This window comes from Pimephales promelas, chromosome 5 (assembly GCF_988280905.1).
Source record: "Pimephales promelas chromosome 5, fPimPro1.hap1.1, whole genome shotgun sequence".
In the NCBI taxonomy this organism is placed as follows: domain Eukaryota; kingdom Metazoa; phylum Chordata; class Actinopteri; order Cypriniformes; family Leuciscidae; genus Pimephales; species Pimephales promelas.
The window spans coordinates 42,324,203-42,440,069 of NC_142773.1; the positions used below are offsets into that span (position 1 = coordinate 42,324,203).

The window sequence follows — 115,867 nt, forward strand, 5'->3', positions numbered from 1 at the left end:
AATAAATGACTTAAAGATGGCCAAAATCTTATATCTTGTAGATCTATGTTTTTTTGTTTTTTTTTTTACATTCGTTCGCGTGTTTATTTATTCATTTTTAATTGTTATAGGTTGTGTCCTCCATAGTAGAGAACTAGTAGAATAACAGAGTTCAGAAACAGTAAAAAACCCAAAGGAACTAAATGTGGAATTCAGAAACCGTTGTTATGGCGACACCAGTGGCCATTAAGTGAACTGCAGGAGCACTCGTGCTCGCACACTGAACGTGATTCAGTTGTTCTTTGCTTAGAAGTGAAAAGTTAGAACTACTTTATTATGCAGCGATAATCGCATAGCAAACTTTTCCAGGAAGTTCGCTTTGGCAAGCGGCAACTCCAAACAAAGTTCGATCGTTCAATTTTGTTCTAATTGACGTCACATCGGTTCGTTCTTTGATTTCGATTGAAGTTTATCGGAGCCTTTGCACTGTTATAATAGTATATTTAAGACTAGTTTAAATCCCCTTTCTTTGCATGTCACAATGAAGTTACAGAATGGGTCTTTTGGTATTGCATTAATTTCATGTGTCGTTGACCGAGAGGTTCTCGGGAGCGCGCGAAAACGTCACATCCTTTGGATTTACCTGCGGATAAATCAGTCCATCCAACCCGATCTCACGACCAAGTCGTACGAATTCGACGAATGATTAAAAAGTGGCTAATTCGTAACAATTCATACGACCTCACTCGTACGAATTAATACGATTTTGCTAAATCGTACATATTTTACGAATTGGCCAATTCGTATGAATTCATACGAATGACCTACCTCTTACCCCGCCCCTAAATTTAACCATCACGTGGGTTTAGACAAATCGTCCTTCGCATAAAACTCAGTCAGGCTTTCATAAACAAACTCAAGTCTCGATTCAAACATTGGAAAATATAATTTAAAAAAAGATTGATGCCATAAATAATATCATAAAGCCACTTTAACCATCTTAACTTTAACTAAAACTATTAAAAACACTGCTGTTAAATGGAGCCGAAATAAAATATTTGTTGATAAATGTAAACTAAACGACAATTTTAAAATACACAGAAATAAGTTGAAGTTGAAGCACTAAAAATTATTAACTGAAATAAAAATTAATCCTGAATCGCATTATTAAAAAAGTAAAAAAATAATAATAATAATAACAACAAAACTAAAAAAAATAATAAAAGCCTGTAATAAAACTAAAATAACAACTAAACACAATCTTTATAATTACGATACATTCAAATAATTTGAAAACTATTAGGCTATCCTATTAGGCTAAAATAACGAAGTGAATAACACATGCAAATCGCTCACATTAAAAACAAGGTGGATATTAAGCAATTAACGAATTAAACTCTGTAGAACTGACTTGACATGCTGAGCTACAGTTAAATATGCGAGTGGTGTTCACCTGTGCAAAAGTCACCGCCACAAATCTGGTGTTGTCGTTGCTTTTCTAAAGATCCATAGAAAAGGTTTTCCGATGACATCAAGCTGTCAAACGGTTATGCTTAAGAACGCTGTGCTTCTTTCTTCGGCCGAACACAGCCAGTCTAAAGGCCTTTAGAGCTCATTGTGCTAATTGGCTCGTCAGACGGAAGGCAGTAATTATGCGTTCAGAGCAGATGTAAGGCACAAGAGCTTCTGTCTGGAGGGTTCTGACAGCGTTCTGTCAAAGCAGACCATAATTCTCTCCGAGGCCGAGGGTTCCCATGCCAACGGCCCTCGACTGGGCCGCCCTGAACTGCGGCATCTGTGTGCAAATGAAGCATCGCTGGTGACATTACCACTTCTGTGTGTGTGTGTGTGTGTGTGTGTTGTGATGATGAGGTGAAAGGTGTGTGTGTGTGTGTGTGTGTGTGTGTGTGTGTGTGTGTGTGTAGGTGGACAGATGGATGTGTGTGTGTGTGTGTGTGTGTGTGTGTATGTGTGTGTGTGTGTGTGTGTGCGCGCGTTTTGATTCTAATGCTTTCACTTTGCAAAAAAAAAAAAAAAAAAGATTATTAAAACAAAGATTATTAGTACATTTTACATTCTTAATGCAACGGATTTCCAAGAAAAATTGTTCATGCATGAGGGGAGAAATGGGAATTGGATCAAGTGATTATGAGCATACACGATTTCAAAACTGTAACTGGTTAACATTATCCAATAGACTGTGCGGCCTTTAAGCGGAAATTGTGCTTATTCTTATTACGAAGCCATTTTTTTCTGTGCAATAATAATGTTTACTATCATTGTTTAGAATAGCAATGCTAACACTTACGGTAAAATACTATTTCAGTCTTTCTACTTCAAAATTGAATGTTTAATAAAACATGTTACTAGGCAATTTACTAGCAATTTCTAAGTGAATTTTTTTTCAAAGTCAATTTTACACCAATTTTCCGGAAATTTTCAGTGTCATCTCAGAAGTTTCTAAGTGGAATAAAAACACAAAATATCTGTCAAGCAGTAATTAGGGGTCAAGCATAACAAAGTCACGTCATGCCATCATGGCTGGGAGCTTCGGAGAAACTACAACAATGAGCAATTAAAGACATTAAGATGATTCAGGCAAAATGGCTGAAAAATCATAAATACAGTCAATAGTAATATGCTTTAATAGTTTATCACTTTTGACCAATAGGGGGCGCTGTGACCAAATTGATGTGGTGTTGTCAGAGTTAGGCGACTATGACAAATGCAAAGTTTGGTATCATTATTTCAAAGAATTGCACATTTTGAGTCATTTTGGCATCATGCAATCAAATTCGTTCATGCGCTATACGAACACGAAATCCATATCTTTTTGCCGGAATGATCGAAGATATTCTGACTCGAATTTGGTGAAAATCTGACAAACGGTCTAAAGTTTTATAAAGTACACTCTTAGAAGAAAAGGTTCTATATTGAACCTTAAAAGGTTCTATCAGTGCTACGTATTTGGAACCCCTAAAAGGTTCTATACACTGTTAAAAAAGGGTTCCTCTGGGTTCTATATAGAACCCTAGGGTTCCATACTTGACCAATAGAACCTTTTACCAAAAAAATGGTTCTATATAGAACCATTTTGGAGTTCCATATATGAAGCGGGGGATGGAACCATGTTTGTAAAGAAAATCAAAATGGCAGACAGGAAGTTCGGCCGACTATGGAAAAATTGGTATCCGGCATGACCCAAGCAATCCATTAAGACCATTACAATATGCTAATTTAATCAAAAATTATTAGCATTTTTGGAAATTTCAATACAACTTTTGACCACAAAGTGGTGCTGTACCTACCAAAGACACATACCGAGTTTTGTATTGATATGCCAATGTGCAATATTGACAAATATCGAATTGGCCGATGCCCCAAATTGCCGATACGGGTTTTGTGATTTTTGGCCAAAGCAAAACATTTTAATTGTTCATATCTCCTGACCACTAGGTGGTACTGTGCCGAAACTTTGCAAGTAGACTTAAGTCATGGTTATTATAACACACACCAATTTTAATCTGAATACACCAAAGTGTTGCAGAGATATTCCCTCACCAACATTTTGGCGTGCTCTTCATCGAATTTGTTCACGGTATCTGAAGATGATTCGGATCAATTTCCATGAAAATCTGAGCAACAGCCTAGGAGGAGTTTGGGAGTTTGAACTCTATTCATAAAATTCAAAACTGCGGAAAAATGATCATGACACAACTACATTCGAATCATCATTCGTTTCCATCCACTACAGTTAAAAAGTTATTAGCATAAACGTACGTGCAAATTTGGAAGATAGGTGGCGCTAGAGAGTTTGAGTTAGAGACTCCAAATTTGGTGTGGTTAACCTTCAGACTGTCCTCTATCTGTGTGCCAAATTTCATAACTTTCCCGCAAGCGTTTCTAAGAGCTGCCATTGACCTTTAAGTAATAATATAACGTTAACGGACACAATACGAGCGTACAAGGCTATATCTCAGAGCAAAACTATTAAAAATAGTTTTCAATAATTGAAAATAAAGCTAAAAATGACTAAAATATAAATATTAGATGAAAAATATACCTTGGGGACTAACTGAAATAAGATGAAGCACTAAAATGAGATGAGCTAATGGTAAAATCCCTGTGTGGAAATAGCAGGATTGTATGATGGATGCCGTCTGGACGCTGTTGGGTTTGAACCTCTTTCGCTCATGTGGTCGGAAAGGAAAACTGGAATCAGCTGCTGACGCTGCTACATAACGTCTGGCCGACGGAAAGAGCCAGCGCTGCAGATTTAATGACCAGAATAAAGACAGATGTGAATGATCTGATGCATACGAGTCATGCGCGTTAGAAATAAACCGAATGAAAAGAGCTTTTGTCTGACATTGCAGGGATGTGATGGATGGAAATAACCTGCCGTGAAAATATATACTGTAAATATATCAGAAAGCATGCAACAAAAAACAACAACTGAACTGAGAACAAAGAAATACACAGATGATGACTGAATAGCGAACACGTGTGATGATGTCCATGCATGAAAATGAAAAAAAGTGACTTTAAATGTTACTTTTCTATTTCAAAAAACTGTTTTCAACACTGATAATAATCATAAGTGTGTCTTGAGCATCAGATCCTCATATTAGAGTGATTTCTGAAGGATCATGTGACACTGAAGACTGGCGTAATGATGCTGAAAATCACAGGAATAAATTACACTTCACTATATATTCACATAGACAATAGCTATTCTAACTTGTAATAATATTTAGCAATTTTACGAATTTTACTGCATTTTTTATCAAATAAATGGAGCCTTGGTGAGCAGAAGAGATTTAAAAAACATTAAAAACGTACAATCCCCAAACTTTTGAAGAGTAATGTACACAGACAACAGGACAACAGGATTGGTTTTATAACACTGAATATACTGATATATATTATTTTTCTAACATATTGCATATGCCAACAAACCATCATCTTTTAATGCTTCTTTTAATGTATTCCAAACAGACACATAACTTAAACCCAAAACCCTAAGAGAAAACTCATTTTAACATCTTCAATATTTTTTGAGGACGTCCCCATAGGGAGGTTTTTGTCAGGTTTAGTTAACTTCTTGGAACAATTATGTCTCCAAAGTACAGATGAGTGCAAATCCTCACACAGATCAAGCTACTCGTTCTTGCCGTGAAGCTTTAAACATTGATGCATGTGGATTTTAAGCTGTTGAAATGAACAGATGTGGGTTTATTTCAGCTTGAAGTGTCTCCTGATGTCTGCGCCCCAGTTCGGGAAGAGGACTAATTTCTATGTAACTACACTGCTGATGATGATGGTAATTGCCTGAGAGATGAAGAGAGGTCATGTGACCAAGGGGCCCAGCTGCTATGAGGGAGCTTGAATTGAAAGCGACCCCCATCAGCGCGACTCATGACCAGAATACTAAACACTTCAGCACTTCAGAACTGAGCATGAAGGGTTTCTCATTGTTAGGGTGGGTAACAGGACTCGCACATCCCATAAACACGAAACACACTGACCTATCATATGGCACTTAATGATAGAACACTCAAAACAATCATTTATTTTAATTGCATATAAAAGTTTCATCTGTTTGGGTTGCATAGTTTAACTATTAACCTTTATGCAATGGATATTTCGAGATTTCGGCACTCAAAAATATTAACTGTTTGATTTAAATAATCATTATCAAATTGCATTTATTCAACAAAAAAAAAAATGCAGTTAAATATGACTAGCTGTGGAACAAGCAATGTTCAGTTGGTTGAAATGTTTTAGATTCATTGAAATAAACTGAATTTATTGATGATGAATACACTCCCCTAAAGGATTATTAGGAACACCATACTAATACTGTGTATCGCCTTCAGAACTGCATTAACCCTCAGGTGCTCGGCAGCTCGGACATTTCTGACCAAAAATGTTTTGAGTTTCTAAAAATCACAGCTTCATCGGAATGTTATGAAACTTGGTGAATTTTATGGCATTATGTATGTTAATACAAAAAAAAAAATTGAGGTCATGATCTGAGCATGCTAAGTGGTCGTAAAAAATAGTCACACTTGTGGTCTTCGGTCAAAAATGACCCCCATAGGAAATGAATGGGAAATTGACAAAAAAAACCCCACAAAAAATTCACAAATTTTTATTTATTTTATTTTTTTACATGTTTTTGAGATTGTTTCAACTATATATTCGAATCCACCAAAAAAAAAAAAATGTGTTCATAAACAGCTGGGGAATTCACATGCTTCTCCATAGAGAGCTGTACATGCCATCTAGTGGTTACACCATGAATCTACGCTTTTTCTCTATACTGTAACCAGATGGTGCTAATTTTCTTCAAAAAATATATTTTTTTTCTGAAGGCCTAGACTCTATATTATACTAAAATACTGCATTAATTTTTTTGAAAGAAAATAAATAAATAATATATATATATATATATATATATATATATATATATATATTTCCATGGCAAAATAGACCATAAATATTGCATAAATATTAATTAATTCAATCAAATTGTCTCAAAATACTAAATTACAAAGAATAAATATTATAGAACAAAAATAAATTGCATTGGTTTTACTGGGATGGAGGAAATTTAAGTTTTTATGTGTCCGGTCACTTTTGACCGGGAAGATAACAAGTGTGACTCTGAAACGAAGAGCACCTGAGGGTTAATGCTACGTGACATTGATTCAACAAGCTGCTGAAAGCATTCTTTATAAATGTTGGGCCATATTGATAGGATAGCATCTCGCAGTTGATGGAGATTTGTGGGATGCACATCCAGGGCACGAAGCTGAGTTCCACCCTCTAACGAGTTAATTATATCAGAATTACAAGATAACTTTTCATGAAAAAAGGTTTTGCTCTGTTTTTCTGAATGAACGAGTTAATTATCTCAGAATTACGAGATAATGTTTCATGGAAAAAAGGTTTTGGTCTGTTTTTCTGAATCAACGAGTTAATTATCTCAGAATTACGAGATCATGTTTCATGGAAAAAATGTTTTGGCCTATTTTTCTGAATTAATGAGTTAATTATCTCACAATAATGAGTTAATTTTTCATAGAAAAAAGGTTTTGGTCTGTTTTTCTGAACTAACGAGTTAATTATCTCAGAATTTACGAGATCATTTTTCATGGAAAAACTTTTTCCTCTGTTTTTCTGAACTAACAAGTTAATTATCTCAGAATAATGAGATAATTTTTCATGAAAAAAAGTTTTTCCACTGTTTTTCTGAACTAACAAGTTCATTATCTCAGAATAATGAGATAATTTTTCATGAAAAAAAAGTTTTTCCACTGTTTTTCTTAACTAACGAGTTAATTATCTCAGAATTACGAGATCATGTTTCATGGGAAAAAAAGGTTTTGTTCTGTTTTTCTGAATTAATGAGTTAATTATCTCAGAATAATGAGATAATTTTTCATGAAAAAAAGTTGTTCCCTGTTTTTCTGAACTAACGAGTTAATTATCTCAGAATAATGAGATAATTTTTCATGGAAAACTTTTTCCACTGTTTTTCTGAACTAACGAGTTAATTATCTCAGAATAATGAGATAATTTTTCATGAAAAAAAGTTTTCCACTGTTTTTCTAAACTAACGAGTTCATTATCTCAGAATTATAAGATATATTTTTCTTGAAAAACTTTTTTTCACTCTGTTTTTCTGAATTAATGAGTTACTCATAATTTTTGAGATAATCAAGTCATTAAATCAGAAAAAACAGCAAAAACTTTTTTCCATGAAAAATTATCTCGTAATTCTGAGATAATTAACTTGTTAATTCAGAAAAGTAATTGCGATACACTTTCGTAGTTTCCCATTAGAAACAGAACTATAGTAAAGCTTGACTTGGTAAGCAACACAAACGAGTCAATAAAATGTGAATATAAGAGAAAGTGCAACTTGCTTTTCCTCCGGTTGGGATCCTGAGAGGCGTTTTGTTCACTCCTCACTTCTTTTGTCCTTCCAAACAGCCGTGTTTCCGTTCTCAAAGCCATTCGATGTCCTGCAAATGACACCCAAATTAAAATCTCATTAACATTTTGGCATTTGTGTTCAGCAGGAGGACGTTTCCCAGCTCGTGCAGTTTGATTCCTGTTTCTGACGACCTTCAGATGAAACGTGAGAGACACGAACATGGATGGTTGTAGATTTTCTTTTTAAAATATATCTTTCCGAGATGAAAACAGAGAGCTTTAAATCTCTCAAGACTTTCAGATCTCAGAATGCGCTCAAGATCCCAAAGTCTCAAACATTTCTCATCAAATGATCTGAGCTGCTATTTACGTTGTTTTCTGGATGACAACTTGAGTCTGTTTGTGTGTGTCTGCATTTCACACTGACAGGAGAAACATCTGAGAATTGTCTCCTAAAATAGCTATTATGTTTTTGTCATACTGTATATTCTCTCCATGTCATTATTTTGCTCTTAGCAGAATGTTCACATCCTTCAACAGTGCTTTTGTGTGCGTTCATAAAGGTCTCATTTGCATTAGAAAAACATTCATATTCAATCCTTTTCAGATATGAAGCGAAATGTTTGATTCATCTGGCCTGTCGCGCTCGGATCCGTCTCCTCGTATATAAGCTCAAACAGTCACAGGAACAATAGCGTTAGATTACAGATCTCCGTGTGGAGAAAGTAATCAAAGCGTATTCACTGTCACTAAACAAACACACGGGTGTGTGTGACTGACGCTTTACTCAAACTACCAGACTAGAGCGAGGAAAGCCAAGCAAACACTGTAAAAAAAAAAAAAGGATTTTTTTGTGTTGTGAATTTGTTGGTTTTACTTTAAAAAAAGTAAGAAACCTGGCTCTGTTCATTTTGAGTACATTGAAATAAAAAAATTTGAGTTGATACGATAAAGGAGATCTGAACCGCATTAATTTTAAGTTGATTTGACAAAAGGAAAAAGTTGTAATAAATCATGAAAATAATTTTGCATTTCAGTCGAAGAAAGAAACGAAATGTGTTCACTCTAAAAAATAATGTGTTTAAGTAATCCCAACTTATATAAACTTATATAAACTTTAATAATTTTAGAATTTACAACAAACAAAACCCTTTGTTATATGTACTTAAATATTTAAGTTCACGCAACATTCTTTACTTAAAAATTATTTAAGTAAAGAATGTTGCGTGAACTCAAATATTTAAGTGCAGGCCATGTGAGACCAAATCAAATCTTAGTTCTGTTAACTTAACATTTAAGCTCATTTTTATATAAAAATAAGACAATTAAATGAGTTGAACCTACCATTTAAACTTATTTTTAGATCTTCAGCTATTTTGCTCATTGTCTTAAAATAAATTAAACATGCAAGTTTGAGTTAATACAATGAAGGAGATTGATTAATCAACAGAAACTTAAAATATTATGCTATCTGATCCACATAATTATATATTATTATGTTTAATTTAATTATATTTAAAATATTAAGATAATTAAGACTGCAAAACTGTTTCCATTTGTTAACTTACATTTCTAAAGCATGTATAATGTTACTTTCAGGATACTACTAAAATCAAAAGTTGTAAAAGTTGTATATATATTAGTTAAGTAACAATGAACAGCTTTTTTTAATAATTAACATAGATGAATAAATACTGTACAAATGACTTGTTTTTTGCTATGAGTTAATACATTCCCTGTAATGTATAAAAATTGCTATTTAACAAACTTCAGAGTTTCTCGACATTCAGGTACAATATATTGCAGAAATCATAATTTTGGGAGCAATAGTTACAAAAAAAATACTGTAACAAATGTATTCCTCACTCCAATGCATTAATTAACTCATGTCACCTGATGGACCTCGTTGTAAAGTGTTTCGCATTTGTTAATAATAGTTAATGCATTGCATTTTTTTTTACTTAAAAACGTGTTCGTAAATTAACATTAGTGAAGATTAAGAAATGCTGTAGAAGTGTATTGTCGTGTGTGTTGTGTGAGCTGGTTAGAAGTAGTGTTTTCTCCGGCTCAAACTCAAAGCCCGAGTGTGTTTGAACAGATGACAGTCACACACTCATTCTTCTGAGTAAAGCCGTCAATGCAAGTGCAAATGACAAGATAACCCAGGAAACACTGCAAATATTTACCGCGCATAAATCACTTATCCGTGCACATCTTTTTTTTCTTTTTTTAAAAAAATAATTCCTTGTAGTCTTGAATCAGAATAGGCCTAACTTCCTCTTGCAGCATCTCTTCTCTTCTCTACATTTGTTCTTGTTCGAGAAGCCGATGTCCGAAAGACTAGCATAACTTCCACAGAAAGAAAAGAAAAAAAAAATGGTTAACGATCACAACTTCCGTTTCATGCTGACATGCATAATTTGCAACGCATTCTCACCCCAAGGCGTCACCTTTGACCATGCTTCAATATTTGACGTTCTAGGCGCCCTTTAGCGTCACTTACATGACGCGATCCTACAGCGTCATCAAACTGACGCTAAAGGAAAGCATCTGTTCGAGGACGCGGTTAGGTTTAGGTGTGGGGTGGGGGTAGGGTACACGCGATCCTAGGGCGTCATCTTACTGACGCTAAAGGGCGCCTAAAGCGTCAGATATTGAAGCATGTCCAAATGATTCCCAAGGCGTAAGTTAAGTGACGCCTTGGGGGTGAGAATGGGCTGTAATTTACGAGGACACACTCAGATCAGTTCTGAAAGGCACCGGATTAAAATATAAGCTGTAAACAATCTCACACACACACACACACACGAGGATATTCAGCGCTAATCCTGGATTTAAATCATTAACTCAACCACACACACCTGGAAAGCGTAAACACTTGACTAACTCAGATTCAGATGCAGCTCTGTCCGACGTGTGTGTGTGTGTGTGTGTGTTTCTGTCCCATCGTAGAGTTCAGCATCTGTGGAGCAACAGCGCCATCTACAGGACACACAGATCAGATCACACAGGGCTTCTTCTGCGCGCGCACACGCACACACACACGGGTTCTTCTGCACATTTTCTGTCAAAGTACAGTGTCAGTCATGTCAATTACATACAATACTGTCAAAATAGACATAAACAACAAAGACACACACTCCAGTATGATTTCCAACTGAAAATGCATCGTTGTGGTTAAAATCCACAAAAGTGTTACTCAGAAAAACTAGAAAAAAATAAAACCCACTTCTCACACACACCTAGACCTAACAATAGCTACTACTGTTTGTGCAGTGGGTATTTGTGTTTTAAATGTCTGTCACAATATGAAATCAATAGTCTCAATATGCAATCTTTAAAACAGTGGCAAGCTGTAGCCTGGGCCTGTACACCTCACTGTGAGGATGTTTATAAAAACAAGAACAAGGTCAGCTTTTCATCAGCAAGCTCTTCTTGCATGGAAACTGTGTTACATCCACAATTTCTCCCCACATAAATCTCTTTTGTGGAATAATATGAATATAACTGTTAGAAACAAATCTCTCTTTTTCTCTAATTGGTTTAATAGAGGTCTAATTCATATAATTTCTTTATTTGACAATTCTGGTAACATTTTGTCTTATGAACGCTTCATGACTATCCATGACTTTCCTATTCCTTTTAGAGAATACAATACTGTGCTTAAAGCTATTCCTAGGTCTAGTGCAACTGATTAAGAGCCACTTATTATATAATATGATGGATTCGTCTTTGTTACTGGATGGCATTAGCATTTATGATAAGAAATGCAATAATAAACATATTCACCAGATTTTTCAAAAAAGAGATCTAATTTGCCCTAGAGGCAGATCCCATTGGGCTGCCGCTATTGGCAATATCGAATGGAGAAAAGCGTGGTTATTACCGCATAAATATTTTATTCCTAACAAGACCAAAGAAGTCCACTTTAAAATATTACATATATCCTGTTAATGCAACGGTGTCCAAATATATTGATATTTCCAGTACCTGTTCGTTTTGCGGTGACGAAGATGAAACTTTAATACACTTATTTTTTTCTTGCAAATTGGTTCAGAAATTTTGGTCTAGTATGTTTTCTCATTTAAATAAAACCCCCATCCATGCACACTCCTTTAATTTGAAAGATATTGTTATTATACTGATGCCCACACATCCAAAGAATACATTTTTAATTTTTTTTTACTTTATTTGGTAAATTTTTCATCCATAAACAGAAATTTATGGTATCACTCCCTATTTTCTCACATTTTTTGGTTGAAGTAGACTCACTGCTTAAATCTTTTAGTTTATCTAGCAATAAAAAATGTAATAGATTCCTGAAAATATATGAACAATTATTTTGTATTGGATCTGATAGTCAAGATTAAACAGCTTTATATCATACATTGCTTATTTTATTTGTATTATTATTTTTTAATTTTTTATTTTATGTTTTATAATTGTGTAATGTAATATAATTATTTTTATGGCACTTGATTTGGAATTATTCTGTATAATTTGTCTTTGCTTTACCTCTTTTATGTTTTCCTGAATGTATTTGTAAATGTATATGTTTCTTCAATAAAAAATAAAAAAATTAAAAAATTAAAAAAAGAACAAGGTCAGCTGGTTTCCGGTGTAGTGACTCACACACTCTCGCCACATGAGGGCGCAATACTACCAGTGTGACACACTTTTCAGATCCTCGTGTGTGTGTGTGTGTGTGTGTGTGTGTGTGTGTGTGTGTGTGTGTGTGTGTGTGTGTGTGTGTGTGTGTGTGTGTGTGTGTGTGTGTGTGTGTGTGAAGCAGAGCCGCTGGAGGAGTGAGAGAGGGAGACGATCTCAACCCAGGAGAACTTCCCTGTGTTAGTGAGGACACTGCAAACACTTCCATTGATTATATTTCATGTCAATCGTTTTTTTTTTCTACCCTAAAGAGACCCTTTTTAACAGCGCAGTCTCATCCCAAGACGTCATATAGCTAACTGACGTCTTGGGACGTCTTTTGACCGTACGTCAACATCCGCCTTTTTAGGGTACCCTTAAACGTCGGTCACATGACGTTATCGGACCCTAACCCTACCCCAGACCTAATCCTACCCCGTCACCTAACCGACGCTAAAGGTAAAGCCAGTTGTATGACGGCCCGGGGTCGTCATCTACCGACGTTTAAGGGTACCCTAAAACGGCGGATGTTGACGTATGGTCAAAAGACGTCCCAATACGTCAGTTAAATGACTTCTTGAGATGAGACTCTGTTTTTTTTAACTAGTGTCCTCACCAGTCGGTTGTCATAATATTGCAGTAAGTGAGAACATTTGTAGATCCAAAGCTGTGTACACACACACACACACACACACACACACACACACACCAATCCATCTGCCCACCTATACACATACATTGAGACAAACACACTCATACACAAATGAATCTCCATGGCAACACACATGACTTCAGACAAGTCTGAATGGAGACTGTAATTAATGCTGTCACACACAAACCTATAGTCTCTCTCTCTCTCTCTCTCTCTCTCTCTCTCTCTCTCTCTCTCTCTCTCTCTCTCTCTCTCTCTCTCTCTCTCTCTCTCTCTCTCTCTCTCTCTCTCTCCTCAATAGATCAACACTGGATTGGCTCTCAAATGGTTACTAAGTGATCAGACCATTTTAAACTGGTGGATGAAAAAAATGTTGAAAGAATCCCACATATGCACATGAATGAAAACATGGAAAACTCCCAGAATGCAACACAGCCTCTTCTCCAGTGGTCTGGACAAATGCAGAGGTGATAAACGATATCAGTTAAAAGTTTTATGGGCTTTTTTTATTTAGCAAGGACTTATTAAATTGATCAAAAGTGACAATAAAGACATTTATAATCTTGCATTTATAAAATATTCTATTTCAAATAATTGCTGTTCTTTTGAACTTTCTATTTATTAAAAAATCCTGAAGAATAAAATGTATCACGGTTTCCACAAAAATATGAAGCTGTTTTAAACATTGATAATAATCATAAATGTTATTGATCATCAGATCCTCATGTTAAAGTGATTTCTGGAGGATCATGTGACACTGAAGACTGGAGTAATGATGCTGGAAATCACAGGAATAAATTACATTTTAATATTTATTCGCATAGAAAACACTTATTTTAAATTGTAATAATATTTCACGATTTTTACTGTATTTTGGATTAAATAAATGCAGCCTTTGGTGACCATGGCGACTGATATATTATAGTTTCCTGCAATAAAATGATAGTTCAAGGTTACCCGTTCTTTAGAAGACAGAAATAAAAATATCACTGTACAAAGATTCAGTCAGAGCTGAAGTGATTCATTTTAATGCACTGAGAGAACACGATCTCCTCACACTCGTGGAATGAGTCCATCAACAGGCTTGACCTCTGACCCCTCAGATCAATAGGTCAGCTGACCTGTGATTAGTGTCTGTTCTCTCTTCTGAAGAGCTTTTGTTGAGTCTCTCGTCCCGCCGTTATTGCACTGATTACACTAATGATCTTCATCCTGACCGGATCAATAGACACGACACTTGTTCAAACGCCTAAAATATGATCTGCTTATTGAAATATTTACATTTTTTGTGGCTTTTCTTTCCTACAGAATCCACAAGCCAACAATAAATGTACATGATAAAGTTATTTATAAGAACACAGCTTTATATCATATTTTTTTAGTTTAATTGTAGAATATTTAGGATTCGATTTAAGACAGTATTATAATATAACAGTTTTAACATTTAATAATAAGCTTGCATATTTGTCAGACAATATTCCTGCACTCAAAAAAATCATGCCATAGTTTATTATCAACTAATTGTATTTGATTTTATTTAAATAATCATATTTTCATTAATCAAATTGCTCAGAATGAGCACAAATTTAGTTAAAATATGGCTGAGCTGTGGAACGAGCAATATTCAAAATGCAATTAAAAACAAATTGGATTGATTAATTGATTAATTGATGATAAATATGGTTATTGTGTTTTTAAAACCTTTAGTTTATTGGCAGTACAACTACAGAAAGCTTAGCGGGTTCATTTATGCACGACTGACAAATATGCATCACATTAAAGGGTTAATTCACCCAAAAATGCCATCATTACCTCATCCTCATGTCTTTCGCTCATCTTAAAAACACAAATGAAGATATTTTAATGGAATCTGAGATATATTTCTGTCCATCATTGACAACTACGTAAACTTGCAGAAGTTTAAACGTGACGCGTAACACGAGACCACTAATTTTTTAATTTTTAATTAATTTTTTTTAAAGTTAAAAAAAAAAAAAAAATTTATTTTGTCTCATTGGATTTTTTTTTATTTTTTTTATTATTTTTTTCATTAAGAACAGTCTTAGTACAGACATTTATCTATATAGCAAAATTAACATACAACATAGATATATTACAAAGTCTTTCATACTAGGGGGGGATAGTAAACTTATATGAAGATATTATAACATTTGCATATTTTCAATGTTTTAATTGCTTTTTGCTTCATAGAAAATCGGAGTGAATCAATATAAACCTCAATTTCTTTCCTAAATAAAATAAAATTAGGTTTTTTACAGGAGAATTTCCATTTATGAACATAAAATTTTGCCATTAAAAGAATCAAATTAATTAAATAATTCTGATTGTGCTTAATTCTACGGTTCTCCCAAATACCAAATAAAATATGTTTCCAAAACAACATAAATTGGTCAATGTTTTTTGCGATAAAATCACAGACTAGAGAATGAACCTCATTGGTTCTTGCTGAAGCTCAAACGTGATGCGTAACACGAGAAAAAAAACTCATTTTTTATTTTTTTTATTTTATGTCTCATCGGATATTTTTAATTTTTTTTATTATTTTTTTTTTATTAAGAACAGTCTTAGCACAGACATTTATCTATACAGCAAAATTAACATACAACATAGATATATTACAAAGTCTTTCATACTAGGGGAGTATTGTAAACTTAAATAAAGATATTATAACATTTGCATATTTTCAATGTCTTAATTGCTTTTTGCTTCATAGAAAATCGGAGTGAGTCAATATAAACCTCAATTTCTTTCCTAAATAAAATAAAATTAGGTTTTTCACACGAGAATTTGCTTTTATGAACATAAAATTTTCCCATTAAAAGAATGAAATTAATTAAATAATTCTGATTGTGCTTAATTCTACTGTTCTCCCAAATACCAAATAAAATATGTATCCAAAACCACATAAATTGGTCAATGTTTTTTGTGATAAAATTACAGACTAGAGAATGAACCTCATTGGTTCTTGTTGGTTCTCATTGGTTCTCTCAAACGTGATGCGTAACACGAGAATGAACCTCATTGGTTCTTTGCTGAAGCTCAATCATGATGCGTATCCAACAGAACCGGAAGACAATAGAATGCTGAATAAAGTCGTAGTTTTTGTTATTTTTGGACCAAAATGTATTTTCGATGCTTCGAAACATTGTAACTAACCCACTGATGTCACATGACCACTTTGATGACGTCTTTATTTCCTTTCTGGACAAGGACAGTATACCGTACACACATTTACAACGAAAGCTCTCGGACTAAATCTAAAACATCTTAAACTGACGGTCTGACGGGCTTGGGAGAGTCATTAATGACATCATTTTCATTTTTGGGTGAACTAACCCTTCAAACTGACTAAATATCGGGGCTCCCGTGTCGGCGTGAACGACTGCCGTATGTCTCGTCGTCTCTGATCGTGGGAAACGCTCCTCTTCATATTCAGCGTCCCGGTGCTCGTCTCCCCAGGCTGTAATTGGCATGTTCACACACACTTCCCTCGGCATTGTCCCGCGCCGAATGGTGTCTGGCTCCGTGACCTCCCGACCTAGCGCTGAATATATGTTTAATTAGCTGAGAAAACTATGGGAACGCTGCGAAAATGATCTCTCAGCTCGCTCGACCCTCTCTCTGCGAGGATGCCGGATTAACAGTGATTGGTTACGCTTTATTTAAAGCGGTCAGTGTTACAGTGTGATTATTACTATAGGAGTAGGGTTTGTAGGGTTAGTTGCATGTCGGTCAAAATAATTAATTGGTTTGAGTAGGACAAACTTAAATTCAAGTAATTAGTATTTGAGTGAGTATTTAGCACTTTCTTTTTCTTTCAAGTTCACAGAACTGATATATTTTAAGTAAACTGAACTGTTTTGAGTTTTATGAAATTATTTATTTTAATTTAGACGAACTTAAGTTTAACTGAAACGGCTGGGATATCTATTTCCCAGCATGCTTTGCCGATGGCACTCGAGAGAGAGTGTAAATGCTAAAATTAAGTGCGATATAATGTGTAAGATTAATGTTAAGTGTGAGATTTAGAAGTGATTAATGTTTTGTTATGCTAATTTAGGAGAATTTCTGTTAATGTTGGCTTTAGGATAGTTACCATGGTGATATGTGGTGCATTCAGCTTGATTTGAGAGCAAATTATCACTTTATATTATTACGCTCATATAGCAAGTGCTTCTGTGCTTATAAGTGCTTATAACATACTGTTTCTAATATGTTAGCATGTCAGCAGATTAGCTTTTAAAGCTAACTAAGTTTATACTATTAAAAGCGATTTGAGTTCAACCAACTTATTCGGGCTTACAGTGTACTTCATAGATTTAAGTTATAGTAACTAATTAGTGCTTTTAACTTTATTTACCCACGTTATCTTAACAATAAGTTATTGAGTTACTCTCTCAGAAAAAAAGGTACAAAAGCTGTCACTGGGGCTGTACCTTTTCAAATGGTACACTTTTGTCCATTTTAGGTGCTAATATGTACATTTTAAGTAATGTGTAAATTTAAGTGCTAATATGTACATTTTAGGGGCTAATATGTACATTTTAGGTGCTAATATGTACATTTGAAGTGTTAATATGTACATTTTAGGTGCTAATATGTACATTTTAAGTAATATGTAAATGTAAGTGCTAATATGTACATTTTAGGTGCTAATATGTACATTTGAAGTGTTAATATGTACATTTTAGGTGCTAATATGTCCATTTCATGAGGTAATATGTACATTTTAGGTGTTAATATGTACATTTTAGGTGCTAATATGTCCATTTCATGAGGTAATATGTACATTTTAGGTGTTAATATGTACCACTAAGGTATCAATATGCAGCCTTTAGGTACAAAAGTGTACCTTTTGAAAAGGTACAGCCCCAGTGACAGCTTTTGTACCTTTTTTTCTGAGAGTGTACTTGGAAACAAATCAAATATTTTTTTACGCTTAAATTGTTTGAGTTAATAAACTTAAATGATTTAAGGCAATCGGTTTCCTCAAACGGTTTGAGTTGAACTAACTCATCAGGTTTTACAGTAGAATTCAATGAATAATGAATAAACAGCACTTCACAAATGTAGAAATTGTATTATTCTTTTATTGATCTATGCAGCCACTGAGGAGGCCGAGTGTACTAGTAATGTGTTTTGTGATTCTGTAACGTCTGTTCCCTGAGAACGGGGAATGAGACACTCGAACGCCCTTGCCCTCTGATCTATCCAATCACGGCCGTCGATATTGACCGGCGACAGCCTATGATGTCACTACTACGCATTAAAGGGGCGCCTGGAGAACATGTCGTCCTCTTTCGTTTGAAGGGACTGTTCGGCACCCCGAGGCCATAGACGTTCCCTTTCCCGAGCCAACAGTGCCAAATCTGGCTCGTGACAAAAACATCCTCAGTTTCAACCTGAAATGCCAAGAACACACTCCCCCTCGGGTCACACACCAATACACATCCCCTACGGTCAGTTTCCTAGTAATCTGAAGACCTTGATCAGCTCAGGTGTGTTTGATCAGGGTTAAAGCTAAACTCTGGACACTGGCCCTCCTCCTTTAGGGGCAGGGGGAACGATAGGAGGAACTAGTGTGTGTGAGAGTGTCTGTGTGTGTGTGTGTCCACAAAGATGGCAATATCTGAAATATTTGACCTTTGTTGGGACATTTTTTGATCCCCATGAGGAAAACAGCTTATAAAACACACTGAACTATATAGAATGAGTTTTTTGAAAATGTAAAAAGGCCATGGAAACAAAATCATAAAACATGACAACACAACATTAAGTGTGTGTGTGTATGCGTGTCTGAAGTTTTTGTCTACTTCTGAAGTCGGTCTGTGTGGACTACACACACACACAGTATAACGTTTTTCATTCAAATTTTGTGGGGTGAAATATTTTTCACTTTGTGATTCAGTTACACTGTAAAAAAAGATTTTTTGGTTAAGTAAATACTAGTGAAAAAACCCAATGTAATTTACTTGAAAAAGTTAGTTCAGGGAAGAATTTAAAAAACTAAGTAAATTCCATATCAGTACTTAATTCAAGCGAGTAGAAATGAAAGTGTAAATATCAACTCAATAAAATTAAGTAAAAATTACTCAACTTTTCTGATACTGGGGTTTTTTACAGTGTAGTTTAGGCAAAACAAAACAAAGAACACACAAAATGCAGAATGTGAAGAGTTAATGAAATGACCAACAGCTTTTGAGATTGGCAGATACAGTAGTTTATATGCTCAAATATCATGTTTTTAACTAGAGACAAATGAAGATGATCTACTAGAAAAATATTTCAACTAGTTCTAGATGCAGATGTCAAAAAACTGCAAGAGCTGATGTGTGTGTGTGTCACTGTAAAATAAAAAAAGAAATAAACTTGCCTTGATTAAAATTTCACACAATTTAAGAGTAAATCAATCAGGACTCGTATACGTTTATACACCATGTTTTGCTGCTTGCTTTTATCTCTTTTTTACTTTCTTTTATTTGATTGAATTATTTTATTGTACTGGAAATCACTTTGGATCAACTACGGTTGTGTTAAACTTGGGATCTATAAATAAAGTTTGACTTGACTTGCCTCGACTCCAATAAGGAAAAACAATAAACATGGTAATAGTATAGAGTTTTCATTCTTCTGAAACTGTATGTGAGATCTTGAATGTTTTCCTCCTCCTCTTCCTCTTCTTCAGCTCATTCAAATCCCACTTTAACATATAATAATTATTACTACACTGTAAAAAATATTGTTGGTTTAACTTAAAAAAGTAAGTAACCTGGGTTGCCTTAAAATTTTAAGTTGATTGAACTGGAAAAAGTGAGTTAATACAATGAAGTAGATTAATTTAACCATCAGAAACTCAAAATAATAAGTTATCTCAAATAAATAAATTATTATAAAGTTGATTTGACAAAAGAAAATATGTTGTGATAACAAATCGTGAAAATATTTTTTACAGTGTATAAACATAAGCTCCGATTTTTTTTTTGCAAAAATTCCATTTACTCTGTTTACTTATTTATTTATGAAGAACTGCATCATTAGATCAACGCCTGTATAAAGATAATTCTAGTGCTGAGTTCTGCAAGTCATCGTTTGTGAAATTGAAAGTGTTTTTTTTTTAAATCAAAACATGCACTTTTTTTTTTTTTTTTTTGCAATAAAGATGTTATTTTTTTAATCATAAGGTTTATTTGCAGATGTTAAACTCATTAACGCACTGAAGGACCGGCGCTCCGTCAGACTTGAGCTTGAACTTGACCGTCTGGAAACCCAGACGTGTGTTATTCTCATTCCCCCCTCATTAACATATTCTCATTCACTCCTCATTAACATATTCCCTCCTCAACACATTCTCACACCCCAACTCGTCACATATGGACGCTTGGGCAGGACCCCTTGGCGTCATTTCTTGACGCACTGGGTATACCTTTGTCGTCATTTTTCAACGTGCAGGGTAGTCCGATAGACTTCTATAGTTCTCTCAACCGGAGCCTGTAGCGTTGCAATTTGACGTCTTGGGTAAGCTCACCGCAATGGTCTGCTGCGAATGGGTCGAGAGTCGAGACTGCAATAAAAATGAATAGGCTACAATAAATGATCTATGCCGGGGCTAGTATAGTGGTGGTGATCCAACTGTTTCTACATGTTTAAAAACCCTCACAATCTGATTTCAAAGTGCCCTCAGAATCTGATTTCAAAGTGCCCTCAGTCTCCGCAAAGGTTTAGCGGCTTCATGTGCAACCGCATTCATCGATGAGTTTAACAACGCTCATTGTGTTGTACAACCATTCATCGGTGAGTTTAACAACACTCAACTGCAGGTAAAGCGGCATTCAGAGGGGAGTTTAACCAAATCAACGTTAAACTGCATGTAGAAAGGCATTTAACGGTGAGTTTAACAACGCTCCACGGCGTGTGCAAGTAAGCAGTTTAAGCGTTTTCTTGTCGAAGGTTAACGTTACTGGCATCCATGATGTACACGTGCTTTAGAGCATGCAGGATAACGTATTTTTATCGGAGTTTTGTTTATGTTAATAAATATATATATAATGTTTATATAAAATGTATAATGTTTTTTAATTTAAATTTGTATTTTTTTAAAATCATCTAAATTAATAACGCTGACGTCACTGTATGGTGCGATCACGAGGTCCATTGCGATTTTCCACTCGGTAAGTAGAAGAGTTAATTTGAGATGGATACTATTCTTAAATGTACACATCAAAAACTATTGAATTAGGACAAGAAGTTGTGTTTAGAACCTTTAGATGTGTAAGGTGGCAATTTATTTTGACAGTAAATGATGGAAAGAGACAATATGAAAATATAGCTTGATGCTGCAAATGTGCAGGCCAGCAAAGTTAATTGAATTAAAGTTTTTGTCAAATTTTGTTGCATATAATCCTATGAAATAATCATGTAAGGCAATACTAGTGGAGATTTTAAGGTTTTCAGTATTACATTAGCACACAACTGTTATTCAACATTATAAATGTTCAGATGAAGAACGGTGTTGCCAGATTGGTTTGTTTTACAGCCTATTTGTTTAAAATCCACGCAAAATTATATAATTAACACCCAAACAAATCGTATAATTAATGTATAATTAATGTAATAAGTAATTATATCATAACTTATTGACTGATTCGTATATGAATTATATATAATTTAATTTTAGACAACATTTCTTGTCTAATTATTTTCTAAAATGTCATTAACAATATTAAATTCTAGTTTATTGAACTGTATACAATGAATATCACATAAAATATAGCTCATTCTGGCAACACAGATGAAGAGAATACTGGTGTAAAATGTTCAATTCTGTTTTTTCTTTAGGACCCTCAAAATTGGCAGCTTCTAAAACGAGTTTTATTCTTACACACATACACACACAAAACACACACACAAACAAAGGCACTTTTAAGAGCCACGTCTGTCTTGTTAATCTGCACTTATCAGTCTCTCTCTAGCTCTCTCTCTCTCTCTCTCTCTCTCTCTCTCTCTCTCTCTCTCTCTCTCTCTCTCTACATTTATTTGTTTGTCTGTCATCTCTTCGTTGTGAGTCTTTCTGTCTGTTTGTGTTTCTGCCCATCACAATGTCCAAGAGTGATTCAGAAATCCAAGATCATCTCATGATCTTGGATAACTTGGTTGATGACCAAGAACTGAAAGATGAGCTCCAAAGTCTTGATGACCTTCTTGATGAGCTGCAGGAAGAGGAGGCAGCAGCAGCAGCACCAGTAAAGACACCTGAACCGAGGGTGGTTTGGAGAAAAAGAGACAATACTGGAAATATCGTTCATGCGAGGCCAAGATCAAGCAGGAATCATTCAGATAAGGGTCAGTATTGTTTTTCATTCAAGATATATTGTAGATTGTTTAACCACTTATGAGTGTATATGTTACAATACATTTATAGCGTAATATGGCAGGGAAACAGTCAACCCAGAATCAGTCATTTGATTTTTTGCATAAAAAGTAGATTAATGAAAGATATCATTAGTCTTGGATTAAGTGAAAGACACATTCAGGTTAATATTAGATATTTCTGCAAAGCATAAAAAATAGTTTAATTGTGGGCTGTATTGACATTGTCAGGCATTCTTGTCAAAATGGTTAATATAACGTCAAATGAGATAGCCTGGTTACTATCATACTTAATCTCTTTCAAGTTATTGGTCTTGGCAAGGCTGTGTTTGAAACACTTTATTCTTCAGAGTGTGTTGTCAATTGCCAACCAACGTGTTTCTTTTTAATCTGCTTCTATATAAGGATTCATATTTGCTGTCATCATCTATATGACACCTTATATGCAGATAACCAATAGTAATTGGACTTTCCCCATTAGGGTTTGGAAAATAAGTGTACTAATATTTCTCTCTAGCTCTATGTTAAACAGTGAGCTTGCACCATTTTAGGTGGGCAACCAGGCATTGGGACAAGTTATAAATGTTGATTTGTGTTGTTTTTATCCTCTACAGCTGATCACATTCGGAAGACTGATCCTCCCTTCATTGCTCCTGACCCTAACTGTGAGGTGGCCTTTACTCCAGAGACTGTTGGTGTGTACTTCATTGTGTCACCATTAGCCCTTGTATATATATGTATATATATATATATGACATTTATGACATTTATGACAGTGGGTTAGAATGTAAATAAATGTTTCTACTTTAAACTTTGGTAGAATACTGATCCTTTCACAGCCAAATTGAGTACACTTTAATATTGTTAAAAAAAAAAAAAAATATATATATATATACACACATACATGGAATGAATTTTTTTAATATTCCATATCATTTACAGAGTGTTTTCTACAAGATCTCCAACACTCACTAAGTGAATTCTCTGGTGATGAAGCATCACCTCTTGAAACCCCAAGAGATCCTCTTCTGGCTTCCTCAAACTGGAGCAAAAGACAAAGTCTCTTTTCAGAGAGGTGGAGGGCAGAGAGACCCCGCCTAGTAAACACGGCTGCGGTAAGGGAACATGTGGCAACACACATCTGCCAACAGTGTGGGAGTAATCCAGCGGCTGTCCGGTGTTGTGACTGTAGACCACGTCCCTTCTTCTGTGCTGAATGTGACGTCAGCATGCACACCAGACATGTTCTTCACAACAGAGATGCCATGACTGCTGGATTCTTCCAACCATTGCCTCCAACAACTTACGTGGTGGATATGGCTCTTTCCCATTGTGGTAAGTTCTGGTTTGTGTTCAACATTTGTATAATTTTCAGAATAGTTAAGCTCATAAGCTTTATTATTTAAATTATGCCTTTTTTTCCATTATTGTTTTATCTTGGATTTATCTTCATTGCCAGTGATCTATTACAATCTCAGTCAATACAAATTGATCATAATTCAATTGTACCATATGTTCTTTTTCAGTCCGGCTTGTACCTGTGGAGATGCCTGACAAAATCTGTGGTTGCTCACCAGAGTCATTGAGGGTTAGTCCAGGAAAGACTGTTGCTGTGGTCACAATGAATGGTAAGAATGTGAAGAACTTTATTTTGTCCTGTTTAAGAAGCATCTTAAAAAATAAATATATATCCATACGTGACTACCTACAAGTTTGACATTGATATAAAACTTTTAAAGTAATGTATAAATTGTACAAAGAACACAAATCCTGGTTTACATTACAGTGGATGTGTTTTTGATATTTCCAGGACGACATGATCTAAGCATGCCCGAGTTAATTTGTGAGGCATGCCAAGCCACTTGGACTTCTGGAGTCGCTGACCTAAACAGAAGTGACTACTGGCCTGCAACCCTTCAATTTGCCACAGTTTATGCCACAGATGTATTTTTTTCATTTGAAGAAATGAAGATGGCGGCACCAGGACTGTCCTGCCAAGCATTTTTAAGAATGCTGAATCAGCGAACTGTCCGCTTTGGTCGTGTGAGTACTTAATTTATCTATCCTGCAGTGTTGTTGATATTTGTTGAGTTGTGGTTTGATAAACTGTTTGATGCTAATTTATTTGTTGTACATTATTAGCTGTTGGTTTCCTTGTTTTTAATAGACTGGCAAGATCTCAGCGGACAGTTTTCTGAAAAGTTTTTTTGAGTGGGAGGCTGTGCGATTTGAGTTGGACAATATGTGCAAGGAAGAACCCTTTAACTGTCCTGCGTGCACCCCTGAAATGCTTGCAGTTTCAGTTGATGGAAACCGCAAGCATTATCGTTTCAAGAATGCTGCTAGGTACTCCAAACTGTGTATCACATTGTTTGTATTAATAGGAAAACATAACTCTTTAATGTGTGAACCAAGAAATCTCAGATTATAAGTTATCATAAATTGTTATCCATCACCAATTGTTGTTTTTTTATTTTTTTAGATCTGAGGAACAGGCCATCTTTGAAGACGTCTTCATTGCCAAGGATGAAGACGTGAAAAGATTTGTGGACCACATTCACAACACAACCAAACATGTAAAATTTTGTAAAACCTCTTTCCGAAGAGTTTGTTTATGAGAGTCTTATTTTCATCCACCATTTTTCTTATTGTAGGTCAGTGGAAGAGGTGTTTGTGGAGGTGAGTGGTCAGCAGCCAGAGAGACCTCACAAAGATCTGCCAGCAAGGTAGACGAGGAGGGATTGGAGCTTGCGGTGTGTCGGCACGGTGTCCTGCTCTCTGCCTTAAATATGTATAGGGGGGAAATTTTTGCCTATCCCCTGTACCTGCAAGAAAAGCTGGCCAGTAGGCAAATCACTTTTTTTTGCATGGATGTGACCTGCAAATATTGGCCCTACCTCCAAAGAGTTGCGAAAAGCTGTCCAGAGCTCCAGCACCTTCTGAACATGAAGCCTTTCCTTTCGGTATTTCATGCCAAAGCCCATGATTTTAAATGTGAGGTAAGGAAATGTTGCTATATGATATAATTGTATTATCTAAATCTACAAACATCTGTTTTTTTTTTTTTTTGTTGTTGTTTTTTTTTAATTGTTTTTTTTTTTAATTTTTATTATTCTTAACCAGGTGAAATGGAGTGGGGCATATCAGGATGGGGCTGGTCTAACACTGGGGGAGGAGGTGGAACAGTGCAATGCCTTCCTCTCTAGGATTGCAGTGACCACAAAACATATGTCAAAAGCAGGTAAGGTGACATACTGCACTAGGTACATCCTTATATACTAATTTGGAGGAATATGGTAACATCTTATTTTCTGTCTTTGCAGGACGCACAGACATGCTCACTCTCATGGCCATGCGCTGGAATCAGCAAAAGGTTAACAATTTGGCAATCTCACTGACCCGCCGATATCAAAAGGTAATGACATCAGTAGAATTAATTTTAGATGTTCAGTATTGCATGTTAGCAGTGTATGAAGCTGTGCATCGAACATTTGGTTCTTGTTTCTAACTACTGTTTGTTATTGTAGACCACAAAATCTCTGCAAAGCCAGTTACAAAACCTAGAGACCATGAAAGCCCAATTGACAGTGACAGCGAGCCAATTGGAAGACTGGGTGAATGATGTAAAGGATTGGGCTGACGGTAAGGAAATGATTACTTGTAATACTGTACATTTAGTCACAAATAATTGTAATTGTTACTGGTATTGTAAAGTGCAAACCACACCTATTTCTTCTCAGCAGCAACAACAGCAACAACAACTACGAATGATGCTGATGCCCTGGCCAGCAGAATTGAGGTGCTGGTAGCCAGTATCAAGAGACGTTCCCAGCGTCTCTATAAAGATAACGATGGCAACAAAGGTCGAGCCAGAATCCGCCGCAAGATCAGGGAGGAGAAGGGAATCCTGACATCTGTTGTGGAGAAATACAACAGAATGGTTCCAATCACAGAAACTCTTTGCCTAGACACCATTTTGTCTGGTGAGACAGCTTGGCCATGGCAGCTCCCACACAGTGGTATGTACACTAGACTGTTGACTGCTACTGACAAATCTGATACATAATGACTTCAAATGTTATTCTGCAACCCCATACTATTTTAGAGGGTCTTTGAAGGTTGATGTTTAAAACTAATGATTTGTTTATTTATCATAAATGCATTCCAGACTCTGTCGATCTAAGGACAAAGAGAAGAGCTTTTGACATCATCATGTCAGTAAGAAGGCTTGAGGAGGAGCAGAAGATTCTTGTTGCAGAGATGGACCACCATTGGAAATCTCTCTCAGCTCGTTCTGATACCCTCAGAGAGCTGTCCTGCTTATTTTCAAGTGAGACACTCTATATTATGTATTTGTAATAAATTACATAACCATAGTAGCCTGGGAAAACCCATACAACTTCCGGCAAATTTAGATTTGCTCTGAAAGTTAGTCTGGCAAAGAGCTCATTCAAGCTCATTTCCAATCCGTCGAAATCGTGGCACCAATCAGAAACGTTGGGGCGGGCTTTACACGATGACAACAGCGCTAGGATTTTGAAGCAGATTTTGTAGCCTACATTATAAAGTTGGGTGCCGCTGTCAAATCACTCATTCGAATCAGCTATCGTGTCTGTTTTAAACGCTTTGAACGTTTCCTTTGTGTTAAAAACCGAGCAAAGAACAACACTCGGAGATGTTTCTCCGCCGCTCTGCATACGTCATCTCCTTCATCACTCTGATTGGTTTTAGGTCTATCCGCGATGTCCGTTGGTGACGCCCCTCTGGAAATGATTTGTCTATGATGCTTTGCCAGACCATAACTCAATTATGAATGAATGGTCTGGTTTCAACCAGGCTATAGCCATAGGGTTGCACCGACAAAAGATTGCTATTAGGGGGCCCTAATAAATATACACACAACAATGATGACTGTTTATAACGTTTCTAAGGCTGGTATTATATTCTTGTGTTCCTCTTTTAAGATTCGCAATGTGATCTAAGTGGAGAGGGTTTGAAAGGTCTGCACAGCATCATCCTCAGAAAGCGGCATCAAATCAGAGAAATGAAGGTGCAAGCAAGAGACTGTTACCTCCAAGTTTTGTCTGGAGCAGAGAACATCAGCTTTTTGGACAATGCATCATCTGATGAGTACGACAGTGACGATGACATTTCTGATGATGGACTGTAATCTACAAGACTGTAACACCTTTCATACTTGGACAATAGCCTTAACTATGAATATAAAGCATGTAATAAAATCTGCTATTTATCACCATATAAATAAAACCAAAGTGTAACCTCTTCTTTCACATACATAGAAATGTGTACATGCATGCCTCTTAAACCAGTCAGTGGTGGAATGTAATTGCATTAATTAAAGTACTGTACTGTGAGGTATAGTAACTTTCATTAGTTGAACTGTAGGGTGCTGTATAACAATTGGCTTTATGCCCAGCTGCACTACTTCCTGAACTTCAGCCAGCTCCTTATTTCCTGTCTGCCATTATTGGCCAAATTGATTAATTCAGGTGTGTCTGATTATTGTTGCCATGACTACTGAGGTCAAGCACACCTGAATTAATCAATTTGGCCAATAATGGCAGACAGGAAACAAGGAGCTGACTGAAATTCAGGAAGTAGTGCAGCTGTGCATAAAGCCCATTGAAACCTGTTTAGTGACATGGAAGAAGCAGATTATGAGGAGGAAAACCATAATGATGAGGAGGAATAATCATTATTATGATCACTACAGATCATTTGTTATACAATAGATAAAAAAAAAAAAATTAAGAACAGAATCCAAAACACGCAGTTACCAGAAAGAAATGTATCGCAACTAAGTAATTTTGTTTTTGCAATTACGTTAAAAAGTATAATAATGACAAGGTGAATAAATTGTGTACTGTAAGCACTGCAAGTATAGAATTGTACTGAATATAGGTTAATGCTTCCTTTTACAGTACTGTACTTACAGTGTACTTACCTAGAAAGTACTGGCTAATATAAGGCTAATACATGGGCAAGTGGTAGGTTCAGGGTTAGAACATAGTTATTACCCAGTGATTGTATTTACTATAATTAGTATATAGTATGTACATGGGTAACGGGAATGTAAAATGCATATTGTTACCGAATATTATATAGTATTGAATGTCTTCAGCACTGTTTTGCATACTGTGAAAATACAGTAAAAGACAACTGCAAAAGACAAAAAGGTTACCGTGAAAAAAGCCTAAATCAAAAGCATGTTACAGTTTTTACCAACTGCCTACACACAAAATCTTTTCATGTCACATGATTTTTGAAACCTCTCACTCAAAGTGCAAAACTATATGCCAAATCTTCAAACCATAGGTTATTTATCAGCTTTTGACTCAGTTTTCAATTGCATAAAACACTTTTTTTTTTCAAAACACTACACACAATTCTCTTAAAAATAAGATAGCTACACAAGATAGCTAAAACACAAAGACACAACCAATCAAAATGCTACACTTAGTTATTCACCACACTCCTCACATGTACAAACATTACACACACTCCTCACATGTGCAAACATTGCTTATGTACATGTTTATAGTTTTGTTGTATGCTATGTGTACAATAGTAATGTTTGGCCTAATATATAATTTCTGTTTCTACATTGCATTGGTGTTTACGCGTACTTGTTACCCCTCTCAGCAGATTACTCTCACTGTAGAACATTGTATTGAAATGTAGATATAAGCCTATGAAAGACCAAAGAGCTTTAGATTTAGAACAGCAGTGTTTACATGGTATATTCAAAAGTGTATTATTATATTATTGTATTATTATACTATTATTATCAAAACGTGTGTAAACAGAAATGTACACTCAGAAGAATTATTGCAAAATCATGGTCAGTGAGAGAGTGATTCTGCCTCAACATCATGTCTTCATGTTGGTCCGGCCGGAAGACCTTGGCCACATCACAGACAATGTCATCTCAGGCAAAAGGAAAATCGCTAAAGCAGATCCAGCCTTTAAAACATTCTCCACACCTTGCTCTGCTCTTTCTCATCCTCCTCCTCTTCCTCTTTGTTCACCACCTATTTCACATACTCTCCCTCTTATATTGTTACCATCCATTGTTTGTATCAACATTCAGTGCAACATTTTAAATCAATTTTGGAACTCTGAACTGACTTGTATTATGTGCAATTGGTTTGATCTCATCAATTAGAAATAAGTGAACAATTTTGAGTTGTTGTCTGTAAACGGGGTTAGTGTTTTAGCAATTCTGAAAAGTCTATTTTAAAACATTTGTAAAATATTACTGTATTTTTGTGTTACGAGTGCAGATCAAAAACCAAACACAAGCATATATAAATATAGAAAAGGTGGGGAATATGTGCAGATATAAATGTGACTCAATACAGTTTGTTGTCCATGATGAAGAGAGTAGCTATATCCGCCCTTCCTCCCTCAGGGGTCCTGTAGCACCCCTGGAAAAGCAAAAAAAAAAAAAAAAAACACTCTGCAAAGTCTGCAAATGCAAAGTCTGATAAGCGTATAGAAGTGAAAATTGGTAGGACAATTATTTTTGTTATGTTTAATACATAATGTTGAACAGAGATGTCTGGCATACATGGAAAGGTGTTACAAAAGCATTTTAAAAAGTGCTCACAGTGAAATACCACATTTTAGTCTGAATCTCAAATATGTCGAAGAGATTAACTTAATTAACATATTTAGATGTACTTTTGTTCATTAAAGATTGTATTTATTTAATTCCATAACAAAACGTTTTAAAACTATATTACCCATGAGCCTCTATCGTTGTGTCACTGGGACGGGCGCTGTAAATTGTAGTTCATTGAAGTGTGTAGTTACACTACAAGGTTAGGGTTAGGATCTCGGTAAAGGTGTAATATCTTTTAATATAGCAATACCTCATTGTTAACTGGTAGTATTATTGACGTCATAACGACAGCAAAACATAGTTTGCGATATGGAGCGTTTTTTATTCTGACATAAACGTTAGTCCAACCACAGCTTGTCCTGCTGGCGCCATGGAAACGTCAAAACTACGTCACACTTGGCCATTTGGTGGTTCTTCCGACTTTTGATGTACACAAATCCAGGATATTTATTTATTTTGTTGTTATTTTTCATTGAAAGAAATACGACTTAATTTCCATGATTATTTATGTATAATGTATTATTGTATAACGTAATAATAATATATGAGCGATCTTACAAAAATACAAACTCTTGATAGTTATTATAGCATTGCAGTATTTGTTTTGAACGGATGTAAATAAATCTCTTAATCAAATTCAAAAGGGACTAACAAACCCCCCTTCAATGAAAACTATATATAATCTAATAAGTAAATTGAAGCCATCATGTTCACCATGAATGCCCACTACCTTGTAGTTCACCTTAGTTTTTCATGTGATGTGCCAAAATATATGAAGACGTTTCTTTAACCCCTTCTCTTTGAAGAACACATTGCCCCCAATATATATATATATATATATATATATATATATACATATACACACACACACACACACATTTAGTTTTACATTATTTTGCTGTGAATAAATGCAAGGCAAATATAAATAGGTAATTACAATAATAACAATTTTGATTATAAATGTTAAAGGAATTAATATCTAATATTGTAATTGAATATTTCAAACACCACTACATTTAAGTGACATTATTAAGGAGTATTCTGTTGTTTACCAAACAAATAGATAAAGTAGACTTACCTAAACTAAAAAAAAAATAAAAAAAATTAATAATTCCTTTGGGAATTCCATTATGTCAAACTCCCAACTGCACTAATTTTCTCCCTTATGATCTGTGCAGTTCATGAAAAAGGTTGTTTTTTAAACACCATTAAGCAAGTAAACACAAAAGAGACTGGGTATTGTGCAAAAAACTTTAATGAACAAAAGCAAGAAAAAAAAAATAAAAAGAATACAAAAAGAAGAAAAAATCTGCTTAAGTCCAGCTGACTAGGCTCACGACACATCATGCTGAAAGCTGGTTGGGATGTGGGGAATTAGGCATAAAATGTGCGAATTCACTGGCAGGCTCCCACGTATCATCCCAAGTTTTGCCACTGTAAAATATCATAAGTGCAAAAAAAATTCATTAGAACACAGAGAAAACAAATCTAAATCACTGTTGGGTTCAATTTAGATAGTTCATCAAAATGTAAAAGTGTTTCAGATGCTGAAAGATTAATTTATGTATGCATGATAATACTTTTGTAATGCATTACCGAGTGGATGTCCTTGCAGGCTCAATAAATAAGCTAGTTCAGAGCTAGAGCTAGCCACTAGAGTACTTACTAGAAACAGAAACCATGATAATTATAATAATAATTTTTACATGTATATAGCACTTACATGATCACATCAGGACCATTTTATTGTCCATACATTGGCTGTCTGTCAGCTAATTTTAGAACTATATTAATTACTTTAGAAAGTACTGAATGTTTCAGCTCCTTGTTACCTACAATCCATTGTGTTAATCATACAATTCCAGGATATAAAAAAATAGAATATTCTAAATAAAAACAAGGAGGTAGATCATTCTCCCCTTGGTCTTAAAAATGATGGAATAGTCTTACGAGCATTTCAAATTCAGATATTTGTCTTAAGTCTGTACTAAGAGAGTGTGTCTGAATTTGGAATGCTCGGAAGACTATTCCATAATTTTTTCATCATTGGAATGCTTGTCGTAAAGGTTACTACCTCCCTAGGACCTACCTGAGGGATCTAGCACTTCTAAATGCCTCTACCTCATTGCTATTTGCTTCTGAGTACTGATAATTGACCTCACTCCAGTTTTTCAAAAGGCTACCTCGGAGGATGATTTACTGACGGGAACAACTACAGACCAGTGAGTTTTCTCTTGTCACAGAAAACACTGACATGAACTTCCACGCTGCTTGCAAGACACCAGAACTTTGCCTACATCATATTAATCATGGAATAGACTAATTTGCATTGCAACATGGAATTGAATAATTAATAAAACATGACTTACCACACAGTGCATGGCAACCAGTGGACTTTCAATTCAGCTTTCCCCTACACACAAACATGAATAATAATAATTTTAACTGTTTAAGCAATCACGGAATAGGACATAACATGTTGTATTATCTTTGAAAGGTCCAAATCATTAATTTAGAAAACTAAGCAGCCTAACAGAACACATTTTACCTCATTTATCCGTTCCCCAGTTATTCGATCAAACTGGAAAACCTTCTGCCTACTACATTTTCGGCAACCTGAAATGATGAAAAGACAAGGAAAGTTTATTTAGCCATGATGCCATGATTTGTAGCGGAATCTGTCCAAATTTATAATTTCACATGCGAGGTGATATGCAGTCCTTTCCATTTAGGTCAAAGTAAATTCATCCCTGTTTTTGCTAATAAAACAAAAATACAGGACTGGTTTCCCAAAAGTCCTCTTAAAGGTTCTTGTGCACCAACTCCGTAATTCACGTCCGAAATTTTCGCACATTACAAAATAAATACAACAAATAAATGTTTAGTCAATCACGTTTACACACTGCCTATGAAACTTTCATCTGTTATAAAAAAAAAAAGGTTTTTGGATCATTAGCAAGAATTTTGAATGGTGTTTTGACAATTCAGAGCCACCGAATGAAGAATACGTAAAAACGCATACCAAAATTTCAGAATCAGTGTGCAAGGGACCTTAAAGGGATACTCCAACTTTTTTTTCATATTAAACTATGTTATTTCCTTAACTAAGATGAGTTGATACACACCTCTGTCGTCTCAGTACGTGCTCTCAATCGCTCAGCCGTGCGAGACACTTTGATCGCACTTAACTAGCCCAGTTCATTCAATATGGGCCAAGCAGAGAAGCGACCAAACACCTCCATGTTTTCCCTATTTAAATACAGTTACATTAGCAGTGTAACTCAACCTAGGATGGTGACACAAAATAAAACGTTGCGCTTTTCTATGCGTGTAAAGTGGATAAATATATTGTATGGCGGAATACCACAGCAAGTGCTTGGGAGCACTTCGACTCGGCACAGTAATATCATCACTCGTGAAAAGTCCTCTCCCTCGACAGAGTGAAGATATTACTGCGCCGAGTTCATAGATATATGAACTTGCACTTGCTGTGGTATTCCCCCATACAATATAGTTATCTACTTTACACGCTTAGAAAAGCACAGTGTTTTATTTTGTGTCACCATCCTAGGTCGAGTTACACTGCTAATGTAACTGTATTTAAATAGGGAAAACATGGAGGTGTTTGGTCGCTTCTCTGCTTGGCCCCTATTGAATGAACTGGGCTAGTTAAGTGCGATCAAAGTGTCTTGCGTGCCAGAGTGATTGAGTGTACGCACTGAGACGACAGAGGTATGTATCAATTCCTCTTAGTTAAGGGAATAACATAGTTTAATATGAAAAAAAAAGTACTGCAAACTGGGTACCAATAACTGTTCGCTGAATTATTCCAATTCACATGAAGTCAACTCTAACTGGAGCAAAATTATTTAGTGTGGAGTAAGATGTACCATGCAAAAAGTTACCTTTTCTTCTGTTCTTCACACGTGGCCCTTCCTGACTCAAAGACGTGGAGATGGAAGAGGCAGACAGAGATGGAGGAGAGACAGAGCGAGAATAGTGTGAAGAGGTAGAGGTGTTTTTACGTTTAATTTGTCGCAAAGATTTAGAGCATGGCAGTGAAAGTGGGGAAGAAAGTGAAGGAAGAATAGATGTAGAAGTAGAAGAGCAAGTAGGAGAGAGAGAGGTTGGAGAGAGTGGGGAAGACAAAGGAACAAGGTTAAGAACAAATACAGTCTCCTCCACCGCCATTTGACCCTCTGCCGCCGCTTGATCCTCCGTCACCATTTGATCCTCTTCCGCCGCCTGACCCGCCACCACCTTTTGACTCTCGGCCGCCGCTTGACCCTCCACCGCCGCTTGACCCTCCACAGCCATTTGACCCCCCGCCGCTGTTTGACCCTCCGTCACCATTTGATCCTCCGCCGCCGCTTGATCCTCCGTCACCATTTGATCCTCTGCCGCCGCTTGACCCTCCGCAACCTTTTGACCCTCCGCCGCCGCTTGATCCTCCGCCACCATTTGACCCTCTGCTGCCGCTTGATCCTCCGCCACCATTTGACCCTCCGCTGCCGCTTGATCCTCCACCACAATTTGACCCTCCGCTGCCGCTTGATCCTCCACCACAATTTGACCCTCCGCTGCCGCTTGATCCTCCGCCACCATTTGACCCTCCGCCGCCCCTTGATCCTCCGCCGCCACTTTATCCGACGCTTGGTCCTCCGCTGCCGCTCGACCCTCTGCCGCCGCTCGACCCTCTGCTGCTTGACTCTCCGGTTGCTGTGCTAAGGAGGTTGCTATAATACAAGTTTACTTTAATTTAAAACCTGAACATATTAACAAAGAAATATACATGTATCTTAAAATATTCATAATTGCAAAACCAAAACATTACTTACATTTTGTCAAGATAAATTCATAGGCCCTCCGCATTTTATCCAAAAGAGTTTTAGTGACAGGAGTGGGGTGCAGATGGGTAATTATATCTGCAACCCATTTATTTGAAGCCCTTTTGTCTGGCTTGCCAATAAATAATATTGGCTTGTACCCCACAGCTTCAAGTTTACTCACCTGAAATGAACAAAAGCAGTTATCACACATTAGTTAAACCCACTGAATTATTAGAAACTTTAGTACTATATAAAGCAATTTTATTTTAAAAACATTTGATGGAGTTGGAGTACAATGCAAGAAACATTACTCTTAAACTGTACAATCAATGGCCAGTTTCAGATAAGGCCAGAGGTACTCTGCAGTTTCTGTCATTGCAATCATGCCTTACTTAAAGGAGTAGTTCACTTTTAAAAAACTTTTGCTGATAATTTACTCACCCCCATGTCATCCAAGATGTCCATGTCTGTCTTTCTTCAGTCGAAAAGAAATTAAGGTTTTTGATGAAAACATTCCAGGATTTTCTCCATATAATGGACTTCAATGGGAACCAAACAGTTAAAGGTAGAAAAGACACTTTCAGTGCAAACTGTTCAAAGGGCTTTAAACGACACCAGACGATGAATAAGGGTCTTATCTAGCGAAACTATTGGTCATTTAATAAATAAATAAAAAAGTTTACGTTTTATAAGCTCAAATGGTCGCCTTGCTCTGGTCTGTGAGCGTTCGTGACTCTCCTGTTCGAACTCGTTCATCAAAATGAACGAATCTTTTTTCGAGTCATTTTTGAAATGACCGATTGTTTCGCTTGATAAGACCCTTATCCATCGTCTGGAGTCGTTTAAAGCCCTTTGAACAGTTTGCACTGAAACTGTCATTTGGACCTTGAACCGTTTGGACCCCATTAAAGTCCATTATATGGAGAAAAATCCAGGAATGATTTCATCAAAAACCTTAATTTCTTTTTGACTGAAGAAAGAAAGACATGGACATCTTGGATGACATAGGGGGTGAGTAAATTATCAGCAAAAATTTTTTTTAAAGTGAACTACTCCTTTAATACTTCACAGAGAACACAACTTATAGTTACGCTCTAGCACAATTTGTAGGTAAAAAAGGATTATTCCATGTATGCAATAAGACTATGTTAGTAAAGGCCAGGTCACATTGGTATATATGTCTGATATGCAATGTGTGAAAAACACAAGCTTTCAGCTTCACCTCAGGTTACACTAACTTATGAAATATTAACACTTTTACTTACTGCAATACGGGCAGAATCAATTATACGCCCAGCATTTCTGCTTTTAAGCACAGATTCCCCCCACTGGCTATCCAGTGACACCACTTTTTCTTGGATTTTTTTTTTGGTGGACAGGCTTGCAAAACAAACATTGCAAGTTTTCCTGTTTGCCTGATTGGGAGTCTGGCAAGAAGGGCAGGGCCTGAATTTGGGCCTTGTCATGACTTGACAACAAATATACACAAAAACAAACAACAGAAAGAGAGAGAGAGAGAGAGAGAGAGAGAGAGAGAGAGAGAGAGAGAGAGAGAGAGAGAGAGAGAGAGAGAAGAAACAGACAGACGTGGCTCTTAAAAGTGCCTTTATTGTGTGTTTCTGTGTGTGTATGTGTCGTGTGGGATAAAGAGCAGGCAAAATTGAAGGACCTGATGAGAGAGAAAAAAGCAAATCAGAATTGAACACCTTAATTTTACAACAGTATTCTTCTATTTGCCACATTGGATAGTTTTCCAGCCAATTGGTTGGTTTTAGGTCGCACTAAGTGTGATAAAAAGGGCATAAAAATTAATTTATATTATTTATTATACATTTGTTTGAGTGTTAATTATATAATTTTGCGTGGATTTTAAACAAATAGGCTGTAAAACAAACCAATCTGGCAACACCGTTCTTCATCTGAACATTTATAATGTTGAATAACAGTTGTGTGCTAATGTAATACTGAAAACCTTAAAATCTCCACTAGTATTGCCTTACATGATTATTTCATAGGATTATATGCAACAAAATTTGACAAAAACTTTAATTCAATTAACTTCGCTGGCCTGCACATTTGGTGCAGCATCAAGCTATATTTTCATATTGTCTCTTTCCATCATTTACTGTCAAAATAAATTGCCACCTTACACATCTAAAGGTTCTAAACACAACTTCTTGTCCTAATTCAAGAGTTTTTGATGTGTACATTTAAGAATAGTATCCATCTCTATTAATTAACTCTTCTACTTACCGAGTGGAAAATCGCAATGGACCTCGGGATCGCCCCATACAGTGACGTCAGCGTTATTAATTTAGATGATTTTAAAAAAATACAAATTTAAATTAAAAAAACATTATAAATTTTATATAAACATTATATATATATTTATTAACATAAACAAACTCCGATAAAAATACGTTATCCTGCATGCTCTAAAGCACGTGTACATCATGGATGCCAGTAACATTAACCTTCGACGAGAAAACGCTTAAACTGCTTACTTGCACACGCCGTGGAGCGTTGTTAAACTCACCGTTAAATGCCTTTCTACATGCAGTTTAGCGTTGATTTGGTTAAACTCCCCTCTGAATGCCGCTTTACCTGCAGTTGAGTGTTGTTAAACTCACCGATGAATGGTTGTACAACACAATGAGCGTTGTTAAACTCATCGATGAATGCGGTTGCACATGAAGCCGCTAAACCTTTGCGGAGACTGAGGGCACTTTGAAATCAGATTGTGAGGGTTTTTAAACATGTAGAAACAGTTGGATCACCACCACTATACTAGCCCCGGCATAGATCATTTATTGTAGCCTATTCATTTTTATTGCAGTCTCGACTCTCGACCCATTCGCAGCAGACCATTGCGGTGAGCTTACCCAAGACGTCAAATTGCAACGCTACAGGCTCCGGTTGAGAGAACTATAGAAGTCTATCGGACTACCCTGCACGTTGAAAAATGACGACAAAGGTATACCCAGTGCGTCAAGAAATGACGCCAAGGGGTCCTGCCCAAGCGTCCATATGTGACGAGTTGGGGTGTGAGAATGTGTTGCATTAACATATTCCCCCGCCTGAGTCAATGAAAAGATCCGACTCTGTGAGAAACACTGAGAGCTTCTCGAGGACGACACACTGATCGCGTCTCAGACACACACAACCTGTAAGTGCTTCTTTACTGACTGACGATCTAATTAGGCTATAATAATATAAAACTTCTATTACGGGGATCATTTAAAATAAGATTATTAATGAGAGGTGGAAAATATGTTAAATGTGTGTTTGTTTATCAGCTTAAGCGTTGTAAAGGTTTGGGTCTGTGATCTTACAACTCTTGATGATGATGATGATGATGATGATGCACATTCAATTATAATGACATCTTTGCGCTTTGAACGCAAACTTTCAGTGTGAGACATCGCTGAGATTACGGAGCAGTTATTTAGATATTTAAACATGTATTTAATTTGCTATTTTTACATGAACATGCATATTTTCATTCAACATGTTTTTGGAAGACATTTTTGTGATAGTGAAAACCCGCAAATTATTTTAAATGTGCGTTAATTCAGTGTATGACTTGTATAGGTCTGTGTGCAATGAGAGTGCAGCATTTGATCATGTGACCGCAGCTCACAGCCAATGAGGAGCCTCGCTCAACTGTTAATGATAATGAGCAGATGTGAAGAACACGTAAAACATCAGTTGAAGTTTACTGTGTAAAAACACGTGTGAAAAGCTGATGTTTACTGTATCAAGCGGTGTGTGTGTGTGTGTGTGTGTGTGTGTGTGTGTGCTGGTGTGTTTGTAGAGAAACACGGAGATCATTTCTGCATTATATGGTCTAGTGTCATGGTGGACTTTTTGCCTCTGTTTTTAATAAAATCAACAACAGGTTGTACTTTTGATCATCATAATTATTATACAATGCAATGAAAAAGTATCTGTCAAACATAGTAAACACTTCACAAATGTAGACATTTATTAAATTGATTTATCCTACATTACTGTAACAGCACTTAGAAAACCACTGAGGCTATTATTATATTTTAATATGATTATATGATAATTTGTGATTCAGTGAGTTTAGAGAACATGGAGAAACTGTACAAAAACTGTAGACCTTCCACTTTTTCCTCTCATACAAATCATATCTGTACATCTCTGCATGATATTTGTCATTTTTTATAATTTGCACAGATGTGTGTGAGTGTGTGTGTGTGTGTGTGAGAGAGAGAGAGAGTGTGAATGAATGAGTGAGTGAGTGAGTGAAGGTGTGTGTGTGTGTGTGTGTGTGTGAGAGAGAGAGAGAGTGAGTGTGAATGAATGAGTGAGTGAGTGAAGGTGTGTGTGTGAAGGTGTGTGTGTGTGAGCGTGTGTGTGGCCTCTATTTTCTAATACAATCTGAGCTGTAATGCACAATATTTTGTATCCTGCCATGCCGTCGTGTTTCTATCGGTGTGAAAGCAAAAGAGTGAATTAAAGACACACACACAGTCAAACCGAATCACTTGAACTGGTTAAAGGAGTGTGAAAAACGTCACACACTGAATGAACAGAATAAGAAAGCATGATGTAAATCTCCAGCCGACACACACACACAGTAAAGCTGCATCACACACTTCACGTTGCAATGATTAGCTAGTATTTAATTAGCATGTATAGTGTAAGTGCTTTATGATTTGATGCTATTCATCATTGAGCTCTCAGGTGCAGATCACAGGTGTGAACAGGGGTGTGTGTGTGTAAGGTATAAACGAGTGTTTAATGTTAATGGGACGGGACGCAGCTGTTCTGATATATTCTAATATTTCGCTGACATTAATGTATGAAGGTTAAAAACTCAAGTGCAGATTTACTGTCCATTGATGCCGTTCGGTTTACACATATTTAAGAATATGTTTGCGTTAATAAAATAGATGCATATAAATATCCAAATCTCTGGACTAAAATCATTCTTGGGAATAACAAAAGCAAGAACACTTTCAACTTTCTTAATTACAATCAAATGATACACAGTCAACGGAATATGAGTAACTGCAAAGAAAAAAGGGAAATATCGATGATAGACCCACGAAATACGATCAAATATGGTCTTCTCGATTTAAATATTGCAGTGTTCTCCTGTATAAAGAACATATAATTTCATAATGTGATTCTCAATTCTTTGACTTCAATGAAAGGTTCGATTTTTGCTTGTTTTTTTAAAATAAAATATCAAAACAATGCAGATTTATTATTTTTTTCAGCCATCTTTACCAAATAATTCTGACCAGCACTGTACAAATGGCAAAAAATATAACATTAAACAAAAGTTTAAAACACATTATTAATGTAGTTAAAAGTTTCATGTTTTGTGTTCTATATTTAAACAGAAAGGTCATTTATTAAAAACGGCTTCATCAAAAAAATCTAAGAGAGTAGATTAATATCAAGTCATTTGTTATGAATATTGATATGATTTTCAGTAATTGAAAATAAAACTGAATAATGAATAACACACTCACACACTCTGGATCCACATACTCTAATATTTCTTGCATATTTTGCATGCTTCTTTTAGCTTGTGAAGCTTAGTTTCTGAATTTCTGTGGATTAAAGAGAGAATGTGTGTGTGTGTGTGTGTGTGTGTGTGTGGTCTAATAGTCAGTGATGATGATGATGATGATGGTGTGACTGACATCACATTCAAACCATGAGAACTTTCCTGTTTGATTTGATTATGTGTGTGTGTGTGTGTGTGGGGGGGGGGGGGTGATAAGAGGGCAAATCGCTGTATTATGAAGTCAAATCATATTTTTTTCATTGACAAACTCGAGGTTTTTTGTCTCTTAAAACATCGTAAAAACGAAAACGCCGTTTTCATAATCATCTTGTATATAGAATAAGATGTTCATGATCATGCGAGTTTTTAGATTCGTGTTTCTGCAGCAGAATTTCTGAAAATTCAGACGTTAAAATATCTTTTTTGATGTGAATTACGTCATAATCTGCATGTTGATCTTCATTTATCTCTGAATAAAAAATAAATAACGAACACATGAAAGAGATTAATTAATTTAAACACGATTAATTGATCACGAAGATAGCTGGCACAAAAAACTATAAATTGTCTATTCTGTTATTAAATTTTATAATATAATGCTAGGCTATATAATAATATTTTGAAAATGTAAATACGTGAGACGCTTTATTTTCTCAATTACTTCAAATATTGTATATTAATCTAACAGATATTGCTGAGCTCAAAACATAAATAAATTAAACTAAACAAAATATATGTAATAAAAACATATATGCAATAAAATGCTGGAGTGAAAGTTAATGTTTGTTAATTATACAGTGCAGAATGATGTCATCTCTCTCTCTCTAAAGCGCGCGCTCTACTTTGTGTTGATCCATTCCAAGGCCGTCAGCACATATAGGCCTAATATAATCATATAATATATCATATGATATGATGTATTATATGATATGACATCAGATGCATGCACGATAAAAAATGTGAAATCAGTGTCCTCACAATTTAAAGTTTCTACTGTTCATGAAAATGCCAAAATGATTCTCCATTCACATTATCAATTCAATAAACGACGTGATTTAATTGTTTATTGCAACCATTTTATGATTGAATTGAACATTTTACATTACGTTTCATATTGCAATGTGAATAGGTAAAACATGATATCATAATGTTGAAAGAAAGAAGATATGTTTATACTGTAATAATGTAGCGTCGTGTATATTTGAAAAGAAAATGGTTTAACTGAACCCTTATAAAACAAATGCGCGTGACCGTGTGAATCTGGAAGTTTTTTTTTTAAATCCCTGCACGCGATACAGGAATTGAACTAAAGATACACGTTTATGAATGCGACTCGAACTCAATCGTCTTAAATGACAGAAAACACACACAGAAACCGGGCAATTTGCACAATTAAAATAGCAAATAAAATCTAAAATAATGATTGCAATCAAAAGAAACTCTTTTTAAGAAATACAAGTTACAACCCTCGAGCAACCAAACGTCACTGATGCACAGGTGATATTGTGTATTTTGTTAAATAGCATAGGCTAATAATGTAGTTATAACAGCTTTATTTTCTGTCATTTTAATTAATGTATCCATGCATCATATAATCTATGCACACCCTCTCGTCGATTTCGCGTTACGCGCGCGCAGCATCGGTTTGAACGCGCGCGTGGTGAATCACACACACCACACCGACCAACCGGAGCCCGCGCTCGTGCTCGCGCTGATGATGTGCTTCTTCAACATGGCGAGTCATGCATGTGTGTGTAGCACTGTTGCTGTTACACACATGAAGCATGTTTGGCTTCGCGTGTCATTTATTTGATGTCACGTATATGATGATGCGCGCGAGCTGAAACAGAGAACAGTGCGTTTTCTTGTCGCAAAGTCGTTTGTGAGAGTTAGTAAAGAGAAGCTTTAACATGTGCCATGATGCATCAAAACATTATATTAGAGATGCGTTAATAAAACGTGCGGTTAGCAACACACACACACACACACAATCTGCTGCAATGTGCCTTTTCCATGGGAATGGATGCTCGCTTTGTGCCTGCCTCTCTCTCTCCCTCTCTCCCTCTCTCTGCCCCTCCCCTTCTGTTCTCTATTTCATTCTCTCGCGCCCAGTCCATCATTCTTTCAGCTCTCGCGCTCGGCGCTTGTCTGCTGACGAACAAACCCGCTAAAGGATGTAAATGAAAGAAAGGAAGGAGAGAAAGATGCTCGCGCACGCAGAGCTGGAACAAAAGCAGACGAAGCTGAAATGGAGGAGCGATGAGGGTCTGCAGAGGCTCTGCTTCTCTTCTCCGAGAACTTTCATTATGAAAACACGGTGAGCTCTCACACTTTCCTCACATCTGAACTCTCCATGGCACATATTGCATCCGCTATCCTCTTAACGCACCCGATCGCGAGCGTGCATTTATTATTTTTGCGCGTGTTAATTAGATGGACTCTTTTGAACTTTTGATGTTGGTTATGCAATGTGTTGTGCATTTTTTTGATAAAGATGTGTTTCTCAGTTGCTTTTAATAACGGTGCACCCTGAGCTCGTGCATGCTGTTCTGCAGGGTTTCTGCTCTTTGCATTGAATGTGTGTCACACAATATAGATCATACAGTTTCACGCATTTTAAGAAATAATGCATTTAATAGCATACGGAAGGAATAATGTTGGTATAGAGCACAGTGTGTGTGTGTGTGTGTGTGTCTGCGGCCTCGAGTTCGGGCTCCTGATGGGAAAATGTCTCCAGACTCGCGTGTGTGTGTGTGTGTGTGTGTGTGTGTGGCCCCTCGCGGCTCCCAGACAATATTGTCATGATAATGAGGAACTGCTCGTTGTTGAACTTGATGTTGACTTCTTTCTTCAGGCCTCGTGTTTCTCCCTCTCCTGTTTGTGTATTTCTCTTTCACACACTCTTCACACGTCGAGGATTATTTTCAACAAAAGACACAGATGAATAATGACAGCCGTTTCTTCATAAAAACAGGCGTCTTGCTTTAATGCATCGACATTTTCATTTAAATTAATTTATTATAGGCTATCATTTTTAAATTATTTTTTACTTTCATTAAACAATTGTGATTTTTTTGTATTTTTAAAATAAAAATATAATATATAAATGATAAATTATAATATATAAATTATATATAAAATATAACATTTTTATTTTTTAAATAAGCACATTTATTTTTTTTTTACACAAAAATCACAGATGCGATAAGTGTGTGTTCATAAGTGTGTGTGTGTCAGCAACAGGTGCTGATGGCCTTCAGTCCTCTCTGTTTATTGAATTTATTTATTTTTGAGGAAGACATTTTTGCCTGGACTGTAAATCAAACTTTTTATTTTTTTATTTATGAATGTCTTTTCTTAATTCGTGTCTTTTTATTGTAGTAGTGTTGATTTAGATGATTCAACAATTTTCACACTTATTTAAAATATAAACTTTGCTGAAAATACGGAAGATCGCAGACTCCTTTAACACCAATAGATGATGGGGAAATTAAAGATAGGCTATTAAAAGGAAATGAAATTTAGTAGGCGCGCGCACACACACGAGCGCGCGTTTTTATGATAGGCTATTTCATTACTTATTATAAGAAATGCACACTTTACACCAGCAGTTTAACGCGTATTTCTGTTCTCCACTTTTATAGAAACACTGTTATGTGATATTTCGGGGTTGGTTGGATTATCCAAGAGATACATGTTGTCTTCATTTCATTCATTAATTGGTTAGCCCTGTTTTATAACGTAGCCTAAATTTGCCAGGAAGCGAGAGGTTTGATCAATCATAAATAATATTAAACTGTGTTTTTCTCTCCATATCTGACATTTAAAAGACGATTTGGGTCCGAGAATCGAAATAATGTATATATGAAACTATTAGAAAACTCTCCTTTCTCACAGGAAAGTCCGTGTGAATACACACATAAATCATTCAGGGGAAATCGAAACAAAAAAGAATGAAAAAAATGTGGTGAAAATAAGAGAGAGAAAATAAATGGGATAAAATGTTTTTAAAAATACTGACCAAAAACATTTGTTTTTCTCTAATAGATACGGCAGCAAAAAAATAAAATCAGTAGCCTAGATTATTTAAGAGAAAGACATTTAATTCATTTTAGTCTGTTTTTTTTAAAAATGTTTTTGTGCTTTTAAAATGCAGGTTATTTGTGACGTTGTGCGATGATTATTTATATATATATATATATATATATATATATATATAAACCGACATAAGAAAGACATGTGCATGTAAAATGATAAAAAATAATATTAAATTTTCTTCAGGATGGAACGTAAAAATGAAGTGTTTTGTGTTGTAAAAAACATATAGTCTCGGTTAAAAAATTATTTAAAAAATACTTTAAAAAATGATTGTTTAGATTGTTTAAAATGAGCGGCATTTCAATTCTCTTCCAATGACGTTTTGACGTAAAATCATAAATGTTAAATTCGTGACTCATTCATGTGAGATCGGTGAAAGCACGTGCTTCAATAATGCAGCTGTGTGTGTGTGTGTGTGTGAGTGTGAGAGAGAGAGCGCGCTTGTGTATGTGACGTGAGTGTGTATGTGAGAAAGCCTATGCGTGTGTGTGTGCGCATCATATGCACGTAAAAACTCACTTTAGCGTATACATTACACGACAATACACATGCGTGCTATAAAGACGCATTTAGTGTGATCGGGTTGGTGTGTGTGAGTGAGAGAGAGCCTGTGTGTGTGTCTGTTTGTGTGTGAGTGTGTGAGACCTCTATTTGTAAACACAAATCATTAAGGACTTTAAAATCTACATTAACGAATAATGAAGGCTGATAAATGCAGATAACTGACTCTCAAATAGAGATTCTGCAAAATTAGAAATGAGTCGAATTACTCGGCATCACTGATTCAGATCAACTCTCGGTCCTGATGTTTAATGTGTGTGTGTATGATTATATATTCAGTGCACGCTGGCCAACTCAAAGTCTCACACTCGTTGTCATCTGAAAAGATTTGTCTTGTATTGTAGTAATTTTATTGTCATGGTAACGAACGCCATTCATGGAGTTCCTCTGGGCCTCTACATGTGAAACACACACACACACACACACACACACACGGATAACAGGACGAAATGAGAAAAACAGCATACCATGTATGGAGATTGAACCTATTTGGATGTGTTTATTTTTTAGGACTACACACACACACACACACACACACATTACACTCTCAGAAGAAAAGGTTCTATATAGAACCTTAAAAGGTTCTATCAGCGCTATGTATTTGGAACCCCTAAAAGGTTCTATACACTCTTAAAAAAAGGGTTCCTCTGGGTTCTATTTAGAACCCTGGGGTTCCATAGTTGGCCAATAGAACCTTTTACCAAAAAAAAGGTTCTATATAGAACCATTTTGGAGTTCCATATATGAAGCGGGGGATGGAACCATTTCTTCTAAGAGTGCACAGTTCAAAAAGATTCCTAAATAAGTTTAATAATGTGATTGGTCTTAAAGGCGGGGTTTATAGTCCGTGATGTGTAAGTGTGTGTGAGGAAGAGGCGGAGCCACAGGATGTGTGTGTGTTGGGATTCATTAGGAGATTGTCAGTGTGTGTGTATCATCATGTGTGAAGCGAATGAGTCAAGCTTCAGAAAGTGAGGTATGTCAGTTAAAATGATTCAGTTGTGTGTGTGTGTGTGTGTGTGTGTGTCACAGCAGATTTGCCAGCTGTTTTAACAGAGATCCGACTGAAGAATGAATCGAGTGCAGAAATGGAAATAATCATAAATATCTGTCTGGCAGTTCAGAATATAGAAATATGAGGCTCATTCACTAAACTGAGTTTGAGTTGCTGCACCTGTGTGTGTGTGTGTGTGTGTGTGTGTGTGTGTGTGTGTGTGTGTGTCTGAGAGAGAGTGAGTAAATATTTGAGTGTGTCAGTGTGTGTGTGAGAGAGAGAGAGGTGTGTGTCATGAGTGTTTGAGTGTGTCAGTCTGTGTGTGTGTGTGTGTGTGTGTGTGAGAGAGAGAGAGAAAGTGAGTATGTTTCAGTGTGTGTGTATGTTTGAGTGTGAGTTTGTGTGTGTGTGAAAGAGAGTGAGTATATGTATGTCAGTGTGTTTGAGTGGTTGTGTGTGTGTGTGTGTGTGTGTGTGAGAGAGAGAGAGAGAGAGAGAGAGAGAGAGAGAGAGAGAGAGAGAAAGTGAGTATGTTTCGGTGTGTGTGTGTGTGTGTGTGTGTGAGAGAGAGAGAGAGAGAGAGAGAAAGTGAGTATGTTTCGGTGTGTGTGTGTGTGTGTGTGTGTGTGTGTGTGAGAGAGAGAGAAAGAGAGAGAGTGAGTATGTTTGTGTGTGCACGTGTGTGTGAAAGAGAGTGAGTATATGTATATGTCAGTGTGTGTGTGTGTGTGTGTGTGTGTGTGCGTGAGAGAGAGAGAGAGTATGTTGGTGTGTGCACGTGTGTGTGTGTGTGTGTGTGTGTGTGTGAAAGAGAGTGAGTATATGTATGTCAGTATGTTTGAGTGTGTGTGTGTGTGTCTTGTATCAAGAAGTGAGTTAAACCTGACACATCTCCCACACCTCCTCTTCTTCACAGTACACTGGTGTGTGTGTGTGTGTGTGTGTGTGTGTTAATGGAGAAAGTCATCATATTTATAACTAGCTGTGTATAAAACAATAGAAGTATAAATGCAACCAATTTAGATGAAACGCGTGTGTGTGTGTGTGTGTGTGTGTGTGTGTGTACATTTATGTATGCTCTACATGTGTGTAAAGTGTTTTGTGTGTACAGTGTTATACAGCCCATTCTCACCCCCAAGGCGTCACTTAACTGACGCCTTGGGAAGCATTTGGACATGCTTCAATATCTGACGCTTTAGGCGCCCTTTAGCGTCAGTTAGATGACGCCGTAGGATCGCGTCATGTAAGTGACGCTAAAGGGCGCCTAAAACGTCAAATATTGAAGCATGGTCAAAGGTGACGCCTTGGGGTGAGAATGCGTTGCGTTATAAATGCCCCAGAGATGTTATTAAATGTCCTTATGCTGATGCGAGAGTGAAATATGTCGATTTCTAACAGCTGGATGTTCGTCATGAGTGAGACGCTGCTCGTGCACGAGTTCAGATCTTCATCCTTACATGTGACCACACACACACACACACACACACACACACTCCACCCGGAGCGCCGCGGCCCCTTTAACACGCTCGGGCTAGTTTTTGTCTTTGGTTATCTAGCTGTATGAGTCTATGAAATATCATAAAGCTAGAGAACCGAAAGTAGAAACTAATCCACAGACTTCATGAACCGCCGAGGCGCGCGCCGGAGAGAGGAAGAAGACACGGGAACGAGCCTCGAGCGCGCGCTGCGTGTGTCACACACGCGCTTGTGCAAGTGCACGCGCAGGATGCACGCATTAACCTGAATTGCATTAGAAATGTGTGTGTGGGGGATCCACGAACGACGCATGTTGCGTCCAGGGAGCGTGTGTACGCAAATGCGCGCGAGCGTGCTTCACTGCTCACATGCGCGTTTGTTTCAGGTGCTGCGGGCCTGTGTGAGTGAGTGTGTTGTGTTTTGCTCTGTCTGGTATTGTTCTTTATTGTTCTGCAATTGTTATCAGTGGGCTGGTCCGGTGACTCCGGGATTTTAGCTCATTTAATTGTGTGTTAATAGTAAAACACGCAAAAAGTTTCACAATATGATATATGATAAGGAGCTGATAAGCATGCGTTCCCCGTATTAAATGAAGCACACATGATATGTTCTTATGAATGATTTCAGCTCAGGTTTTATGGATCTAAACAGACACAAATATGCATTATATCGGCCTATAGCCAACACAACACACACAAGGATTTAATCTGATATACATTAACATGTTTTTCAGAAGAGAACATCATGCTGTTATTCTGATATTGAGGTTTAGGTGTGTATGCATGTTGAATACTGTATATCTCAGGCTCTCAGCTGAAGGTGTTTTATGTATTGGACAGCTGATTATAGATTTATAGTTATTGTAAGTCTTTCGGAGGTGATGTTTCTTTTCTTCTTTCCTGATAATAATAATCAGCTTTTATATTCTTTATATCAAGAGAGTGTCAGAGAAATGACTTCTAAATGAATGTTGTTTATGTTGAAACATGGCAATATAGGGTACAGTTCCTCTTTAATTCGATGTATACACAGCTGGTGATTAATAACATATTTAAAAGCACAGAAAATGAGCATAAGATCTGTTGACTGACGGATTTACTCTAATGTTTTCCTGTCTCTCTATTTTAGTGTTGAGAGTGTGTGAGCGATGCCGAACTCGACACGTCAGGTAAACATCAATCTTTAATCTTTTTAAGCGCCACACATTTTAATATGCGTTTCATAAACAGCCTTATGCTACAATTTGCCTAATTTGGTTGTTTTATTCACAGTACATTTCTATAATAAAATTAGGATGTTAATGTTGCCTTTGTTTGTGTTGATGTATGGCTGCATTTGTGCGTGGAGGGTTTTGATTTCATGTCAGAATAAGTAGGTTTGTGCTGTAATGCATTCAGCCAGATTTATGGTTTATTATATCGCTGATATGAGCAAATCCAGTGTGTTTAAAACAGCAGAATGAGACTAAAGGTGTTTATATGAAACAGATCATGTGTGACCAATCAAGAGACCCAGTTCTGTCTGTCGCTGACTTAACAATTACCACAATTAACATTCACTTCCACAAACATCTCTTATTCCTAGTGCTAAAACAATACAAAATATTCAAATTCACTTCCACAAATGACTTCTCCTGACTGCACAACTTAAAACAGCCCAGAATTATTCAAATTGACATCCAGAAACGACTCTTTCCTCGTGCACAAACATTAAAATTTCAACGATTAAAACTTACTTGCACAAACAAATCTTTCTGAATGCAGCTAAACTGAAGATCAACTATACAAACAGTGTTATTTAGCACTCCAGAACATTAAAATACACAGAATTATTCAAATATACTTCCAGAAACAACTCTTTCCTCATGCACAAACAGCTAAAAAAAACGTTATTTAGTGCTAAAGGACAACAAATACATATCTAAAAAATGATTAAAATTAATTTTCACAAGTAACTTTTTCAGACGCTAAACTGAAAAGTGTTATTTTAGTGCTAAAGAGAAACAACAAAACGCACAAATGATTGAAATTCACTCTGAATGCACAAACTAAAAATTTTAGTGTTAAAGAACAACAAAACACTTCATTTTTAAAATTCACTTCAACAAATGACTTTTCTGAATGCACAAACTAAAAAAAATGTTATTTTAGTGTTAAAGAGCAAAACCCATAATTATTCAAATGTGCTTTTCTGAATGCATTCACAGCTAAACTACAAACAATGTTATTTTTAGCACTCAAGAACGATAAAAAATGATTCAAATGTACTTCCAGAAACTGAAAACAGTCTTATTTTAATGTTGATGAACACGATTATTAAAATTCACATGCACGATCGGCTACAGAAAGAAGAGCGCGTGTTTGAGGCTGGTGTTGTGTGGCTCCTCTTTAACATTTCTATGCAAACTAGAGGTTGAATAATGAGCAGTATTTCTGCAGGGCGAGAGACAGAGAGATAGAGAGAGAGAGAGAGAGAGATTCGGGGCCTCCACTGGTGTTGTGCAGCTGTGAAAAGAGTGGGCTTCTTTTTCCCACGGCCATCCAGACACAAAACACTCCTCGGCCCGCCAGGGTCATGTCACACCAACACATTCTCACACCCCAACTCGTCACATATGGACGCTTGGGCAGGACCCCTTGGCGTCATTTCTTGACGCACTGGGTATACCTTTGTCGTCATTTTTCAACGTGCAGGGTAGTCCGATAGACTTCTATAGTTCTCTCAACCGGAGCCTGTAGCGTTGCAATTTGACGTCTTGGGTAAGCTCACCGCAATGGTCTGCTGCGAATGGGTCGAGAGTCGAGACTGCAATAAAAATGAATAGGCTACAATAAATGATCTATGCCGGGGCTAGTATAGTGGTGGTGATCCAACTGTTTCTACATGTTTAAAAACCCTCACAATCTGATTTCAAAGTGCCCTCAGAATCTGATTTCAAAGTGCCCTCAGTCTCCGCAAAGGTTTAGCGGCTTCATGTGCAACCGCATTCATCGATGAGTTTAACAACGCTCATTGTGTTGTACAACCATTCATCGGTGAGTTTAACAACACTCAACTGCAGGTAAAGCGGCATTCAGAGGGGAGTTTAACCAAATCAACGTTAAACTGCATGTAGAAAGGCATTTAACGGTGAGTTTAACAACGCTCCACGGCGTGTGCAAGTAAGCAGTTTAAGCGTTTTCTTGTCGAAGGTTAACGTTACTGGCATCCATGATGTACACGTGCTTTAGAGCATGCAGGATAACGTATTTTTATCGGAGTTTTGTTTATGTTAATAAATATATATATAATGTTTATATAAAATGTATAATGTTTTTTAATTTAAATTTGTATTTTTTTAAAATCATCTAAATTAATAACGCTGACGTCACTGTATGGTGCGATCACGAGGTCCATTGCGATTTTCCACTCGGTAAGTAGAAGAGTTAATTTGAGATGGATACTATTCTTAAATGTACACATCAAAAACTATTGAATTAGGACAAGAAGTTGTGTTTAGAACCTTTAGATGTGTAAGGTGGCAATTTATTTTGACAGTAAATGATGGAAAGAGACAATATGAAAATATAGCTTGATGCTGCAAATGTGCAGGCCAGCAAAGTTAATTGAATTAAAGTTTTTGTCAAATTTTGTTGCATATAATCCTATGAAATAATCATGTAAGGCAATACTAGTGGAGATTTTAAGGTTTTCAGTATTACATTAGCACACAACTGTTATTCAACATTATAAATGTTCAGATGAAGAACGGTGTTGCCAGATTGGTTTGTTTTACAGCCTATTTGTTTAAAATCCACGCAAAATTATATAATTAACACCCAAACAAATCGTATAATTAATGTATAATTAATGTAATAAGTAATTATATCATAACTTATTGACTGATTCGTATATGAATTATATATAATTTAATTTTAGACAACATTTCTTGTCTAATTATTTTCTAAAATGTCATTAACAATATTAAATTCTAGTTTATTGAACTGTATACAATGAATATCACATAAAATATAGCTCATTCTGGCAACACAGATGAAGAGAATACTGGTGTAAAATGTTCAATTCTGTTTTTTCTTTAGGACCCTCAAAATTGGCAGCTTCTAAAACGAGTTTTATTCTTACACACATACACACACAAAACACACACACAAACAAAGGCACTTTTAAGAGCCACGTCTGTCTTGTTAATCTGCACTTATCAGTCTCTCTCTAGCTCTCTCTCTCTCTCTCTCTCTCTCTCTCTCTCTCTCTCTCTCTCTCTCTCTCTCTACATTTATTTGTTTGTCTGTCATCTCTTCGTTGTGAGTCTTTCTGTCTGTTTGTGTTTCTGCCCATCACAATGTCCAAGAGTGATTCAGAAATCCAAGATCATCTCATGATCTTGGATAACTTGGTTGATGACCAAGAACTGAAAGATGAGCTCCAAAGTCTTGATGACCTTCTTGATGAGCTGCAGGAAGAGGAGGCAGCAGCAGCAGCACCAGTAAAGACACCTGAACCGAGGGTGGTTTGGAGAAAAAGAGACAATACTGGAAATATCGTTCATGCGAGGCCAAGATCAAGCAGGAATCATTCAGATAAGGGTCAGTATTGTTTTTCATTCAAGATATATTGTAGATTGTTTAACCACTTATGAGTGTATATGTTACAATACATTTATAGCGTAATATGGCAGGGAAACAGTCAACCCAGAATCAGTCATTTGATTTTTTGCATAAAAAGTAGATTAATGAAAGATATCATTAGTCTTGGATTAAGTGAAAGACACATTCAGGTTAATATTAGATATTTCTGCAAAGCATAAAAAATAGTTTAATTGTGGGCTGTATTGACATTGTCAGGCATTCTTGTCAAAATGGTTAATATAACGTCAAATGAGATAGCCTGGTTACTATCATACTTAATCTCTTTCAAGTTATTGGTCTTGGCAAGGCTGTGTTTGAAACACTTTATTCTTCAGAGTGTGTTGTCAATTGCCAACCAACGTGTTTCTTTTTAATCTGCTTCTATATAAGGATTCATATTTGCTGTCATCATCTATATGACACCTTATATGCAGATAACCAATAGTAATTGGACTTTCCCCATTAGGGTTTGGAAAATAAGTGTACTAATATTTCTCTCTAGCTCTATGTTAAACAGTGAGCTTGCACCATTTTAGGTGGGCAACCAGGCATTGGGACAAGTTATAAATGTTGATTTGTGTTGTTTTTATCCTCTACAGCTGATCACATTCGGAAGACTGATCCTCCCTTCATTGCTCCTGACCCTAACTGTGAGGTGGCCTTTACTCCAGAGACTGTTGGTGTGTACTTCATTGTGTCACCATTAGCCCTTGTATATATATGTATATATATATATATGACATTTATGACATTTATGACAGTGGGTTAGAATGTAAATAAATGTTTCTACTTTAAACTTTGGTAGAATACTGATCCTTTCACAGCCAAATTGAGTACACTTTAATATTGTTAAAAAAAAAAAAAAATATATATATATACACACATACATGGAATGAATTTTTTTAATATTCCATATCATTTACAGAGTGTTTTCTACAAGATCTCCAACACTCACTAAGTGAATTCTCTGGTGATGAAGCATCACCTCTTGAAACCCCAAGAGATCCTCTTCTGGCTTCCTCAAACTGGAGCAAAAGACAAAGTCTCTTTTCAGAGAGGTGGAGGGCAGAGAGACCCCGCCTAGTAAACACGGCTGCGGTAAGGGAACATGTGGCAACACACATCTGCCAACAGTGTGGGAGTAATCCAGCGGCTGTCCGGTGTTGTGACTGTAGACCACGTCCCTTCTTCTGTGCTGAATGTGACGTCAGCATGCACACCAGACATGTTCTTCACAACAGAGATGCCATGACTGCTGGATTCTTCCAACCATTGCCTCCAACAACTTACGTGGTGGATATGGCTCTTTCCCATTGTGGTAAGTTCTGGTTTGTGTTCAACATTTGTATAATTTTCAGAATAGTTAAGCTCATAAGCTTTATTATTTAAATTATGCCTTTTTTTCCATTATTGTTTTATCTTGGATTTATCTTCATTGCCAGTGATCTATTACAATCTCAGTCAATACAAATTGATCATAATTCAATTGTACCATATGTTCTTTTTCAGTCCGGCTTGTACCTGTGGAGATGCCTGACAAAATCTGTGGTTGCTCACCAGAGTCATTGAGGGTTAGTCCAGGAAAGACTGTTGCTGTGGTCACAATGAATGGTAAGAATGTGAAGAACTTTATTTTGTCCTGTTTAAGAAGCATCTTAAAAAATAAATATATATCCATACGTGACTACCTACAAGTTTGACATTGATATAAAACTTTTAAAGTAATGTATAAATTGTACAAAGAACACAAATCCTGGTTTACATTACAGTGGATGTGTTTTTGATATTTCCAGGACGACATGATCTAAGCATGCCCGAGTTAATTTGTGAGGCATGCCAAGCCACTTGGACTTCTGGAGTCGCTGACCTAAACAGAAGTGACTACTGGCCTGCAACCCTTCAATTTGCCACAGTTTATGCCACAGATGTATTTTTTTCATTTGAAGAAATGAAGATGGCGGCACCAGGACTGTCCTGCCAAGCATTTTTAAGAATGCTGAATCAGCGAACTGTCCGCTTTGGTCGTGTGAGTACTTAATTTATCTATCCTGCAGTGTTGTTGATATTTGTTGAGTTGTGGTTTGATAAACTGTTTGATGCTAATTTATTTGTTGTACATTATTAGCTGTTGGTTTCCTTGTTTTTAATAGACTGGCAAGATCTCAGCGGACAGTTTTCTGAAAAGTTTTTTTGAGTGGGAGGCTGTGCGATTTGAGTTGGACAATATGTGCAAGGAAGAACCCTTTAACTGTCCTGCGTGCACCCCTGAAATGCTTGCAGTTTCAGTTGATGGAAACCGCAAGCATTATCGTTTCAAGAATGCTGCTAGGTACTCCAAACTGTGTATCACATTGTTTGTATTAATAGGAAAACATAACTCTTTAATGTGTGAACCAAGAAATCTCAGATTATAAGTTATCATAAATTGTTATCCATCACCAATTGTTGTTTTTTTATTTTTTTAGATCTGAGGAACAGGCCATCTTTGAAGACGTCTTCATTGCCAAGGATGAAGACGTGAAAAGATTTGTGGACCACATTCACAACACAACCAAACATGTAAAATTTTGTAAAACCTCTTTCCGAAGAGTTTGTTTATGAGAGTCTTATTTTCATCCACCATTTTTCTTATTGTAGGTCAGTGGAAGAGGTGTTTGTGGAGGTGAGTGGTCAGCAGCCAGAGAGACCTCACAAAGATCTGCCAGCAAGGTAGACGAGGAGGGATTGGAGCTTGCGGTGTGTCGGCACGGTGTCCTGCTCTCTGCCTTAAATATGTATAGGGGGGAAATTTTTGCCTATCCCCTGTACCTGCAAGAAAAGCTGGCCAGTAGGCAAATCACTTTTTTTTGCATGGATGTGACCTGCAAATATTGGCCCTACCTCCAAAGAGTTGCGAAAAGCTGTCCAGAGCTCCAGCACCTTCTGAACATGAAGCCTTTCCTTTCGGTATTTCATGCCAAAGCCCATGATTTTAAATGTGAGGTAAGGAAATGTTGCTATATGATATAATTGTATTATCTAAATCTACAAACATCTGTTTTTTTTTTTTTTTGTTGTTGTTTTTTTTTAATTGTTTTTTTTTTTAATTTTTATTATTCTTAACCAGGTGAAATGGAGTGGGGCATATCAGGATGGGGCTGGTCTAACACTGGGGGAGGAGGTGGAACAGTGCAATGCCTTCCTCTCTAGGATTGCAGTGACCACAAAACATATGTCAAAAGCAGGTAAGGTGACATACTGCACTAGGTACATCCTTATATACTAATTTGGAGGAATATGGTAACATCTTATTTTCTGTCTTTGCAGGACGCACAGACATGCTCACTCTCATGGCCATGCGCTGGAATCAGCAAAAGGTTAACAATTTGGCAATCTCACTGACCCGCCGATATCAAAAGGTAATGACATCAGTAGAATTAATTTTAGATGTTCAGTATTGCATGTTAGCAGTGTATGAAGCTGTGCATCGAACATTTGGTTCTTGTTTCTAACTACTGTTTGTTATTGTAGACCACAAAATCTCTGCAAAGCCAGTTACAAAACCTAGAGACCATGAAAGCCCAATTGACAGTGACAGCGAGCCAATTGGAAGACTGGGTGAATGATGTAAAGGATTGGGCTGACGGTAAGGAAATGATTACTTGTAATACTGTACATTTAGTCACAAATAATTGTAATTGTTACTGGTATTGTAAAGTGCAAACCACACCTATTTCTTCTCAGCAGCAACAACAGCAACAACAACTACGAATGATGCTGATGCCCTGGCCAGCAGAATTGAGGTGCTGGTAGCCAGTATCAAGAGACGTTCCCAGCGTCTCTATAAAGATAACGATGGCAACAAAGGTCGAGCCAGAATCCGCCGCAAGATCAGGGAGGAGAAGGGAATCCTGACATCTGTTGTGGAGAAATACAACAGAATGGTTCCAATCACAGAAACTCTTTGCCTAGACACCATTTTGTCTGGTGAGACAGCTTGGCCATGGCAGCTCCCACACAGTGGTATGTACACTAGACTGTTGACTGCTACTGACAAATCTGATACATAATGACTTCAAATGTTATTCTGCAACCCCATACTATTTTAGAGGGTCTTTGAAGGTTGATGTTTAAAACTAATGATTTGTTTATTTATCATAAATGCATTCCAGACTCTGTCGATCTAAGGACAAAGAGAAGAGCTTTTGACATCATCATGTCAGTAAGAAGGCTTGAGGAGGAGCAGAAGATTCTTGTTGCAGAGATGGACCACCATTGGAAATCTCTCTCAGCTCGTTCTGATACCCTCAGAGAGCTGTCCTGCTTATTTTCAAGTGAGACACTCTATATTATGTATTTGTAATAAATTACATAACCATAGTAGCCTGGGAAAACCCATACAACTTCCGGCAAATTTAGATTTGCTCTGAAAGTTAGTCTGGCAAAGAGCTCATTCAAGCTCATTTCCAATCCGTCGAAATCGTGGCACCAATCAGAAACGTTGGGGCGGGCTTTACACGATGACAACAGCGCTAGGATTTTGAAGCAGATTTTGTAGCCTACATTATAAAGTTGGGTGCCGCTGTCAAATCACTCATTCGAATCAGCTATCGTGTCTGTTTTAAACGCTTTGAACGTTTCCTTTGTGTTAAAAACCGAGCAAAGAACAACACTCGGAGATGTTTCTCCGCCGCTCTGCATACGTCATCTCCTTCATCACTCTGATTGGTTTTAGGTCTATCCGCGATGTCCGTTGGTGACGCCCCTCTGGAAATGATTTGTCTATGATGCTTTGCCAGACCATAACTCAATTATGAATGAATGGTCTGGTTTCAACCAGGCTATAGCCATAGGGTTGCACCGACAAAAGATTGCTATTAGGGGGCCCTAATAAATATACACACAACAATGATGACTGTTTATAACGTTTCTAAGGCTGGTATTATATTCTTGTGTTCCTCTTTTAAGATTCGCAATGTGATCTAAGTGGAGAGGGTTTGAAAGGTCTGCACAGCATCATCCTCAGAAAGCGGCATCAAATCAGAGAAATGAAGGTGCAAGCAAGAGACTGTTACCTCCAAGTTTTGTCTGGAGCAGAGAACATCAGCTTTTTGGACAATGCATCATCTGATGAGTACGACAGTGACGATGACATTTCTGATGATGGACTGTAATCTACAAGACTGTAACACCTTTCATACTTGGACAATAGCCTTAACTATGAATATAAAGCATGTAATAAAATCTGCTATTTATCACCATATAAATAAAACCAAAGTGTAACCTCTTCTTTCACATACATAGAAATGTGTACATGCATGCCTCTTAAACCAGTCAGTGGTGGAATGTAATTGCATTAATTAAAGTACTGTACTGTGAGGTATAGTAACTTTCATTAGTTGAACTGTAGGGTGCTGTATAACAATTGGCTTTATGCCCAGCTGCACTACTTCCTGAACTTCAGCCAGCTCCTTATTTCCTGTCTGCCATTATTGGCCAAATTGATTAATTCAGGTGTGTCTGATTATTGTTGCCATGACTACTGAGGTCAAGCACACCTGAATTAATCAATTTGGCCAATAATGGCAGACAGGAAACAAGGAGCTGACTGAAATTCAGGAAGTAGTGCAGCTGTGCATAAAGCCCATTGAAACCTGTTTAGTGACATGGAAGAAGCAGATTATGAGGAGGAAAACCATAATGATGAGGAGGAATAATCATTATTATGATCACTACAGATCATTTGTTATACAATAGATAAAAAAAAAAAAATTAAGAACAGAATCCAAAACACGCAGTTACCAGAAAGAAATGTATCGCAACTAAGTAATTTTGTTTTTGCAATTACGTTAAAAAGTATAATAATGACAAGGTGAATAAATTGTGTACTGTAAGCACTGCAAGTATAGAATTGTACTGAATATAGGTTAATGCTTCCTTTTACAGTACTGTACTTACAGTGTACTTACCTAGAAAGTACTGGCTAATATAAGGCTAATACATGGGCAAGTGGTAGGTTCAGGGTTAGAACATAGTTATTACCCAGTGATTGTATTTACTATAATTAGTATATAGTATGTACATGGGTAACGGGAATGTAAAATGCATATTGTTACCGAATATTATATAGTATTGAATGTCTTCAGCACTGTTTTGCATACTGTGAAAATACAGTAAAAGACAACTGCAAAAGACAAAAAGGTTACCGTGAAAAAAGCCTAAATCAAAAGCATGTTACAGTTTTTACCAACTGCCTACACACAAAATCTTTTCATGTCACATGATTTTTGAAACCTCTCACTCAAAGTGCAAAACTATATGCCAAATCTTCAAACCATAGGTTATTTATCAGCTTTTGACTCAGTTTTCAATTGCATAAAACACTTTTTTTTTTCAAAACACTACACACAATTCTCTTAAAAATAAGATAGCTACACAAGATAGCTAAAACACAAAGACACAACCAATCAAAATGCTACACTTAGTTATTCACCACACTCCTCACATGTACAAACATTACACACACTCCTCACATGTGCAAACATTGCTTATGTACATGTTTATAGTTTTGTTGTATGCTATGTGTACAATAGTAATGTTTGGCCTAATATATAATTTCTGTTTCTACATTGCATTGGTGTTTACGCGTACTTGTTACCCCTCTCAGCAGATTACTCTCACTGTAGAACATTGTATTGAAATGTAGATATAAGCCTATGAAAGACCAAAGAGCTTTAGATTTAGAACAGCAGTGTTTACATGGTATATTCAAAAGTGTATTATTATATTATTGTATTATTATACTATTATTATCAAAACGTGTGTAAACAGAAATGTACACTCAGAAGAATTATTGCAAAATCATGGTCAGTGAGAGAGTGATTCTGCCTCAACATCATGTCTTCATGTTGGTCCGGCCGGAAGACCTTGGCCACATCACAGACAATGTCATCTCAGGCAAAAGGAAAATCGCTAAAGCAGATCCAGCCTTTAAAACATTCTCCACACCTTGCTCTGCTCTTTCTCATCCTCCTCCTCTTCCTCTTTGTTCACCACCTATTTCACATACTCTCCCTCTTATATTGTTACCATCCATTGTTTGTATCAACATTCAGTGCAACATTTTAAATCAATTTTGGAACTCTGAACTGACTTGTATTATGTGCAATTGGTTTGATCTCATCAATTAGAAATAAGTGAACAATTTTGAGTTGTTGTCTGTAAACGGGGTTAGTGTTTTAGCAATTCTGAAAAGTCTATTTTAAAACATTTGTAAAATATTACTGTATTTTTGTGTTACGAGTGCAGATCAAAAACCAAACACAAGCATATATAAATATAGAAAAGGTGGGGAATATGTGCAGATATAAATGTGACTCAATACAGTTTGTTGTCCATGATGAAGAGAGTAGCTATATCCGCCCTTCCTCCCTCAGGGGTCCTGTAGCACCCCTGGAAAAGCAAAAAAAAAAAAAAAAAACACTCTGCAAAGTCTGCAAATGCAAAGTCTGATAAGCGTATAGAAGTGAAAATTGGTAGGACAATTATTTTTGTTATGTTTAATACATAATGTTGAACAGAGATGTCTGGCATACATGGAAAGGTGTTACAAAAGCATTTTAAAAAGTGCTCACAGTGAAATACCACATTTTAGTCTGAATCTCAAATATGTCGAAGAGATTAACTTAATTAACATATTTAGATGTACTTTTGTTCATTAAAGATTGTATTTATTTAATTCCATAACAAAACGTTTTAAAACTATATTACCCATGAGCCTCTATCGTTGTGTCACTGGGACGGGCGCTGTAAATTGTAGTTCATTGAAGTGTGTAGTTACACTACAAGGTTAGGGTTAGGATCTCGGTAAAGGTGTAATATCTTTTAATATAGCAATACCTCATTGTTAACTGGTAGTATTATTGACGTCATAACGACAGCAAAACATAGTTTGCGATATGGAGCGTTTTTTATTCTGACATAAACGTTAGTCCAACCACAGCTTGTCCTGCTGGCGCCATGGAAACGTCAAAACTACGTCACACTTGGCCATTTGGTGGTTCTTCCGACTTTTGATGTACACAAATCCAGGATATTTATTTATTTTGTTGTTATTTTTCATTGAAAGAAATACGACTTAATTTCCATGATTATTTATGTATAATGTATTATTGTATAACGTAATAATAATATATGAGCGATCTTACAAAAATACAAACTCTTGATAGTTATTATAGCATTGCAGTATTTGTTTTGAACGGATGTAAATAAATCTCTTAATCAAATTCAAAAGGGACTAACAAACCCCCCTTCAATGAAAACTATATATAATCTAATAAGTAAATTGAAGCCATCATGTTCACCATGAATGCCCACTACCTTGTAGTTCACCTTAGTTTTTCATGTGATGTGCCAAAATATATGAAGACGTTTCTTTAACCCCTTCTCTTTGAAGAACACATTGCCCCCAATATATATATATATATATATATATATATATATACATATACACACACACACACACACATTTAGTTTTACATTATTTTGCTGTGAATAAATGCAAGGCAAATATAAATAGGTAATTACAATAATAACAATTTTGATTATAAATGTTAAAGGAATTAATATCTAATATTGTAATTGAATATTTCAAACACCACTACATTTAAGTGACATTATTAAGGAGTATTCTGTTGTTTACCAAACAAATAGATAAAGTAGACTTACCTAAACTAAAAAAAAAATAAAAAAAATTAATAATTCCTTTGGGAATTCCATTATGTCAAACTCCCAACTGCACTAATTTTCTCCCTTATGATCTGTGCAGTTCATGAAAAAGGTTGTTTTTTAAACACCATTAAGCAAGTAAACACAAAAGAGACTGGGTATTGTGCAAAAAACTTTAATGAACAAAAGCAAGAAAAAAAAAATAAAAAGAATACAAAAAGAAGAAAAAATCTGCTTAAGTCCAGCTGACTAGGCTCACGACACATCATGCTGAAAGCTGGTTGGGATGTGGGGAATTAGGCATAAAATGTGCGAATTCACTGGCAGGCTCCCACGTATCATCCCAAGTTTTGCCACTGTAAAATATCATAAGTGCAAAAAAAATTCATTAGAACACAGAGAAAACAAATCTAAATCACTGTTGGGTTCAATTTAGATAGTTCATCAAAATGTAAAAGTGTTTCAGATGCTGAAAGATTAATTTATGTATGCATGATAATACTTTTGTAATGCATTACCGAGTGGATGTCCTTGCAGGCTCAATAAATAAGCTAGTTCAGAGCTAGAGCTAGCCACTAGAGTACTTACTAGAAACAGAAACCATGATAATTATAATAATAATTTTTACATGTATATAGCACTTACATGATCACATCAGGACCATTTTATTGTCCATACATTGGCTGTCTGTCAGCTAATTTTAGAACTATATTAATTACTTTAGAAAGTACTGAATGTTTCAGCTCCTTGTTACCTACAATCCATTGTGTTAATCATACAATTCCAGGATATAAAAAAATAGAATATTCTAAATAAAAACAAGGAGGTAGATCATTCTCCCCTTGGTCTTAAAAATGATGGAATAGTCTTACGAGCATTTCAAATTCAGATATTTGTCTTAAGTCTGTACTAAGAGAGTGTGTCTGAATTTGGAATGCTCGGAAGACTATTCCATAATTTTTTCATCATTGGAATGCTTGTCGTAAAGGTTACTACCTCCCTAGGACCTACCTGAGGGATCTAGCACTTCTAAATGCCTCTACCTCATTGCTATTTGCTTCTGAGTACTGATAATTGACCTCACTCCAGTTTTTCAAAAGGCTACCTCGGAGGATGATTTACTGACGGGAACAACTACAGACCAGTGAGTTTTCTCTTGTCACAGAAAACACTGACATGAACTTCCACGCTGCTTGCAAGACACCAGAACTTTGCCTACATCATATTAATCATGGAATAGACTAATTTGCATTGCAACATGGAATTGAATAATTAATAAAACATGACTTACCACACAGTGCATGGCAACCAGTGGACTTTCAATTCAGCTTTCCCCTACACACAAACATGAATAATAATAATTTTAACTGTTTAAGCAATCACGGAATAGGACATAACATGTTGTATTATCTTTGAAAGGTCCAAATCATTAATTTAGAAAACTAAGCAGCCTAACAGAACACATTTTACCTCATTTATCCGTTCCCCAGTTATTCGATCAAACTGGAAAACCTTCTGCCTACTACATTTTCGGCAACCTGAAATGATGAAAAGACAAGGAAAGTTTATTTAGCCATGATGCCATGATTTGTAGCGGAATCTGTCCAAATTTATAATTTCACATGCGAGGTGATATGCAGTCCTTTCCATTTAGGTCAAAGTAAATTCATCCCTGTTTTTGCTAATAAAACAAAAATACAGGACTGGTTTCCCAAAAGTCCTCTTAAAGGTTCTTGTGCACCAACTCCGTAATTCACGTCCGAAATTTTCGCACATTACAAAATAAATACAACAAATAAATGTTTAGTCAATCACGTTTACACACTGCCTATGAAACTTTCATCTGTTATAAAAAAAAAAAGGTTTTTGGATCATTAGCAAGAATTTTGAATGGTGTTTTGACAATTCAGAGCCACCGAATGAAGAATACGTAAAAACGCATACCAAAATTTCAGAATCAGTGTGCAAGGGACCTTAAAGGGATACTCCAACTTTTTTTTCATATTAAACTATGTTATTTCCTTAACTAAGATGAGTTGATACACACCTCTGTCGTCTCAGTACGTGCTCTCAATCGCTCAGCCGTGCGAGACACTTTGATCGCACTTAACTAGCCCAGTTCATTCAATATGGGCCAAGCAGAGAAGCGACCAAACACCTCCATGTTTTCCCTATTTAAATACAGTTACATTAGCAGTGTAACTCAACCTAGGATGGTGACACAAAATAAAACGTTGCGCTTTTCTATGCGTGTAAAGTGGATAAATATATTGTATGGCGGAATACCACAGCAAGTGCTTGGGAGCACTTCGACTCGGCACAGTAATATCATCACTCGTGAAAAGTCCTCTCCCTCGACAGAGTGAAGATATTACTGCGCCGAGTTCATAGATATATGAACTTGCACTTGCTGTGGTATTCCCCCATACAATATAGTTATCTACTTTACACGCTTAGAAAAGCACAGTGTTTTATTTTGTGTCACCATCCTAGGTCGAGTTACACTGCTAATGTAACTGTATTTAAATAGGGAAAACATGGAGGTGTTTGGTCGCTTCTCTGCTTGGCCCCTATTGAATGAACTGGGCTAGTTAAGTGCGATCAAAGTGTCTTGCGTGCCAGAGTGATTGAGTGTACGCACTGAGACGACAGAGGTATGTATCAATTCCTCTTAGTTAAGGGAATAACATAGTTTAATATGAAAAAAAAAGTACTGCAAACTGGGTACCAATAACTGTTCGCTGAATTATTCCAATTCACATGAAGTCAACTCTAACTGGAGCAAAATTATTTAGTGTGGAGTAAGATGTACCATGCAAAAAGTTACCTTTTCTTCTGTTCTTCACACGTGGCCCTTCCTGACTCAAAGACGTGGAGATGGAAGAGGCAGACAGAGATGGAGGAGAGACAGAGCGAGAATAGTGTGAAGAGGTAGAGGTGTTTTTACGTTTAATTTGTCGCAAAGATTTAGAGCATGGCAGTGAAAGTGGGGAAGAAAGTGAAGGAAGAATAGATGTAGAAGTAGAAGAGCAAGTAGGAGAGAGAGAGGTTGGAGAGAGTGGGGAAGACAAAGGAACAAGGTTAAGAACAAATACAGTCTCCTCCACCGCCATTTGACCCTCTGCCGCCGCTTGATCCTCCGTCACCATTTGATCCTCTTCCGCCGCCTGACCCGCCACCACCTTTTGACTCTCGGCCGCCGCTTGACCCTCCACCGCCGCTTGACCCTCCACAGCCATTTGACCCCCCGCCGCTGTTTGACCCTCCGTCACCATTTGATCCTCCGCCGCCGCTTGATCCTCCGTCACCATTTGATCCTCTGCCGCCGCTTGACCCTCCGCAACCTTTTGACCCTCCGCCGCCGCTTGATCCTCCGCCACCATTTGACCCTCTGCTGCCGCTTGATCCTCCGCCACCATTTGACCCTCCGCTGCCGCTTGATCCTCCACCACAATTTGACCCTCCGCTGCCGCTTGATCCTCCACCACAATTTGACCCTCCGCTGCCGCTTGATCCTCCGCCACCATTTGACCCTCCGCCGCCCCTTGATCCTCCGCCGCCACTTTATCCGACGCTTGGTCCTCCGCTGCCGCTCGACCCTCTGCCGCCGCTCGACCCTCTGCTGCTTGACTCTCCGGTTGCTGTGCTAAGGAGGTTGCTATAATACAAGTTTACTTTAATTTAAAACCTGAACATATTAACAAAGAAATATACATGTATCTTAAAATATTCATAATTGCAAAACCAAAACATTACTTACATTTTGTCAAGATAAATTCATAGGCCCTCCGCATTTTATCCAAAAGAGTTTTAGTGACAGGAGTGGGGTGCAGATGGGTAATTATATCTGCAACCCATTTATTTGAAGCCCTTTTGTCTGGCTTGCCAATAAATAATATTGGCTTGTACCCCACAGCTTCAAGTTTACTCACCTGAAATGAACAAAAGCAGTTATCACACATTAGTTAAACCCACTGAATTATTAGAAACTTTAGTACTATATAAAGCAATTTTATTTTAAAAACATTTGATGGAGTTGGAGTACAATGCAAGAAACATTACTCTTAAACTGTACAATCAATGGCCAGTTTCAGATAAGGCCAGAGGTACTCTGCAGTTTCTGTCATTGCAATCATGCCTTACTTAAAGGAGTAGTTCACTTTTAAAAAACTTTTGCTGATAATTTACTCACCCCCATGTCATCCAAGATGTCCATGTCTGTCTTTCTTCAGTCGAAAAGAAATTAAGGTTTTTGATGAAAACATTCCAGGATTTTCTCCATATAATGGACTTCAATGGGAACCAAACAGTTAAAGGTAGAAAAGACACTTTCAGTGCAAACTGTTCAAAGGGCTTTAAACGACACCAGACGATGAATAAGGGTCTTATCTAGCGAAACTATTGGTCATTTAATAAATAAATAAAAAAGTTTACGTTTTATAAGCTCAAATGGTCGCCTTGCTCTGGTCTGTGAGCGTTCGTGACTCTCCTGTTCGAACTCGTTCATCAAAATGAACGAATCTTTTTTCGAGTCATTTTTGAAATGACCGATTGTTTCGCTTGATAAGACCCTTATCCATCGTCTGGAGTCGTTTAAAGCCCTTTGAACAGTTTGCACTGAAACTGTCATTTGGACCTTGAACCGTTTGGACCCCATTAAAGTCCATTATATGGAGAAAAATCCAGGAATGATTTCATCAAAAACCTTAATTTCTTTTTGACTGAAGAAAGAAAGACATGGACATCTTGGATGACATAGGGGGTGAGTAAATTATCAGCAAAAATTTTTTTTAAAGTGAACTACTCCTTTAATACTTCACAGAGAACACAACTTATAGTTACGCTCTAGCACAATTTGTAGGTAAAAAAGGATTATTCCATGTATGCAATAAGACTATGTTAGTAAAGGCCAGGTCACATTGGTATATATGTCTGATATGCAATGTGTGAAAAACACAAGCTTTCAGCTTCACCTCAGGTTACACTAACTTATGAAATATTAACACTTTTACTTACTGCAATACGGGCAGAATCAATTATACGCCCAGCATTTCTGCTTTTAAGCACAGATTCCCCCCACTGGCTATCCAGTGACACCACTTTTTCTTGGATTTTTTTTTTGGTGGACAGGCTTGCAAAACAAACATTGCAAGTTTTCCTGTTTGCCTGATTGGGAGTCTGGCAAGAAGGGCAGGGCCTGAATTTGGGCCTTGTCATGACTTGACAACAAATATACACAAAAACAAACAACAGAAAGAGAGAGAGAGAGAGAGAGAGAGAGAGAGAGAGAGAGAGAGAGAGAGAGAGAGAGAGAGAGAGAGAGAAAGAAACAGACAGACGTGGCTCTTAAAAGTGCCTTTATTGTGTGTTTCTGTGTGTGTATGTGTCGTGTGGGATAAAGAGCAGGCAAAATTGAAGGACCTGATGAGAGAGAAAAAAGCAAATCAGAATTGAACACCTTAATTTTACAACAGTATTCTTCTATTTGCCACATTGGATAGTTTTCCAGCCAATTGGTTGGTTTTAGGTCGCACTAAGTGTGATAAAAAGGGCATAAAAATTAATTTATATTATTTATTATACATTTGTTTGAGTGTTAATTATATAATTTTGCGTGGATTTTAAACAAATAGGCTGTAAAACAAACCAATCTGGCAACACCGTTCTTCATCTGAACATTTATAATGTTGAATAACAGTTGTGTGCTAATGTAATACTGAAAACCTTAAAATCTCCACTAGTATTGCCTTACATGATTATTTCATAGGATTATATGCAACAAAATTTGACAAAAACTTTAATTCAATTAACTTCGCTGGCCTGCACATTTGGTGCAGCATCAAGCTATATTTTCATATTGTCTCTTTCCATCATTTACTGTCAAAATAAATTGCCACCTTACACATCTAAAGGTTCTAAACACAACTTCTTGTCCTAATTCAAGAGTTTTTGATGTGTACATTTAAGAATAGTATCCATCTCTATTAATTAACTCTTCTACTTACCGAGTGGAAAATCGCAATGGACCTCGGGATCGCCCCATACAGTGACGTCAGCGTTATTAATTTAGATGATTTTAAAAAAATACAAATTTAAATTAAAAAAACATTATAAATTTTATATAAACATTATATATATATTTATTAACATAAACAAACTCCGATAAAAATACGTTATCCTGCATGCTCTAAAGCACGTGTACATCATGGATGCCAGTAACATTAACCTTCGACGAGAAAACGCTTAAACTGCTTACTTGCACACGCCGTGGAGCGTTGTTAAACTCACCGTTAAATGCCTTTCTACATGCAGTTTAGCGTTGATTTGGTTAAACTCCCCTCTGAATGCCGCTTTACCTGCAGTTGAGTGTTGTTAAACTCACCGATGAATGGTTGTACAACACAATGAGCGTTGTTAAACTCATCGATGAATGCGGTTGCACATGAAGCCGCTAAACCTTTGCGGAGACTGAGGGCACTTTGAAATCAGATTGTGAGGGTTTTTAAACATGTAGAAACAGTTGGATCACCACCACTATACTAGCCCCGGCATAGATCATTTATTGTAGCCTATTCATTTTTATTGCAGTCTCGACTCTCGACCCATTCGCAGCAGACCATTGCGGTGAGCTTACCCAAGACGTCAAATTGCAACGCTACAGGCTCCGGTTGAGAGAACTATAGAAGTCTATCGGACTACCCTGCACGTTGAAAAATGACGACAAAGGTATACCCAGTGCGTCAAGAAATGACGCCAAGGGGTCCTGCCCAAGCGTCCATATGTGACGAGTTGGGGTGTGAGAATGTGTTGGTCACACCGCTAATATATACCACACACACACACACACACATCAGTTCTGCAAATTAATGAGCTGTCTGACGAGAGAGAGAGACGCTTCTGTGTGTGTCACGCATCGAATTCTGATTGGATGAGCCAAATACTATATTGTTTCATAAACATAAACGATTAAAAGCAATAAGCCACTCGTGTTGCAGTGATTTTAGTCGGATCATCTTGTGGCATATTGCTTTAATAACTGGATCAAGTACAAATATGATACAATATGAGTTAATCTACTACGCAACGACATTAAACCTGATTAAACTAAATCATCCCTGATAACTATCATTAATAATGTTCGCAAATGCTCAAAAAGTTCATCAAGCAGCAAAAGACTCATTAATATCTGCAAAAGTTTTCAATAGCATACAAACACATTAAAACAAAGGTTATTAGAGTATGTTTTATAGGAAAATCCTGTTTATTCAGCGACGGCGTGTTACTGGCCGTTTCTCCGTTTATGAAATTTAAGTGAGAAATTGAATTTAGTGAAAATCGCTGTATAGTTTCTTCTGACGCTAGATCTAAAGCAATGTCAAAAACTGTTTAAACACAGCATTAACATCCTAATTCTATTCAAAACTAAATCAAATTAGTTTATCAAAGTTCATCAAGCAGTAAATGTTATTCACTGTTTTCCATCATCCATCTGTCCAGTTAGACTTGGCCTTGTGAGACTCTATATACACACACACATTCATCTATGGCCAAATAATAGGGGTCCAGCTGTGTGTGTGGACTGTTGAAACAGTGAATTTGGTCTACTTTTGAATATGGGAAAATGTTTGGAATATGATTAGGAATACACTCTAAAAAAAATGCTGTTTTTTTTAAATCCAATTTTGGGTCAAATATGGACAAACTCACACATTGGGTTAAAAATGTAATTTAAAAATGTAACCCAATGTCTGGGTTTGTCCATATTTGACCCAAAATTGGGTTAAAACAACCCAGCATTGTTAGAGTGTATATTTTACGACATGATTTCTTTGCATTTCATGTTTTGCGTATAAATATTATAATACGAGTATATGACATACACTACCGCTCAGAGTTATTGAATGATGGATTAAACAACAAAGTTTAAGCTTTAAGAAACATCATATAACGCTTACAAGGTCAGCAGTCCATCATGTACTGTAAAGAAATTAATATTGTACATTTAATTGATCAAAAGTGACATGAAAGACATTTATAATGTTAAGATGTCAAATAACTGGCTCTTTTGAACTTTCTATTCATTCAAGAATCCTGAAAATTCACAATAATAAGCAGTTTTCAACACTGATAATGTTTCTTGAGCATCAGATCCTCATATTAGAGTGATTTGTGAAGGATCATGTGACACTGAAGACTGCTGAAAATACACAGGAATAAATTACACTTTAACATTTATTCACATAGAAATGATGATGATTTAACATTCTAATAATATTTCACTGTTTTTACTGTATTCTTGATCACACAAATGCAGTCTTGATGAGCAGCGGATGCAAAGATTTACTTTTCAACCATTTCCAATCAGGAGAGTGTTTTATATGTTATTGAAGTATAAACTTTATTATGTTTCTCTTAAAACTCCTTTAAAAAAACAGATTCAAATGAGACAACACGTGCCATAGGTTTAAAAAGAACAGCGGCTCAGATCACGTGAAGAGAAGTGTGTGTGTGTGTGTGTGTGTGTTCTTTGACTTGAGGATGTTGAGCAGTTTGAGAACATTAATGTTTCCATGGAAAACCGTCAACATCTGTGGAATCTCTTCATTTCACAAAAGGTTCTTTAGAATTTTAAAATGTTCTTCACACTAAAGTTCTAAAAATCGTACAGACGAAACTCAAATCGTGCATTTATTTCAGTGATTCGGTGAAACTAATATATTATATAGACTCATTACATGCAAAGTGAGATATTTCAAGCCTTTATTTGTTATAATTTTGATTATTATGGCTTACAGATATAAAAACCTTTTCACAATATTCTAATTTTGAATTTGGCGTTTTCATATCTGTAAGCCATAATCATCAAAATTATAAAAAAATAAAGGCTTGAAATATCTCACTTTGCATGTAATGAGTCTATATAATATATTAGTTTCATCTTTTAAGTTGAATTACTGAAATAAATGAACTTTTGCACAATATTCTAATTTTTGGAGTTTCGCCTGATAGCACAAATAAAACGACACATCAATGCAGTTACTTTCAGGAAAGTTTTTTTTCCAGCTGATGACAGCCAATCAGAATCCATCCTGCTTTACAGAGCTGGAGCGACAGTATGCGCTTAGAATAAACTGTTATCATTGCTGTGAAGACTAATATAATATCATTATAGTTATTGTTCTTGGTTTGAGCTGGTCTTGAAGGGACGGTTCATCCAAAAATGAAAGTTCTGTCAACGTTTACTCACCATCGTGTGAATTTCTTTCTCCTTTTGAACACAAACAATGATATTTTGGAGAATGTTTCTGGTCCCCATTGACCTCCATAGTATTTTTCATAGGACTAGAAGAAACCAACATTCTTCAAAATACCTTCCATTTATGTTCAACAGAAGTAGAGGATTAGATGAGTAAATGATGACAACATTTCATTTTTGGGTGAACTATCCCTTTAAAAAAGAAAAAAGAAATTCACTTAAAGGAGTAGTTCACTTAAAAAACATGTCTTTCTTTCTTCAGTCGAAAAGAAATTAAGGTTTTTGATGAAAACGTTCCAGGATTTTCTCCATATAATGGACTTCAATGGGGTCCAAACGGTTCAAGGTCCAAATGAGAGTTTCAGTGCAGCTTCAAAGGGCTTTAAACGACACCAGACGATGAATACGGGTCTTATCAAGCAAAACGAGCGCTCATTTCAAAAATAAATACAAAAGTTTAAGTTTTATAAGCACAAAAGCTTGACTTGCTCTGTACTGTGATGCATGTTCGTGACTTTCCTGTTCATCAAAATTTACGAATCTTTTTCGAGTCATGACTCGAAGGGTGCTTGATAAGACCCTTATTCATCGTCTGGTGTCGTTTAAAGTCCTTTGAACAGTTTGCACTGAAACTCTCATTTGGACCTTGAACCGTTTGGACCCCATTGAAGTCCATTATATGGAGAAAATCCTGGAATGTTTTCATCAAAAACCGACTGAAGAAAGAAAGACATGGACATCTTGGATGACATGGGGGTGAGTAAATCATCAGCTAAAGTTCTTTTTAAAGTGAACTACTCCTTTAAAAGTTCTTTGAAAAAGCAAAACCGATATTTTTAGCGATCTGTGCCGTAATGATCGGACTCTCCCTCTCTCTCTCTGTAGATCCGCAGGGAATAGCGTTCCGCTCAATTAGCTCGCCTGTGCCTTGTTTACCCTTCTTTATGTTCCCGCAACTCAAAGACACAAGCCTGTCCTTTCAGGAAATACGGCCCGGCGCGTCTCTCCTCCCATGATCCTTTCTTCCGCTGCGCTGTGATTCAGATGGAAATGTCTGGCTGTAATTAGTTCAATGCGAGGATGCTTGGGGCGATCGGCGTGTGTATTGTGAGGAGATGTATAGGGTGTTAGTGTACTGAAGGACTGAGCTGGTCTCTTCTTTTGAAGGACTCGAGGCGCAGGTGATTTCCCAGGGTTAGCTTCGGCACAAGTAAACGTTAGTTTTCGACAAGCCTTTACAGGGAAATCTGTCGGCTGACATTCACGCAGTCCATGCTGGCGTTTTGGACACAAATTCGGTTTTGCATCTCATGGAATAAAATGCATTTTTAAATATATTCACTTAAAAAACAGGTCTTTTAATTTGTAATAATTAGGGCTGGGCAACGATTTATCCAAAATAAAAGTTTGTGTATGTATTGTGTATAATTATTTTGTATATAAAAATTCACAAACATGCATATGTATATATTTAAGAAAACTGTGTTATTAATATATAAAATATTAATATTTAAATCTAATATAAATTATGTATAAATATATATACAGTATATACATGCAAATATTTCTTGAATATATACATGCATGTGTGTCACTGTAAAAAATATTGATGGTTTAACTTAAAAAAGTAAGTAACCTGGTTGCCTTAAAATTTTAAGTTGATTGAACTGGAAAATGTGAGTTAATACAATGAAGGAGATTAATTTAATCATCAGAAACTCAAAATAATAAGTTATCTCAACTAAATAAATTATTATAAAGTTGATTTGACAAAAGAAAATATGTTGTGATAACAAATCTTGAAAATATTTTTTTACAGTGTACAAAATAATTATACACACACATATATTCCGTAAACACAAACTTATATTTTGGATGCGATTAATCGCGACTAATCGTTTCATAGCCCTACTGTGAATTTACGGTTATTTACTGTAATCTTTACAGTATTTTACTGTTATTAATATGGCGCATATGTGATGCATTTAAACTCAAAATTGGTTATAATGCGAATGATTCATCAATGCACGATATTGTAAAAAGATTTTTTTTGTCTTCATTGAAAAAACACGTTATGATGGTGTTTATTTCTTTTATGTGAAATAATCCTGCTATCCTGCCAATAACTGAATGCCTTTTAACAATACCTATTTCATATAAAAGTTAATATAATAGTAAAAAAAGCTACAGCATTAGCATTGGAGATGATCTGGAGGGTTAAGGTGACCTTGGCCTCAGAAGAGCTGCTGATGGTTGCAGTGAATATGCTGTTTTACTCACGAATTCTTCATAATGTTGTTGCGGATGCAGTTTCACGTCTCTACAGTTGGACACAGATACACTCCTAAGCTCTTTTATCCTGCTCTCTGGCCACCTGCATCTAACGAGCTTATCTGATGTGTTCAGGTGATCAGCATCAGCAGAAACTGACCCCAAATATTCCGACCAATCACGTTCAGCCTCGTCCTCTCGCTCTCCGTGGCGGTGCATGCTGGAGAAGAGGGTCGTTACTATGGATACAAATATAAATGGCAACCAAGAGGGAAACAAAAAAAAGCTCTTACGGTCCAGAACGTGTGTTAAGTCCACAGAAAACACGTCTTACACTCGCCAGATAATCGTACAGTAGCAAACATGCATGCATAACTAATGCTTCCCATTCCCGTCTCCTCATATGCAATAAAAACTCAATAATCTGCTTGCAAAAATGACAAACAACAGAAAGTCTGACTAGTCTAGATCAAATCTGAGGATGATAAGAAACATCTACACTCTAAAAATGCTAGGTTGTTTTAACCCATCGTTGGGTCAAATATGGACAAACTCAGCCATTGGGTTAAATGTTTAACTTACATTTTTAACCCAACATCTGGGTTTGTCCATATTTGACCCAAATTTGGGTTAAAACAACCCAGCACACACTGAAAAAAATAATATGCTTTATCTAATCAATAAAATTGTGCCAACATATTACAAGCAATATTATTAATGAAATTGTACAAATTAGAATTAATTAGAATGTTAATTTTAATAACTATTACTCAATTCTAATTTGTTCAATTTAATAAATAATATTGCTTGTAATCTGTTGCCACAATTTTATTGATTAGATAAAGCATATTCATTTTTACAGCGCTCACTCTCACTCGGTAAGACTTGAAAGATTATTAGCCTACTTAAATGTGAAGTATGTCTTTTCTGTGGCACCAAACTTGATTTTTACATTGAATGTTAGAGCGTGTGTTGCTTGTAAACTGAGTGTGTTTGTTCTGGAAGTATTTTTTCCATTCATTTTTCCCCTGACAAAACCCTTTAAATCGTTATAAGCCATGAAGCAAGCCAAGAATCATAAGATTGGTGGTGGGATAGGAGATTCCCCCTTCTTTGAGTGCACAGAAAAGCGCTATATAAATATAATGAATTATTATTATAACATTACAAACTTGATTTGAAGCAAAAAAGTGTTTAAAAATCAGACAAGACTGAAGTGAGGCTTTAGTGAGGGAAGGAACTACAATCCCATGAAGCATTGCGAATGACATAATCAAATTAAAAACAAAGGAGGAATTTAAACTATGCAATTAAAAAAATGGTGATTTTACTGTAAAAAATATTTTCAAGATTTGTTATCACAACATATTTTCTTTTGTCAAATCAACTTTATAATAATTTATTTAGTTGAGATAACTTATTATTTTGAGTTTCTGATGATTAAATTAATCTCCTTCATTGTATTAACTCACTTTTTCCAGTTCAATCAACTTAAAATTTTAAGGCAACCAGGTTACTTACTTTTTTAAGTTAAACCAACAATATTTTTTTACAGTGAAATCACAATATTTTTTCTTTTGTCAAATCAACTTAAATAATTTATTTAGTTCAGATAACATATAATTTTGAGTTTCTGATGGTTAAATTAATCTCCTTCATTGTATTAACTCACTTTTTCCAGTTCAATCAACTTAAATTTTTAAGGCAACCACATTACTTACTTTTTAAAGTTAAACCATCAATATTTTGCAAATATGCATATACATACAAATCTTTAAGTATATTGAAGCATAGGACGATTGCGGTACGTCATTCGCAGTGCTTCATGGGAGTGGGCGGAGCTAAAGAGATCTGGGTTTGCTTGTTAAGACTCTGGTGGAATTTTTGGGACAGCATTGTGGGTAATGTAGTTTTCACCATAAATGCCACTGTTGAACACTGTAATTTTTATAAATAAGTTGTATACGGGTTTAGATGTTCGCGGGCTTCGATTGCTAAGGTGTTCTGGGTGGTTTCCAGGTGGTTGCTTACTCAAGAGTCAAAAACAAACACACACACATTAAGTCAGATAAACAGATAGTCCCACCCAAACTCGCATGATTAGTTGAGTCAGAAGTTGGCAAACAATCTTGTCCGGTTGCTCAAACAAACACTTTTTCACTGCGGCTCCTGCACTTGAGAACGTGTTTCCATTATCTTTAAAATCCTAGGCAAGCACGGATATTTTTAAAAATGTCTTGAAGACTTATTTGTTTGATCAGGTCTGTTTTGGTTGTATGATTTTCTTTGATGTTATTTTATAACACTTTAAAAATTCTTTATGGACAGCACTTTTGGTCCATTCTAATGGTTTTGAAAGGGCTTTATAAATCAAAGTGTTTTGAAAGCATCACTTTTCAAGAAGTCAAACTACCAATCACTGATTTAAAGCGACTGAATATTTGGAGAAACAGTTCGGCACAAACCATTTTCACCATTTAAAGGAGTAGTTCACTTTAAAAAAAAAACTTTTGCTGATAATTTACTCTCCCCCATGTCATCCAAGATGTCCACGTCTTTCTTTCTTCAGACGAAAAGAAATTAAGGTTTTTGATGAAAACATTCCAGGATTTTCTCCATATAATGGACTTCAATGGGGACCAAACGGTTTAAGATCCAAAAGAGAGTTTCAGTGCAGCTTCAAAGGGCTTTAAACGACACCAGACGATGAATAAGGGTCTTATCAAGCGAAACGAGCGGCCATTTAATAAATAAATAACAAAGTTTAAGTTTTATAAGCACAAATGCTCGCCTTGTTCTGTGAAGCGCGTTCGTGACTCTCCTGTTGGAACTCGTTTATCAAAACGAACGAATCTTTTTTCGTGTCATTTGGTTCATTCAACGAACGAAATGAACGAGTTGACTCTGCAAACGATTTGTTCATTTTGATGGACGAGTTCGAATAGGAAAGTCACGAACGCGCATCACAGAACAGAGCAAGGCGAGCATTTGAGCTTATAAAACAAACTTTTTTTATTTATTTATTAAATGAGCGATCGTTTCGCTTGATAAGACCCTTATTCATCGTCTGGTGTCGTTTAAAGCCCTTTGAAGCTGCACTGAAACTCTCATTTGGACCTTGAACCGTTTGGTCCCCATTGAAGTCCATTATATGGAGAAAATCCTGAAATGTTTTCATCAAAAACCTTAATTTCTTTTTGACTGAAGAAAGAAAGACATGGACATCTTGGATGACACGGGGGAGAGTAAATGATCAGCAAAAGTGTTTTTAAAGTGAACTACTCCTTTAAGTACACAATGGTGGCTCAGATGAATTTTTAGTGTTTCTGTGTTCCGACGCACTGATTTGTGGTGTCATTTAGTCCGGCCGTTTGTTTTACCGCTCTCGTTAAACCGAGCGCATCTTAGCGCCCGTCTGCCAGCGTTCGCCGTCGCTGTGAAGAGCATCTGGCTGGCACCACAACACACAAAATGGCGGCTACTTCTGCCAACCAGCCGTTTCCCTCCAAAAGATGGCGTCGTCTTCCACCGTTTGCCATCTGTGCGACCGTTAGCGGTTCATAAACTCGGTCTAATTGCATTTGCATATCCTTGATTTAGCTGAAGACGGGGGAGGGGTCACAGAAAGCAGCTGATCGCTAGTGAACGCATGCAAATCACTCGACGGGAGAAACAATGCATTCAAAGAGGCATTTTTTGTAGAGGACATATGGAAAGTGAGGCATGGCGAGACGGGAGGCCCCTCATATGCAAATCACTCCCTGTAAAGACCAATGAGAGGGAGGGAGACTGGAACGCGACCGTCTAATAGGAGGACTGAGTAATTAGTACGTTTGCTCGGAAAGTGCATGTGGTTGAACATGATAGACATGATAGATAGAAGTGAAGGCCTCAGTTGTGTTTTAATGTGTTTCTCTAAAGAAAGAAAGAAAGACAGACACAAATGATTCAAGAGATGTAATACAGTAGTCGAGCTATAAATCAATAAATCAGTGTGGAAAGCAGCTCTGATCATTCGATCTGCATGATTGATTGAAATACATGCACGGGAATCGCGATATTAGTGCGATTATCAAATAACAAAGGCTGTAATTAATCGTCCCAGAGTAATGTTTACAGCTGTGCTGTAAAATAAAATAATATTAATAATTATTATATTTTTCTCGAGTGCTCGATTTTTTTTTATCTTACATTAAAACAGCTATTATTTTTGTTTAATTTTAAAAATTAGGAATAATAATAAATGAAAATTGTAATTTATTATTATTAAATAATAGATGCTTATATAACAGTAAAATATAAAAGAGTAATATTTCTTATTTTAACATTTTAATTTAGTAATAATAATAATAGTAATTTGATATTTTATTTTTCTCTACAACTGTGTTTTATTTTACAGTAAAACAATACAACTGTAATATGTAATCTTTTTGTTTTTAATGTTTTAATTTAGTAATAATTATAATTTTTATTTTTTTATATATTTTTAAATACTAGATAAAATACTAGTAAAATAATACAACATTAATATTTCTTATTTTAATATTGTAATTTTGTAATAATAGTAATAATAATAATATTAATAAAATCAATTTATAATCACAAAATTCATTGTGAAAATTGTGCAGCCCTACATATTAATAATAATAGTAAAATTATTATTACAACTATTAATATATAATATATTATATTGTAGGGCTGCATAATTTTCACAATGAATTTGTGATTATAAATCGATTTCACAATTACTATTATTATTATTAATATACTTAATTAATAATAAAACAATTATTTAATTACAACTGTAATATGTATTATTTTTGTTTAATATTTAAATTTTAGTAATAATTATAGTAATTTATTAAAATGATATATTTTTAAATACTAGATGTTTATTATAGTAAAATAATACAACAGTAATATTTCTTATTTTAATATTGCAATTTAGTAATAATAATAATAATGATTTTAAAATTGATTTATAAGCACAAATTCATTGTGAAAATTTACAAACAAACCATTTTTTAAAACCTTTTATTAGAAAGAAAAAAAGGGGAGACATTTTTTCTTTTCTTTTTTTTCTCCACAACGTTCAAGCAAGAGACCTTTGACCTTTGATTGAAGACTTCCATATCTGAGTTTGAGTCGCTTCAGCAAAAGTGATGTGTGAAAGAAGCGAGACGTCAGTGAAATGAACTGGGTCTAAGACAGTTTTAAATGAGTTTCTAATTCTGCCGTTTATTTTTAGATGAAGTGGAGCTGTCAGAGATGTAGGACAGAATCCGTGTGTTTTGTTCCCCTTGCGGAAACACTTTGACGTCCTCCTGCGGTTTGAGGACAGAGATGAAACTCAAAGCAAACATCCACTTTACTCGTCTGAACTGCGCTGTCCCCGTTCCTCGTGTCGTGTTAAAACACAGAGAAGGGAAGATGGTAAAATGCCACACACGACTGCAGAAGCACACACACATCACAGTGTGTTCAGTTGTTCAGTGCAGAGTGTGTTAGTTGCTGTTTCTTGGGATTAATTGTGAAATGAGTGTGTGTGAGTTTGTGTGTATGAGGGAGAGAGAGAGGGTGTGTGTGTGTGTGTGTTGAGTAGGTTTAGGGGTTAGGTTAGTGTAATATATATATTCTCTTTTAGGATCATATATATATATATATGATCCTAATTTTTATTTATTATAAATGTTATATCACTGTCTTCGATAAAGTTTTGTCTATCCATTTATGGTGTTTTTTTTTAATTTTGGGGGTGTTTAATTTATTTATACTTCAAAAAGTACCATATTTTCTATGTAAATTATGCTTATTTTATGCTTATATATATATATATATATATATATATATATATATATATATATATATTAGGGCTGTGCAAAAATTAATCGCGATTAATCGCATCCAAAATAAAAGTCTGTGTTTACATAATATATTTGTGTGTGCTGTATATAATTATTTTGTATATATAAATACCTATGCATGCATGTATATATTTAAGAATCATTTGCACTTAAATTCTGTTTATACAGTATATATATATATATGAAGAGTTCAGATGCAAAAGCCTCTAAATGCCATTTGAAATTTTCTTCTTTAATGATGATTCTAGTTCAGTAATTTTACTTAAATGGCAATGATAATTACCTATTAATTGTTATTTAAGTGAAATTACTGAACTTAAATATACAAGTTCGACAAAAATCATCATTAAAGAAGAAAATTTCAAATGGCATTTAGAGGCTTTTGCATCTGAACTCTTCATATATATATATATAAATACATAATCTATATTATATAAATATAAATATTTTATATATGAATAACACATTTTCTTAAATATATACATGCATGTGTGTGTATTTATATACACAAAATAATTATATACAGCACACTAATATATTATGTATACACAGACTTTTATTTTGGATGCGATTAATCGCAATTAATTTTTGCACAGCCTAATATATATATATATATATATATATATAGTTTGTATAGTATAAAACCCATTATGTCTATGTAATATCCCCATTTAGATAGCCCAGTAAATGTGTGTGTGCGAGCGTGCATGCGTGTGTGTGTGTGTGTGTGTGTGTGATTTGGGTGTGAAGGGGGTTTACACTTGAACATGAGGGGTTTGGGGTTCATGTCTGGGGTAGTGTTAGGGGAGGAGGGTGTCTGTCTGGGTCTGAATGAAACTCATTAAAACCATCCACATGTGTGTGTGTGTGTGTGTGTGTGTGTGTGTGTCACGAAGACAGAATAGTGTCTGGATCAGTGCATGTGTCTATTTGCATACTCTTCACTGGCTGAACATATGCCGTTCAGTACATGCAAATTACCCTGAAGCTCCGCCCCCTGTGAAACACACTATAAATTCAGTGTATCACGCCTCAATGGATTCTGTACGTGTTTGGGGGGGTCGCACTAAAACACTCTAAAAGTAATGATGTCATAGCATCCTCCTGCGTATGACGGCAGCCAATCAGATCACAGCAGGAACAGGAAGTGGATGAGAGACGCTGACTACACCCTTTATGTGCTGAAAAGGAATTAAAAACGAAATGGGCCTGAATTATAATAAAAATAATAATAAGAAGAAGAAACTTGAACTGTCAAATATGTAATTTTGTTTTTATAGATATTAAATGATGGATTAAACGTGTGAAAGTGGCAAAACGGAGTTCTGCAAAAGTCTTATTCATGGTTTATGGGTCCCTGCTCAACCACCAAAAGTGATTTTTATTGATTTATTTTTATTTGTTTTGTGTGTGTATGGTGATGCTGAAACCACATAGAAATGCTAAATTCAATGCTGAAATATATATATTTTTTTCTCTCTTTTCAAGATTGTACATTAGCAACATTTTTGATAATTGTTGTTGATACATGTAACTGCTCTGTTAAGAATTAATAAAAATGTAAGTTCAAAAAAAAAAAAAGGTGGCAAAACAAACATTTAAGCTTTGAGAAACATTGTTGCTTAAAAGGTCAGCAGTCCTGGAAGAAATTAATAGTTTTTTTCAGTAAGGACGCATTAAATTGATCAAAAGTGACAGTAAAGACATTTATAATAAGGAATAAATCTATTCATCAAGGAATCCTTAAAAATAAAATGCATCAGTTTTCACAAAAACATGAAGCTGTGTTCAACACTGATAATAATCATAAATGTTTCTTGATCATCAGATCCTCATATTAGAGTGATTTCTGGAGGAGGATTTCTGAGTAATGATGCTGAAAATTACACTTCACTATATATTCACAGCTGATTTACATTAGAATAATATTTATTAGTTTCTACTGTAGTTTTGATCAAATAAATGCAGTCTTAGACTCGTTCAAAAATCATACCGAACCCAAACTTTTGAATGGTTTTATATACACTAAAAAAGATTTTCTTCTCTATTGTGAAGTTTATCCGAGCGAACAAATGTGGGCGGGGCTTGATTTGATTGGATGGTTGTGGTTTGCTATTGGCTGATCTCATGTGAGTAACAGGTTATAGCCCCGCCCACATCATAGGGAAGAGATGCTGCGAGAGGAACTTATTCTGATTCAAGAATTAAATTTAAAACAATAACAATGTCAGTGTTTAACCCTAAAACCGTATTCTGGACAAATGTGGGCAAAATAGTTTTGATTTATTATTAAAAAATACTTCCCTTGATCTGAGCGGTACAAGACTTGGCTACTTTTCCTAAGTTTGCCTCCTGAACACAAATTTTTTTTTTTTTTTTTGACTCAATTCTACAATTTTAAGTGGGTGAAAAAAACTCCTTAATCTTGTATTTGGGTCAAAAATGGGCAAGAAATGAATGGGAAAAACTGTATTTTAGAGCCAAAATAAGACACCAGGTGACAGCAAAGTCACTTCATATTTAGGTTTTAGCTCTAAGAACTTAAAGGAATGATATTTTAATGTAGTTTAAAAGAAATAAAACATAAAAATAAGCATAATTTACATAGAAAATATGGTACTTTTTGAAGTAAATAAATTCAAAAATACCCCCAAAATAAAAAAAAAACACCATAAATGGATAGACAAAACTTTATCGAAGACAGTGATATAAAATTTATAATAAATAAAAATTAGGATCACACCTGAGTCCTCTGTGCCCACATTTGTCCACAATTACAGGATTAAGGGCTATAAAGTGAATACGGTTTGAGGGCTAAGCATTAGGGTTTGGTTGAGGGTAACATATGTAACAAGGACACACGAATGTAAAAATGAACAGCTCTTGACCAATGCAGCGATGTTTAAATAGTAAACTCAATAGTTATGCTGAAGTGTGTGAATGAATGTGTAAACCTGATCATGACACACAAACGAGTGTTTCAGGCTTAATTCGCAGCGCTACGGTCCCTCACGCGAGAGGAGTCGCTGATTATTAATCTCAGAAGGGGGCCGCTGCGCGCTTGTGGACAGACAATGTGTGTCTAGACGGCTCTGAACGCAAATATTCAGCCGAACGCTCGTCCCGAGTGCTTTTGTGGGGCTCGTCCCGAACCGTGGGAACGCTTGAGCGAGAAGGGCCCTAGAGGTCAAGGTCACAGCGAGGCCCTCGTCTGTGTGTGTCCTCGTCTGGGCCTGAATGCAAATGAGCCGCTCTGATTAATACGCAGCGAGAGTGTGTGTTTGCTCTTCTTTTATGAGACACACGATGACTTTTGTGACGCGCTGAAGTGGTCTGATGTACGTTCAGTGTGTGTGACCTGCGTCGTCGCCATGGCGACGCTCAGATTCTGAAGACTCGTTACATTCAGGCGTCTTTAATCGCTCGGAACTTTCATGTCATTTGGAGCTTTATTTGGAATCTTAAGAAATCCTGTTTTGAACACACAGATCATATTTCAGACCAAAATCAATCATATAAAGACATGGAAGGAAGAATGGATAAATGGATGGATGGAAGGATGGATAAAATAAATGCATAGAAGAATGGATGGATGGATACATAGATGGAGGATAAATGGATGGATGGATGGATGGATGGATAAATGGATGGATGGATAAATGCATGGAAGAATGGATGGATGGATGGATAAATGGATGGAAGGATGGATGGATAAATGGATGGATGGATAAATGGATGGAAGGATGGATGGATAAATGGATGGAAGAATGGATGGATAAATGGATGGATAAATGGATGGATGGATAAATGGATGGAAGAATGGATGGATGGATGGATAAATGGATGGAAGGATGGATGGATAAATGGATGGATGGATGGATGGATAAATGGATGGAAGAATGGATGGATGGATGATAAATGGATGGATGGAAAGAAGGATGGATAAATGGATGGATGGATGGATAAATGCATGGAAGAATGGATAAAATAAATGCATAGAAGAATGGATGGATGGATACATAGATGGAGGATAAATGGATGGATGGATGGATGGATGGATAAATGGATGGATGGATAAATGCATGGAAGAATGGATGGATGGATACATAGATGGAGGATAAATGGATGGATGGATGGATGGATGGATGGATAAATGGATGGATGGATAAATGCATGGAAGAATGGATGGATGGATGGATAAATGGATGGAAGGATGGATGGATAAATGGATGGATGGATGGATTGATGGATAAATGGATGGAAGGATGGATGGATAAATGGATGGAAGAATGGATGGATAAATGGATGGAAGGATGGATGGATGGATGGATGGATGGATGGATGGATGGATAAATGGATGGAAGGATGGATGGATAAATGGATGGATGGATGGATGGATAAATGGATGGATGGAAAGAAGGATGGATAAATGGATGGATGGATGGATAAATGCATGGAAGAATGGATGGATGGATGGAAGGATGGATACATGGATGGATGGATGGAAGGAAGAATGGATAAATGGATGGATGGAAGGATGGATAAAATAAATGCATAGAAGAATGGATGGATGGATACATAGATGGAGGATAAATGGATGGATGGATGGATGGATGGATGGATACATAGATGGATGGATAAATGCATGGAAGAATGGATGGATGGATGGATAAATGGATGGAAGGATGGATGGATAAATGGATGGAAGGATGGATGGATAAATGGATGGAAGAATGGATGGATGGATGATAAATGGATGGATGGATGATAAATGGATGGATGGAAAGAAGGATGGATAAATGGATGGAAGGATAAATGGATGAAAGAATGGGTGGAGGGATGATAAATGGATGGATGGAAAGAAGGATGGATAGAATGATGGATGGGTGAATGGATGGATGGATAAATGGATGGATGGAAGGATGGATGAATGGATAAATGGATAGAATGATGGATGGATGGATGGATGGATGGATAAATGGATAGATGGATAAAAGGATGGACGGATGAATGGATGGATAAATGGATAAATGGATAGAAGGATGGACGGATGGATGGATGGATGAATGGATAAATGGATAGAAGGATGGATGTATATATACAGTACAGTGCATAGGGCAGCTCTTGGACTCCTGAAGGTAATGTTCACAGGTGTGCAGAATGAGACAGGAACAGATTTAGCTGAGCTGTGGGTCAGCTTCTGCTTTCTCATCACTACATTATATCTGGAAGCAGATGACCCATGCGTTTGTGCCACCTGTGCTTACCGTCAGGCATACGGATCGGACACCTACAAGCCCAGGGGTCCTTGCTTCAGCGCTGGCAGAACAAGCACACATACTCGCTGTTCGCATATAAAGCATGTGAAAGTATGCAGTAAACAACAATATATATTTCACACTGTTGTCATGTGATCCAAAAACAGATATAATATCATTTGAGTGTCTGACTGAACAGTAGATAGGAGAGATTTTCTAAAGGTGTATGAAAGAAGTCATATATATGCTCACCAAGGCTGGATTTATTTATTTACAGTAAAATCAGTAATATTGTGAATATATTACCATTTAAAATATAAAGCATCATTACTCCAGTCTTCAGAGTCACATGATCCTTCAGAAATCACTAATATGAGGATCTGATGATCAAGAAACATTTATGATTATTAGCAATGTTGGAAAAGGCTGAAACTCTGATTTTATTATTTGAATAGATTTGAAACAGAATCTTTTGTAACATTATAAATGATCAATTTAATGCGTCCTTACTGAATACATTTTGAATGCTAGTGTAAGCCAGATCAATGTGTGTGTGTGTGTGTGTTTATGTAAAAATACGAGTGGAATTAACTTTAGTGTTTCAGATCTCGGTCTATATGAAACAGTACGGGCGACGTCATTGGAGAAAGTGACTGATTTAAGAGCGGTGTGTGTGTGTGTGTGTGTGTGTGCGCTGTACCATCAGTATTTGCCCTCTGGGTCTCATTTCATGGTTTAAAAAAAGATAATGAAAAGCTCTGTGAAAATGGTCTATTAAAACTGTAGTGCAGATCTCCTATTAACACACACACACACTCGAGCTCGACCTCGTTCTGTGTGTCTCCAGAGGATCCAGCGCTCTGACTGGTCAGCACACACACACACACACACACGTCATACTTGGTGAAGCGGTACAGATTCAAGCCAGGAAACCACAGGAGAACAGAGTACAGTGTTGATATCTACATACGTCCACAGTTGATTAATCACCAGTTGTTTTGTATTACAAGTTTTCTGAAACGTTACGTGTAAACATGCAAATCAGGCTGTATCTAATTAAAATCCGCACTAATTTGCATACAACTCCAAAAAATAAATCTGAACGTTGGATAAAGCCATGCAAGCTAAAAATTCTTGTTTCATTTTGTTGATGTATTAGAGTTTAAGGTTTCTACTGAGGGGATTTTGGATATTTCTTTCATCACTGTATGAATCAGAAACAACTGTAGAGAGTCAGGACAAATACATTCGCTACAATATTTATTAATCGTCGTTAACCTTAAGAAATAAAAATACTGTTCATTGTTAGCTCCATTAAATAATATTAAAGTCCCCCTGTAGTAAAAATGCAGCTTTTAATGTTGTTTGCGTGTATGTGGTGTTTTTAATAAGAGACGTGTAAATTCATAAGTCGACAGCATTGCTGAGTATTTTCTGCTTAAAGGTCCCGTTCTTCGTGATCCCATGTTTCAAACTTTAGTTTGTGTGTAATACTGTTGCTAGAGTATAAATAATATCTGTAAAATTATAAAGCTCAAAGTTCAATGCCAAGCGATATATTTTATTTAACAGAAGTAGCCTACATCGAACGGCCCGTTTGGACTACATCCCCCTACTTCCTTCTTTAATGACGTCAGTAGAACAGTTTTTTGACTAATGTCCGCCGCCCACAGGAACGCTCCCTCAACTGCCTCAACATAACTTACTGTGTTTACTCAGCTCTTACGGTGATTTTCTGAAGTAAAACTGTACACATAAACAAATAAACTTTATTAAACTCATTAGGATATGTTTGATCATCATTCGGACGGACCTGGTCCGAAACAGCACACTTGTAGGCTATTAATAAATAATGGATACACATACAAGCAGATGACAAAAATACGTTATAATAACCGTAATTAAACTACTAAACTATACCTGTTCCATCTCTATACAGCACTCTGACTCTGTAGGCATTATTGTCCGAATCAAAATGAACACCGTTACTGAGAATTTCTGATGAAATTGTCCTGAGAGACTGAGCGCGAGCTCATGAAGCTCCGCCCCCTGTGCCGGCAGCAGCAGCAGCTCATTTGCATTTAAAGGGCACACACTCACACAGCGCGTTTTTCTGAGCCCCAAAATATTACAATTTAAATAAACATGATGATCTGTTTGAGCTGAAACTTCACACACACAAACACGCTTTGAAATCGCTGGTGTTTCTGACGTCACAAACGACCTAGTAACCAATCAGATCAACGTGTGATCGGCAACCAGTGGAACTCTGAGTGAGTGGAGGCGGGGCTCATTTGCATATTCATAAAACCGCACATACTAAATGAGGCGAGGGTGTCGAGTTACATTTATTTTAAGATATTTTAGATATTTTGAGTCAAGGAAAAAACTTGGTAATCAAATATGAGTTTTAAGGGATAAAATTATTGACTACAACTTTTCAACATTTTAATAATGCATTAGTAAATATTGAAATTTACATTAAGATTATTAAATGCTCTAAACGTATTTTTCAGAGTATAGTATAATTCATATTCTAGATAAGCTCAGCATTAATATTTATGCTGAATTTCCCTGTAGTTTGTCTCTCTCTGTGCTGAGAGGATGCAGAATAAAGGATTTCTGGGGTTTAACAGACAGGCGGTGACCTCTGACCCCAGTCACCATGGGGGTGCGTTTCCCATAGGCTGGTGTGTGTGTCTTCTGCCGCAGCCTTCATTCACCGCACAGTCACGGCCTCTTAATGCAGCTCTCAGTGTGTGATTCAGTTGAGGTGTGATCCGATGACATGTGTGTTTAATGAGGGGCGACGTCTTTGTTGGTCAGACACAATATACCGGCGCTGGAGGATGAGAACGGGCCTGCGTGCAAAATCACTCGAAAATCTGGAAATCTCTCTAATTTTCTACCTCTTTCTCAGAGTTAAACTTCCGTTCATGGCTTTGGTAGTGTAAAAAAAATTATTGTCAATGTCAATTTTATTTATATAGCACACTTAATCACAACCTAGGTTGTCCAATGTGCTGCACAATGAGGATATTACAGACAATACAATGTAATTATAGGAGTAGTTTACTTAAAAAAAAAAAAAAATTGCTGATAATTTACTCATTTACCCATGTCATCCAAGATGTCCATGTCTTTCTTTCTTCAGTCGGTTTTTGATGAAAACATTCCAGGATTTTCTCCATTTAATGGACTTCAATGGGGTCCAAACGGTTCAAGATCCAAATGAGAGTTTCAGTGCAGCTTCAAAGGGCTTTAAACGACACCAGACAAATCTTTTTTCATGTCATTTGGTTCATTCAACAAACGAAACAAACAAATTGACTCATTGGTTCATTTTGATGGATGAGTTCGAACAGGAGAGTCACGAACGCGCATCACAGAACAGAGCAAGGCGAGCATTTGAGCTTATAAAACTTAAACTTTGTCGTTGTTTGTTTAAATGGCCGCTCGTTTCGCTTGATAAGACCCTTATTCATCGTCTAGAGTCGTTTAAAGCCCTTTGAAGCTGCACTGAAACTCTCATTTGGCCCTTGAACCGTTTGGTCCCCATTGAAGTCCATTATATGGAGAAAATCCTGGAATGTTTTCATCAAAATCCTTAATTTCTTTTCGACTGAAGAAAGAAACACATGGACATCTTTGATGACATGGGGGTGAGTAAATTATCAGCAAAAGTTTGATTTTAACACTGATAATAATCATAAATGTGTCTTGATCATCAGATCTTCATATTAGAGTGATTTCTGAAGGATCATGTGACTCTGAAGACTGTTTTTACTGTATTTTTGAAGCCTCTGTAATCATAAAGGACTTTAAAAACAATTTTAAAACCCGTATGAAATTAGGTTCGCTGCTTCTCAAATGTTCCTCTGACATGAGTTTTACAAACTGCTCAAATATTAAAGTCGGAGATCTCTGAACACAAACATTTCTCAGCAAAGTCCCTCGAGATCAGACGATCTGAGCTGCTCTTACACACTTTTTATTTATTTTTTACTCAGTTTGTGTTTCTTTGTATTATAAGGTATTTTATTCTTCAAACAGAATTACATTTAAAAAAACGTTACGTCTCGTTAGCTTTGTCTCCTATTTAAAAAGATCTCAGACACACACACACACACACACACATCCACCTGCTGTTAATGTTTAAGTGTCTTTCTAATACAGATCAGCTCTCAGACACACTTATATTCCCCCAGTCTCTCTCTCTCTCTCTCACACACACACACACACACATCCAGACAGTCTGAAAGTGCTAACTAGACACCCTCCACCCCCAATACACACACACACACACACACACACACACACACACACACTAGTCTACATAGACTATCGTTCAGCTCTATTATGCCTACAGATGTTTACACACATCTGTCAGTCAAAGTCAAGTGTGTGTGTGTGTGTGTGTGTGTATAGACAGACAGATAGATTCATCAACTTTAAAAGCTAGACAGATTTATAAAGTTAAAATTAGACAACACTATAACAAACGCTTATGAAATAAAATGCCAGTTTGATATAAAACATTATTCCGGGTGTAGAGACGTGATGTTGAAGATGTTGAATATGGTGTGTGTTTGATGCAGTTTATGATGTGTGTGTGTGCTGAAGTGGAGCTGTTGACCCTGATCTCCCAAAAATAATGATGTCGGAGTCCACACACACACACACACACACACACACACCAACGACCTCTGTGTCTGTCTATAGGCTCAGGTCACTGCACAGTCTGTCTGGCCGATCACACACACACACACACACACACACACTTTCTGTCTGGTTTCCGAACGTGACCTTTGGATCCGGGGCAAATTCTGTGTCGGGACCCCCTGAGACCCAAATAACACGACCCATGGGACAATACACACACACACACACACTCACCTTATTGTAGAAATAGCTAACTAAATGCCTGCATCCATTTTTTTGTAGGGGTGTGTATAATATTTAATGCTGTATGAATAATATATAAATACTAATATGATGGACTGATGTTGTTTTTATGCTCTTTTCCACAGTTAAGACGCAAATGACAAACTAAGTTGATCTGACCTGATGATGAGATCCTCTGTCGCCCTGAAGACTCACTGATGTCACTTCCTGTGACGCTGAACAGGAAGACGGATGAATGTGGACTATATAGCGCTGTGGGAAAGAAACAGGCCATCAGAAACAAGGTTTGGGGGAAGCTGGTCCTACTCTGGTGCACACACACACACACACACTCACACACACAACAGGTAAGTGAAAATAAAAATGGACATGCTGTTATTTTGATAAACGCACACACACACACACACACACACACACACACACACTGTATGAATTATAAAATCTGTAAATTAATATTTCAATAACATATTGTGGACCTGTAATGTGACCTACAGAAGCTTTCATTCACCTGATTCAATAAATAATACTGAAAAGAGCAATTAGGCAATCAGTAAAGCTGTCATTTATCATTTAATACTGAATATGTGATATTAAATAAAGAATCTGCTTATATAACTCTGTCTGGTGTGAGTATTTAACATTGTGTGCATGTCATTATGTATAGAGGGGAAATCTTTGGGTATTTTATGGATTTGTTTCTGCATCTTTCTTTACAATAAATGGCACTTGGTTTAATATTCTGCATGTATTGCAATGACATTCACACGTTTGTAAGAGTAACTTCTAAATCATGTCTGGGTGTTGTTGAGAGAGGACAAGCATATATTTTTTCAGCATATATGCAGATGTTGAATATATATCTCATCTGGTCAGTTAGTTTGGTGTTGTTAATTTATACACAGACAGTAAAACACTTTATCAGGCAAGTATGTGCTGAAATTTACGGAGGCGTATTGAATTCACTTGAAGAAAAAAAAATCGACTCTGTTTTTCTGAATTAACGAGTTAATTTTTCATGAGAAAAAAAATTTGTTCTGTTTTTCTGAATTAATGAGTTAATTTTTCATGAGAAAAAAAGTTTTTGCTCTGTTTTTCTGAATTAACGAGTTAATTTTTCATGGAATTTTATTTTTTTGCTCTGTTTTTCTGAATTAATGAGTTAATTTTTCATGAGAAAAAAAATATTTTGCTCTGTTTTTCTGAATTAATGAGCTAATTTTTCATGGATTTTTTTTTTGCTCTGTTTTTCTGAATTAACGAGTTAATTTTTCATGGAATTTTTTTTTGCTCTGTTTTTCTGAATTAACGAGTTAATTTTTCATGGAATTTTTTTTTGCTCTGTTTTTCTGAATTAACGAGTTAATTCAGAAAAAACAGAGCAAAAACTTTTTTTCTCACGAAAAATTAACTCATTAATTCAGAAAAACAGAGCAAAAAAAAAATTTCTCATGAAAAATGAACTCATTAATTCAGAAAAACAGAGCAGATTTTTTTTTTTCTTCAAGTGAATGCAATACGCCTCCGTAGAAATTACACATAATAAAAGTTGAGAGTTTCAGTCTACACCTGAAAGTCCTTAACAACATTAAAGTCATTAAGATTGAATCTATACACTGAAATAAATAATGCATAAAATGAGTAGAAATAAAAGAAATGGCCTAACAGACACACACATACACACGAAACTGTACGTCACTCACCATTTCTCTAGTCAGCCCGCAAAGCTTTGATCGGCGTCTGTCTGTCAATCAATCATCCTTCAATCCGCGTTTCACTGCCGCATACACACTCCTTCAAGAGTCGGACACTCAAAATGTGTTTACTGTCTCAAGGCCAAGACAACATATTTACAGAAAACTTCGAGAATCGAAATAAACTTCGACCAAACACAAACAGACTCCAGTCATCGAGAAATTCCAATCAAACCGCGTGGCCTGTTGGGGCTTCCGTAGAAAAATGCCTTGGATTCATACATCATTGAATATCACATATTGCAACTTTTTAGATATTATTATTCACATATATCAAATCAAAAATTCACACATATATATATATATATATATATATATAAAAAAAATCACAAGATCTTGTGTGTGTTTCTTGTGAAGTGTGTTGTGATGTAATGTGGTGTTCGCAGGCACACACCAGCTTCAGGCTGTGCTCTACATTATTCATGAGCTATTTGAATACATGCAAATACATTGGCACAGCGCCAGGTACCCATGGCAACGACCGGTGACCCCGCCCCCAGCCGGTATCAGCACCAATCAGCATCAGCCCTGCGTCTGCATTCAAATCACTGACATGACACAACGATTCAATATTCAACAAATGCATATTATTATGAGTTTTAGAAAATGTAGTTGAGGTTCTTAAAACTTCGGTTAACTTTAAAGACTTAGATAAAATATTAAAAGTAAAAAATGAAATATAACAGGGGTTTGTGTATCAGGACAAGCAGGGGGATTCGGATGATCCAGGATCAGGTCTGTAGCGCCATCTAGTGGTGAACACATCTGATCCCGTGTTCAAATGTTTTGAAATCAAATCTGATGAAACTGTTAAAAATAACCCCAATGATCATAATAATGTGATAATAATGAATTTAATGTTTTTGAAAGAGTCTCTTTTGCTCATCAAGTCTGCATTTATTTGATTTTAAAAAATACAGTAAAAACAGTGAAATATTATCATAATGTAAGTAAATCATCCGTTTTCTGTGTGAATAAATGTTAAAGTGTCATTTATTCCTGTGATCAAAGCTGAATTTTCAGCATCATTACTCCAGTCTTCAGTGATCATCCTTCAGAAATCACTCTAATATGAGGATCTAATGCTCAAGAAACATTTATGATCATTATCAATGTTGAAACAGCTTCATATTTTTGTGAAAACCGTGTTATATTTTATTTTCAGGATTCTTTGATGAATAGAAAGTTTAAAAAATAGCATTTATTTGACATCTTAACATTATAGATGTATTAACCGTCACTTTGGATCAATTTTTTGCGTCCTCACTGAATACAATATTAATTTCTTTCAAACTTTTGAATAGTGTAAATAAAGCAGGAAGTTCAGTACATGCTCTAGTCTATGTGATGTCATGTAGAAGAGATAGGGGCAAGTTGTCACAGGGTCTGATTTTAAATCAAAAGCATAAAAATGCATTCATAAATGTGCATTCTTTCCTTCAAACTAAAATAAATATTATTTCAATATCTGTTGGCTATGACTGCAATTAAAGCACACTGAAATAAAGATAAGAGTCACTAGATTTGATCTGTTCTCAGGATCTTCTATATGTTATAGTTAAAAATGGTTAATTAATTACAATGTATGTTGTGCACAATGGATTGATATCTGTGCGCAACTCTCAGTACATTCATGATTTCCCCCCATTTTAAAGGGATACTCCACTCTTTTTGGAAATAGCCTCATTTTACCACTCCCCCAGTGTTAAACAGTTGGGTTTTACCGTTTTCTAATGTATTCAGCCGATTTTTTTTATATTTAAAAGAATATCAGTAACCACCAGACAGTTTCTGGTCTCGTCTCACTGACTTCCATAGTATATTTTTTTCCTACTATGGAAGTCAATGAGACCAGAAACTGTTTTTATATTCTTCTAAATATAAAAAAATCGGCTGAATGGATTTGAAAACGGTAAAACTCAACTGTGGTAAAATGAGCCTACTTCCAAAAAAAGTGGAGTATCCCTTTAAGTTTCCCCCCAGTTCAGAGACACGAGAGAGCTTCGGTTCATAGACACCAAGCTTCGGTTCAGAGACACGAGCTTCGGTTCAGAGACACGAGCTTCGGTTCATAGACACCGAGCTTCGGTTCAGAAACACCGAGCTTCGGTTCATAGACCCACGAGCTTCGGTTCAGCTGCTGCTTTATGCCGCCATCTAGAGCCATAGTTATCTATATAAAGGCTAGAAATCTCGTCTGCGCTGCTGGCCAATGGAGGTCGACGCCAGCACCTGGCGGCCATCTTGCCACAGGCAGCTCGCTCACTCGTAACATTGTTTTAATGGTGCATGTAATTTTTAAATAACCATAACTTTCTAAATTTTCTACCGATTTTCAAACGGTCTGGTTTGTTATAAGCGTAAGAGATGTAGTTATGAAACTGCATACTTATGAATAATAAGTGTTTAATTAAATAACCATCCAGAATTATAGCCACGTTGATAAGATTTGTAAGAAACCAAACCGTTTGTAAATCCGTCAAGATTTCGACGAGATCGTCGTGCTGATGGAGAAAAAGGCTTGATTATAATATCATTACTTTATTTGGCACAAATCTCTTCGAATAACAAACAAGTCTTGAATCCAGACGAGTCATTTTAGCGCATGAGATTCGTTCGATAAACACAATAGAATCAACTTCACAATGAATCGCACCAGCGATTCTTCTTCGTTCCATCAAAGCGCACAAGAATTCATAAACCACAGTCGAGTTGCTTCAGATCAATCTCTATGTTTTATTATGAGTCTCGGATCTTTAAAAGCCATTTAATGCCATTTATTAGATGATAATCATTGTGCTTGAGCGTCGTGTGATTGTCAGGTTAGTAGGAATGAGATGATAACCGGTCCGTGAGTAAATACAACAGCCCCAAGAAGTATAATACACATTTAAAATGTCACTACATGACATATGAAAATATCAAAAAAGATGTCATTTTTTTGTAACAAGCTTGAAATGACAAAACAATTAGATTCGGATCTAATGAATCACATTGACTGAAGTGAACATACTTTTTGGAGTTACTGTATAATTAAAATATTTCAATATTCATCCAAAGACAAAATATACATGCGAGTCCTGTAGTTAATAATTACAATGCTCTGCTTTCAGTAACTGAGTAAACACAGCAATGGTTGATTTGTTCATTATCTATCAGAATATTGGTGAATTACAGGAGTTAGTAACACTGTAGTGTCCCTCTGTAAGGGATGATGTTGAAGTCTCTCTCCAGGCACTTGGGAGCTACACACACAAGAACTGCACATTCATACATGTGCAAAACACACACACACACACACACACACACACACACCATTTTAATATCCTGTCCTGGATCAGCGATAAAGAGTAAAAACAGGTGAATCTCATGAAGAGATGACCAGCTCATATTTCACCCCAAAATAATGAAAAATGATTTCTGTAACACTTTATATTATACATTATTCAAATATCATCTTATAATGCATTGCATCATGAATAATTGTGACCTCATCTCTAATACTGATCAATTCATTGTTACACCTCTAGAGATAAACAATTAATTTCAATTGCAAATATTATAATGCATCATAATGTACATTATGGTGTTTTTATGTTTTCTACAATATTGCAGGAAGGTAGGGACGCTTATTTTTTTATTTAAATAACAAATAAATTCAAAACAACAAATACTACCATAAAGTATACATACAATTATACTTTTAAATAATGTATAATTAAGGGGAAAAAAGGTGTGTTTAAAGGAGAACTCGGGCACAAAATGAACCTTTGGTCTAATTACACATTGTTACCTAGTCAACCGTTATCTGAGATTTGTTTTCATGATTGCCGAATGTAAATAGTTTTATCTATAAAAACAGTTTAGCCTATAACGCTAGTATAACGGTAGCATAATAAGGGTCCCTACATTCAAACCGAAGCATTGATAACTTTGTCAGTGTCCATACAGTTTAATAAGAAGATATTGTATACACAAAGTCAACTTCGCGAATACAGGAAGAAGCCATCTTGGAAAAATAGTCTCTACCAGTCGATCTACGAACGCCGATTCAAGTGCGCTGAACTGTGCAGAATCTCATATGGTCCGTTGTTTCCGGAAGAAACACAAACACGAACCGTTTTTTTTATCTTCAATATGTACATGTAGCCTACTGTTCGCGCTCACTTTATCACCTTATTCACATCTCTCACTCCAGCGCACTTGGATCGGCGTTCGTAGATCGACTGGTAGAGACTATTTTTCAAAGATGGCTTCTTCCTGTATTCGCGAAGTTGACTGTGTGTATAAAATATCTTCTTATTAAACAGTATGGACAGGCACTGACAAAGTTCTCAATGCTTCGGTTTGAATGTACCCTTATTATGCTGTCGTGTTACTGTGGGGCTATTTTGAGCCTTGTTAGTGGTAATAACAAGCGATTTTTATTTGTCATTACTCTATGCCCTATATATATACTAGCATTATAGGCTAAACTGTTTTTAGAGATAAAACTGTTTACATTCGGCAATCATGAAAACAAATCTCAGATAACGGTTGACTAGGTAACAATGTGTAATTAGACCAAAGGTTCATTTTGTGCCGGAGTTCTACTTTAAGTGATGTGCTTTTCTTTTTTTAATTGAAAATCATAAATTATATTCAAAACAACAAATACTACCATAAAATATACCCATAATTTGAGGTAGAATGTGTGTTATTGCTGTGTAAAATTAATAAATCTCAATGGTCCTAAATCAGGCTGCATGCAATTTATGTAAAATCTTATTTCGAATATTATACGAATCTTTTGATTTCAGAGTGAAAAATGACCTGATCATTTTCACGAGTCTCACCCTGACATGAAAGTGATATCCAGATAAACACACGCTGTAAACTCGCTCGATGTGCATCTGTATTTCCATCAACACACTCCAGGAACACATTCAGTCGGTATTGCACTTACAGGACGTTCAGTGTGTGATGGTGGGACGTACATTCAGCGTGTCACTGTACCAAACACACACTCGTAACACAAAACGCTTGCATCAGAAATCAAAAGCTAAACAACTTTTTCTCATCCTCATCATTGGCAGCATATTCGGGGTAACACTTTACAATAAGGTTCATTAGTTAACAATAATCAACACTTCAACAGCATCTCAGTTCATATTAATTTCAACATTTACTAACACGTGTATATTTGTTAAGATAAGTTAATGCACTGTATCAACTAACATTAACAAAGATTAACTAACACAGTAACACATGTATTGCTCATTGTTAGTTAGGGCTGTGAAACAATAAATCACATCCAAAATAAAAGTTTGTGTTTACATAATATATGTGGATGTACTCTGTATAATTGTTTTGTGTGTGTGTATATATATATATATGCATGTATATATTTAAGAAAAAATTGTTATTAATATATTTACATGTATAATATTAATTTTGTACAAATATATACATGCAAATATTTCTTAAAATATACATGCATATGTGTGTATTTATATATACAAAATAATTATACACACACTATTATGTAAACACAAAACTTTTATTTTGGATGCAATTAATCGGTTCACAGCCCTATTGTTAGTTCATTAATATGTAAACAAATGAACATTATTGTAAAGTGTTACTAGAGAAATAAACTAAACTTGCTCTGTTCATCTTACGTCGCATGTCTACGCTGCTACCGCGCGCTGTAGCTGAACTGCTGAAACTTGCGCAGCAGGATCTGCGAGAGGTCAAAAGTCATGAAGCTGATGCCGACCGCGATGGGCCCTTTGACCCAGTTCATGCTCAGGCCCTTGTAGAGTCCTCGGATCACGCCCTCCTCGGCCACGATGTCCCTCATGGTGCCGGAGATGGTGCCGTACGTGTGTCCGGTGACGCCGGCCGTCTGCATGCGTCTGCGCACCACGTCCAGCGGGTACGAGGAGGACTGACCGATCAGACCCGCGCACGCGCCGAACGCCAGACGCTCGTACGAGTACGGCTGAGAGCGACCCGTGTGCTCTGAAACACCAGAGGAGAGACCCGGGTTACACAGGAAACAGGCAAATAAAACGCTCACACTTCACAATAGGGCTGGGTAATAAATATCGATTTCTCGATATTTATCGATTCTCATTTTTACGAACCGATATCGATTCTTAAATCTCAAGGATCGATTAGTCATCCTGTTTCATTTGAATGAATGGATCATTGTATCGCGGCTGCGCGCATCCAAAAAATCGCAATAATCTTTGTCCTTTGTTACTATTAATATGAAACAAAGTCTCAATTTTCAAATTACGTCCATTTTCTTTAGAAATTCAAAAACATAAATAGCGTTTTGTCGCTGTGGCGTGAGATCGCTCTGGAGAAGCAGCAGCGCTGATCTCTCTTCCGGCTTAATAATACCAGTCACAGCGCCAAATAAACATGAACGAGCATCTGAAAGTGTGTTAAAGATAGAGTACAACTTATCCAAATCCGGATCATGACACATTGATTCACTCAATCAGCGTTTCAACCGTGGAAAGACGTCAGTTAAACAGCTTGTAATCAATGTATCGTCATATTTACCTCAGAAAACCCACATAAACTCGTTAGTCAGCTAGAAAAAATAACTCTAGAGAGGAGCATTTTGCTGAATATATACACCATATTACATATGCATTATAATCTTAATGTTCTTCAATATTTAATGCATATTTGAATAAATCTGGCACGTTTTTATGACAGCCACCATTTAAATGTTTATATTTCATATAATCTTCTTATTTTAAAAATAAATAAAAGTGTAATTTAAGTGATTCATTCATTATTACCTTCATATTAGGCTAATGAAGCCTATTGGCTACAACTGCACTCCCATAGTTTACAGCATTAGTTAAGAGATTTGATTCCCTTGAGAAAATTTGCCATTTATTGTAACTGATATCCAAAATAATCAATATTGAATCGAAATCGAATTGCAAGCTTGCGAATCGAAATCGAATCGAATTGTGAAATTTGTCTCAATACCCAGCCCTACTTCACAACAAGGTTTATGTGAGAGTGAACAATAACAAAAGAAGTGCTCAGGGAGTTCAGTCAGATCTTAGCTGGCTGTTTACTTTATTTAGAGCTGGTAAATAAAAGCATTTTAAATCATTTTGAAGAAATTCAACACATACAGGTGAACCTCAGAAAATTAGAATATGGTGCAAAAGTTCATTTATTTCAGTAATTCAACTTAAAAGGTGAAACTAATATATTATATAGACTCATTACATGCAAAGTGAGATATTTCAAGCCTTTATTTGTTATAATTGTGATGATTATGGCTTACAGATATAAAAACCTTTTCACAATATTCTAATTTTGAATTTGGGGTTTTCATATCTGTGAGTCATAATCATCAAAATTATTTCTCTATTATTTATTTATTATAAAAATTACTGAAATAAATGAACTTTTGCACGATATTCTTATTTTTTGAGTTTCACCTGTATATTAACTAATATTAGCAACCAGTGTTGTAGTACTCGAGACTCGGACTTGTCTCGGACTCAGTCTCGAGTCCATATTTTAATGGTCTTGGTCTTGTCATGGACTCGTGTCCATTTGGACTCGGAATTGACTCGTACTCGAACATTTTTTTTTTTAAGGACTCGGAATTATTCCCGAGTCCACTCGAGTTCAATTAAAAATATTTGTCATGATTATTAATGTATGTTAATAAAATATTTCTTTAAATTGATTGACACATCCAGTGATTGGTGATTTTCTAGTGTGCAACTGCGCATGACAAATTGTAATAAAATTACTTTTAACACCATCTACTATGTGGCCTTTTTACCCTAAACTGATCATGTTTTTTAAACTCTAAGTAAATTCAGTAAAAAAAAAAAAAAAGGATTTCTCTAAGTAAATAAAAGTAAATTAGGTAATCAACCCTCACTGGTCTCGGTCTCGACTCGGACTCGACCGTCTCTGGTCTCGGACTCGACTCTCTATGGTCTCTGTTTCGACTCGGACTCGAGTGAGGTGGTCTCGACTACAACACTGTTAGCAAGGATTAATAAATATATTGCTCACTGTTGATTCATGTTAGTTTATACATTTAATACATTCATGTTAGTTAATACAACTAAAAATGACGCTGAATCCAGACAACAAATAAAAACGGAATGGAAACTAGAGCCCGACCGATAAAGGATTTTGAAGACCGATACAAATATTTTTGGGTTTTAAAATCCGATATTCCGATATATCGGTCGATATTTTATTTATTTATTTATTTTTTTAAACTGGACATGATTAGTCACAAATTTTATCATGCTTATTTGAGTTAAGAGAACTGATGGGGATGTTCTTTTAATTGTCATTCAAGCAATGTATGTATCGTGACCAACTCAACGAGTGTTTCCAACAGGAACGGTGTAGAGTGCCCTCTGGTGGACAAACTATACAACTCCAACACTCATGACATGGTTCAAGCGTGTTTCTTCCGTTTTTATTTTATTTTTAAAAATATTCATTTATCGGCCATTATAACTGCCGATACCGATAGTTTGGAATATCGGCCGATAATATCGGTCTACCGATATATCGGTCTGGCTCTAATGGAAACTATTGAAACTTTAAGTTCTCACACACACACTCTCTACCTGCGTGAACTTTCTTCAGCGTCTCGTATGTAAAGAAACTGATTCCTGCGTACGGCACGACGCCGAGGATGGTGGGAGTGAAGCCCCTGTAGATGGTCTTCAGTCCCTCCTCGCGAGAGATGCGCACGAACACGTGCATGATGTTACTGTACCTGAGGACCAATGACATCAGCACACAGTGACATCACACTCTCATTCTTTACAGCAGTCGCTGCCTTCGCAAACACCCAAGGGTGCCTCAAGACCACAAAACAAGCATTGAAAACATCCTTTTTTTCATCGTAAAGTTTCTAAGTTTCTCTTTCTTTTATACAGGAATCCATGCGATCCCAATAGATGAATCAAAGTCTTATGAAGCGAAAATACTTTTTAAACTATAAATCAAGGCTTCTGGTCTCCTGTGCTACGTGTTGTGACGTTTGCGTCTCGCACAAAAGCTCAAAACACGTTTCCGTCACGGGTCACCCGTATGATCGATCGCTCATACGACAGTCGACCAGAAGCAAGAGTGAAAGTGCAGATATTTGTCATTTGATTCATTTTCTTGCATCAGCACTTTTCTGGAATGATTCGAGTTCTCATCGTTTTTCTAAAGTTAATATTGAACTGTATTTCACGCTTTAAAGACGTTATTTGTCTTTTTAAAAAACAAAACAAATCTTCATGATCTACTGCTAACTTTCTTATCCTTTATTTTCAGGTTTCTGACGAAAATACCAACTTTCACAGATTTATTATGTGAACTAGAATATTTAATCAAATCACTAAGAATAATAATTTTTTTTAAGTACTTATTTTTTAAGAAATGTGATGAGATCTTTTTTAATGTACCACGATTGATGATTTCTTTGTTTCATTTTTTTTTCAATGCGCCAGTCTAAAAGATGTGTTTCCACCATTGTAATATTTTCTTGAAATATTAATAAAAATGAACAACAATAAAAACTAGACCAGGAGCAATAATTCATCTTTTCTTTTCTTTTTTTCATTATTTTTCAATTTGTCAGTTGAAAAGATGTTTGCAATGTTGTAATATTTTCTTAAAATATTAATAAAATAAAAAAATAGACCAGAAGCAATAATTTATCCTTCACTTTTCTGTTTCATTCATTTCAATGTGTCAGTCTAAAAGATGCACAATTGTAATAATTACTTGAAATATTAATAAAAAATAAAAAAACTAGACCAGAAGCAATAATTTATAAAGTTTCAAATACACTAGTATTTTTGTTACACACACCTAGCTTTTGGCTTCAGAAGACATTGATTCATCCAGTGGGATTTTTCAAGCAGTGGCATTATATGGACTGGAAGAGATGGATTATTTTCCTAAAAAAAATTTTTTTTAAATCCTAAAAGAAATTAATATACATCTGGGATGGCATGAGAGCGAGTAAATGATAAGAACATTTCATTTCATTTTTAAAAAGGTTTATTTTGATCCCTTTTTCCCCTTAAGATAGATGGATGAAACGTCTTACATTTCCTTGGGTGTGACGGCCATGCGTGCGCGGACCATGTCCAGCGGGTACGTGATCATGGCCGCCGTCGTTCCCGCCATCGAGCCCGCCAGCAGCCGTGGGACCGGCGGCAGAACTCTGGAAAACAGGACACTTTCACCATTAAATATAATTGTGGGATCTGTGACATTTGCATATATCGACTGCCTCCCAGAGCAAGGCATCGTCCAATAGATTTACATTATCGCATCATAGGCCCCGCCCACCCTTGCGAAACCCCTATCATTTGCGTACACTGTATATGAGCGTTAAGTCGTGTCAAAAGCATTATAATTAATGACGCTGTCTACACTGGATACAGTAAACATTCACTTTCCGTCCACACACTCGAGTCTGTCGAGAACAGGACAAATGGAAGCGTAAGGAACATTCGCTTTGCTCGTCCAGCTCGTTTCTGTAGACTCCAGACGGATCCCAGCATCAGAAACTATTATATGTTATATGATTATATGTTGGTTTAATTTCTCATTTGTAAGTCGCTTAAGAATAAACGAATAAATGTAAAATATGCAGTGGTGAAGCATCAGTGACTCACTTGCCCTGGAAGCCGTAATGCTGTCCCAGAATCCTCTTGTATTGTTCATGTGCGCAGAACTGGATGGCAGCGTATGGAATGACTCGCACCATAGTGGCCGAGTTTCCCCTCCACAGGCTCAAGAGCCCATCCTTCAGATATGTGCGGTAAATTAACCTGTACGCCTCCTGGAAATCACATGCATTTTATTCAGAGTGACTCACAAGTATTATTCACGTGTGTATCAGTTCATGCATTCCTAGGAAATCGAACCCATGATGTTAGAGCTGTTTGAGTTACAAAATATATGAAGTCAACTGCAGACTGACAGATAAATGTATATGCAAAACCACTGACATGCTAGTATGTTAGCAGAAAAAAAGTTGATTGACTTTGTAAAAGTAAAACACTCACCTTAGCGGAGAATCTATTCGACGACACTGAAATGAGAAGATGAGAAGAAATATTTAGTTTACCTTGTTATTTCAGCTAATAAAAAAAAAATTTTCAGCAATATAGCATGAGTATGAAATCTTGTGGAACATTTATTGTGCAACTACAAGGTTTAGTTACAAAACTAAGGAATTATATTTGTACGTCATTCTTCAAAATGTCTGAATGTCGTGGCATCGAATCAAGAGTCCGAATTTTCTCAGTGTGACATTAACTGAGATCTTACATGAGTGACGTGGCTTACGGCGATGATCGTGTTCGTATAGTCTCTTAATTTCCTTGTATTAAGCACTTGTAAACTTATGTCCACTGTTCTTTTTCATAAATATAGGATTTGTATTACATCTATTATAGTCAAATCGAGAATCGGAATCGAGCGAATCGAAATCAAGCGAATCAAAGTCTCGCAAACCGGAATCGAGAGAATTGAAATCAAGCGAATCGAAATCGAGCGAATCAAAATCTTGCAAACCGGAATCGAGAGAATCAAAATCTTGCAAACCGGAATCGAGAGAATCAAAATCTTGCAAACCGGAATCGAGAGAATCAAAATCTTGCAAACCGGAATCGAGAGAATCAAAATCTTGCAAACCGGAATCGAGAGAATCAAAATTGAGAGAATCGAAATTGAGCAAATCGAAATCGAGCGAATCGAAATCAAGCGAATCGAAATTGAGCGAATCGAAATCGAGCAACTCAAAATCGAACAACTCGAAATCAAGCGAATCGAAATCGAGAAACTCGAAATCAAGCAACTCGAAATCGATTGAAATCAAGCGAATCAAAATCTCGCAAACCGGAATCGAGAGAATTGAAATCAAGCGAATCGAAATCGAGCGAATCAAAATCTTGCAAACCGGAATCGAGAGAATTAAAATTGAGAGAATCGAAATCGAGCAAATCGAAATCGAGCGAATCAAAATCAAGCGAATCGAAATCGAGCGAATCGAAATCTTGCAAACCGGAATCGAGAGAATCAAAATTGAGAGAATCGAAATCGAGCAACTCAAAATCGAACAACTCGAAATCAAGCGAATCGAAATCGAGAAACTCGAAATCAAGCAACTCGAAATCGATTGAAATCAAGCGAATCAAAGTCTCGCAAACCGGAATCGAGAGAATTGAAATCAAGCGAATCGAAATCGAGCGAATCAAAATCTTGCAAACCGGAATCGAGAGAATCAAAATCTTGCAAACCGGAATCGAGAGAATCAAAATCTTGCAAACCGGAATCGAGAGAATCAAAATCTTGCAAACCGGAATCGAGAGAATCAAAATCTTGCAAACCGGAATCGAGAGAATCAAAATTGAGAGAATCGAAATTGAGCAAATCGAAATCGAGCGAATCGAAATCAAGCGAATCGAAATCGAGCGAATCGAAATCGAGCAACTCAAAATCGAACAACTCGAAATCAAGCGAATCGAAATCGAGAAACTCGAAATCAAGCAACTCGAAATCGATTGAAATCAAGCGAATCAAAATCTCGCAAACCGGAATCGAGAGAATTGAAATCAAGCGAATCGAAATCGAGCGAATCAAAATCTTGCAAACCGGAATCGAGAGAATTAAAATTGAGAGAATCGAAATCGAGCAAATCGAAATCGAGCGAATCAAAATCAAGCGAATCGAAATCGAGCGAATCGAAATCTTGCAAACCGGAATCGAGAGAATCAAAATTGAGAGAATCGAAATCGAGCAACTCAAAATCGAACAACTCGAAATCAAGCGAATCGAAATCGAGAAACTCGAAATCAAGCAACTCGAAATCGATTGAAATCAAGCGAATCAAAATCTCGCAAACCGGAATCGAGAGAATTGAAATCAAGCGAATCGAAATCGAGCGAATCAAAATCTTGCAAACCGGAATCGAGAGAATTAAAATTGAGAGAATCGAAATCGAGCAAATCGAAATCGAGCGAATCAAAATCAAGCGAATCGAAATCGAGCGAATCGAAATCTTGCAAACCGGAATCGAGAGAATCAAAATTGAGAGAATCGAAATCGAGCAAATCGAAATCGAGCGAATCGAAATCGAGCAAATCGAAATCAAGCATATCGAAATCGAGCAACTCGAAATTAAGCGAATCGAAATCGAGAAACTCGAAATCAAGCGAATCGAAATCGAGCAACTCGAAATCGAGCGAATCGAAATCGAGAAACTCGAAATCAAGCAACTCGAAATCGAGCGAATCGAAATCGAGCGAATCAAAATCTTGCAAACTGGAATCGAGAGAACCAAAATCAAGCGAATCGAAATCAAGCGAATCGAAATCAAGCAAATCTAAATCGAACGAATCAAAATCTTGCAAACCGGAATCGAGCTAATCGAAATCAAGCAAATCGAAATCAAGCAAATCCACGAAATCAAGCGAATTGAAATCGAGCGAATCTAAATCTTGCAAATCAAAATCTTGCGAACTGGAATCGAGAGAATCAAAATCGAGCGAATCGAAATAAAATTTTTTACATTTAAATGAATCCCCGGCCCTACTGGCAAGCAACAATCGTAAAGGCCCATAATAAATCGCACAGTGTGCACCCGGCCTAAGTGTATTTTAAGTGTTTAACTTTAGTGCCCTGCAAATGTGTAGTCAGTCACTCGAGGAGGGTTAATAAGAGTTCTTCTTGCCTTGGAAGATAATCTTGGTTCGATCCAGTGGAGCGACAGCGGTTTTAGCCACGGCTCCTGCAAACGCCCCCGAGAGCAGAGAGTTCAACACCGAGCGACCCTGTTTAAAGCCCTACACACACACACACACACACACACACACACACAGATTAGTAATGATTCATGAATATTTTCACGTATAACCAAATAAACACCTCAATCCACATCTTCTAATAGTTAAACACAGCCAGTGTTGATCAGTAAACATGTCCAGGCATGACCACATACTGTGTTTCTGGGAAGGACTCAAACTTTCCCTCTAATCTTTATAAACCAGAACAGGTTTCTATTCACACTTTTAATCCGTTTCCACACACAAACACATGACCTGAATACCAGTTTTATTAATCAAACCTCAAGTCCCAGCATGCCGAATGCCTGAATGATTCAGACTACAGATTAATCCGCCCCGATCATCATAATATGAAGGATCTAACATTATCCTGTACCTCATAGAAGCAATTACACATGAAATTAGTCTAAAAATGATTAACTAATGCATGCACAATTATCCATGAGCTTTATAAATATCGCAAATGTATCTTATAAAACTCTTGGATAATTGTGCATGCATTTGTTAATAATTTTGCGTCTAATTTCATTCCATTTTATGGCAATTTTGGATGATATTAATGATTATATATAATATTATTACATATTAAAAATATAAAAATGACTAAAAGGTCATATTTGATAGTCATATTGCGATTATGGTTTTATTTCAATAAATTGTTCTTTTCGGGTGATATTAATGACTATATATCAATATGGCAAAAAATATATATTATTATTACTTATTAAAATTTTTAAAATGACTAAAAGGTCATATTTGATAGTCATTTTGCGATTTTGGTTTTATTTCAATAAATTGTTCCTTTCGAATGATATTAATGATTACATCTCAATATATATATATATATATATATATATATATATATATATATTATTACTTATTAAAAATATATAAATGGCTAAAAGCTAATATTTGATAATTGCGATCATGGTTTTATTTCAATAAATTGTTCCTTTCCAATCCGGACACTTTGACCTGTGAACCCTCGTTAAGCACAGAGATGACTGATGGGATTCACTGTACACAAGACAATCAGAAACCCACATGGAAATAAAAATAATGCAAAATAATGAATGACGGTCATGATAATAACTATAACAACAGCTAACTGAAATAGAAACTGACTCTTATTCTAAATATAAAAGTGTATGACATTATTTTGAGCACGAAATCATCCCACGTTTCTTGAAAATTAGAATTACAATATTCTCTTTCAACACTTCAACACTGTAAAAAATATTTTCAAGATTTGTTATCACAACATACAGTATTTTCTTTTGTCAAATCAACTTTATAATAATTTATTTTGTTGAGATAACTTATTATTTTGAGTTTTTGATGGTTAAATCAATCTCCTTCATTGTATTAACTCACTTTTTCCAGTTCAATCAACTTAAATTTTTAAGGCAACCAGCAGGTTACTTACTTTTTTAAGTTAAACCAACAATATTTAGTAATCACAAAATGTTTTCTTTTGTCAAATCAACTTAAATAATTTATTTAGTTCAGATAACATATAATTTTGAGTTTCTGATGGTTAAATTAATCTCCTTCATTGTATTAACTCACTTTTTCCAGTTCAATCAACTTAAAATTTTAAGGCAACCCAGGTTACTTACTTTTTTAAGTTAAACCATAAATATTTTTTTACAGTGAAGAGGTCAAAGTGCAAATACAGGCTGTGGTTAAACATGACATGCAGTGAATATATTCACATTATAACACTCTCAAAAGTGTCTTATTGTTATTATAAAACATTCATGTTACTTCATTGCATTACTGGTACTGGAACACTTCCGACCAATCAGAAGACAGGAACAGGACTACATTAAACATTAAAGCACACAGTGACTCTACAGAAGAGTGAGCGATTAAAGAAAACACTGGAAAATACTACGGTTATCTAGACGAGATAGAGGCGACGAGGAACTTTCTTCCGACGGATATTTGATCACAGCTGAACCCATGACTCAAGCTCTCAGTACACTTGTAAATAGATGATGAGGTCAAACACTTTCCACTGATAAAATGGACAAACCGCCCATTTAAACGGGTATTAGATGTTTGATATGAAGATTTCGAAGCCCTCTAAATTCTGTTGTACAATCCTTCTGTCATCTGATTCACAGTTAAAGCCTATTATTAGTAGCTAAAATTGTAAAAACGTCCATCTTCAGCTTGTGGTTCACATGTCCTTTTTTTGTCAATCTTTAATGATTTAATAAAGTAGACATAATAACTTTGATATCGTCAGTAATATTTTTAAGATGAACACTAACTGGACTGAAGCAACTTCGGTTTACTTGATTATCCAATCATTTATTAGAAATATATACTGAGTCTCAAATATGATCATCATCAGTCTTTTAACCCTCTGGGGTTGTTCGGGCCAAATGGACCCCGAAGAATTTAAATAATTTTTTTTTTTTAAATCACAGCTTCCTCGGATTGGTCCGAAATTTGGTGATTTTGTTGGTTTTTGGTATTTGAACACCCAAAAAAAATGGGGACAGGATGTGAGTAGTCTAAGTGGTTGTAAAAAAATAGTCACACTTGGGGTGTTCGGGTCCAAATGGACCCGCATGGAAAATAAATGGGAAATTGGCAAAAATGTGAAAATACTGAGTTTTTTTGTGCGTACAATCTACAAATCAGCCACGATCTTGAAAAAAAGCACACAACAGTGAAGGGGTGAATCTATAAAACATCATGAGTGCAAAACAGACACACACAAACACACTTTTATACACAAACACACCAAAAAATTCAGATTATACATGTGTTTTGCATTTTTAAAATGCTCAGTTTGTCCACCAGATGGCATCCATCTCATTTCAAAAATTGCTTTTATGAAGCCTAGGCTTTACTCTAAAATGAAATACAGCTTTAAAAAATATAAATATATTTTTTTTTTATATATATTGTTTCTATCATGTTCAATGGGTGGAAATTTAGTAAAAAAAAAACGAGTAAAAAAAAAAAAATCATGATTTTTTTTTTTAAAATATGAATCCCGCCCTTTGGGTCCCAGAGTGTGACTCTGAAACGAACAACCCCAGAGGGTTAAGTAAGGTTCATTTTTATCTCTAAATCATTGTATTGCATTGCATTATATGCTTTAAAAATACAGAGCTTTGGATTTAAATATTATCTGACTAAGACATTGGGAGATACAGAGATGACTGATATTTACATGCCTTTTATGCAAGTATTTTATCATGCTGTTATACAGACCTCATTGATTTACATTACAAGCATCAGAATTTCATCTTACGTTTCGTGAAACATAAAAATCACTACGTTTGGGCCTCTGAATAAAACTGAGCTGTTTTTCCCTCCGTATTCTCACTATTTCAGACTATTTGAGCCATAAAAGCCTGATGTATCAACAAAAAACACATATGCAATTGATTGTTTTAATAATTTTTCTAAAATTTCAATAAACTAATAGAGGGTTAATCTCAACTTTGAGCAATTCATTTGTGGTTTGACTTCCTGTAGACTGTAAACACTGACGCTTTCCAAATAAATCTGTTCTTCCTGTTGCACAAATAAAGACCAGCTTGAAACGCCTCACAAACCGGTTTTTACATCTGCATTCTTTAACAACACAATGAATGGATTGATATGGTTACCGCGCAATTATTTCTACAGAACATCATTCACAGGCCTGAATCCTCACAAATAAAGTCACACGGCTTCAGAATGACATGAGGATGAGTCAAAACATTTAAAATGTGAACATAACCCTTGTGCTGTGTTGAAAACCCTGCAACACCACTGGTGTTCCTGGTATTTTGTAATAAATATTGCTTGTAAATCTCTAGTTATGCTTTATCATCACCAAATATTGGATTCAGACTTTAGTGTCAAACTGTTTTAATTCAATTAGCACAGGTTTTGTATTTATTTTTTGAAACTTATGCTTAACTTGAGCTTATGCACCTCGGTTTTTGAGTGAAAAAGGCATTATTTGTGGATAAATGTTAATATAAATGTGTGGAACTTGTGCAGTGTTTATCACACTACTGTGCTTTAATGTTTAACCAGGAAGTTTGTTTTTTTAATACTTTTATTTTGCACAAAACGGAACTGTAAATTGTTATCTAAATACGGATGCATTTGATTAAATATTGCAAAATTATTACAAAATTACTACATTTTACAAAATAAGTTTGGTCAAAATTTTTTGCTCATAAGCGCAAAATAAAGGAAGCCTAGAAACAATCAGAGCCAAAAAGAAATACAAAACCTGCGGTAATTTAAAAAAAAAAAAAAAAAAAAAAAAAAAATCAATCTGACAAACATTAATGAGTGATTTATTTATACAAAAAAAATTTTGTAGGCCGGTCATTTTTGACCTGGAACGCAGTGTAACAAGGTGAGGGGGCAAAAAAATGACAAAAATTTTTTTTTATAAATTTTTAACAAAACAAAACAATTTTTTAGAAAAGTAGTTACACCCTGGGTGAGTAAAGTCACGTGATAAGTTAAACGTTACCTAGCATTTTCAGGGAAAAATAAAATCCTGTCCAGGACAAAATGACACGAACACAACCAATCAGTCGTAACCAAATGGTGCGATCTTACTGGCTGTTCTCTGCTGTGGGCGTGTCCAGAAGTGAGTGTTCTTACCTCTGATTGGCTGGCGGCGGGGCGTGGCAGCACTTCACCCGGTGCCAGCGCCCCCTGGTGCTCCTGAACTGCATTACCCATGCCAACCTGATCCATTCATACAGGCCAGCACAGCAGCGGCTCGCCGGCCGACACACTCACACCACACCTGGAGACACAACAGATTAATATGATGTGATGTGTAATGTGATGTGTAATGATCTTTTCAATCACTGAAATATATTCCTCCTGATTATTATAATTTTTTCTATTCCACAGTGACAGTATTAAAAAAAGACAACATATACTAGGCATTAGTGATGCACGATATATTCATTTTTAATGTTATCGGCCCGATAAGAAAATTTTGCCGATATCTTAAAGCTGATAAATAAGGTATTATTTCCTTCAGATGAGATGAAATATGTTTGTCATATTGGCTTGATAAAATTATAATGAGGACATGGTGAGACTTGTTTTTTAATCGGGCTCTCAAAAATTATGTAAAATTTTGATTTCGATTTATCGGCCGATATATCGGTTATATCGGCTTTCAAATGTAAAGAATTATCGGTGCCAAAATGTGAATATCGGTGCATCATTACTGGGCATCTGTGTTCTGCTCTGCTTAATTTATATTAGATGGCATTAATATTTCACTGGACTGCACTAAGTATGAATCTTTCATTTTTCTCCCCGAATCCTCATGTTTTGTCTCCAGGTTTGTTTTACTGTAATGTAATGTTTCTAAGGCGGGTAAATACAATGTTTATTCTCTGTCAAAATTACGGAAATCATTTTGAAATGTCATCAATGACAGTGTTGGGTAAGTTACTCTAAAAAAAGTAATTATTTACTAGTTACTAATTACCTCTTCAACAGTGTAATTAGATTACTGTACTAATTACTCTCTCTAAAAAGTATTTAATTACTTTTAATTACTTTAAAAATGCCATATCAATCTCAACCAGCTGATTAATACAAGGATAGACATGAATCTGTTTTAATTCTTTCAAATAAATACTATAAAATTGCATGAATTATCCTTAAACAGACCAAGGTGGAGAAGGTTACATTATAAAAACACACTTTTTAGCATCAGACAATATATTTTGACGTTAAACCCACTATTGTTTTATGTCTGATCTCATGACATTTCACACTTTTTCATACATATTTTACAATAATTCATACGAATTTGTACGAGTGCGGTCGTAATATTTAGACACCTCATAAAATGCATACGAATCGCTGTGAGATCGGATTGATCCATACGCAGTATTTACCTCAATTACAACTAATTAAATTACAGATAAATTAAGAGTAATCCCTTACTTTACATTTTCAAGGGAAAAGTAATTAAATTACAGTAACTAACTTAGTAATTAGTTACACCCAACACTGATCAATGATCAAACATTTTTGATTTACTTACAGAACATACATTAATTATACAGTGATATTTAATATTGCTGAAGAAATAAATCAAGCTTTTGGGGTTATTCATGGTTCATTTGTGCATGATTTCTTTTTGCATTAGAAAAAGCTAATCTGGCAAATAATCCTACAAAATGTTTTAGTTTATTTATGCAAAATATAAAATCACATGTTTGCTTTTGAATCGCTCATTTGCTTTTGAAGTGACAGGTATTTTTATGTGATATTTTACTTTTTTTTCCCACAGTTTTTACATTATATCATATTCACAAGATTTTCCTCACAAAACAGATTCACCATAAATACTGAATTATTAATTTGTCTGTGTTCAGTGAAGAGTTTTGATGAAATGAAGTTCACTCATTGATTCCCAGAAGCGGGTCAGAGGATATGTGTGACGTGCCGACGGGATCAAATAGCATCTGAAAGGGTCACACAGATGGACCTCTAATAATAGCACGAATCCTCCTGAATTATTCAAGGTCTTGAAAGCCTGTGAGACGAACCAGACCTGAGCAACACAGCACACAACTTCATCTTCTGAATAATAATTATGCATGATTTATTCTCCTAATGGTTCGGTGACACTAGTTAGCGGCACAATAATAAAAGAAGTGATTCACACTGACAATAAGGTGTTGAGCTTCAAAAACTCAGGTCAACTATGAATGCCATCACAAAGCTGGGAAGAGCCAGGATATTATTAATATAACTCGGGTGAAAGAAGAAAATCATATACACCTCGGAAGGAAATTATGGGGTAATTTTCATTTTTGGGTGAAATATTCCTTTAAACAGAGTCGTCTTAGTCAAAAACTTTGCATATTTGGAGAAATATTGATTTATCATCACATGTTTGCTAAATATTGCATATCATTTCTATTCATGTTTCACTGAATTATGCGATGAGAAGAGCTGAAAGAGCGTTGTCCCTCGTGGTTGAAAGTGAGTTTTGAGTTAAAGAGTAATATTATTTCAGATAATAGGTGGATTAATGTATACAAAGTGATAAAAAAGGCTATAATATGACAATAGCTTGCAAATAGGTGTTTAAAGGGCAATCAAATATTTTATTTTTATTTTATCTTATCAGCCTTCGCTAAAAACTCACATGAATATGGTCTTGGGAAATGCTTCATAAAATGCATCATTTTTGAGATATCATCCTCAGACTTGAAATGAAGCATGAGCAGACTGTGGTTATTTGTTAATACACACATACACATCCTATTTTTTTACAGTTAAAATATATATTAATTAATATTTGTATTTTATGTTTGAGCGAATGAATGAATGAATGAAATGAATGAGGCATTTATATATATCTCCATATGAGTAATTCTGTAAAAGGGCTGGTATAATGTGAAAAGTCTCTGATGTCCCCAGAGTGTGTGTGTGTGTGTGTGTGTGTGTGAAGTTTTAGCTCAAAATACCCCACAGATATTTTATATAGCATGTTAAAGTTGTCACTTTTGAGGGCTAGCAAAAACACCCCGATTTTGTGTCTGTCCCTTTAAATGCAAATGAGCTGCTACTCCTGGCACAAGGGGCGGAGCTTCAAGAGTTCGTGTTCTTTTAGCTCACACACACATGCACTGAAAAATACTTGAGACTCGAGAAGTGACGACATGTAGACAACATTTCTGAATGGTTAGTTGATGAATATGTCGCTTCTTCTAGCCATTGATTAGCATATTCGGTCTTGATAATCTATAAATCGTGTCCCGGGGGCGGGGTTTATGTAAATTTTACAGTTGGTGATGTCACTAACCCAGAGGAAGCTCGTGTAGTTCTACCAGCTGTTTGTTGTAGTCCTTAAAAAGCAAATATCTTATTTTGCTTTGAACTTTTTACAGATCTAACTAAAGTTAGAAAAGTGAAATCATAACTTTAACTTTCTAAATATATGTTGGTTATGTGTCTATTCAGAATGAATTATGAGCCGCCACTTTTTATTTTGGATATGTGATTTTGGCAAGTGGGTTATAAATCATAAACTAGTCTAGTAAGGGTTTAAAGACAGGAGAAAACCTGTGGTGTCTATTCTCTGCGTCGAGGTGAACTGGAGCCAGGAGCTCAGTGTGTGAAAGGTCCTTCACGCTGACACACATTCAGCGCACACACACACACACACACTAAACCCTTGCAGACGGCATGTCACATGTGATGCGCTCGATCTCAGAATGACTTTTCAAAATTCACAATTACAGATTTACAGCTTTTCAAACCCCGCAACATTTCACAATTGAGATTTTCATGTCAGGGTTAGGACATTATTTTCATGTAAATCCAGCTTTTAATGTTGTTTATGTGTGTATGTGGTGTTTTTAATACGCTTTAAGACAAACCATGTGTAAATTCATAAGTCGACATGAGTATTTTCTGTTTAAAACTGCAGTGAACCAAAGACTGTCTCAAAAACACAGTGTGAAATCGCTGGTGTTTCTGACGTGATTGTTTTTCCAAGGAAAAAACTTTTAAAAATGTAATTTTGGTGGTCATAGATAAAATTACGAATTAAATTACGAAAATTACAAATCTTAACAATAACAATAATCCTATAACAGTAACTAATTAAAGTTATATTTACAATTGTTCAGGGACAACATTTGTGGGATTCTGTTGATCTAAAATGGGGTTTTATGTAGATTATATTTATATTTTGTAGTATGTGCATCTCGAATGTACGGAGGCGTATTGCATTCACTTGAAGAAAAAAAAAATCTACTCTGTTTTTCTGAATTAACGAGTTAATTTTTCATGAGAAAAAAATTTTTTTGCTCTGTTTTTCTGAATTAACGAGTTAATTTTTCATGAGAAATTTTTTTTTGCTCTGTTTTTCTGAATTAATGAGTTAATTTTTCATGAGAAAAAAAGTTTTTCTCTGTTTTTCTGAATTAATGAGTTAATTTTTCATGGAATCTTTTTTTTTTTGCTCTGTTTTTCTGAATTAACGAGTTAATTCAGAAAAAACAGAGCAAAAACTTTTTTTCTCACGAAAAATTAACTCATTAATTCAGAAAAACAGAGAAAAAAATATTTTCTCATGAAAAATTAACTCATTAATTCAGAAAAACAGAGCAAAAAAAAAATTCTCATGAAAAATTAACTCGTTAATTCAGAAAAACAGAGCAAAAAAAATTCTCATGAAAAATTAACTCATTAATTCAGAAAAACGGAGCAATTTTTTTTTCTCATGAAAAATTAACTCATTAATTCAGAAAAACAGAGCAATTTTTTTCTCATGAAAAATTAACTCATTAATTCAGAAAAACAGAGTAGATTTTTTTTCTTCAAGTGAATGCAATACGCCTCCGTACAAATGTTCCTGTAAGCTGGAAAATTTAGTGTTTTTTTACAGTGCATCAAGGGGTAAAACAAAGCAAGATAACCTAGGATTGTTAACCCAGGGTTAAATATTAAGGACACGGGGTGAAAGGGTTTTTTGACGATTAGGCCACCAAAGCAACTGATCTGTTTTCTCATTGGGTTGAAGTGTGGGACGACGTCCAATACCCCTCCCTCCCGCTCGCCTCACTCTTTCCCAGTCTTTTATGCTCCCTGAGGATCGGATAACAGACACACTGAAAGCCTATTGTGATTTGCAAAGAGCGAAAATACAGACAACCAACAAAAATAACGACAGTGTTTAACAAACGGTGACAGTATAAATACAAGAAGCATCTTATATGGAGCTGCACACAATTATGCATGCATAAAAATGGTGTTTACACGCAAAGATATTCCAAATATGAATATATATGAGCATAACCCTGAAATTTAAAAGGCAGCATACATTGTTACTTCTTTTCTACTCACTGATATATTAGGCTATTTATTAAAATCAATAGTTGATTATTCCATTTTAAACATTTTTAATTTTATTTAATCACTATTTTTTGGTTTAATCTTGTTTTTTTACACTGTTTTATTTTATTTAATGACTATTTTTATTATTTATTTGGTGTTTTTTTTACACTGTTTCTCACAGATTTTCCACAGACCCTAGTTTGATGTGTTATTTATGAAACATTACATAAGATTTCTCTTATTGGAAAATCAAAACAGATATCACTAGCCAGCATCAGACAAATAATACTTATTTATGAAACATATCAATCATTTTACGCTGTCTATTTTGCTAAAGTAACAGCATCAAATAGAAAATACCTGTCATCACCAATAGACCATAAATGGTTGTAAATGAAACGTATCCAGATTAATTTACAACCACTGAGCATGTAAATCCATCAAATAAAAACACTTATCAACACCAAAACAGATCATAAATGCCTTTTGTCCTCAGACATACCATGATTGTTTACAATGTTTGTTTAGCAAAATGACGTCAACTGAAAACGGTCCATTCATTGTTAAATATTTACTCGGAGACAGAGATGAACTCATGACACAATTATCAAAGTCAATATCAAAGTGCTTTAGCCGTTTTAGCCAGTTAGCAAAACAACTGTTATTAGCATTAAATTTCCAACATGAGCTTCTGGCTTACCTGACTGACAGTCTGACAGCACCTGTTGTGACTCTGCGGAAAAATCGAGAGAAAAACAGCAACTTTAACGAAATCTGACGGCAGTCTTCTCAAACATTCCCATGGTGTTGGACTACTGACCTCATAAACAAACATATGATGAAGTGATAAAACTCCAGTCACCATCCACTTACATAAACAGAAGCCAGTCACCATCCACTGACATAGAAAAACAAGCTCGCGTCAAACCACACGAGTCAGTTCTGCAGGAAAGCTGGTAAAACACATTTTACTCCACTTTCATTGCTGCTGCTGTGACTTTGGACTGGTTTACTGGCACATTTCACGCGTCTGCTGTGCTGTCACACTAGCATGCGAGCGTTGAAGGGCGAGTCCGGGTGCATTGTGGGAGTTGTAGTGCAGAACGGGAGCGCGCTTGACGTGGATAGGCTCGCTCGAGGGGCGTCAAAGCGGGTAAACATTAGAGAGGGTGGGGTTTGAAGTTTCAGCGAGAATAGTGCTTCATTTTAACATAAATAAAATTTTGCCGATAGATAGGCAAGAATTAAACCTGCTGTCATCATGATTCCCGTTCTTTCCGACAATAAAGCATGCGACGAGCTGGTAGTTACGACTTAACAAGTGGGAAAGTAGGAAGTTTCCGATAGCACGTGAATGTATTATCAGGGAGTGACATAAAATTACTATGGTAACCAGAACAGTACCATGGCATACATCAAATATACAATATTACATCAGATCTGATGTACTATTATAGTGGCACTTTATTTTTTATGCACTGAAGAAACAGTATTCTTTTGCAGAAAAGGGTTTGTAGTGTGTTGTATATTTTTTGTCATTTTAATTACTCAAAAAAAATGTATGTAGTCTTTATTATTTTTATTTAGGTTTTAGTTATTTTCATTACATAAATAAAACTAGCTGAAATAAAAGTTATTTTAATATTTAATTAGATCAAGTTAAACTAAATTAAATAAAAGTAGCTGAAATAAATATTAAAATAACTTTAATTTCAGCTAGTATTATTTCTAAAATAACTAAAGATTACATATTAAAA

General features: G+C 36.0%; 5 protein-coding genes and 1 long non-coding RNA gene across 17 annotated transcripts; 3 read left to right on the top strand and 3 right to left on the bottom strand.

Annotated features, from left to right (window-relative positions):
• The first annotated feature begins 21,391 nt into the window (after window positions 1-21,391).
• Window positions 21,392-27,882, top strand: LOC120468845 (uncharacterized). Of its 5 annotated transcripts, none has more exons than XM_089131582.1 (14): window positions 21,392-22,582; window positions 23,224-23,304; window positions 23,552-23,944; window positions 24,136-24,237; window positions 24,420-24,652; window positions 24,777-24,955; window positions 25,092-25,185; window positions 25,264-25,608; window positions 25,733-25,850; window positions 25,933-25,982; window positions 26,137-26,251; window positions 26,350-26,628; window positions 26,778-26,939; window positions 27,574-27,882. In XM_089131582.1, the coding sequence occupies exons 1-14, from the start codon at window positions 22,339-22,341 to the stop codon at window positions 27,777-27,779; spliced, it is 2,601 nt and encodes an 866-aa protein (XP_088987708.1). In that variant the 5' UTR covers window positions 21,392-22,338; the 3' UTR covers window positions 27,780-27,882. The 5 variants fall into 5 exon arrangements, with proteins under 5 accessions (XP_088987708.1, XP_088987709.1, XP_088987707.1 ...); XM_089131583.1 differs by having other exon boundaries at window positions 26,353-26,628; XM_089131581.1 differs by having other exon boundaries at window positions 21,393-22,582; window positions 25,933-26,024; window positions 26,353-26,628.
• Window positions 27,883-31,491: 3,609 nt separating this feature from the next.
• Window positions 31,492-36,616, bottom strand: LOC148981518 (uncharacterized). Its single transcript, XM_089131586.1, has 6 exons — window positions 36,349-36,616; window positions 35,093-35,264; window positions 34,160-34,990; window positions 32,803-32,870; window positions 32,624-32,667; window positions 31,492-31,688 (listed from the first exon to the last, which is right to left on the bottom strand). Exons 1-6 carry the CDS (start codon window positions 36,547-36,549, stop codon window positions 31,598-31,600), a joined length of 1,407 nt encoding a protein of 468 aa, XP_088987712.1. The 5' UTR covers window positions 36,550-36,616; the 3' UTR covers window positions 31,492-31,597.
• Window positions 36,617-42,675: 6,059 nt separating this feature from the next.
• Window positions 42,676-89,317, top strand: LOC148981519 (uncharacterized). The gene is made up of 3 exons (XR_016168417.1): window positions 42,676-42,948; window positions 48,889-48,928; window positions 88,771-89,317. It is a non-coding gene; the product is annotated as an uncharacterized LOC148981519 (long non-coding RNA).
• Window positions 51,153-57,641, top strand: LOC148981520 (uncharacterized). Of its 5 annotated transcripts, none has more exons than XM_089131589.1 (14): window positions 51,153-52,343; window positions 52,985-53,065; window positions 53,311-53,703; window positions 53,895-53,996; window positions 54,179-54,411; window positions 54,536-54,714; window positions 54,851-54,944; window positions 55,023-55,367; window positions 55,492-55,609; window positions 55,692-55,741; window positions 55,896-56,010; window positions 56,109-56,387; window positions 56,537-56,698; window positions 57,333-57,641. In XM_089131589.1, exons 1-14 carry the CDS (start codon window positions 52,100-52,102, stop codon window positions 57,536-57,538), a joined length of 2,601 nt encoding a protein of 866 aa, XP_088987715.1. In that variant the 5' UTR covers window positions 51,153-52,099; the 3' UTR covers window positions 57,539-57,641. The 5 variants fall into 5 exon arrangements, with proteins under 5 accessions (XP_088987715.1, XP_088987716.1, XP_088987714.1 ...); XM_089131590.1 differs by having other exon boundaries at window positions 56,112-56,387; XM_089131588.1 differs by having other exon boundaries at window positions 51,154-52,343; window positions 55,692-55,783; window positions 56,112-56,387.
• LOC148981521 (uncharacterized) lies at window positions 61,251-67,159 on the bottom strand. Its single transcript, XM_089131592.1, has 6 exons — window positions 66,108-67,159; window positions 64,852-65,023; window positions 63,919-64,749; window positions 62,562-62,629; window positions 62,383-62,426; window positions 61,251-61,447 (listed from the first exon to the last, which is right to left on the bottom strand). The coding sequence occupies exons 1-6, from the start codon at window positions 66,306-66,308 to the stop codon at window positions 61,357-61,359; spliced, it is 1,407 nt and encodes a 468-aa protein (XP_088987718.1). The 5' UTR covers window positions 66,309-67,159; the 3' UTR covers window positions 61,251-61,356.
• A 3,600-nt stretch (window positions 89,318-92,917) lies between the features above and the next one.
• Window positions 92,918-115,191, bottom strand: slc25a42 (solute carrier family 25 member 42). 4 transcript variants are annotated; one of them, XM_039661095.2, is made up of 9 exons: window positions 114,984-115,191; window positions 114,815-114,843; window positions 108,885-109,032; window positions 104,138-104,249; window positions 101,469-101,494; window positions 101,076-101,242; window positions 100,502-100,618; window positions 99,021-99,172; window positions 92,918-96,399 (listed from the first exon to the last, which is right to left on the bottom strand). In XM_039661095.2, the coding sequence occupies exons 3-9, from the start codon at window positions 108,978-108,980 to the stop codon at window positions 96,074-96,076; spliced, it is 996 nt and encodes a 331-aa protein (XP_039517029.1). In that variant the 5' UTR covers window positions 108,981-109,032; window positions 114,815-114,843; window positions 114,984-115,191; the 3' UTR covers window positions 92,918-96,073. The 4 variants fall into 4 exon arrangements, with proteins under 4 accessions (XP_039517029.1, XP_088987720.1, XP_039517027.1 ...); XM_089131594.1 differs by having other exon boundaries at window positions 114,811-114,843; XM_039661093.2 differs by having other exon boundaries at window positions 114,931-115,191.
• Window positions 115,192-115,867: the final 676 nt, after the last annotated feature.

Excerpts from the sequence above, each read along its gene's own strand:
- LOC120468845 (XM_089131580.1), top strand. The coding sequence starts at position 22,339 with ATGTCCAAGAGTGATTCAGAAATCCAAGATCATCTCATGATCTTGGAT. Across the intron at positions 23,305-23,551 it reads CTTTACTCCAGAGACTGTTG|AGTGTTTTCTACAAGATCTC; the intron begins GTGTGTACTTCA and ends TATCATTTACAG. Across the intron at positions 26,940-27,573 it reads GCTGTCCTGCTTATTTTCAA|ATTCGCAATGTGATCTAAGT; the intron begins GTGAGACACTCT and ends TCCTCTTTTAAG.
- LOC148981518 (XM_089131586.1), bottom strand. The coding sequence starts at position 36,549 with ATGACAAGGCCCAAATTCAGGCCCTGCCCTTCTTGCCAGACTCCCAAT. Across the intron at positions 35,265-36,348 it reads TTGATTCTGCCCGTATTGCA|GTGAGTAAACTTGAAGCTGT; the intron begins GTAAGTAAAAGT and ends TGTTCATTTCAG. Across the intron at positions 31,689-32,623 it reads TGGTTGCCATGCACTGTGTG|TGGCAAAACTTGGGATGATA; the intron begins GTAAGTCATGTT and ends GATATTTTACAG.
- LOC148981520 (XM_089131587.1), top strand. The coding sequence starts at position 52,100 with ATGTCCAAGAGTGATTCAGAAATCCAAGATCATCTCATGATCTTGGAT. Across the intron at positions 54,945-55,022 it reads TTCACAACACAACCAAACAT|GTCAGTGGAAGAGGTGTTTG; the intron begins GTAAAATTTTGT and ends TTCTTATTGTAG. Across the intron at positions 56,388-56,536 it reads ATGGCAGCTCCCACACAGTG|ACTCTGTCGATCTAAGGACA; the intron begins GTATGTACACTA and ends AATGCATTCCAG.
- LOC148981521 (XM_089131592.1), bottom strand. The coding sequence starts at position 66,308 with ATGACAAGGCCCAAATTCAGGCCCTGCCCTTCTTGCCAGACTCCCAAT. Across the intron at positions 62,630-63,918 it reads TGTGAAGAACAGAAGAAAAG|GTTGCCGAAAATGTAGTAGG; the intron begins GTAACTTTTTGC and ends TCATCATTTCAG. Across the intron at positions 62,427-62,561 it reads CTGGGGAACGGATAAATGAG|GGGAAAGCTGAATTGAAAGT; the intron begins GTAAAATGTGTT and ends GTTTGTGTGTAG.
- slc25a42 (XM_039661095.2), bottom strand. The coding sequence starts at position 108,980 with ATGGATCAGGTTGGCATGGGTAATGCAGTTCAGGAGCACCAGGGGGCG. Across the intron at positions 101,243-101,468 it reads CGAATAGATTCTCCGCTAAG|GAGGCGTACAGGTTAATTTA; the intron begins GTGAGTGTTTTA and ends TGTGATTTCCAG. Across the intron at positions 99,173-100,501 it reads GCCGTCACACCCAAGGAAAT|GTACAGTAACATCATGCACG; the intron begins GTAAGACGTTTC and ends ATTGGTCCTCAG.